We start from the raw sequence: 144179 nt of genomic DNA, 5'->3' as shown, positions 1-144179 counted from the left end.
GCGCTCCGAAAGTTTGTGATACCAAATAAACCTGTTGGAATTCAACCTGATGTTATGAGACTTCTTAGTGTTTCCTGTTATACTTCTTGCATTGACCCAAATGTATTCCAGACCTCTAATCTCACCAAGCTCTGCGACTTACCTCTGCCTGTTCGTACTCTGTGTTTTGTGACACTAATAAAATAAACTTTTAACATAAACTAAAATGTTTATCCCAGTCACACTTTCTTTCCCTGTCCCTAAATTTACTGGCATGCTGTTCCAGTTCCCATCCTGGGAAATGGTGATAGATTGGGAAATGTGGATGTACACTGGGATAAAAGCAAACTACTACAGAGGCTGGAATCTGAAACAACTGCTGGAAAATCTCAGCAAGGCTGACAGCATCTCTGGTGAGAAAATAGATTCAATGTTTCAAGTCCAGATGACCCTTCCTCAGAGCTAGACATAGGACCTGGGTGTCATTGAACACCAGTCACTAAAAGCTAACATGCAGGTACAGCAACTAGTTAAGAAGGCAAATGGTACATTGACCTTCATTGCAAGAAGATTAGAGTACAGGAGCAAGGATGTCTTTACTCCAACTGTACAGGGCCTTCAGGATAGGTTCTTAGAGCAGTACATTCTCGAGCCAGAGGGTGGACTATACTGGACCTGTTATTGGGCAATGATATAGGAATAATTGATAACCTCATAGTGAAGGCACCCTTGGTAGTAGCGATCATAATATGATAGAATTTTACAACCAGTTTGATGAAGAGTGGGATAAGTATTAAATATGTATAAATATATATAAAGACTAGTATTTTAAACTTCAATGATGGCAATAATGAGGGCATGAAAGCAAAGCTTGATAAAGTGAACTGGCAAATGTGTTTCAGGGAATAGATCAGAATAGATTTCTCAGAAGACTAAGCAAATTTGGCATGTCAGCTACGACTCTTACCAACTTTTACAGATGCACCATAGAAAGCATTCTTTCTGGTTGTATCACAGCTTGGTATGGGCTCCTGCTGTGCCCAAGACCACAAGGAACTACAGAAGGTCATGAATGTAGCCCAATCCATCACACAAAGCAGCCTTCCATCCATTGACTCTGTCTACACTTCCCGCTGCCTCAGCAAAGCAGCCAGCATAATTAAAGATCCCACACACCCCGGACATTTTCTCTTCCACCTTCTTCTGTCAGGAAAAAGATACAAAATTCTGAGGTCATGTACCAACCGACTTGAGAACAGCTTCTTCCCTGCTGCTGTCAGACTTTTGAATGGACCTACCTTGCATTAAGTTGATCTTTCTCTATGCCCTAACTAAGACTGTAACACTACATTCTGCACTCCTGTTTCCTTCTCTATGAATGTTATGCTTTGTCTGTACAGAGCGAAAGAAACAATACTTTTCACTGTATCCCAATACATGTGACAATAATAAATCAATTCAAAGATCAATAGCTGTTCAGTGGCTGACATTTAAAGGGATATTTCAGAATAGACACAGAGAAAGAAAAGTTCCAAGGGAAGGGCCTTTCACCCACAGTTAACTAAAAAAGTTAAAAACAGGATTAAACTTAAAATAAAAGCATATGTTTGTACAAGGTAGAATGACCAGTCAGAAGATTGGAAAGAATGTAAAGAACATCTAAGAATGATAGAAATACTGATGAGAAGGGAAAATCTAAAGTATGGGAGGAGATGACCTGTAATATGAAAACAGATAGAGTTTGTATTGATATTTAGATAAGAAAAGAGTTAATGAAGTGAGCATTGGTCCCATAGGAACTGTGTCTGGGGAATTGGTAATGGAAAGTCAGGCTATGACGGATGAATTAAACAGGTATTTTTCACCCATCTTCACTACAAGCGACAACAGTAACACCCCAGAAATAGCTGTAAATCAGGAAATGGGAGGGAGGGAATACTCAGCAAATTGTTATGTCTGTAGGCTGACAAATCACCAGGTCCAGATGCACTTCAGCCAAAGGTCTTGAAAGAAGTGGCAAATAATATAGTTGATGCATTTTTAACTTTTCAAAATTCCCTCCATTTGAGGACAATTCTATTTGATTAGAAAATAGCAAATATAACTCCTTTTATTCAAAAAAGGGGCAGGACAGAATGCTGGAAACTATAGGCTAGTCAGCTTGGCATCTGTCATTGGGAAAATGTTCAAAGTCTTTTTTTTAAAGATGTTAAAGCAGGGCACTTGGAATCTACAAAGGGGCATCGATAGGTTAAGAGAGTGGGCAAAGGTGGGTAAATGTGGAATTGTCCTTTTTGGGCAGGAAGAATAAAAAATAAGCTTATTTAAATGGTGAAAGATTGCAGACTCTGAGGTGCAGAGGGATCTGGGTGTCCTACTGCATGAATTACAAAAGTATAGTCTACAGCTACAGCAAGTAATTTAGAAAACTTATAGAACATTATTGGCTATCGTGAGGGGATTTGATTACAAAGCTAGGGTGGTTATGCTTCAGTTGTACAGGGCATTGGTGAGGCTACATCTGGAGTTTTGTGGACGGTATCAATCTCCTTGCTTAAGGAAAAATGTAAATGCATGGAAGCCATTTAAAGAAAGTTTATTAGACTGATACCAGCAAAGGGTGGGTTGTCTAATGAGGGAAGGTGGGACAGGTTAGTTTTGAATCCACTGGAGTTTGGTAAGAGGTGATTTGATTAAAAGCTTCCAGATGCTGAGGGATATTGACAGGGTAGGTATGGAGAAGATGTTTCCTCTTCTGAGAGAGTCTAGAACTGTGGGTCACTGTTTAATAATAAGGGGTGGCCCATTGCAGACGGAGAAGAGAAGAAATGCTTTCTCTCGGAGTGGTTAGTCTGGGACTCTCTTTCTCAAAAGGCAGTGGGAGCAGAGTCTGAATATTTCAAAGAATGAGTTAGATAGGTTTTTGATTAATGAGGGAGTGAAAGGTTATCAGGCGTGAAAGGTGGGAATGTGAGGTTGAGGTTACAATGAGATGAACCATTATCTTGTTGAATGGGGAGCAGGTTGGAGGAGCTGAGTATCCTACTCCTATTCCTTTATGTTTGTACGGTTTTATAGGTTGACAAGCTTGTATTCACTGAAATATAGAAGGAGGAGAGGGGATCTCACTGAAGCATATAAAGTTCTGGCAGGGCTGGCTAGACTGGATGCAGGGATGTGATTTCCTCTGGCTGGGAGGGTCTGGAACAAGGGGTCACAGTCTCAGGGTAAGGACAGGCCATTTAGGACTGATATCAGGAGAAACTTCTTCACTTGGAGGGCAGTGAATATGTGCAATTCTCTTACACAGAAAGTTGTGGAGGCGGAATGATATATTGCTGTACTGATGTTTTTATCCTCCAGCCTTTACAATTCTCATCCTCCTGTTATACCAGAAGGCACAGGAGCAGAATTAGGCCACTCGGCCCATCGAGTCTGCTCCGCCATTCAATCATGGCTAATTTTTTTCTCATCCCCATTCTCCTGCCTTTCCCCATAACCCCTGATCCCCTTATTAATCAAGAACCTAGCTATCTCTGTCTTAAAGACACTCAATGACCTGGCCTGCACAGCCTTCTGCGGCAAAGAGTTCCACAGATTCCCCACTTTCTGGCTGAAGAAATTCCTTCTCATCTCTGTTTTAAAGGATCATCCCTTTAGCCTGAGGTTGTGCCCTCTGGTTCTAGTTTTTCCTATTAGTGGAAACATCCTCTCCACGTCCACTCCATCCGGGCCTCGCAGTGTCCTGTAAGTTTCAATAACATTCCTCCTCATCCTTCTAAACTCCAATGATTACAGACCCAGAGTCCTCAACCGTTCCTCATACGACAAGCTCTTCATTCCAGGGATCATTCTTGTGAACCTTCTCTGGACCCTTTCCAAGGCCAGCACGTCCTTCGTTAGATACGGGCCCAAAACTGCTCACAATAATTCAAATGGAGTCCGACCAGAGCCTTACACAGCCTTAGAAGTACATCCCTGCTCTTGTATTCTAGCCCTCTTGACACGAATGCTAACATTGCATTTGCCTTCCTAACTGCCAACTGAACCTGTACGTTAACCTTAAGAGAATCTTGAACAATGACTCCCAAATCCCTTTTTGTTTCCGATTTCCTAAGCATTTTTCCATTTAGAAAATAGTCTGTACCTCCATTCCTCCTTCCAAAGTGCACAACCTCACACTTTTCCATATTATATTCCATCTGCACTTCTTTGCCCACTCCTAACCTGTCCAAGTCCTTCTGCTTTCTCAGTACTACCTGTCCCAGTATTATCTTTGTATCATCTGTAAACTCCACAACAGTGCCTTCAGTTCCTTCCTCCAAATCATTAATATATACTGTGAAAAGTTGTGGCCCCAGCACTGACCCCTGAGGCACACCACTAGTCATTGGCTGCCATTGTGAAAAATACCCTGTATCCGCACTCTCTGCCTTCTGCCAGTCAGCCAATCCTTTATCCATGCCAGGATCTTATCCTTAACACCATGAACACAACTTATTTAAAAGTCTCCTATGCGGCACCTTGTCAAAGGCATTCTGGAAATCTAAATAAATCACTGTTCAAATCCCTCCCTTGCCTCCCTCCTTCCCTATCCCTGTAACCTCCGACAACCCTTTGAAATCTCTATGCTCCTTCGATTCTGGCCTTTTGAATATTCCCCGACTTCCAAAGTTCTGCCATTGGCGGCCGTGTCTTCAACAACCTGCCGTGGGAGAGCCAGGGGTGATGTAATATGGGAGGGGTCATTAAAAAACTCACCTGGTTGAATGATGTCCCTCTAGAGAAGGAAATATGGCGTCCCATACCTAGTTTGGCCGACATGTGTCTCCAGAGCCACATGCACTGACTCTGAAGCCCTTAGCTTTGGAATTCCCCTCCTAAACCTCTCTGCCTCACTGACCTCCTTCAAGACACTCCTCAAGACCTCCCACTGAGAGTGTTTGATTGGCTGCTTCAGCTATCCTCCTCACATGACTCTGCTGTTTCATTGGTAATGGAACTGTATTCGTGCGATTGTTTTTTTCCCATTGAGGTGGGGAATAGGGAGCAGAGATGGGCCACAGCATCGCGGGTTTGAGGACTACCAGAACAACTGAGGGGAGAGATGTCCACTGGCCATGAAGTGGGGGGAGGAGACCGGCCACCCTTACTAACACATTCTGGCCTCTGTCTGACTCCAGTTCCCCCGCTAAACCATGCTGAATTCCTTCAGGGAAACTACCTCTAGGTTAGAAAAGCCGTGTACAGTTTGACAAGTCGTCAACACGGTGAGGACAAGTAGAGCAGAGCAATCATTGTCTGCACAAAGTCCCAGTGTTTTTAAATGTCAGATTCACACCTCTGGGGCCCCTGAGTCACACTGTAAACAGATGAGGCAAGGCCCTCCTCTCGCTACATCAGCGATGGCAACAGAGACTAGTGAGTGGGCCACATGAGTGGCCTTATTCATCTCAGTGGGCCACAAGACTGGAATAAAGCTTGTTCATTGACTATGACCCATGAATAAGATTAAATACTTTAATGCACATTGAATTTCATAGCAAGTTATACAAAATGTTTAATGATGCCATAGAATCCCTTCAGTGCAGAAGAAGGATATTCAGCCCATTGCATCTGCACCAACTCCCTGAAAGAGCATTTTACCCATCTTACTCGTCTCCACTCTATCCTTGTAACCTCGTGCATTTACTGCCTCACAGTGCCAGGGACCTGGGTTCAGTTCCCTGCTTGGGTCACCGTCAGTGTGGAGTCTGCACATTCACCCTGTGTCCTCTAGGTGCTCTGGTTTCCTCCCACAGTCCAAAGATGCACGGGTTAGGTTGGTTGATCATGCTAAATTAACCTTTAGTGTCCCGGGATGTGATAGGTTAGAAGGATTAGCAGGGTAACTAAGCGGGGATAGGGCCTGGATGGGATTGTTATCGGTGCAGACTCAATGGGCCAAATGGCCTCTTTCTGCACTGTAGAGTTTCTGTGATTTTTATGATTCTAACGCGCAAACTCCACACAGACAGTGACCCAAGACCAGAATTGAACCTGGGTTCATGGAGCCATGAGGCAGCAGTGCTAACCACTGTGTTACCGTGCTGCCCTTATTCCCATTTTTACTACCAAAGTGGGTAACCTCACATTTATCCACGTTATACTGCATCTGACAATTATTTGCCCACTCACATAGAACAAAGATCAAAAAAGAAAGAAAAATACAGCACAGGAACAGACCCTCCAAGCCTGTTCTGATCATGATGCCCTAACTAAACTGAATAAAATCTTCTGCCCTTACCCAGTCTTTATCCTTCTATTCCCTCCCTATTCATGTACCCATCTAAGTGCCTCTTAAATGTCCCTGACCTGTCATAATTTTGTAAACCTCTATCAGGTCTCCCTTCAGCCTCCATATTTCCAGTGAAGACAATTCGAGTTTATTTAACCTCTCCTCATAACCAACACCCTCGAGACCAAGCAGCATCCTGGTGAACCTTCTCTGCACTCTCTCCAAAGCTTCTGCGTCCTTCTGGCAGTGTGGTGACCAGAACTGTGCGCAATACTCCAAATGTGGACTAACCAAGGTTTTATATAGCTGCAACATGATTTCCCAACTCTTGTACTCAATGCCCTGCCTGATGAAGGCAAGCATGTCACATCACACTGAAGGATCTCTGCATCCTACTCACAGTTCACCCTGCCACTGGGGTCCTAGCACTGATCCCCGTGGCACCCACTAGTCACAGCCTGCCATTAGGAAAAAGACCTGTTTATTCCTACTCTTTGTTACCTGTCAACCAGTTTTCTATCTATCTCAATACACTCCCCCCAATCCCATGTGCTTTAATTTTACAGGCTAATTTCTTATGTAGGATTTTGTCAAAAGCCTTCTGAAAGCCCAAATAAACCACATCCATTGGCTCCTCCTCACCAACTCGACTTGTTACATCCTTGAAGAATTCCAGTCGATCTGTCAATCATGATTTTCCTTTCCTAAATCCATGCTGACTCAGTCCAATCCTACCACAGTTTTCCAAGTGTTTGGCTATAAAATATTTTATGATGGAATCTAGGATTTTTCTTTATTAAGATTCAGGACCCAGTCTCAGAATCAACCATGTCACTCTCTATCTTGATGATAAATTTTATCACATTATGGTCACTTATCTCCAAGGGATCTCATACGAGATTACCAATTATTTGTTTCTCATTACACAATAATCAGTCCAAAATGGCCTGCTCACTAGTTGGTCCCTCAATGTATTGGTCCAGAAAACCATCCCATTTACACTCCAGGAATTCCTCCTCTACAGTATTAATTTGACTATTGATTTGCCCAGTCTATATGTAGATTCAAATCACCCATAATATTCCTTTATCACATGCATCTCTAATTTTCTGTTTAATGTTATTACCAATATCAACACTACAGTTTGGGGTCTATGTGCAACCCCTGTTTCTCCCTTGGTGTTTCTTATCTCAACCCATGTAGAGTCCACATTGTCTGAGCGAATACCTTTCTTCAGTATGAACTTAATGTCCTGTTTAACCAACAATGCAATTCCACCTATACCTTTTTGTTTGTCTATCCTAAATACAGTTGCTACAGTCCATTATCAAGTATTTTATAACTCAGCATTTGGAAGGCAGTGGTATAATCAGACAAAGTCAGCATGGATTTACAAAAGGAAAATCATGCTTGATGAACCTATTGGAATTCTTTAAGGATGTAACCTGTAGAGTTGATCGAGGAGAACCAGTGGAGGTGGTTTATTTAGACTTTCAGAAGGCTTTCGACAAGGTCTCACGTAACAGATTACTATATAAAGTTAAAGCACATGGGATTACAGGTAATGTCTTGATATGGATAGGTAGGAAGCAAGGGGTTGGCATAAATTTTTTTTCCCAGTTGGCAGTCAGTGACTAGTGGGGTTCAGGAGGGATCTGTGTGGGGACTCCAACTGTTCACATTATTTATAATAATTTGGAAAAGGGAATGGAAAATATTACCTCCAGATTTGCAGATGATACAAAGTTGGGTAAGGGAGTGAGCTGTGAGGAGGATGCAGAGATGCTTCAGTGTGATTTGGACAGGCTGAGTGTGTGGGTATCTGCGTGGCAGATGCAGTATAATGTGGATAAATGTGAGGTTATCCACTGGTAGCAATAATGTGAAGACAGATTATAAATTGAATGGGTGTAAATTGAGAGAGGTGGATACTTAGTGAGACCTTGGAGTCCTAGTGCATCAGTCACTGAAAGTAAGCGCGCAGGTACAGCAGGCAGTAAAGAAGGGAAATAGTATGTTAGCCTTCACAGCGAGAGGATTGGAGTATAGAACATTGGTGAGACCACACCTGGAGTATTATGTGCAGGTTTGGTCTCCTTATCTGAGGGAAGATGTCCTTGCCATAGTGGGAGTATGGTGAAGGTTTACCAGGCTGATTCGTGGGATGGCAGGTTTGTCATACGAGGAGAGACTAAGTCGGTTAGGATTATATTCACTGGAGTTTAGAAGAGTGAGAGGGGATGTCATAGAAATTTATAAAATTCTAACAGGGTTAGACAGGGTAGATTCAGAAAGAATGTTCCCGATGGTGGGGGGAGTCCAGAACTAGGGGTCAGAGTTTGAGGATAAGGGGTAAACCTTTTAGAACTGAAGTGAGGAGAAATTTCTTCACCCAGAGGGTGGGGAATGTGTGGAATTCACTCCCACAGAAAGTAGTTGAGGCCAAAACATTGTGAGATTTCAAGAAAAAACTAGATTTCGCTTTTGGGGTTAATGGGATTGAGGGATATAGGGGGAAGGGGGGATCAGGATATTGAATTTGATGATCAGCCATGGTCAAAACAAATGGTGGAGCAGGCTTGAAGGACCGAATGGCCTCCTCCTGCTACTAGTTTCTGTTTTCTATGATAAGCACTTGAAATGGTATAACATTCAAGGCTCTGGGCCAAATGCTGGAAAGTAGGATTAGTGTAGATATAGTATAGTTTTGTCAGTGCAGAGTCAATAGACTGAAGGGCCTCTTCTGTATTGTATAACTCTGAGATTCCACCATCTCCCTTGTTGAAAGCCATTTGCCAAATATTTTGCCAATTCATATACAAGCATATGAATTTGGAGCAGGAGTTGGTGGTTCAGCCCCGAGAACCTACTTCATCATTTGATGAGATCATGGCTAATCTGATTGTGGTCTCAACTCCCCCCTTTCCTGTCTGCTCCCCTATATCCTTTGACTCCCTCGTCAACAAGAAGTTCAGCCAAATCAGATTTAAAAATATTCAGTGGACCTGACTGCTCTCTGTTAAAGACATGAGACCCTCTGAGAAAATATTCCTCCTCATCCTCATCTTGAATGGAGACCCCTTTGTTGTTGTGCCTGCTGCGCAGTCTGTTTTAACCCTTGTATGGAAGATAAAGAATTGCGAGTAGACTTCTTGTTAGTACAATAATATTTTTTCACACGCAATTTTTAATCACCCACCCAATCAATACTAAGTTATCTTACAAGAATACTAAAGTTCAAGTCCAATACCTGATCTTGACTTAACTTTTGTGTGACTGGCAGGTACCCAGGCAGGTATTGGCCTTTATCTGCATGTTGCTGTCCATAGTCCTCTGCACAGTCTAGTTCCCTGGTCTGGCCTGACACTCTGGCTCCGGTCTTCCTTCCTTTTCAGGTGTGTGGCTCTCCGCATGCTGGTCATTGCTGGTGATGGTCACCGTTGTTGTTGTTTGTTCTTTGGGGAGAGAGAGAGATTCTTCTGTTTTGCAGCACCCTTTACACCTGGTGGATTTTGTGCCCTTTTTGGCCATTGCCAATCAATTGATCAGGACTTGATCACTCTGATTGATAAGGTTCAATCAGGTGCTGCCACATTGATCTCTGGGTGTGTACCCAACGGCCATGCCTGTAGGTGCTAGAGGCACGTAGGTCATGTTTCTCCCTCTCAAATAAGGGGTTAAGATGCTCCGTATCTAATAAACAATCCAGTTTGACCAGAAAGTGTCCATTGTCCTGCAGATGGCCGATATCCTGTATATTCCAGTGCCTGCAGCTGCAACCTGTTTCCCTCTGACCAATTTCTTTTGAGGCTGCAGCCCGGCTGTTTGAGTACTTGTCCAATTACCCCAGCGTGCTCTTGCAAACCACCATCTTAGATGGCCCGTTTGGCCACACCTTATTTTTATACTGTTACCCCCCCTCCCCATTCTACTCTCTCTCACGAGGGAGGGAAATGTACTCTCAGCAACGACCCTGTTGAAATCCTACCCTCAGGATCTGATACGTTTCAATAAGATCACCCCTCATCATTCTTCTAAAATCCAATGGGGTACAGGCTCCAACCTGCTCAAATGTTTCCTTATAAGACAAGCTCCCTTCATCCCAGGAATCAGCCCAGTAAATCTTCTCTGAACTGCCTCCAATCAAATGTTATCATTTCTCAAGTAAGGAGACCAGAATGTATGAAGTGGCCGCAGAAAGGCCTTGAACAGCTGATTATCCTTTTATAATCCATTCCCCTCCCAATGAATGCCAACATTCTATTTGCCTTCCGAATCATTTGTTGTACCTGTGTACCAACCTTTTGTGATTCTGCAATTCTGTTGATGTCCTCTGACAATATCTTTCCATCACCTCAGTATTGACTAACTGTCCCAAAAATTCAGAAATGTAAAGTTTATATTTTCCTTTTTTCTCCAGTTGAGAACAGAGTTGATAAGTTGAACTAATGTCTTCCTATTTTGACTCCATTCTCTCTCCCTTGTCCAATCTCCTCCCACCTACATTGCCTACCTCACATCAATAATTGCTAGTTTTCTGACCCCAAACTGCTCCTTCTTCGCTTGTGGAAATTGCTACCATAGAAAGTAGTTGAGGTCAAACATTGTATGTTTTAAGAAGCCGTTAGATATAGCACTTGGGGTGAAGGGGATCAAAGGACCTGGGGAAGAAAGGCAGGATCAGGTAGTACAGTTGGATGATCAGACATGATTGTAATGAATGGTGGGGCAGGCTCAAAGGGCTGAAGGGCCTCCTTCTGGAACCACAAAGAAGTTACAGCTCAAAAGGAGGCCATTCAGCCCATCTTGTCCATGCCAGCCCTTTCTAATCCCACCTTCCTGCACCCGGCCCATATCTTACAGCACTTAAGCTGCAGATCCAGGGACTTTTGAAAAGAATTTAAGGTTTCTACTTCCATCACCAACTCAGGCAGTGAATTCCAGACACTCACCACCCTCTGCGTAAAAAGCCTCATGTCCACTCTCCACCTGGAAAACAGCCTTGTCCTGTCCACTGTATCTCTTCCCCTTGTAATTTTATCCACCTCTATCAAGTCATCTCTCAGCCTTCTTTGCCTCAAGGAAAATAACTCCAACCTATCCAATCTCTCTTCATAGCTACACCACTCCAGCCCTGGCAATATTCTTGTAAACCTTCTCTGCACTTTCTCCAGAGCAGTTACATCCTTCCTGTAATGTGATGACCAGAATTACACACAATACTCCAGTTGCGCCCTCACCAGTGTTTTATATAATTCCAACTTTATATCCTTATTTTTCTACTCTATTCCTCTCCAATGAAGGAGAGCATTCCATCTGCTTTCTTTATAATCTTGTCTACGTGAACTGTTGCTTCTATTTTCTGTATGTTTATCTCACTGCCTCCAAATAAAGGGTGTGGCTATGGGTAGCTGCTTGGATGCAGGTTATGCTTGTCTTTTTGTATGATGTGTGGAATATTCTTTGCTCCCATCCCACCCAGGGCCACCTCCGCCCCCAGTCTTTTTCCAGCATTTTGATGGGTATGTTCATGCCGCATTTTGTTCTCTTCTGGAACAAAACAAAATTGATATTTTTTTCAATTTCCGCCACTCTCTCTTATCTTCAAATGGTCCATCTCTGACACTTCCCTTCCATTCCTTGATCTCTCAGTCTGGTTATAGACTATCTACTAATATTCAATAGAATTCACCAATTCCCACAGTGACCTTGACCACAGTTCCAAACAGGAGTCTATTTTGCTATATCCCAATATTGAATTTTATTGGCCATTCCATTACTGTGGCTCGGTCACTGCGGGTGTACCTAGCTCACTGAACACCTCCTCAAGGGGCTGTTAGAGATGGGTAATAAATGCTGGTCTAGCCAGTCACTCTAATGTGCAGTGGCAAAGTTTAAGAAAGGTCAGTACATGTGGACTTGAAATATTAACTGTGTTTCTCCCTCTGCAGCCACTGCCAGACCTGCTGTAGTTTTCTAGCACTTTCCGTTTATTTCTCATTTCCACAGTGTTTTACTGTCATTAGAAAGTTGACGTGCTTATATTGTGACGGGGTTTCACTGGGAGCTAAGTCAAGGTGTTGCGCTTTGACTTTCAGCGAATGGGTGCACTGAGCATTGAACTCCTGCTGAAGGGAAGTTGTGAAGTGCGGTGATTTTAATAATGCCTTTCAACTGGGAAAAGTCTATCTGGGAAAGATGTGGGCAACTCAGTGGTTGGCAATGCTGTCTCACAGTGCCAGGGACCTGGGTATAATTCCAACCTTGGGTGACTGTGGAGTTTGCACATTCTTCCCATGTCTGCATGGGTTTTGTCCAGATCCAGTTCCCTCCCAGAGTCCAAGGTTTGCAGGTTAAGTGGATTGACCATGATAAATTCCCCCTTAGTGTCCAAAGATGTGCAGGCTAGGTGGATTGGTGATGATATATGAACAGGGTTACAATGGGTTTGGATAGGATGCTCTTTTGGACAATCAGTGCAGACTTGATGGGCTGAAAAACCTCCTTTGTGCTGTAGGAATTTTACTGGTTCTGTGCAAAGGGGAGGGATGGGGGAGAGGAGGAAGTGGCACCCTTTTCACCTTGCCCACCACAGGGCAACATGGAGCATTATGGGTCAGGGACCACAAAGGAGGATCAGGAAGTGGAAAGAGAGAGGAAGAAGTAGAGAGAGACAAGGAACTGGAGAAATATCAGAAACTGGACAGAGACAAGGAAGTGGGGAGAGATCAGGAAGTGGAGAGAGATCAGGAAGTGGAGGGAGTTCAGGAAGTGGAGGGAGTTCAGGAACTGGAGGGAGATCAGAAAGTGGAGGGAGATCAGGAAGTGGAGAGAGATCAGGAAGTGGAGGGAGTTCAGGAAATGGAGGGGGAATCAGGAAATGGAGGGAGATCAAGAAGTGGAGGGAAATCAGGAAGTGGAGAGAGATTGGGAAGAAAGAAAATTATAGCACAGGAATAGGCCCTTCGACGCTCTAATCCTGCATTGACCATGCTGCCCGACTTATCTAAACCCCCCCCCGCTTCCAGGGACTATATCCCTCTATTCCCATCCTATTCATGTATTGTCAAGACACCCCTTAAAGGTCACTACGGCATCCACTTCCACTACCTCCCCCAGCAGCGAGTTCCAGGCACCTACTGCTCTCTGTGTAAAAAATCTGCCTCGTACATCTCCTTTAAACCTTGCCCCTCGCACCTTAAACCAATGCCCCCTAGTAATTGACTCTTCCACCCTGGGAAAAAGCTTCTGACTATCCACTCTGTCCACACCTCTCATAATCTTGTAGACTTCTATCAGGTCTCCCCTCAACTTGCATCGTTCCAGTGAGAACAAACCAAGTTTCTCCAACTTCTCCTCATAGCTAATGCCGTCCATGCCAGGCAACATCCTGGTAAATCTTTTCTGTACCCTCTCCAAAGCCTCCACATCCTTCTGGTAGTGTAGCAACCAGAATTGAACACTATATTCCAAGTGCAGCCTAACTAAGGTTCTATAAAGCTGCAATGTGACTTGTCAATTTTTAAACTCAATACCCTGGCCGATGAAGGCAAGCATGCTGTATGCCTTCTTGACTACTTTCTCCACCTGCGTTGCCACTTTCAGTGACCTGTGTACCTGTACACCCAGATCCCTCTGCCTATCAATACTCTTAAGGGTTCTGCCATTTACTGTTTATTTCCTATCTTTATTAGACCTTCCAAAATGCATTAACCTCACATTTGTCCGGATTAGACTCCATCTGCCATCTCTCTGCCCAAGTCTCCAACTGATCTATATCCTGCTGTATTCTCTGATGGTCCTCATCGCTGTCCGCAAATCCACCAACCTTTGTGTCGTCCGCAAACTTCCTAACCAATCCAGTTACATTTTCCTCCAAATCATTTATATATATTACAAACAGCAAAGGTCTCAGCACTGATCCCTGAGGAACACCACTTGTCACGGCCCTCCATTCAGAAAGGCACCCTTCCACTGCTACCCTCTGTCTTCTTTGACTAAGCCAGTTTTGTATCCACCCTGCCAGCTCACCTCCGATCCCATGCGACTTCACCTTCTGCACCAGTCTGCCATGAGGGACCTTGTCAAAGGCCTGACTGAAGTCCATGTAGACAACATCCACTGCCCTACCCTCATCAATCACCTTAGTCAGCTCCTCGAAAAAACTCGATCAAGTTTGTGAGACACGACCTCTCCTTCACAAAACCGTGTTGCCTCGCACTAATATGTCCACTTATTTCCAAGTGGGAATAAATCCTGTCTCAAAGAATCCTCTCCAATAATTTCCCTACCACTGATGTAAGGCTCACTGGTCTATAATTACCTGGATTATCCTTGCAACCCTTCTTAAACAAAGGAACAACATTGGCTATTCTCCAATCCTCTGGGACCTCCCCTGTAGCCAGTGAGAATACAAAGATTTCTCTCCCAACAATTTCCTCCCTTGCCTCTCTCAATATTCTGGGGTTTATCCCATCAGGCCCTGGGGGACTTGTCTAGCTTGATGTTTCTCAAGAACCCCAATACCTCCTTTTTGATCTCAACATGACTCAAACTATCTACACATCCTTTCCCAGACTCATCATCCACCAAGTTCTTCTCTTTGGAGCTGGAGACAGATCAGGAAGTGGAGGGAGTTCAGGAAGTGGAATTGCTATTTCCGAGGAACTGGTTTTAGATGCTTTCTTTCATTTTCACAGAAGATGAATTGCAAAATAAACTAATTGGGTAATCACAGCTTCGACAGAGGAGGGAGAGAAAGAAATAGATTTCAAGGAAAACTTGGCATTTTTACCAGCTCTTAGACTTCCTGAGTGGTTGTTGAGGACAGTGGAGTGATTTACCTGAACTGCAAGAGACACTGCTATTGGTCAAGGAAAATGCAAGGGAGGAATAAGAACCCACACCATCATTGTTCTTACTGATGTTGTTTGAGGGATCAGCATTGGCACTCAAGCTCCCAGAGAACTACAACCAAAACATTAAACAAGGGCAGAAAAGGGGGGAGGTCGTTTACATCTACACAAGGGGCAGCGACTCCACTGATGACGCGGCCCTCCCTCAGCACTGACCCTCTGACAATGCACCTCTCCCTCAGTACTGACCCTCTGACAGTGCGGCACTCCCTCAGTACTGACCCTCTGACAATGCAGCTCTCCCTCAGTACTGACCCTCTGACAATGCAGCTCTCCCTCAGTACTGACCCTCTGACAATGCAGCTCTCCCTCAGCACTGACCCTCTGACAGTGCGGCACTCCCTCAGTACTGACCCTCTGACAGTGCGGCACTCCCTCAGCACTGACCCTCTGACAATGCAGCTCTCCCTCAGTACTGACCCTCTGACAGTGCGGCGCTCCCTCAGCACTGACCCTCTGACAGTGCGGCACTCCCTCAGTACTGACCCTCTGACAGTGCGGCACTCCCTCAGCACTGACCCTCTGACAGTGCGGCACTCCCTCAGCACTGACCCTCTGACAGTGCGGCACTCCCTCAGTACTGACCCTCTGACAGTGCGGCACTCCCTCAGCACTGACCCTCTGACAATGCAGCTCTCCCTCAGTACTGACCCTCTGACAGTGCGGCACTCCCTCAGTACTGACCCTCTGACAATGCAGCTCTCCCTCAGTACTGACCCTCTGACAGTGTGGCACTCCCTCAGTACTGACCCTCTGACAATGCAGCTCTCCCTCAGTACTGACCCTCTGACAGTGCGGCCCTCCCTCAGTACTGACCCTCTGACAGTGCGGCACTCCCTCAGTACTGACCCTCTGACAGTGCGGCACTCCCTCAGCACTGACCCTCTGACAGTGCGGCACTCCCTCAGTACTGACCCTCTGACAATGCAGCTCTCCCTCAGTACTGACCCTCTGACAGTGTGGCACTCCCTCAGTACTGACCCTCTGACAATGCAGCTCTCCCTCAGTACTGACCCTCTGACAGTGCGGCCCTCCCTCAGTACTGACCCTCTGACAGTGCGGCACTCCCTCAGTACTGACCCTCTGACAGTGCGGCACTCCCTCAGCACTGACCCTCTGACAGTGCGGCACTCCCTCAATACTGACCCTCTGACAATCCACTCTCCCTCAGTACTGACTCTCTGACAGTGCGGCACTCCCTCAATACTGACCCTCCGACAGTGCGGCACTCCCTCAGCACTGACCCTCTGACAGTGCGGCACTCCCTCAGCACTGACCCTCTGACAGTGCGGCACTCCCTCAGCACTGACCCTCTGACAGTGTGGCACTCCCTCAGCACTGACCCTCTGACAGTGCGGCACTCCCTCAGCACTGACCCTCTGACAGTGCAGCACTCCCTCAGCACTGACCCTCTGACAGTGCGGCACTACCTCAGCACTGACCCTCTGACAGTGTGGCACTCCCTCAGCACTGATTTTCTGACAGTGCGGCACTCCCTCAGCACTGACCCTCTGACAGTGCGGCACTCCCTCAGCACTGACCCTCTGACAGTGCGGCACTCACAGTACTGACCCTCTGACAGTGCGGCACTCCCTCAGTACTGACCCTCTGACAGTGCGGCACTCCCTCAGCACTGACCCTCTGACAGTGCGGCACTCTCTCAGCACTGACCCTCTGACAGTGCGGCACTCCCTCAGCACTGACCCTCTGACAGTGTGGCACTCCCTCAGCACTGACCCTCTGACAGTGCGGCACTCCCTCAGCACTGACCCTCTGACAGTGCGGCATTCCCTCAGCACTGACCCTCTGACAGTGCGGCGCTCCCTCAGTACTGACCCTCTGACAGTGCGGCACTCCCTCAGCACTGACCCTCTGACAGTGCGGCACTCCCTCAGCACTGACCCTCTGACAGTGCGGCATTCCCTCAGCACTGACCCTCTGACAGTGTGGCACTCCCTCAGCACTGATTTTCTGACAGTGCGGCACTCCCTCAGCACTGACCCTCTGACAGTGCGGCACTCCCTCAGCACTGACCCTCTGACAGTGCGGCACTCCCTCAGCACTGACCCTCTGACAGTGCGGCACTCACAGTACTGACCCTCTGACAGTGCGGCACTCCCTCAGTACTGACCCTCTGACAGTGCGGCACTCCCTCAGCACTGACCCTCTGACAGTGCGGCACTCCCTCAGCACTGACCCTCTGACAGTGCGGCACTCCCTCAGCACTGACCCTCTGACAGTGCGGCACTCCCTCAGCACTGACCCTCTGACAGTGCGGCACTCCCTTAGCACTGACTCTCTGACAGTGCGGCACTCCTGCAGCACTGACCCTCTGACAGTGCGGCACTCTCTCAGCACTGACCCTCTGACAGTGTGGCACTCTCTCAGCACTGACCCTCTGACAGTGCGGCACTCTCTCAGCACTGACCCTCTGACAGTGCGGCGCTCCCTCAGTACTGACCCTCTGACAGTGGGTTCACAAACAGGACATCTACAGACACAGACTCAATTACAAGATAATAATTGCAATGTGAGTCTTAACATGTAATCAAGTCTTTACAGGTACAGACAATGCGAGTGGAGAGAACGTTAAGCACAGTTTAAAGAAGTGTGAATTGTCTCAGGCCAGGGCAGTTAGTGAGATTTTGCAAGCCCAGGTCAAATGGTTGGGCTTACACTTAGTGTGACATGAACCCAAGATCCCGGTTGAGGCCATCCTCATGAGTGTGGAACTTGGTTATCAGTCTCTACTCGGCAATTCTGTGTTGTTGTGTGCCTTGAAGGCCACCTTGGAGAACACTTACTCGAAGATCAGAGGCTGAATGCCCGTGACTGCTGAAGTGTTCCCCAACAAGAAGGGAACATTCCCGACTGGTGATTGTCAAGCAGTGTCTATTCATTCATTGTCATAGTGTCTGTATGGTCTCACCAATGTACCATGCCTTGGGACATCCTTTCCTGCAGCACATGTTGGCCGAATCGCAAGAGTATATACTATGTACCTGGTGGGTGGTGTTCTCACTTGTGAAGGTGGTATCTGTGTCGATGATCTGGCATTTCTTGCTGAGGTTGCTGTGGCAGGGTTGTATGGTTTTGTGGTCACTGTTCTCCTGAAGGCTGGGTAGTTTGCTGCAGACAATGGTCTGTTTGAGGTTGTGCGGTTGTTTGAAGGGAAGTAATGGGGTTGGCCTTAGTGGGATGTTTGTCTTCATCAATGACGTGTTGAAGGCGCTGAAGAAGTTGTCGTAGCTTCTCTACTCCGGGGAAGTACTGGACGACAGAGGGTACACTGTCCACTGTGTCTGTCTTCTGAGGAGATCAGTGTGTGACTCGTTGAAACTGTTAATTGATGAGCCCAGCACGATATCACATTCTTACGAGGGTGTCTTTTAACATCTGTAGATGTCTGTTCTACCTTGTCTGAGCTGATCCTGTGTGTACAGTGTGCTTGTCCATAGGGGATGGCTTTTTAAATTTAATTCTTAATTTGTACACCTCGATCATGTCACCCCTCCTTTTTCTAAGGAAGATTACCCCAACCTATCCAATTTCTCCCCATAGCTAGGTCTTTCTAGGTCTGGCAACATTCTTGTAAACTTCGTCTGTACTTTCTCCAGAACAATTATGTCCTTTCTGTAATATGGTGATCATAGCTGTGCACAATACGCCAGTTGTAGCCTCTCCTCTTAACCTTCTCCTCTCCAAGAAATCATAACCCATCCAATCTATCATCATAACTGAAATTATCATTCCTTGAGCAATTCTTTAAAATTTTTTTGCATTCTCCAATGTGTTCACAGTATGATGATACCGTGTTATTTTGATATATTTTATGTTTAAGGTGAGCTTATTTTAAGAGGCTGGATTGTTTCAAGAGGTGATTTGTCTGGGAAAATGTGCAGCTCAAATGCTGAGAGCGGGATAATTGCTGATTTTAGCTCAGAATGTATTACTTCATAGTCTAAAAGGACCTATTTTTTATTTAGGTTCCGGTGGGATTTTGGACTAGGTATGCATGTGAGTCTTGATTAGTTTGACTGACAGGGACAGAATCATGACAGGGAGGAGCAACAGTTGCAGGAAAGGCACAGTTTCATTTTCATTTTAAACCAAGAGCAGTTGTTGCCTGGGGCTACCAGAAGAAAGCAGTGTCTTTCTGTGTCTCTCCCCTCAAAGGATTTCTGAAAGCTCCAAGCCTGGTAACCTCAGTCAAAGCAATAATGCCTGTGTTTTGCTCACTAATTTTAAAGAGGGATTTAAGTCCATAAAATAAATTTTGCTTGTTTGGAACTTACAGTGATAGGTTAGCAGTTAGGAATTGTGTCTTGACATGATTAAGTATTGTTAAAAGTTAAGCTAATTCATTTGTTATAGTTAAACTGTGCTGTTAAACAAAGTTTGTTTTGATAAAAGATTCCCAGTCTGTCAGTAGAATTGTGCCTGGAATGCTACATCCTATTCTCATATTAATGCCAAAAAGGAAAATAGTTGGGTCGAGTCTAACTTCATGAGATACTTTGGAGTTTCTGATCTGGTAACCTAACAACATCCTTCCTATCGTGTGGCACCTAGAACTGAGCACAATGTTCCAGCTGTGGTCTAACTAGTGTCTTGTATAAGTTCAGTATAACTTTCTTGCTCTTGTACTCTGTACCCCCATTAATACAGCCCTGAATACTCTCTGCTCTCTCCAGCTACCCTTATTTTCTGTTATCTCACTAGGTTCTTCCCACCAAAATGCATCACCTCTGCACATTGAACTTCATTGGCCACCTATCTGTCTACTCCACCAACTTGACTATGTTTTACAGAAGTCCTCTTCATAAAGTCATAGCGGTTTACAGCATGGAAACAGATCTTTTGGCCCAACTTGTCCATGCTGCCCTTTTTTTAAACCCTGAAGCTAGTCCCAATTGCCCACATTTGGCCCATATCCCTCTATACCCACCTTGTTCATGTAACTGTCTAAATGCTTTTTAAAAGACAAAATTGTACCTGCCTCCAATACTTCCTCTGGCAGCTTGTTCCAGACACTCACCATCCTCTGTGTGGAAAGAATTGCCACTCTAGACACTTCTGTATCTCTCCCCTCTCATATCAAACCTGTGCCCTCTAGTTTTAGACTAGAATGTCACAGGCCTCCATTTTAAAAAGCAACCCTCTTCAACCATCCTCTGGCTTCTGTCATCAAGCCAATTTTGTATCCATTTAGCTACCTCCCCTTGGATCCCATGAGATTTAACCTTACGGAACAACCTACCATGCGGTACCTTGTCAAAGGTCTTGCTAAACTCCATGTATTCAACATCAACTGCACTGCCCTCATCTACCTTCTTGGTTACCCCTTCAAGAAACTCTCAAATTTGAGAGACATGACTTTCCACTCACAAAGCCATGCTGGCTGTCTCTAATCAATCCTTGCATCTCTAAATGCCTGTAGATCTGTCAAATTACCTTCCAACAATTTATCCACCACAGATGTGAGGCTCAGTGGCCTGTAGTTCCCAGGCTTTTCTCTGCAGCCCTTTTTAAACAAAAGCACAACATTTGCCACTCTCCAATCTTCAGGCACTCACCTGAGACTATTCATGATTCAAATATCTCTACTAGGAGACCCAGAATTTCCTCTCCAGCCTCCCACAATGTCCTGGGATACACTTCATCAGGTCCCGGGGATTTATCTACCTTGATGCTCTTTAGGACTTCCAGCACCTCCTTCTCTGTAATATGTACACCCCTCAAGACATCACTATTTATTTCCCAAGTTCCCTAACATCCATGCTTTTCTCAACAGTAAATACTGATGAGAAATATTCATTTAAGATCTCACCCATCTCTTGTGGATCTGGATATAGGTGACCTTGTTGATCCTTAAGAGGCCCTACTCTCTCCCTTGTTACTCTTTTGCCCTTTATGTATTTGTAGAAGCTCTTTGGATTCTCCTTTGCCTTATATGCCAAAATAATCTCATGTCCCATTTTTGCCCTCCTGATTTCCCTCTTAACTCAATTCCTACACCCCTTATACTCTTCAAGGGATTCAGTTGATCCCAGCTGCCTATGCACGTCATGTGCTTCTTGCTTCTTCTTGACCAGGGCCTCAATATCCTGAGTCATCCAGTGTCCCCTACTTCTGCCAGCCTTGCCCTTCACTCTAGAGAAATTGGCTTACCCTGAACCCTGGTTAACACACTTTTGAAAGCCTCCCAATTACCAGATGTCCCTTTGCCTTCCCACAGACTCCCCCAGTTAACTTTTGAAAGTTCCTGTCTGATACCATCAAAATTGGTCTTGCTTAAATTTAGAAATTTAATTTTTGGGCCAGACCTATCATTCTCCACAGCTATCTTAAGACTAATGGAATTATGGTCACTGGTAACAAACTAATCCCTCACTAATCTATCACCTGACCTTTCTTATTTCCCAAGAGAAGGTCATGCTTTGCCCCTGTTTTATCAGGCAACACACATACTGAATGAGAAATTCCTCCTGAATACACTCAAAAAATTTGTCTCCATCCAAAACTCTAATACTATGGCTGTCCCAGTCAATGTTGGGAAAGTTAAAATATCTCCAGTTTTAGTACTTATCAGACTGCTCCCTCCCCGGGGTTAGTATTTATTAGACTGCTCCCTCCCTGGGGTTAGTATTTATTAGACTGCTCCCTCCCCGGGGTTAGTATTTATTAGAATGCTCCCTCCCCGGAGTTAGTATTTATTAGACTGCTCCCTCCCCGGAGTTAGTATTTATTAGACTGCTCCCTCCCCGGGGTTAGTATTTACTAGACTGCTCCCTCCCCGGGGTTAGTATTTATTAGACTGCTCCCTCCCCGGGGTTAGTATTTATTAGACTGCTCCCTCCCCGGGGTTAGTATTTATTAGACTGCTCCCTCCCCGGGGTTAGTATTTACTAGACTGCTCCCTGCCCGGGGTTAGTATTTATTAGAATGCTCCCTCCCCGGGGTTAGTATTTATTAGACTGCTCCCTGCCCAGGGTTAGTATTTATTAGAATGCTCCCTCCCCGGGGTTAGTATTTATTAGACTGCTCCCTCCCCGGGGTTAGTATTTACTAGACTGCTCCCTCCCCGGGGTTAGTATTTATTAGACTGCTCCCTCCCCGGGGTTAGTATTTATTAGACTGCTCCCTCCCCGGGGTTAGTATTTATTAGACTGCTCCCTGCCCGGGGTTAGTATTTATTAGACTGCTCCCTCCCCGGGGTTAGTATTTATTAGACTGCTCCCTGCCCGGGGTTAGTATTTATTAGACTGCCCCCTCCGAGGGGTTAGTGTTTATTAGATTGCTCCCTCTCCGGCATTAGTATTTATTAGACTGCTCCCTCCCCAGGGTTAGTATTTATTAGACTGCTCCCTCTCCAGTTTTATTATGTACTAGATTGTTCCCTGCCTAGGTTTAGTATTTATTAGCTTGCTCCCTTTCCTGGGTTTGTATTTATTAGGTTGCTCCCTTCCTGGGTTTAGTCTTGTTTGGATTGCTCTGTCCCCAGGGTTAGTATTTATTTGATTGCTCCCTCTCCCATATTAGTATTTATTAGGTTCCCCAGGGTCAGTATTTGTTGGATTGCTTCCTCCTCTGGGTTAGTAGTTATTCGATTTCTGCCTCCCTATGGTTTGTAGTTATTGGATTCGTTTTGCCATGAACAGAATACTGGTTAGCAGATAGGAAGGAAAGATGTGGCATAAATGGGTTTTTTTGGGACTGGCAATCAGTAACTAGTGGAGTTCCTCAGGAAACTGTGCCAGGATCCCAATTGTTCACATTAGATATTAATGATTTGGAAGCAGGAAATGAATGTATTATCTCCAAGTTTACAGATGATACAAAGTTGGGTGGGAGGGTGAGCTGTGAGGAGGATGCGGAGATGCTTCAGTGTGATTTGGACATGGCAGATGCAGCATAATATGGATAAATGTGAGTTATCCAGTTTGGTAGATGATTACTTCACAGATTATTCCTTGAATTGGTGTAAATTGAGAGAGGTGGATACTCAGCAAGGACTTTGAGTCTTCATGTATCAATCACTGAAAGTAAGTGCACAGGTACAGCAGGCAGTAAAGAAGGCAAATGGTATGTTGACCTTCATTGCAAGAGGATCTGAGTATAGGGATAGAGATGTTTTGCTGCATTGTAGAGGCATTGGTGAAGCTACACCTGGAGTAGTGTGTTCAGTTTTAATGTCGTTATCTGAGGAAGGATGTTTTTGCTATAGAGGGAGTACAGCGAAGGTTTACCAGGCTGATTCCTGGGATGGGCGGTCTGTCATATGAGGAGAGACTGAGTCGGTTAGGATTATATTCACTGGAGTTTAGAAGAGTGAGAGGGGATCTGATAGAAACTTATAAAATTCTAACAGGGTTAGACAGGGTAGATTCAGAAAGAATGTTCCTGATGGTGGGGGGAGTCTAGAACTAGGGCTCATAGTCTGAGGATAAGGGGTAAACCTTTTAGAACTGAGGTGAGGAGAAATTTCTTCACCCAGCAGGTGGTGAATGTGTGGAATTCACTTCTGCAGAATGTAGTTGAGGCCAAAACATTAAGAGATTTCAAGAAGAAATTAGATATTGCTCTTGGGGCTAAAGAGACCGAGGGTATGGGGGGAGGAGGAGAATCAGGATATTGAATTCGATGAGCATCTATGATCAAAATGAATGGGAGAGCAGGCTGGAAGGGCCGAATGGCCTCCTATTGCTTCTAGTTTGTATGTATGTTTCTATGTATTAGCCCCTCCCCAGGATTAGTATTGTTTGGATGACCAACCTCCTCCTCCTCCTACTTTGCTGGGCGGCGGATGAATGGCAGCCATCGCTACCCAGTTACCCCCGCGGCCGGGAAAACGGCCCGGGAGCGGCAGCGGGCCGGCGGGTGCGGCGCATGCGTGGCTCGGGGATGGCGGAGGCCCCGCCTCCTGCCTCGGGTCGCGCTGCATGCCGGGAAGGAGTTGCGCCAGGCTCCCCGGGAGCAGCAGAGGGAAAATGTCCCGAGTGTAGGAGCTGTGCGCCGCCTGCAGTACCTCAGTGCTCACCTCCCCCCCGCCCCAAAACCAGCACTTTCACCCCCTTACACACCCCCATGCAAAAAGCAGCAGCGTGCACCCCGCAGATTGCAGCCAAAGGTCGCCGATGCATCGGCTGGAGGTGCAGGGCTGGGCCTGGGAGGCCCCTCCGAGAGTGTGAGTAATCTGTAAAAAAGGGGAGGGTCATTCCTCAGAGGGGAGGGGAGGAGAGGGGAGGGGAGGGCGGCCCAGGCTCCTTTACCCCCACCTTCCCCCGCCCCCCTCACCGCGTTCTTGTAATTGCAACACTCTTTATTACACATACACTCCCCACAACTCCTTAGGATAACCTTTGTGAGATTGCTCCCTCCCCGGGGTTAGTATTTGTGAGATTGCTCCCTCCCCGGGGTTAGTATTTATTAGAATGCTCCCTCCCCGGGGTTAGTATTTATTAGACTGCTCCCTCCCCGGGGTTAGTATTTATTAGACTGCTCCCTCCCCGGGGTTAGTATTTATTAGACTGCTCCCTCCCCGGGGTTAGTATTTATTAGACTGCTCCCTGCCCGGGGTTAGTATTTATTAGACTGCTCCCTCCCCGGGGTTAGTATTTATTAGACTGCTCCCTCCCCGGGGTTAGTATTTATTAGACTGCTCCCTGCCCGGGGTTAGTATTTATTAGACTGCTCCCTGCCCGGGGTTAGTATTTATTAGACTGCTTCCTCCCCGGGGTTAGTATTTATTAGACTGCTCCCTCCCCGGGGTTAGTATTTATTAGACTGCTTCCTCCCCGGGGTTAGTATTTATTAGACTGCTCCCTCCCCGGGGTTAGTATTTATTAGACTGCTCCCTGCCCGGGGTTAGTATTTATTAGACTGCTCCCTGCCCGGGGTTAGTATTTATTAGACTGCTCCCTCCCCGGGGTTAGTATTTACTAGACTGCTCCCTGCCCGGGGTTAGTATTTATTAGACTGCTCCCTCCCCGGGGTTAGTATTTATTAGACTGCTCCCTCCCCGGGGTTAGTATTTATTAGACTGCTCCCTCCCCGGGGTTAGTATTTATTAGACTGCTCCCTCCCCGGGGTTAGTATTTATTAGACTGCTCCCTCCCCGGGGTTAGTATTTATTAGACTGCTCCCTCCCCGGGGTTAGTATTTATTAGACTGCTCCCTCCCCGGGGTTAGTATTTATTAGACTGCTCCCTCCCCGGGGTTAGTATTTAGTAGACTGCTCCCTCCCCGGGGTTAGTATTTATTAGACTGCTCCCTCCCCGGGGTTAGTATTTATTAGACTGCTCCCTCCCCGGGGTTAGTATTTATTAGACTGCTCCCTCCCCGGGGTTAGTATTTATTAGACTGCTCCCTCCCCGGGGTTAGTATTTATTAGACTGCTCCCTCCCCGGGGTTAGTATTTATTAGACTGTCCCCTGCCCGGGGTTAGTATTTATTAGACTGCCCCCTCCCCGGGGTTAGTATTTATTAGACTGCCCCCTGCCCGGGGTTAGTATTTATTAGACTGCTCCCTGCCCGAGGTTAGTATTTATTAGACTGCCCCCTGCCCGGGGTTAGTATTTATTAGACTGCCCCCTGCCCGGGGTTAGTATTTATTAGACTGCCCCCTGCCCGGGGTTAGTATTTATTAGACTGCCCCCTGCCCGGGGTTAGTATTTATTAGACTGCCCCCTGCCCGGGGTTAGTATTTATTAGACTGCCCCCTGCCCGGGGTTAGTATTTATTAGACTGCCCCCTGCCCGGGGTTAGTATTTATTAGACTGCTCCCTGCCCGGGGTTAGTATTTATTAGACTGCTCCCTGCCCGGGGTTAGTATTTATTAGACTGCTCCCTGCCCGGGGTTAGTATTTATTAGACTGCTCCCTGCCCGGGGTTAGTATTTATTAGACTGCTCCCTGCCCGGGGTTAGTATTTATTAGACTGCTCCCTGCCCGGGGTTAGTATTTATTAGACTGCTCCCTGCCCGGGGTTAGTATTTATTAGACTGCTCCCTGCCCGGGGTTAGTATTTATTAGACTGCTCCCTGCCCGGGGTTAGTATTTATTAGACTGCTCCCTGCCCGGGGTTAGTATTTATTAGACTGCTCCCTGCCCGGGGTTAGTATTTATTAGACTGCTCCCTGCCCGGGGTTAGTATTTATTAGACTGCTCCCTGCCCGGGGTTAGTATTTATTAGACTGCTCCCTGCCCGGGGTTAGTATTTATTAGACTGCTCCCTGCCCGGGGTTAGTATTTATTAGACTGCTCCCTGCCCGGGGTTAGTATTTATTAGACTGCTCCCTGCCCGGGGTTAGTATTTATTGGGCTGCCCCCTCACTGGGGGTGGGATTTAGTTCATGCAGAGAGAGACTGGGAGTGTTTGGGATGGGCTGTCTTTCGAACAGAGTTGGTTCAGGGAGAGATTGAATTGAGGCATTCAAAACTGGGGAAGTTGTTTGCAATGGGAGTGAATAAGGAGAAACTGTGGCCCAATGATTGGATTGCGGGGACCGGGGGCACAGTTTCAAGGCCGTTAGGGAAAGGACTGGTGGGGTGTTTGTGGGTGGTTAGGGGATAAGGTAATATTCATTTCTTCTGACATGGTGACACTTTCAAGACTTATTGGGAAAGTAGTGTGATTGATTGGGTCACTTGCCACAATTGCTAGCAGAGGCACGATGTGCTGAATGGTTCCTCCCATTGCTGTACCATCATCAAACAGATACTGTACCCCAAACCCATTTTGAACAGTGAGGGGCATTGGCAACACGGGAAATTCAAAGTACAGAAATGATATCTAGGAACAGAAATGAATGAAATGGTGTAATTTCAAAGCGGTGGTTGAGCAGTGGATTCCAGTTTATGCACACAAATCATTAGAGATGCTGGAAATTGATTGGATGTTTTGGTTTTATTAATGGAGGAAGAATGCCTGAAATGAAGGTGGTCCTGATAAACCCTTTGTGAAACTCTTTTTTCTCGCCACCTGTCGTTCCTGTGTAACAGGCCCAAGGAGCTGAATGGGCTTCCTCCTGTTCCTGTGTAACAGGCTCGAGGGGCTGAATGGGCTTCTTCCAAAATTCTTTGCACTCTGGACTGGTTCCTCCAGATTGGAGAGTGGCTAATGTAAGTCTGCTATTCAAAAAGGGAGGTAGAGAGAAAACAGGGAACTACAGACCAGTGAGCCTAATGTCAGTACTGGGAAAGTTGCAAGAATCCATTATCAAGGATTTCACAACTCAGCATTTGGAAGGCAGTGGGATAATCAGACAAAGTCAGCATGGATTTATACAAGGGAAATCATGCTTGACAAATGTATTGGAATTCTTTGAGACTGTAACTACTAGAGTTGACCGAGGAGAACCAGTGGATATGGTTTATTTAGACTTTCAGAAGGCTTTCGGCAAGATTTCACACACAGACTACCATGTAAAGTTAAAGCACATGGGATTGCAGGAGATGTCTTGAGATAGATAGAAAGCTGGTTAGCAGATAGGAAGCAAAGAGTTATCATAAATAGGTCCTTTTCCTCAGTGACTTAGTGGGGTCCCGCAGGGATCTGCTCTAGAACCCCAACTGTTCACATTGTATATTTATGATTTGGAAGAGGGAACAGCAGGTGGTAAAGAAGGCAAATCATATGTTGGCCTTCATAGCGAGGGGATTTGAATATAGGGATAGGGATATTTTGCTGCAATTTATAGAGGTGTTGGTGAGGCCACACCTGGAGTACTGTGTGCAGTTTTGGTGCCCTGAGGATTATAGAATTATATTCATTGGAGTTTAGAAGAGTGAGTGGATCACATAGAAACGTATGAAATTCTAACAGAGTTATGCTGGGTAGATTCAGAATGTTCCCGATGGTGGAGGAATCCAGAACTAGGGCTCATAGTTTGAGGATAAGGGGTAAACCTTTTAGAACTGAGATGAAGAGAAATTTCTTCACCCAGAGGGTGGTGAATGTGTGGAATTCATGACCACAGAAAGTAGTTGAGGCCAAAACGTTGTGAGATTTCAAGAAGAAATTAGATTTCGCTCTTGGGCTAAAGGGATTGAGGAATATTGGGGGGGAAGGGGGATCAGGATATTGAATTTGATGATCAGCCATGATCAAAATGAATGGTGGGGTAGGCTTGAAGGGCCAAATGGCCGCCTCCTGCTTCTAGTTTGTGTTTCTATGATAGGCACTTGAACTGGCATAACATTCAAGCCTCTGGTCAAATGCTGGAAAGTAGGTTTAGTGTAGCACAGTGATTAGCACTGCTGCTTCACAGTTCTAGGGACCTGGGTTCGATTCCCGGCTTGGGTCACTGTGTGGAGTTTGCATATTCTCCTCATGTCTGCACAAAAAAACACTTCAATCACCTTCACCACAGGGAACCATCCGGGTGCTTCGGTTTCCTCCCACAGTCCAAAGATGTGTGGGTTAGGTTGATTAGCCATGTCATAAAATTGTCCCTTAGTGTCCTGAGATGCGTAGGTTAGAAGGATTAGTGGGTAAAATATGTAGGGATATGGGGGTAGAGCCTGGGTGGGATTGTGTTCGGTGCAGACTCAATGGGCTGAAGGGCCTCTTTCTGCACTGTAGGGTTCTTTGATTCCATGATTGTAGATGTAGTATAATGTCTTACTGTAGCTTCTATCTTCTATGTTTCAGTGTTTCCTGTCTCTGTGTAACAGGCTCGAGGGGCTGAATGGCCTCCTCCTGTTCCTGTGTAGCAGGCTCAAGGGGCTGGTTGGGGCTGCCTCCTGTTGCTGTGTAACAGGCTTGAGGGACTGAATGGCCTCCTCCTGTTCCTGTGTGCAATAATACAGGAAATTGGACTGGAAAAGAACGGCTCTTAACTCCCACGTGAAGTATTGTAATTATCACTCAGACTACCCCCTGCCCCCAGCCTCATTTCTAAATATTGGTATGGTCTTGTCAGGGTCACTGAACGCCTATTTCATGCAGAGTGCCAGGAGCCACTGCAGGGTGTTGCCCTTGGTGGCAACTTCTGACTGAGTGTCTGGCGCCTCAGTCTCCATATCTGAGCTGGGATTGTCAATGTCCCAAAGTCTGGCTCTTGTGGTTTTGGTGGATGGACTGTCCTGTCCACAATCTGGTGCAAAGGATAGTGATGGTGGAGCATCTGTAGAACCCACTGCCTCCAGGGATGGTGCCCTGTGGTGAAGGTGATTGAAGTGTTTTTTTTGCAGGTTTTCTCCCTGGTTTGCACCAACGATGACACTGGTCCAGTTTTTTAGGGTAACTCCCAAAGAGTCATTGCCAAAGTTCTTCACATGGGCCATATCTCCCAGTTTGAAAGCTCTATCTGGTCTCTGACCATTGTGATCCCTTCTCTGGGCTTCTCGTTTTAACTCAACGTTGCTGGCCAAATTTTGGAATGCAGGCTAAAAGCTTCGACCTATTAGCTATTCCTGTAGATGTATGTGGCGCAGACCTACAGTTGAAGAGAAAACATGCAAGCTTTGAAACCTTGCAAGGGTTTCAAAACCCAAAAGTGCTGAATTAGTGGGAAAACTGTTGGAGATCACAACTGTTTTCTCAGTTCAACTTCAGACCTGAATCTCATTAAAAACAGTGGTTGGGGTGCATGCGCAATGGACCCAATCTGTCATACTCCCCACTTGTTGCCAGCTCAGTCGCTGGCCAGCCCAGGACCCCTGCAGTGTTGCCCTTCCAGACACGGACACACACACACACACACACACCCTCCCCCCACCTCCAAAGGCCTGATCGCAGCTCGCACAGTATTCCTGGGCCAGCCCTGACCACCCACTCCTGCCCTGGATCGCCCTGATGTTCACACCACCCTCGCCAGCAGTGGTGATACGCCCCTCACCCCGGTAGCCTCCCCTTGTCTGCCTCAATTGCTGCCTTCCCTCCATCTCAGACCGATCCCAATGCAGAGTGGCAGTGGGACCCCTCCCACACCCACCGATCATCCCTAGGCCCTGCCCACAGAAAGCCATGGCCTCTTGGCACTGCCTGATGCCTGCTGGGCATGGGCACTTTGCCTCTTAAGCAGTGCCAGGGTGTCCATGCCCAGGGAGCGCCACCCTCCTGCTGGCCAACCCCCGAAGGCCTCGATTGCCTCCCCCTTCAGTCTGGCGGGGTCTCCCGCTAGTTCCCTGAACGTGGGGAGCTAGTCTGTACCCCGCTGTGATGAAGTACTCCCGGCGAAGTGGGAGATTTTATCGGGACCAATAAGTTCCCGATAATGAAATGCAAAGTACATTGAAAAAAGATTCCAGTCACCTACCGGTTCTTCTCCGGTTTCCAGTGCAATCTGGACTCTGATTGTTCTTCAGCTATAGGAAATGCTCATGCATTCCTAACGTATGTACAAATCCCAGAAAGAGGCCACCAGCACGCATCTTCACGCAAGGATATTTTGGCCTTGGAGGGAGTGCAGAGGAGGTTTACTAGCCTGATACCAGAGTTGAGGGGGTTGAGCTATGAGGAGAGGCTGAATAAACTAGGCTTGTACTTGTTAGAGTTTAGAAGAATGAGGGGAGATCTCATTGAGACATATAAGATGATGAATGGGATGGATAGGATAGAGGTGGAGAGGCTCTTGCCGCTCAGAAAGGATAGTAGGACTAGAGGGCACAGCCTCAAGATAAAGGGGGGTGCGGTTTAGAACGGAGTCGAGGAGGAACTTCTTCACTCAAAGGGTGGTGAATCTCTGGAATTCTCTGCCCGTTGAAGTGGTGGAGGCTGCCTTGCTAAATATTTTTAAGATGCGGATTGATAGGTTTTTGATAGGCGAGGGGATTAAGGGTTATGGGGAGAGGGCGGGAATGTGGAACTGAGACACGACAGATCGGCCATGATCTTATTGAATGGCGGGGCAGGCTCGAAGGGCTAGATGGCCTACTCCTCCTATTTCTTATGTTCTTATCTCCCAGCACAGCCCAGCAGAAAAGTTGCAAGTCGCAATAGGTGAATCGCCTCGCCCCCATCTCTCCAAATATCAGGAAATGAGTACAGAGGATGGCAATCTTCTTGTAGGGAGCCCAGGTAATTATCTCGCCTGAGACCAGCAACTAATCCTTCAAGAATGGCACAGTGGCCACCCAGGAATTTCTGAGATGGAAATGCTCGTGATGAGCCAGGTCTTGTGGCCTAGCACAGACAGTGACATCGAAAAGCTTCTCAAGCCATGCGTGCAGTTTGTTTCTTCATGCCACTTTTGAATGTTTGGACCACCCACTCGACCAGGCCGATTGAGAATGGGTAGAAAGATGCTGTGTGGAAGTGCTTCAGACCTGTGTGAAAGTCTGAAACTTCCAATTGGTAAATGTGGTCCGTCATCTGTCACAAGAACCTCAGGCAGACCATCTGTGTGAAAAGTTTGACAGAGTTTCTCGATGGCATTGTGAGAGTATGCCAATCCATTTTGAATGGACGTTGATGAAGATTAAAAATATGGAGTCATCAATGCCCCTGGGCAGTCAGCATGTACTCACACTCGTCACTCTCACCATTCCCAAGGGTGCAATCAGGCTGCTGTTGGGGCCTTCTGGTTTTTCTGGCAGGTTTTGTGGAAGCTTTGGAGAGGGTACAGAAAAGATTTACCAGGATGTTGCCTGGTACGGAGGGCATTACCTATGAGGAGAGGTTGGAGAAACTGGGTTTGTTCTCGCTGGAATGACGGAGGTTGAGGGGAGTCCTGATAGAAGTCTACAAGATTATGAATGTCATGGACAGACTGGATAGTCAGAAGCTTTTTCCCAGGGTGGAAGATTCAGTTACCAGGGGGCACAGGTTTAAGGTGCGAGGGGCAAGGTTTAAAGGAGATGTACGGGCAGACTTTTTACACAGATGGTGGTGGGTGCCTGAAACCCGCTGCCAGGGGAGGTAGTGGAAATGGATCTGATAGTGACTTTTAAGGGGCTTCTTGACTCGTCTATTCATCTATTTGTTTAGAAGCGTATGATCCCCAGAGGGATACAGGGTTCAGATGGGCAGCATGGTGCATGTTTGGAGGTCAGAAGGGCCTGTTCCTGTTCTTTGTTTTGCATGGCTTGAGAAGCTTTCCGATATCACTGTCTGTGCTAGGCCACGAGACCCGGCTCATCACGAGTATTTCCATCTCAGAAATTCCTGGGTGGCCATTGTGCCATTCTTGAAGGATTAGTTGCTGGTCTCAGGTGGGATAATTACCTGGGCTCCCTACAAGATGATTGCCATCCTCTGTACTCAATACCTGATGTTTGGAGAGAAAAGGTTTCAGGGCCTCCGGAGAATGTCTTTGTGATCCACCGCTTAGGATGATGTAATGTAGTTTCGCCAACGTGGGGTCCTTTTGAGTTCTTGTTCAGATCTGTTTGGTGGATACTGGCAGTGTACAGTTCAGAATCATTACAACTTTACTCGTCTTCAGAGGAGAAGATAAGCTGGTGGGTAGCAGCAGGTGGCTCAAGGCATCCATTTTGGCTATTTGCCTTCCTGACAATGTTGTAAGATCTATTCGGAGGCACCTAATAGCAGTGTCCAGAATTGGACCCTGACTGATGTGATGAGAGGAATCACCTTGGGGTTGTGCTCGGACCCCAACTGTTTACATTATATATTAATGATTTGGAAGAGGAAACTGAATGTGTTATCTCCAAATTTGGAGATGATACAAAAGTTGGGTGAGAGGGTGAGCTGTGAGGAGGATGCAGAGATGGTCAGTGTGATTTGGACAGGCTGAGTGTGTGGGTATCTGCATGGCAGATGCAGTATAATGTGGATAAATATGAGGTTATCCACTGGTACCAATAAAAGGAAGACATTATTATTTGAATGGGTGTAAATTGAGAAAGGTGGGTACTCAGCAAGACCTTGGAATCCTTGTGCATCAGTCACAAAGTAAGAACATAAGAAACAGGAGCAGGAGTAGGCCATCTAGCCCTCCGAGCCTGCCCCGCCATTCAGTAAGATCATGGCTGATCTGAAGTGGATCAGTTCCACTTTCCCGCTTTCTCCCCATAACCCTTAATTCCCTTGTCTGTCACAAATCTATCTACCCGTGACTTAAATATATTTAGCGAGGTAGCGTCCACCACTTCAACGGGCAAGAGAATTCCAGAGATTCACCACCCTTTGAGTGAAGAAGTTCGTCCTCAACTCTGATCTAAACTGCCCCGCCCCCCCCAATCTTGAGGCTGTGCCCTCTAGTCCTGCTATCCTTTCTAAGCAGGAAGAATCTCTCTACCTCTACCCTATCCATCCCTTTCATTATCTTATATGTCTCTATAAGATTCCCTCTCATCCTTCTAAACTCCAACGAGTACAGACCCAGTCTATTTAGTCTCTCTTCATAGTCCAACCCCCTCATCTCCGGTATCAGCCTAGTGAACCTCCTCTGCACTCCCTCCAAGGCCAAAATATCCTTGCGCAAGTGCGGCGACCAAAACTGCACACAGTACTCCAGCTGCGGCCTCACCAGTGCCCTGTACAGTTGCAGCAAGACCTCCCTGCTTTTATATTCTATCCCCCTCGCTATAAAGGCCAGCACTCCGTTCGCCTTCTTGATCACTTGCTGCACCTGTAGACTGGGTTTTTGCGACTCATGCACAGGGACCCCCAGGTCCCTCTGCACCGTTGCATGCTGCAGCTTTTCACCCTTTAAATAGTAATCCCTCCTACTATTATTCCTGCCAAAGTGGATAACCTTACACTTGCTAACATTGTACTCCATCTGCCAGGTCCTTGCCCACTCGCTCAGCCTATCCAGATCCCTCTGCAGACTTTCCACACCCTCCGCGCAATTTGCTTTTCCACTCATCTTCGTGTCATCAGCAAATTTCGTCACCCTACACTCAGCCCCGTCCTATATAAATGGTAAATAGCTGAGGCCCCAGCACCGATCCCTGCGGCACTCCACTAGTTACCAACTGCCAACCAGAATAGCACCCATTGATACCAACTCTCTGCTTCCTATTAGACAACCAGTCCTCTATCCACGCTAACACCTTACCCCCAACTGCGTGCACCCTAACCTTCTGAAGCAACCTTTTGTGCGGCACCTTATCAAATGCCTTTTGAAAATCTAGAAACATCACAAGTGCGCAGGTACAGCAGGCAGTAAAGAAGGGAAATGGTATGTTAGCCTTCATAACGAGAGGATTTGAGTATAGGGATAGGAGGGTTAGACAGGATAGATTCAGAAAGAATGTTTCCAATGGCAGGGGAGTCCAGAACTAGGGGTCATAGTTTGAGGATAAGGGGTAAACCTTATAACTGAGGTGAGGAGAAATTTCTTCACCCAGAGGGTGGAGAATGTGTGGAATTCACTCCCACAGAAAGTAGTTGAGGCCAAAATGTTGTGAGATTTCAAGAAGAAATTAGATTTTGCTCTTGGGCTAAAGGGACCAAGGGATATGGGAGGAAGGGAGGGAATCAGGCTATTGGATTTGATAAGCAGCCATGATCAAGATGAATGGTGGAGTCGGCTCGAAGGGCTGAATGGCCTCCTCCTGCTACTAGTTTCTATGTCTGGATGGACTCTAGGACTACAAGTGCAGCATGAATGTGCTCAGTCCTCACTATATTGTGGAGAGACTTCCCGTCTAGTTCAGGTACCTTCCAGCCCCAACTCCAGTTGCCCTTTCTTGGCAGTAAATGGGAGTAATTATCTGCTGAGACCCTAGTTCTGCAGGCTGACGATATTACCACCGATAGACTCTTGGAGCTCCTGGGTCCCCTTTCTTGCATTTTTGTGGGAAAGGGCAAGTTCTTTGGCTTTCATGAAGTCCAGAGTTGATTCAGTTAGTAACTTCCTTTGGATTGTTATATTATTAATTCTACATTCTGAATGATCCCTTAACATTTCTGGAACTGCTGACCCTTACTTGCAGTGTTCCACCAATTTCCACAGTCTTGTCAAGAACTCAGTGACTGGTACCCCCTGTGTTAAACCTCTTGCATTGCAATATAAATGACGGTTAAGGGTGGAATGGGTTGAAGCCATCTTTACCAGGTCGTCAAAAGATTTTGAATCCTGGGTACCCTAACCATAATTCTGAATGGACCAATGGGGATTTTTCAGAAGCCAGATATTGAGCTGAACTTCAGCTAATACAAAGACTCATGACAAAGCAGCCTCGTGCAAGCTGTTTCCTTATTGACCAGTGTACGCTGGGAGAAAAAGGTTAAGTGATGCAATCATTCTCTGAAGTTACAACACAGTGGTAATACAATTATATAACTTCCAAAAGACATTTTACCCCACTTTCTGGCTCATTGTGAGCCAATCATCATTAGTAAATGTCATATACAAAGAACAGAGAACAGCACAGGAACAGGCCCTTGGGCACTCTAAGCCTGCATCAATCACACAGAACATTACAGCACAGTACAGGCCCTTTGGCCCTCAATGTTGTGCCGAGCTACATCCAATCCTAAAATCAAGCTATCCCAGTCCCTATAATGCTGGTGTGCTCCATGTGCCTATCCAATAACCGTTTGAAAGTTCCTAAAGTGTCTGACTCCACTAGTCATGATGTGGATGTGCCGGCGTTGGACTGGGGTGAACACAGTAAAAAGTCTGACAACATCAGATTTAAGTCCAACCGATTTATTTGATAATACACTCACTAGCTTTCGGGTTAGTCCCTTCATCAGGTCACCTGACGAAGGGACTAACCCCGAAAGCTGGTAAGTGTACTATCAAATAAATCGGTTGGACTTAAATCTGATGTTGTCAGACTTTTTACTGTGTCAACTCCACTATCACAGCCGGCAGTCTATTCCATACCCCAACCACACCCTGAGTAAAGAATCTACCTCGGACATCCCTCCTATGTCTCCCACCATGAACCTTACAGTTATGCCCCCTAGTAACAGCTACATCCACCCGAGGAAATAGTCTCTGCATGTCCACTCTATCTATCCCCCTCATCATCTTATAAACCTCTTAAGTCGCATCTCATCCTCCTCCACTCTAAAGAGAAAAGCCCCAGCTCCCTCAACCTTTCCTCATAAGACCTACCCTCCAAACCAGGCAGCATCCTGGTAAATCTCCTCTGCACTCTCTCCGATGTTTCCACATCCTTCTTATAGTGAGGTGACCAGAACTGAACACAATGTTCCAAATGTGGTCTCACCAACATCCGGTATAGTTGCAGCATAACCCCACGGTTCTTAAACTCAAACCCCCTGTTAATAAACGCTAACACACTATAAGCCTTCTTCACTGCTCTATCCATTGAGTAGCAACTTTCAGAGATCTGTGGATATGAACCCCAAAACCTCTCTGTTCCTCCACATTCCTAAGAATCCTCCGCTGACCCTGTAATCTGCATTCAATCAGGGTTAAACTCTATCTGCCACTTTATGGCCCAGCTCTGCATCCTATCAATGTCTCTTTGCAGCCTACAAGAGCCCTCCACCTCGTTCACTACTCCACCAATCTTGGTGTCGTCAGCAAATTTACTGACCCACCCTTCAGCCCCTTCTTCCAAGTCATTGATAAAAATCGCAAATAGCAGAAACCCAGCACTGATCCCTGTGGTACACCGCTGGTGACTGGTCTCCAGTCTGAAAATTTTCCTTCCACCACCACCACCCCCTGTCTTCTGTGAGACATGATGTGGAGTTGCTGGTGTTGGACTGGGGTGAACACTGTAAGAAGTCTGACAACACCAGGTTTAAGTCCAACCGATTTATTACTATCAAATAAACCAGTTGGACTTAAACCTGGTGTTGTCAGACTTATTGTACTTTGAGACAGCCAGTTATTTATCCAGTTGGCCAAATTTCCATCCCACACATCCTTATCTTCTTCATGAGCCTACTGTGGGGACCCTTATCAAATGCCTTACTAAAATCCATGTATACAACATCAACTGCTCTACCTTCGTCCACAAAGTTAGTTACCTCCTCAAAGAATTCAGTCAAATTTGTGAGGCAGGGTTTACCCCTCACGAAACCATGCTGACTATCCCGGATTAAACTGCATCTTTCCAAATGGTCATAAATCCTATCTCTCAGGACCCTTTCTGTTAACTTACCAACCACCAAAGTAAGACTAACTGGCCTTTAATTACCAGGGTCATTCCTATTTCCTTTCTTGAAGAGAGGAACAACATTTGCCACTCTCCAGTCCTCTGGCACAATCCCCATGGACAGTGAGGACCCAAAGATCAAAGGTAAAGGCTCCGCAATCTCATCCCTTATCTCCCAAAGTATCCTAGGATGTATCCCACCTGGCCCAGGGGACTTATCCACCCTCATCTTCCCTCAGAACATCTACTTCCTCCATCCTATGTCATGATATGACAATCACCTTGTCATATCTAGAATAACTGTCCATATCCCTCTATTCCCTGCCTGTTCATGTATTTATTATGTCTTGGCCAATTGCAGATATTCTCTGATGGCATGGGAATAATAAGTTCTAGCAGTTTCTGCCTGACTTTCCCACGGCCACCTGTTGTGAACTCTTATCTAGTTTGATACTCTTTGTTCATTAAGCTGTCTGGAACCACGAGCTTGTCCTTGCTCAATGAATTCTACTTTACTGAGCTGTCTGATACCCATGCTGGTAAGAGTTATGTTCCTTTGGATTTATTATTGTAAGGAATATGTTCACTTTACTGGCCTATTTCCCATGATGCCTTAGAATCCTGTGCCATTAGCCAAGATGTATGCCTGTTCAATAATACACTTCCAGAAATACATGTTTTAATCCTCCAACTGTGGTCATATGTGTTTCTATGCAGACAGTACCTTTGTGAAATATATATAAAGCAGTCTGTGAATCTTATCCTAAGCTAATCCACTCTGTTCTAATTGTCTTTATTAGTGTTTTCAATCCCAGAGTATTTGAAGTCCTCTAACAGGGCCTCCTCCTGTTCCTGTGTAACAGGCTCGAGGGGCTGAATGGCCTCCTCCTGTTCCTGTGTAACAGGCTCGAGGGGCTGAATGGCCTCCTCCTGTTCCTGTATAACAGGTTCGAGGGGCTGAATGGCCTCCTTCTGTTCCTGTGTAACAGGCTCGAGGGGCTGAATGGCCTCCTCCTGTTCCTGTGTAACAGGCTCAAGGGGCTGAATGGCCTCCTCCTGTTCCTGTGTAACAGGCTCAAGGGGCTGAATGGCCTCCTCCTGTTCCTGTGTAACAGGCTCGAGGGGCTGAATGGCCTCCTCCTGTTCTTGTGTAACAGGCTCGAGGGGCTGAATGGCCTCCTCCTGTTCCTGTGTAACAGGCTTGAGGGGCTGAATGGCCTCCTCCTGTTCCTGTGTAACAGGCTCGAGGGGCTGAATGGCCTCCCCCTGTTCCTGTGTAACAGGCTGGTAGTGGTGGTGTGTCGGCCTCCTCGAGCCTGCAGAGTTTCTGCAGAGATATTTGCTGCATTGAATCATAGAATTCCTGCAGAGCACTTGGAGGCCATTCACCCTTCATGTTTGCACTGACTCTGACAGACCATCACACCCAGACTCTATTCTCATAACCCCATGTATTTACTCCACTAATCCCCTTAACCTCCACATCTTGAGACACTGGGGGTGAATTTAACATGGCCCATCCACCTAAGCCGTATATCTTTGGACTGTGGGAGGAAAACTGGAGCACCTGGAGGAAACCCACACAGATGTGAGAAATTGTGCAAACTGCACACAGTTACCCAAGGCTGGCACTGAATCTGTGCCCTGGAGCTGTGAGGCTACTGTATGAACTGCTGTGTCACTTCATTGGTCATAGTGTTCCAAAATTACTTAGATTCTGGAAGGGTGCTGAGGCACTGACTGTAACAAATGTAACACATTTATTCAAGATTTGAGATTTTATTTAATGAATTTAAATTCCATCAGCTACTCTAATGGGGTTTGAATCTGTCCATCCCTCGAGACCATTAGTCTTGGCCACTTGCTGACTAGAACAGTGATGTTATTGCTCCATCACTGTGTCCCCCACTAGTAAGAAGTCTCACAACGCCAGATTAAAGTCCAACAGGTTTATTTGATAATAAACTGCACTAGCTTTCGGAACGCTGTTCCTTCATCAGGGGAGTGGGGAGTTCCTCCACTAGTAGACAGGCTGGACAGCAGCTCTGCCACATTGGGAGTACTGTGTACAGTTTGGGTCTCCTCATTAGAGTGTAGATATAATTGAAGCAGTTCAGAGGGGCGATACTGAATGTTATTTCTTGTACCCGAAGCAATGGTCTCTTCACCTATTTCCTATTTGAATTTGCAGTAAAGAAGAGGAGGACGAAGCACCAACAGGTGAACCACAAGAGGCTGCCGTTTTCCCCCCAGTGGTCGAAAAGGAGGACCCTAGCCCTGGTGTTCTGCTCCCACCAGTCCCTAGGGAGGAGGGGCCGACATTGCCCGTGGACGTGGGGCAACAGGGCAGCACGGCTTCCGAGGTGAAGCCCCTGGTGTGTACCTTGTGTCACCAGGTCTTTGGCAGTGCCCAGGAGCTGGAGGGTCACATGCGAGAAGGCCATGGTCCTGAGGGCCCTGCCCACTCCTTCCAGTGTCCACTGTGTCAGCGGGCATTCCTGACTGCCACCGAACTGCGAGCTCACCGCCGCTCACACACCAAGGACCGACTCTTCCAGTGCTCTGTCTGTAAGGAGGCCTTTGGCCAGTCGGATGACTTCTTCAGCCACCAGTGCCTGGTTGGCCAGGACAAGCCCTGCCAGTGCAGTGTCTGCCACAAAACCTTCCAACGCCTCTCCTCCTTCTTGGTCCACCAGTGCTCCCGTCCCCTCCAGAAACCTTTCAAGTGTGATGTCTGTGGCAAGGGCTTTGCGCAATCCTCCAAGCTATCGGACCACCAGCGCGCACACACCGGGGAGCGGCCTTTCAGGTGAGAGGCAGAGCGGGGGAAGATGCTGGGGTCGTTTGAGGCAGGGGTCTCCTCCAGGGTTTGTGACAGTGACACAGTGACAGTGCAGGGGAGGCCATTAGGCTCATTGAGTCTGCACTGACATTTACCGATTCCTACCCCATAACCCCACATATTTACATCGGAATTAGTAGCAGAACTAGGCAAATTCAGCCCTCCAGCCTGCTCCGCCGCTCAATCACCTCATGGCTGATTTCTCCCTTCTCAAATCCACCTCATAAGAACACAAGAAATAGGAGCAGGAGTAGGCCATCTAGCCCCTCGAGCCTGCCCCGCCATTCAATAAGATCATGGCTGATCTGTCGTGGCTCAGTTCCACTTTCCCGCCCTCTCCCCATAACCCTTAATCCCCTTTCCTATCAAAAACCTATCAACCCGCGTCTTAAAAATATTTAGCGAGGCAGCCTCCACCACTTCAACGGGCAGAGAATTCCAGAGATTCACCACCCTTTGAGTGAAGAAGTTCCTCCTCAACTCCATTCTAAACCGCCCCCCCTTTATCTTGAGGCTGTGCCCTCTAGTCCTACTGCCCTTTCTGAGTGGGAAGAGCCTCTCCACCTCTATCCTATCCATCCCATTCAACATCTTATATGTCTCAATGGGATCTCTCCTCATTCTTCTAAACTCTAACGAGTACAAGCCTAGTTTATTCAGCCTCTCCTCATAGTTCAACCCCCTCAACTCCGGAATCAGCCCAGCAAACCTCCTCTGCACTCCCTCCAAGGCCAAAATATCCTTGCGTAAGTGCGGCGATCAAAACTGCACACAGTACTCCAGCTGCGGCCTCACCAATGCCCTATACAGCTGCAGCAAGACCTCCCTACTTTTATATTCACCTCACCACCTGTTCCCCATATCCCCCTTCCCCATTTCTTTATTAGAAATATATCTACCTCTCTCTTGAAACCATTCATTGATTTAGACTCCATTGTGCTATGAGGCAGCGAGTTCCACAAGTTCATAGTTTCTCCTCATCTTGGTTTTAAATCTACTGCTTTTCAACCTATACCTGTGACCTCATTCTAGATTGCCCCATAACAGAAAACATTCACTCTATTTATTCTATCAATCCTTTTTAAAATTTTATATATCTCGATCAAATCCCCTCTCTCCTAATCTCCAGCAAGTACAAGCCCAGACTGTTTAATCTCTCCTCGTACATCAACCTTTTCAGCCCCAAAATCAATCTGGTGAACCTCCTCTGAACTGCCTCCAATGCCACCATGTCCTTCCTCAAATAAGGAGACCACAACTGGACACAATATTCCAGATGTTGTCTCACCAACATCCTAAACAATTCCAACACTTCTCTACTGTTATACTCCATTTTTTTACCCCACTAATCCCCCTAATCCGCATATCTTTGGAGTGTGGGCGGAAACTGTCTGAATTGTGTCTCAGTGCTGAGCAAGTTGAAAGATGTCAGGTAAAAAATACAATTGAGAGCCAGGCTAGATATCAAAAGCTCAGAGGGGATTTCAAATAGCAAAGAACTATAACTGTAATCAGGGTCAAAGATGTCTCTGAGTGATTACAGGATATTCTTAAGAAGGAGGGTGAGCAGCCAGAGGACATTGTACATATTGGTACCAACGACATAGGTAGGATAAAGGATGAGGTCCTGAACTGTGAACGTAGAAAATTAGGCAGAGGGCTAAAGTGCAGGACGTCGAAGGTAGTAATTTCTGGACTACTGCCGGTGCCTCGTGCTAGTGAGAATAGGAATAGGACAGTTAGGCTGATGAATATGTGGCTTGAGAGCTGATGCAGGGATTTAGATTTTTGGATCATTGGGATCTCTTCTGGGGCAAGGGTGACCTGTTCAAGAGGGATGGGTTACATCTGAACCGGAGGGGCACTAACATCCCGGCAGAGAGATTTGCTAGAGCCACTCAGGAGGGTTTAAACTAGCTTGGAGTTGGTGGGGGATGGCAGGTGGAGAATTGGGACCCAAAGCACCATAGAGACAGAAGTTTGAGGACAGCATGGAAGTTAAAGAGAACATGTTTAATAGTGTCAGTAATCCTAGTACCAAACAGATCAGATAGAAGCAGGACAGAGAGCAAGGGAAGCCCAGATTTATCTGGCTTTATTTCAATGCGAGAGGCCTGATGGGCAAGGCAGATGAACTCAGGGCATTGATGGGTACGTGGGACTGGGATATTATAGCAATTACTGAAACATGTCTAAGGGAGGAACAGGACGGGCAGCTCAATGTTCCAGGGTACAGATGCTATCGGAAAGATAGAACAAGAGGTAAGAGAGGAGGGGGAGTTGCACTTTTAATTTAGGAAAGCATCACGGCTGTACTGAGAGGGGATATATTCAAGGGTTAGCCCACAGAGTCTATATGCATAGAACTGAGAAATAAGGAGGGGGGAATCACTTTGATATGATTGTACTATAGGCCCCCAAATAGCAGGAAATTGAGGAGCAAATATGTAAGGAGATTACAGATAGCTCCAAGAAAACTAGGGTAGTAATAGGGGATTTTAATTTTCCCAACGTTGACTGGGACAGCCATAGTATTAGAGGGTTGGATGGAGAGAAATTTGTTGAGTGTATTCAGGAGGAATTTCTCATTCAGTATGTGAATGGCCCGACTAGAGAGGGGGCAAAACTTGACCTCCTCTTGGGAAATAAGGAAGGGCAGGTGACAGAAGTGTTAGTGAGGGTTCACTTTGGGACCAGTGACCATAATTCCATTAGTTTTAAGATAGCTGTGGAGAATGATAGGTCTGGCCCAAAAGTTAAAATTCTAAATTGGGATAAGGTCACTTTTGATGGTATCAGGCAGGAACTTTCAGAAGTTGATTAGGGGAGTCTGTTGTCAGGCAAAGGGATGGCTGGTAAGTGGGAGGCTTTCAAAAGTGTATTAATCAGTGTTCAGGATAAGCACATTCTTCTTAGAGTAAATGGCCAGGCCGGTAGAATTAGGGAACCTTGGATGACTCAGGATATTGAGGCCCTGGTCTTAAGGAAGAAGGGTCTCTTTTGATGCTGTAAACTTCTATATAGAAGATTCAAAAACATTCCAGTAAAAGCTGTAAATAAAAAGGTGAAAGGGGGGACTTGGGTTGAATTATAATCAGTTGGTAAGCAGTACTGAACAAACTGATGGACCTGCCAGCTAGCAAGTCTCCAGATCCTATGGACTCCATCCTAGGGTTTTAAAAGAGATCTTAATGAGGTAGTAGATGCATTGGTGTTGATTTTTCAAAACTGAAAGTATTCTGGAAGGGTTCCATTAGACAAGAATGTAGCAAATATAACTCTCCTGTTCAAGAAGTGAGGGAGGAGAGAAACAGGAGACTAGAGGCCAGTTAGCTTGACATTTGTCGCATGGAAGGTATTAGAATCGATCATTTATGAAGTTATAACTGGGCACTTACAAAGACTCAAGGTAATCTGGTCTAGGAATTCTAGGAAGGATGTGATTGTACCGGAGCGGGTGTGGAGGAGATTCACCAGGATGCTGCCTGGGATGGAACATTTAAGTTACAAAGAGAGGTTGCGTGGACTTGGATTGTTTTTGTTGGAGCAGAGAAGACTGAGAGGTGACCTGATCCAGGTGTGTAAGATTATGAGGGGTATGGACAGGAGTGGATAAGGAGCAACTGATTCCTTTAGAACAAAGAACAGTACAGAACAGGAACAGACCCTTTGGCCCACCAACTGACATTTGACGCCTTTCTAAATGAAAGACCTTTTGCTTCAATGCAGTCCATCTCCCTCAATTCCCTATCTATTCATGTAACTGTCAAGCAGCCTGTTAAACATTGCTATTATATCTGCTTCTGTCATCTCCTCTAGCAGCACATTCCAGGCACTTAGCACTGCCATTTACTGTAATTGAAGGTTCAGCTACAAGGGGACATAGGTTCAAGGTGAGGGGCAGAAGGTTTGGGGGGATTTGAGGAAAAGCTTTTTTACCCAGAGGGTGGTGCGGGTCTGGAATGCGCTGCCTGAGAGAATGGTGGAGGCGGGTTACCTCACATCCTTTAAAAAGTACTTGAATGAGCACTTGGCACATCATAACATTCAGGGCTATGGGCCAAGTGCTGGTAAATGGGATTAGGTTGGAGGTCAGGTGTTCTTACATATCATTGCAGACTTGATGGGCCAAAGGGCCTCTCCTATACTGTGTGATTTTAATTGGGAAGAGTCAACATGGTTTTGTGAAAGGGGAATTGGGTGGCACAGTGGTTAGCACTGCTGCCTCACAGTGCCAGGGATCCGGGTTCGATTCCTGGCTTGGGTCACTGTATGTGTGGAGGCTGCACATTCTCCCTGTGTCTGCGTGGGTTTCCTCCCACAATCCAAAAATGGGTTGGGTGGATTGGCCGTGTTAAATTCTCCCTCAGTGTACCCAAAAAGAGCCAGAAGGTGGCGACTAGGGGATTTTCACAGTAACTTCATTGCAGTGTTAATGTAAGCCTATTTGTGACACTAATAAAACTTAAACTTAAAGTAATTTATTGGCTCTTTGATTGGATAACATGCTGTGGATAAAGGGGAAGAAAGCATTTAATAAGATGCGACAGACATCCAAGGTTAATGTGGAAAATAAAGCACTGCTGTAAAAGGGTGACATTTTTATGAAGATGTGACTGGTGTGGTAGACAGAAGGGAACAGGTGGATGTGGTGTTTTTAGATTTTCAGAAGGCGTTCGTTAAGGTGCCTCACAAAAGGTTGCTGCAGAAGATTAAGGTACACGGAGTTGGGGGTAAGCTGTTAGCGTGGATTGAGGATTGGTTGTCTAATAGGAAGCAGAGAGTTGGAATCAGTGGGTGCTTTTCTGGTTGGCAGTTGGTGACTAGTGGCGTGCCGCAGGGATCGGTGCTGGGGCCTCAACTGTTTACCATATACATAGACAACCTGGAGGAGGGGACTGAGTGTAGGGTAACAAAGTTTGCTGATGACATGAGGATGAGTGGGAAAGCAAATTGCCTGGAGGACGCAGAAAGTCTGCAGAGAAATTTGGATAGGCTGAGTGAGTGGGCGAGGACCTGGCGGATGGAGTATAACGTTGGCAAGTGTGAGGTTATCCACTTTGGAAGGAATAATAGTAAAATGGACTATTACTTAAATGGTGAAAAATTACAACATGCTACGGTGCAGAGGGACCTGGGGGTCCTTGTGCATGAGTCGCAAAAACCCAGTCTGCAGGTGCAGCAGGTGATCAAGAAGGCGAATGGAATGTTGGCCTTTATAGCGAGGGGGATAGAATATAAAAGCAGGGAGGTCTTGCTGCAACTGTACAAGGTACTGGTGAGGCTGCAACTAGAGTACTGTGTGCAATTTTGGTCCTCTTATCTGCAAAAGGATATATTGGCCTTGGAGGGAGTGCAGAGAAAGTTCACCAGGTTGATACCAGAGATGAGATTTACAAGGATGTTGTCTGGATTGGGAGGCATGCCTTAGGTTAAGGGAGCTAGGTCTCCTCTCTGGAGAGACGAAGGTTGAGAGGCGACCTGATAGAGATTTATGAAATGTTGAGAGGAATAGATAGGGTGGATTCTCGGAGGCTATTTCCCAGGGCTGAAATGGTCGCTACGAGAGGGCACAGGTTTAAGGTGCTGGGAAGCAAGTACAGAGGAGATGTTAGGGGTAAGTTTTTCACTCAGAGGGTGGTAGTGAGTGGCTCCGTCGGTGGTGGTGGAGGCGAACTCGCTGGGGTCTTTTAAAAGACTTCTGGATGAGTATATGGGATCTAATGGGATTGGGAGTTACAGATAGTTCTATGGCTTGGTAGGTATAGATGTGATTGGCGCAACTTGTGGGCCGAAGGGTCTGTTTGTGCTATAGTGTTCTATGAGGAGGTTAGCTTATGAGAAGAAACTGAGTAGATTGGGCCTGTACTCGTTGGAGTTTAGAAGGCTGAGGGGAGATTTTATAGAGACATATAAGATAATGAAGGGGTTAGACAGGCTAGAGGCAGAAAGATTATTTCCACTTAGAAAGGAAACAAGAACTAGAGGACACAGCCTCAAAATAAGGGGGGGTTGTTTAGAACAGAGTTGAGGAGGAACTTCTGTCAGAGGGTAGTGAATCTTTGGAATTCTCTGCCCATTGAAGCAGTGGAGGCTACCTCGTGGAATATGTTTAAGTCACAGGTAGATAGATTTCTGACCAATAAGGGAATTAAGGGTTATGGGGAGTAGATAGGTAAGTGGAATTGATCCACTATCAGATCAGCCATGATCTTATAGAATGGCAGGGCAGGCTCGAGGGGCTAGATGGCCTCCTCCTGCTCCTATTTCTTATGTTTAGTCTGGATAGAAGATCAGCTGTCTCTCGAAGCAGAGAGCAAATGGGCCTTTACCTGATTGGCAAGATGCAAGAGTAATGATCTCTGGATTATTCCCAGTGCCCCATACCAGTGAGGAAAGAAATAGAAAGACAGGCCAAATGAATGCTTGAGTGGTGCAGGGGCAGGAATTTAGGTTCTTCAATCACTGGGCTCTCTCCTGAGATAGAGGTGACCAATGCAAGAGGGACAGTTTGCACTTGAACTGGAGGGGGTCTGATATCCTCGCAGAGAGATTTGCTGGTGTTACACGGGAGGGTTTAAACTAGTTTGGCAGGGGGATGGGACTCTCAGCAAGAGAATGGCCAACAAGAAGTTGGGAAAATATAGTAGCTAACGAGAACAAGTCGAGTAGCCGAGGCATGGTAAAGAGTGAAGAAAGACTTCTCGTTTAAGCTACTTATTTTAATGCATGAGGCTTAACAGGTAAGGTGACGAGTTCAGAGCATGGATTGGCTCTGGGAACTGTGATATTATTGCCATAACAGAAACAAAGCAGAGAGAATGGCAGGACTGGCAGCTCAATGTTCCAGGATCCAGCTGCTCCAGACGTGACAAAGGTGCAGGTAAGCGAGGGAGGAGTTGCCATTTTGATAAGGGAGGGCATAACAACAGTCATCAGGGCGATATTCTTGGGGACTCATCAAATGAGGCCGTATGGATAGAACTTAGAAACGAGAAAGGGCTGGTCACTCTAGGACTGTAGAACATAGAACGTTACAGCGCAGAACAGGCCCTTCGGCCCTCGATGTTGCGCCGACCAATTAAGAAAAAAGCAATGACCCTCTAACCTAAACCATTCCCTTTCCATCCATAAACCTATCCACGGATCTCTTAAACACCCCCAAACTTGGCGCATCTACAACTGCAGCAGGCAGGGTATTCCACACTCTTACCACCCTCTGGGTAAAGAACCTACCTCTGACATCCGTCTTATAACTACCACCCCTTAATTTAAAGCTATGTCCCCTCGTGCTAGCTTTCTCCATCCGAGGAAAAAGGCTATCGCTGTCCACCCTATCTAAACCTCTAATCATCTTGTACATTTCAATAAGGTCTCCTCTTAGCCGCCTTCTTTCTAACGAAAACAACCTCAAATCTCTCAGCCTCTCCTCATAGGACCTTCCCTTCATACCAGGCAACATCCTGGTAAACCTCCTCTGCACCTTCTCCAAAGCCTCCACATCTTTCTTATAATGTGGGGACCAGAACTGTACACAATACTCCAAGTGCGACCGCACCAGAGTTTTGTACAGTTGCAACATGACGTTGCGGCTCCGAAATTCAATCCCCCTACCAATAAATGCCAAGACACCGTATGCCTTCCTAACAACCTTATCGACTTGATTTCCAACTTTCAGGGATCTATGCACATATACACTTAGATCCCTCTGTTCGTCAACACTATTCAGAGTCCTACCGTTAGCCCTATACTCTACACATTTGTTATTCCTGCCAAAGTGAATTACCTCACACTTTTCCGCATTAAACTCCATTTGCCACCTCTCGGCCCAGCTTTGCAACTTGTCCAAGTCTCTCTGTAAACTATGACACCCCTCTTCACTTTCTACCACTCCTCCGACTTTGGTGTCATCAGCAAATTTACTAATCCATCCTTCTATACCCTCATCCAGATCATTTATAAAAATTACAAACAGCAGTGGCCCCAAAACAGATCCCTGAGGCACACCACTTGTAACCGAACTCCATGACGAATACTTTCCATCAACCACCACCCTCTGTCTTCTATCAGCTAGCCAATTCCTGAGCCAATTAACTAAATCACCCTCAATCCCATACATCTGCATTTTCTGCAGAAGCCTTCCATGGGGAACCTTATCAAACGCCTTACTAAAGTCCATATATACCACGTCAACTGCCTTACCCCCATCCACCTCTTTGGTCACTTTCTCAAAAAACTCAATGACCTACCCTTCACAAAACCATGCTGACTATCTCCAATCAATTCATTACTCTCTAAATAACTATAAATCCTATCCCTAATAATTTTTTCTAATACTTTGCCCACAACAGAAGTAAGACTCACCGGTTTATAATTCCCGGGAAAGTCTCTATTCCCCTTCTTAAACAATGGGACAACATTCGCTATCCTCCAGTCTTCTGGCACTATACCTGTGACCAACGACGACCTGAAGATCAGAGCCAGAGGCTCTGCAATCGCCTCTCTTGCCTCCCAGAGAATCCTAGGGTGAATCCTGTCTGGCCCAGGGGACTTATCTATTTTCAAACCCTCAAGAATATCTAGCACATCCTCCTTATCTACTGCAATACTGTCCAGTTTACAACCCTGTAACCCAGTGTTCTCCACAACTACTTTTATGTCTCCCTGCGTGAGTACCGAAGAGAAATATTTGTTCAGTGCCTCTCCAATCTCTTCCGGCTCCACACATAACTTCCCACTGCTGTCTCTAACTGGCCTTAATCTTGCCCTAACCAATCTTCTATTCTTAACATATCTAAAGAAAGCTTTAGGATTCTCCTTAATCCTATCAGCCAAAGTCTTCTCGTGTCCTCTTTTAGCTCTTCTTAACTCACTCTTAAGCTCCCTCCTGGCTAATCTATAGCTTTCCAGTGCACTACCTGAGCTTTCAAGCCTCATCCTGACATAAGCCTCCTTTTTCCTTTTAACCAGCGAATGAACTTTTTCAGTGCACCACGGTTCCCTTACTCGACCATTTCCTCCTTGCCTGACAGGGACATACTTATCAAGGACTTGCAATAGCTGTTCCTTGAATAAACTCCACATTTCGGATGTTTCCAGCCCCTGTAGTTTCCTAGTCCAACCTATGCTCCCTAATTCTCTCCTAATAGCCTCATAATTACCCTTCCCCCAGCTATAACTACTGCCCCTAGATTCATGCCTATCCCTTTCCATCACTAAGGTGAACGTAACCGAATTGTGGTCACTATCACCAAAATGCTCACCAACTTCCAAGTCTAGCACCTGGTCTGGCTCATTTCCCAGCACCAAATCCAATATAGCCTCACCTCTAGTTGGCCTATCTACATACTGAGTCAAAAAACCTTCCTGCACACTTAGTGTAAAAACTGACCCCTCTAACGAGCTAGAGCTATAGCTATTCCAATCAATATTAGTAAAGTTAAAGTCCCCCATAACAATTACCCTATTACTTTCACTCCTGTCCAGGATCGTCTCTGCAATCCTTTCCTCTACCTCTCTAGAACTTTTAGGAGGTCTATAAAAGACTCCCAACAGGGTGACCTCTCCTCTCCTATTTCTAATCTCAGCCCATACTACCTCAACAGACAAGTCCTCATCAAACTTCTTTTCTGTCACTGTGATACAGTCTTTGATTAATAATGCCACCCCTCCCCCCCTTCTACCTCCTTCTCTATTCCGACTGAAGCATTTGAACCCCGGGACCTGCAACAACCATTCCTGTCCCTGCTCTATCCATGTCTCTGAAATGGCCACAACATCAAAGTTCCAGGTACTGATCCACGCTGCAAGTTCATCCGCCTTATTGCGAATACTCCTCGCATTAAAGTATATGCATTTCAAACCAGGCTCTACTCCACCCCCACGATGCTGTGCTTTACAGTCCTCAGCTATGACCTCCTTAATCTCATCCCTGCGACTCAGGATCCCACCCCCCCCCCCCCCCCCCCCGAATCAGTTTAAACCCCCCTGCATAGCCTTTGCAAATTTTCCCCCCAAGATATTGGTTCCCCTCTGATTCAGGTGTAGACCATCACTCTTGTAGAGGTCCCACCTTCCCCCGAATGAGCCCCAATTGTTCAAGAACCTGAACCCCTCCCTCCTGCACCATCCCCTCAGCCACGAGTTCAAACATTCCCTCTCTCTGTTCTTCTCTAAACTATCCTGTGGCACAGGCAAGAGTCCCGTGATAACCACTCTGTTTGATTTGGCCCTAAGTTTCCACCCCAACTCCATAAATTTCTGTTTAATATCCCCTTCCCTTAACCTACCTATGTCATGTGTCCCCACATGAACTATGACTTGGGGCTGACTCCCCTCTCCCTTAAGAGTCTTGAACACCCGTTCTGAGACATCCTGGACCCCAGCCCCTGGGAGGCAACACACCAGCCCTGAGTCCCGTTCATTGCTGTTGACTGTCCTATCTGCCCCCCTAACTATGGAGTCCCCAATCACCAGGCCCAATCTTTTACTTCCCCTACCCACCTGAGCCTTCATAGCAGGCTCACCTCCAGAGACCTGTTCCCTTTGGCTATCTCCAGTTGATTCTTCCTCAACTGTAGCCTCCAGGACAGAAAACTTATTTTGGAGGGGAACAGCCCTGGGGGATTGTCCCCCCAATTGCTTCTTACCCCTCTTCCTAGCAGTTACCCAAGAATCATTTTTAGGAGTTACTATCTCTTTGTAACTCCTGTCAATGTCCGCCTCAACCTCCCGAATTATCTGGAGTTCCTCCAATTCCAGCTCCAGCTCCTTAACACGATCCTCTAGGAGCTGCAAGTGTGCACACTTCCTGCAGGTATAATCAGCAGGAACACTACTGGTGTCCCTCACCTCGTACATACCGCAGGAGGTGCAGCGTACTGCCTGAACTGCCATCTCTGAAACAATTTCCAGCAGGGAAAAAAAAACTTCCCGCACGCTTCTTATTAGGTTAGAGGAGGGGGGAGGGTGGGATACTCTACCTGTGTAGAGGATCGGGTTTCCTCTCTGTACCAATTTATAGGGTCAGAGAGACAAACAAAAAAAAACTACAACTACCGGTGAGCCTCCTTATGACGACTTCCGGTTTCTAGTTAATTTAAAAAAAAGGTAAAGAAAAACTACCACTGCGCACTACTTTAAAAAAAAGAAAAAGTTAAAAGTTACCTTAAACTCGAACTCTACACTCGCCCAAATCGCTGCCTCTCCGTGCTGCTCCACAGGAACAATGAGGCCGATACCCGGAGGTTAGTACTTATAAAGCTAAAAAAAACTACGTATTATAGATGCTCCCTCCACCCCCCCCCACCCCCCACCCCCCCAAAGCCAGCAGGAACTAGAGGAGCAAATGTGTAGAGAGATTGCAGATAGTTGTAAGAATAATAGGATAATATTAGTGGGAGATTTTAATTTCCCCGGTATTGACTGGACCACTCAGAATGCAAAGGGCCTGGATGGGTGGGATGTTAAATTTGTCCAAGAAAGTTTCCTGAATCAATTTCTAGAGCACCCTACTCAGGAGGGTGTGACATGGGGAGCTCCTCTTAGGAAATGAGGTAGGGCAGGTGTCAATCCAGGAGTACTTTGGGTCCTGTGACCGTAACACGTAGTTATGCCAAAAGACAAGACAGGTCCGCAGGTTAAGGTCCCAAACTGGAACACTTTTGGGGTGTTAGACAGGATCTAGCAGGTCAGTTGGGTGAGTCTCTTTGAAGGGAAAGGAATGACTGGCAAATGGGAGGCTTTTAAAAATATGATATCAAGCGTTTCGAGCGGTATATTCCTGTTAGGATAAAGGGAAAGGCTGGCAAGTTTAAGGATTCCTGGCTGATGAGGGACATTGAGTCTCTGGTCAGGAAAAAGAAGGAAGCATGCATTAGGGTTTAGACATTCGGGGACAAGTGAATCCCTTGATGACTATAAACAGTGTAAGAGTACACGAGGGAAATCAGGAGGACAAAAAGAGGCAATGAGATGGAGCTGACAGGTAAGGTTAAAGAACATGTCAAGATGTTCTAGCTATGTTAGCGGGGGTTTTCGACAAGGTGGCAATTAAACTCAGGAAAGCAATGTCATAGTACAAAAGTCAAACTTTTATTACGAACCAATGAATAATGGGAGCAGTTACCTTGATGGTCACAGATAAAGAATACCCGGACTCCTCTGACAAGTTCTGAAGTTATCATAAAAACACAACAGTTATACATTTTCTTTATCAGCTAGCCCTGCCCTTCATTAGTTTAAAATTAATTTCATTTAGTGTACACCTCAATATAAATCTCTGCCAAGTACTTCAGCCAGCTGTATTGTACTTTCCAGCGTGATGCTTTCTATTTATCCATTAGAACCCGGATGTAAATCCCCTCTTGGCTTAAGCTACTTTCCTGTTGCCAGGTTATGGTAGACACTACCATAAAGGTCAAAGTGGATGTTCCCATTGGTTCACTGCCAAACTGAATAGGTATGTGTTCCTGCATCTAGGGGCAGATCTATTGTGTGTGGGCAGTGACTGAACCTATTTGTTATTGTTGCAAAATGTGTTCCCTCGTAAGAATTTCCAGATATGGGTTGCCAGGTCTTTGGCTCAACTTTTTACATTTCCCATCGTGCCTTTCAGTAACTCGCATTGGTCAAAGTACACAATCACAATAAAATACTTGAAATAAATTTAGAATATCAGCTTAAATGTTTTAAAATCATAGTTACTTGTTTAATTCTCGTACTGCATTCACGTGTGAGCAAGTTATCATTTAACTTATTACTGTTAGCACTGACAGTACCTGTATGCTGTCTGAAACCCCAATTTAAAGTAAAATAGTCGCTTTCAAGCTGTACCGAGAGTAAAAGGGTGGCTAGAGAGAGAATAGGTCCCCTTAAAGATCAGCATGGCCGTCTGTGTGTGGAACCATAGGAGATGGGTGAGATTTTTAATGAATATTTCTCCACGGTGTTTACTGAGGAGAAAATCATGAATGCTAAAGAAATCTGAAGCAAGTGGTGATCTCTTGGGCCATGTGCATATTACTAGGGAGTAGGTATCTTCAGCCTAAAAGTGCATTGAGCTGAATAAATCCTCTGGGCCTGATCAAGTGCAACCTCAGATCTTGTGGGAGGCTGGGGAAGAAATTGCAGAGGCCCTTGCAGAGATATTTGCTTCATCTCTTCCCACTGGCAAAGTTCCAGAAGACTAGAATGTGGCCACAGTTCCACTGTTTAAGGGTAGCAAAGACAAGCCAGGGAATTAAGGTTGCTGAGCCTGACAGTAGCAGTGGATAAGTTACTGGAGGGGAGTCTGAGGGACAGGATCCACCAATATTTGGACAGTCACCATTCGATTAGGAATGGTCAGCATGGCTTTGCGTGTGGCAAGTGATGTCTGACAAATCTTTGAGTTTTTCGAAGAGGTAACCAAGAGGATGGATGAGGGTAGGACAGTAGATGATGTTTATATGGACTTTAGCAAGGCCTTTGACAAGGTCTCACATGACCGGCTAGTCTGGAAGATTAGGTGGCATGGGATCCAGGGAGAGCTAGCTCATTGGATTGAAAATGTGCTGGATGGTAGGAAACAGAGGGTGATGGTCTAAGGTTATTTCTCAGGTTGGAGACCTGTGATTAGTGGTGCGCCTCAGGGGTAGTTATTGAGACCTTTGTTATTGGTTATTTATATGAATGATTAGGATGTGAATGTACATGGCATGGTTAGTGAGTTTGTGGATGATAGTGGAGAAAATTACAGGATGGTGTTGATCAGTTAGGGAAGTGGGCTGAGGATTGGCCAATGGATTTCCAAGAATGAGGTGTTGCGTTGTGGAAAGTCAAACCAGGATAGGATTTACACAGTGAATTGTAGGACCCTGGGGAGTGCTGCAGAACAGAGGGACCAAGGAATACAAATACATAGTGCGTTGGAACGGCGTCACAGGTAGACAGGTGATGAAGAGGCATTTAGCACACTGGCTTTCATCAGTCAGGGCACTGAGTACAGGAATTGGGGCATTATGTTCCAGTTGTATAAGTGGTTGGTGAGTTCACACTTGGAGTATTGTGTACAGTTTAGGCCACCCTGACATAGGAAAGACATTGATAAACTGGAAAAAGTGCAAAGAAGATTTACCAGGATGTTGCCAAGACCAGTGAGTCTGGGTTATAGGGGGCGGTTGGCCATGCTAGGACTTTATTCCTTGGAACATAGAAGAATGAAGGGTGACATTATTGTAAACCATAAGGAGCAAAGATAGGATGAATGTACGTAGTCTTTTCCCCAGGGAAGGGGAATTGAAAATGAGAGGGCATAGGTTTACAATGAGAGAGGAAAGATTTAAAAGGGATCTGAGGGGCAGCTTCTTCACACACAGGCTGGTGCATGTGTGGAATGAGCTGCCAGAGGAGGTGGTAGAGGCGGGTACTATAGCAACATTTAAAAAGCATTTGGATAAGTACATGGACAGGGAAGGATTAGAGGAATATGAGCCAAATGAGGGTAATTGGGACTAGCATGGTCAGCATGGACTTTTTGGGCTGAAGGGCCTGTTTCCATGCTGTATTGCTGTATGACTCTGTGATGAGTGGAGTCCCACAGGAATCTGTGCTGGGGTCTCAATTTTCACAATTCATATCAATGACTTCATTGAGGGGAGCAAAGGCATAGTAGTGAAATTTACAGCCGACATACGGTTGGTGAATGTTGTAAAGAAGACATACACAGTTTGCAGATGTGTAGATAGGTTGAGTGGGTGGGAAAAAATATGGCAGATGGAATATAATATGTAAAAATTGTTCCCTTTGGCAGAAAGAATAAATCATAGAATCTCTACATGCAGGGGGACCATTCAGCCCATTGAGTGCACTGACCCTCCAAGAGAGCACCTTGCCCAGAACCACCCCCCCCCCCCCCCCCCCCCCCCCAAACCCTATTCAGTTGTATAAGTGGTATCCCTATTATGGGGATACCACTTATACAACTGGAACATAATGTCCCAATTCCTGTACTCAGTGCCCTGACTGATGAAAGCCAGTGTGCTAAACACCTTGCATTTACCTCACTAATCCCCTAACCTGCACACCTTTGGACACTGAGGGGCAATTTAGCACGGCCAGTCAGTCTAACCTGCACATCTTTGGACTGGGAGGAAACCAGAACATCCGGAGAAAACCTACGCAGACACAGAACAGGCAGACTCCACACAGTCACCCAACGCCAGAATCGAACCCGGGTCTGCAGTGCTGTGCTGACCACTGTGCCACCATGCACAGTCTTATTTAAATCAGAGTTACTTAAAGCAGAGTGTTACTTAAATGGAGAATGACTGCAGAATTCCGAAGTGCAGAGGGATCTAGGTGTTCTGGTGCATTGTTCACGAAAGGTTAGTATGCAGATGCAGCAAGTCATCAGTAAGGCTATTGGAATGTGGTTCTTTAAATGACAATGAGCAAAACAGCACAGAAACAGGCCCTTCAGCCCACCTTGTGCATGAGTCGCAAAAACCCAGCTTGCAGGTGCAGCAGGTGGTCAGGAAGGCGAATGGGATGCTGGCCTTCATAGCGAGGGGGATTGAATATAAAAGTAGGGAGGTCTTGCTGCAACTGTATAGGACACTGGTGAGGCCGCAGCTGGAGTACTGTGTGCAGTTTTGGGCGCCGTACTTACGCAAGGATATTTTGGCCTTGGAGGGAGTGCAGAGGAGGTTTACTAGGCTGATACCGGAGTTGAGGGGGTTGAGCTATGAGGAGAGGCTGAATAAACTAGGCTTGTACTCGTTAGAGTTTAGAAGAATGAGGGGAGATCTCATTGAGACGTATAAGATGATGAATGGGATGGATAGGATAGAGGTGGAAAGACTCTTCCCGCTCAAAAAAGACAGTAGGACTAGGGGGCACAGCCTCAAGATAAAGGGGGGGGCGGTTTAGAACGGAGTTGAGGAGGAACTTCTTCACTCAAAGGGTGGTGAATCTCTGGAATTCTCTGCCCGTTGAAGTGGTGGAGGCTGCCTCGCTAAATATTTTTAAGAAGCGGGTTGATAGGTTCTTGATAAGAGAGGGGATTAAGGGTTATGGGGAGAGGGCGGGAATGTGGAACTGAGCCACGACAGATCAGCCATGATCTTATTGAATGGCGGGGCAGGCTCGAAGGGCTAGATGGCCTACTCCTGCTCCTATTTCTTCTGTTCTTATGTAAGCCTGTGCCAATGTGGTTTCTGTCCCTCTGTTTGCCTCCCGTTCACAGGTCACCTTGAATATTGCTAATGTGCCAGTAACTACCACCTCCACCGGCAATACATTCCAGGCACCCACCACCCTCTGTATGGAAAACGTTCCCTGCACATCTCCCCTAAACTTACCACCTTTCCTCTTAAACCTGTGCCCTGAGAAAAGCCCTCTGATTATCCACTCTATTTACGCCTGTCATAACTTTGTAGACTTTGATCAGGTCACCCCTCAACCTCCATCTTTCCAGTAAAAACGATCTGAGTTTATTCAACTTTTCCTCATATCTAAACTTACCCAGATCAGGCAACATCCTGCTAAACCTTCTTTGCACTCTCTCCAAAGCCTCCACATCCTTCTGCTAGTGTGGTGACCAGAACTGACGCAATACTCCAAATGCAGCCTAACGAAAATTTTATGCAGCTGTAACATAACATGCCAACTTTTATACTCGATGCCCCAGCCGATGCAGGCAAGCATGCTGTATGTCTCTTCCTGATGACCTTATCCACCTATGTTGCCACTTTCAGTGATCCATGAACCTTTATGTGCAGATCTCTCTCTATGTTAATGTTCCTAAGGGTTCTGCCATTTACTGTATATTAGGAGAGAAGTTGAACGTTAAAATAAGATGTTATGCTTTAATTATACAGGACATTGGTGAGATTGCGTCTTGGATATTGTGTGCAGAAGTTACAGAAGGATGTAAATGCATCTGAGGTGGTTCAGAGGAGGCTTACTAGATTGATAGCTGAGATGAGCAATTTGTCTTATGAGGAAAGGTGGGCACAGTAAGAAGTTTCAAAACCAGGTTAAAGTCCAACAGGTTTATTTGGTAGCACCAGCTTTTGGAGCGCTGCCCCTTCACCAGGTGACTCACTTGATGAAGGAGCAGCGTTCTGAAAGCTTATGATTCCAAATAAACCTAATGGACTTTAATCTGGTGTTGTGAAACTTCTTACTGTGCCCACCCCAGTCCAATGTTGGCATCTCCACATCGAGGAAAGATTGGACAGACTGGCTGATTTCCCCTGGAGTTTGGAAGATTGAGGAGTGATTTGATTGAAATCTATAAGATCCTGAATGGTATTAACAAGGTGGGCATGAAAGTGATGTTTTCTCTTGTCCCGAACCGGGGGTGTGGGGAGCACTGTCTTAATATTATAAGTCACCCTTATAGGACAGAGCTGAGGGGAAAAAAAACCTGAGGATTGTATGTCTTTGGAACACTCTGCTGCAGGAGGTGATGGAGAACAAGGCCTCTGAGTGTTTATAAGGTGGAGGTAGATAAATTCTCATTGGGCAAAGTTATCAAAAGTTATCAGGTCAGTTGGGAATGTGGGACTCAAAACACAAACTGTTCAGTCTTGATCTTGGTGGAGTGGCAGAGCAGGCTCAAGGGGCAGAATGGCCTACTTCACCTATCTCACATGTTTGAGAAGCCAAGAGGGAATATAAAAAGAGACTGGCAGTTAACATATAACATAGGTGTATAAATGGTAAAAGGAACAGCAGGGCTGATTCTATCTTCACAGAAGAGGATACATGGAACGCCCCCCAAAATACCAGAGTATGTGGAACTTCTGAAAGAAATTATGAATAAAAAGTAGTTCTGGAGAAATCAATAGAACCGGAAGTTGATAAATCCCCTGGACCTGATGATCTACGTCTGAGTTGAAAGAGGTGGCAGCATAGATAATGGATGGATTGGTGATCATCTTTCAAAACTCTAGAGCCTGAAATAGTTTCTGCAGATTGGAAGGTGGCAAGACTCAAGAACAGCTTCTTCCCTACTGCTATCAGACTTTTGAATGGACTTACCTCACATTAAGCTGATGTTTCTCTACAGCCTAGCTATGACTGTAACACTGCATTCTGCACCTTCTTTCCTTCTCTATGTACGGTATGCTTTGTATAGCACGCAAGAAACAATACTTTTCACTGTATCCCATTACATGTATCAATAATAAATCGAATCGAATGTAACCCCACTCTTTGGTAAAGGAGTTAGAGAGAAAACGGAATAATGGAGTTGTTAGTCTAATGTCAGCAGTAGGGAAAATTCCAAAGACTGTTATAAAGGAAGCTGTAGGGTCTGTTCGTCTCTTAGAATAGACTTAGGCAGAGCTGGTGTGAAGGAAAGCGAGAGACATTGGCAGAAACTGGTCCCAATACAGACTTGATCCAAACCTTGGACCGAACTCGAGTGAATAGATAATTGTTACTACAATATATGAATTCTTATCTGTGTTGTTGAAAGAGGTGGCACACATAGTCTCCAACTTACATAAACGATTGGCGACTGTGTGGCCGTGAAAAGTTTGGTTGTTTCTGCTAACGTGGTATTTTCAAATGCATTCGATGTCTAAGCTCACCCCAGAATTCCCAGCTGAGTTTTAAAATGTGGTTAAGTTAGTTTTAAAGTTAGTATGGTTAGTTACACAGGCATAAATACCTTCAAATAAAGTCTTTTAACTGAAGCAAACTATACAAAGGATCCCGCAGAAGCCATAACTAGACACTTAGGAAATAGTGATCTGATTAGGCAAACATGGGCTTATGAAAGAGAAACCATGTTTGAAAAACCTGTTGGAGCTTTTTGTGGATGTAACTAGCAGAATAGATAAGGAAGAAACAGTCGATGTGGTATTTTTGATAAGCTCCCACACCAGAAGTAGAGCACATGCAATTTGGGTAATAGACTAGCATGGATTGAGGATTGGTTAATGGATAAAAAACACATCAATCTGAGGCTGACAGATGATGATTTGTAGGGTTACTGCAATAATCAGTGCTCGGGGTCACAGCGATTCAAAAACTATATCAGTGATTTGGATGTGAGGACTGAAAGTAATACTTCCAAGTTTGCCAATGACATGAAATTAGGTGGAAATTAGTTTTTTTTTAGTGTCACAAGTAGGCTTACATTAAGACTGCAATGAAGTTACTGTGAAAATCCCCCCATTGCCACACTCTGGTGCCTGTTTGGGTAACACAGGGAGAATTTAGCATAGCCAATGCACCCTAACCAGCATGGGAGGAAATAGGAGCACCTGGAGGAAACCCTCGCAGACACAGGGAGAACGTGCAAACTTCACACAGACTGTGACCCAAGCAGGGAATGGAACCCAGGTCCCTGGCGATCTGAGGTAGCAGTGCTAACCAACGTGCTATCACCATCTCCCACTGTAATCACTTCTATTTGCAACAAAATTCACAGCAGCCTTCATATTTCTTTATGCATATAAGACTTTTTCCATTGCACTTATCAGAATGTACCCACAGTGTTTAGGTGCCCTCTTTCCTTATTATTGATAATAGAATGTAACCCCTGCTGGAATATTAATTGACACAATGCAAACCACAACCACAGATTTATTGATGCAATTCAACTCCAGCCTTATTAAAATCTATTTATTTAGACATCACCACTTAGGATATCGCAGAGCAGAACACAAAATTCAGAAAATGACTGAATTAATTGAGATTATATTTTGGAGATATTTAATGATATTCACCTTGAAAGGAGGGGTGCAATTTAGGAAACAGTACTCTACGCTTTGAAAAAGGCAAGAGGTCACTGTCTGTACTGTTTCCAACCTGTCCACCAAATAACACCTCTATTTCCTGAAGATGTCCACTCTCGGTCCATTACTGAGTGATAGGGGCTCTGCCACCTCAGCCAAGCCAAACTAAACCACAGGAGGCAATTAGAGGCAATTGTAAATAAATAAAGAAACTCCCTCAGCACTGATCCTCGGACACTCCCTCAGTACTGATGTAAAATTCTAAATTGGGGCAAGGCCAAATTTGATGTTATCAGGCAGGAACTTTGAAAAGTTAATTGGGGGAGTCTGTGGGAAGGCAAAGGGATGGCTGGTAAGTGGGAGGCTTTCAAAAGTGTGTTAATGAGGGTTCAGGGTCAGCACAATTCCTCTTAGAGTAAAGAGCAAGGCTGGCAGAAGTAGGGAACCCTGGATGACTCGGGATATTGAGGCCCTGGTCAAGAGGAAGAAGGAGGCATGTGACGTGTATCAGTAGCTGGATCAAGTGGATCTCTTGGTAGAATATAGAAGTAGTCAGAGTAGAGCTAAGAGAAATCAGGAGGGCAAAAAGGGGACATGGGATTGCTTTGTCAGATAAAGCAAAGGAGGATTCAAGAGCTTCTACAAATACATAAAGGGTGAAAGAGTAACAAGGAAGAAAGTAGGGCCTCTTAAGGATCAATGAAGCCATTATATGTGGATCCACAAGAGATGGGTGAGATCTTAAATGAGTATATCTCATCAGTATTTACTGTGGAGAAAAACGTGGATGTGAGGGAACTTGGGGAAATAAATAGTGATGTCTTGCGAAGTGAACTTATAACAGAGAAGGAGGTGCTGGAAGTCTTAAAGCACAACAAGATAGATGAAGTGTATCCCAGGATACTGAGGAAGGCTAGGGAGGAAATTGTGGGTCCCCTAACAGAGATATTTTAATCATCGATAATCACGGGTGAGGTGCCTGAAGATTGGAGGGTGGTAAATGTTGTGCCTTTGTTTAAAAAGGGCTGCAGGGAAAAGCCTGGGAACTACAGGCCAGTGAGCCTCACATCTGTGGTGGGTAAATTGTTAGAAGGTATTCTGCTAGACGGGATCTACAGGTATTTAGAGAGGCAAGGGCTGATAAGAGACTGTCAACATGGCTTTGTGAGTGGAAAATCATGTCTCACAAATTTAATTGAGTTTTTTGAAGGGGTAACCAAGAAGGTAGATGAGGGCAATGCAGTTGATGTTGTCTACGTGGACTTTGTCAAGGCCTTTGACAAGGTACCGTGTGATAGATTATTGCATAAAGTTAAACCTCACGGGACCCAGGGTGAGGTATCTAAATGAATATACAATTGGTTTCATGACAGAAGACAGAGTGATTCTAGAAGGTTGATTTTTAAACTGGAGGCCTGTGACCAGCGGTGTGCCACAGGGATCAGTGCTGGGTCCACTGTTATTTGTCATTTATATTAATGATTTGGATGAGAATATAGGAGGCATGGTTAGTAAGTTTGTGGATGACATCAAGATTGGTGGTACAGTGGACAGTGAAGAAAGTTATCTCCAATTGCAACGGGATTTTGATCAATTGGGCCAGTGGGCTGACGAATGTCAGATGGAGTTTAATTTAGACAAATGCTAGGTGATGCATTTTGGTAGATTGAACCAGGGCAGGACTTACTCAGTTAATGGTAGGGCACTGGGGAGAGTTAGAACAAAGATCTAGGGGTACATGTTCATAGCTCCTTGAAAGTGGAGTCACAGACGGACAGAGTGGTGAAGAAGGCATTCGGCATGCTTGGTTTCATTGGTCAGAACATTGAATACAGGAATTGGGACGTCTTGTTGAAGTTTTACAAAACATTGGTAAGGCCACACTTGGAATACTGTGTACAGTTCTGGTCACCCTATTATAGAAAGGATATTATTAAACTAGAAAGAGTGCAGAAAAGATTTACTAGGATGCTACCAGGACTTGATGGATTGAGTTATAAGGAGAGGCTGGGTACGTAGGAGGCTGAGGGGTGATCTTATAGAGGTCTATAAAATAATGAGGGGTGTAGATCAGCTAGACAGTCAATATCTTTTCCCAAAGATAGGGGAGTCTAAAATTAGAGGACATAGGTTTAGGTGAGAGGAGAGAGATACAAAAATGTCCAGGGGAATAATTTTTTCACACAGAGGATGGTGAGTGTCTGGAACAAGCTGCAAGGGGTAGCAGTAGAGGTGGGTACAATTTTAAAAAGCGTGTAGACAGTTACATGGGTAAGATGGGTATAGAACCATAGAACCCTACAGTGCAAAAAGAGGCCCTTTGGCCCATCGAGTCTGCACCGACCACAATCCCACCCAGGCCCTACCCCCATATCCCAACACATTTACCCACTAGTCCCTCTAACCTACCCATCTCAGGACACTAAGGGACAATTTTAGCATGGCCAATCAACCTAACCCGCACATCTTTGGACTGTGGGAGGAAACCGGAGGAAACCCATGCAGACACGGGAAGAATGTGCAAACTCCAGACAGACAGTGACCCAAGCCGGGAATCGAACCCAGATCCCTGGAGCTGTGAAGCAGCAGTGCTAACCACTGCTACTGTGCCGCCCCCGGAGTGCTGAGGGACAAATGCGGGCAACTGGGGACTAGTTTAGGCGTTTTAAAAAAAAGAGGCGGCGTGGACAAGTTGGGCTGAAGGGCCTGTTTCTGTGCTGTAAACCTCTATGACTCTATGTTGTGAGAGTCAGTGTTAAGTGTGTATCCCAAACACTGATGGAGTATGTGAGGGGGGTACTGGGTTAGAATCTGCTGTGTTTGGAGACAGTGCGGACTTAATAGAGGTTTATAAGATGATGAGAGGGATCGATAGAGTGGACGTTCAGAGACTATTTCCTGGGGTGGATGTAACTTTTACTAGGGTACATAACTATAAAGTTCATGGTAGGAGATATAGGAGGGATGTCCGAGGTAGATTCTTTACTCAGAGTGGTTGGGGTGTGGAATAGTCTGCCTGCTGTGATAATGGAGTCAGACACTTTAGGAACTTTCAAGCGGTTATTGGATAGGCACATGGAGCACTCCAGAATGATAGGGAGTGGGATAGCTTGGAATTGGACATAGTTCGGCACAACATCAAGGGCCGAAGAGCCTGTACCGTGCTGTACTGTTCTATGTTCTGTGTGAACGATGCAAGCTCGGAGTGCTGTACTGTTCTATGTTCTATCCCCCTTGACATCTTAAAATATCTGTAAATCTAGCAATCTCAATCTTTAATGTACTCAATGACTGAACTTTAAACTCTTTGTGACAGAGAATTCGAAAGAGCCACCATCCTCAGAGTGGAGAAATTCCTCTCCATCTCAGTCCCAAATTACCTAGCCCTTGCACTGAGACTGTGTCCCCCTCTGGTTCCATCCTCCCTGCATCTACCCTGCTGAGCCCTCAAAGAATTTTGCATTCTTCAGTGAGATTGCTCTTGTTTCTTTTAAACTGTAGAGAACCCAGGCCCAGTCTGTTCCAACTCTCCTCATGGGAGAGTCTTGCCATCTCAGCAGTCAATCTGGTGAACCTCTGCTGCACTGCCTCTGTAGCACTCTCCTTCCTTAGGTAAGGAGACTAAACTGCAGACAACAGTCCAGGTGTGGTTTCACCAAGACTCTGTACAGCAAGATATCCTGTCTTCAAATCCTCTTTGATGAAGGCCAATATATTATTTGCCTTCTTAATTGATGTTCCTGCACGTTAGCTTTCAGTGACTGATGAAACAAGGCATCCTGGTTGGACATCAACGCCTCCCAGTCTCTCTCCATTTGAGAAATACTCTGCCTTTCTGTTTTCCTACCAACTCACATTTTTCCAGAACTGCCATGTTCTTGCCCATTCACTTAGCCTAAATCTTCCTGCAGCCTTTCTGCACCCCTAGAACATAGAACAGTACAGCACAGTACAGACCCTTTGGCCCTCAACGTTGTGCCGAGCTATGTCCAATCCCAAGATCAAGCTATCCCAGTCCCTATAATGCTGGTGTGCTCCATGTGCCTATCCAATAACCGCTTGAAAGTTCCTAAAGTGCCTGACTCCACTATCACAGTCTATTCCACACCCCAACCACTCTGAGTAAAGAATTACTTGGACATCCCTCTTATATCTCCCACCATGAACCTTACAGTTATGCCCCCTACTAACAGCTACGTCCACCTGAGAAAATAGTCTCTGAACGTCCACTCTATCTAGCTCCTTCATCATCTTATAAACCTCTATTAAGTCGCCTCTCATCCTCCTCTGCTCCAAAGAGAAAAGCCCCAGCTCCCTCAACCTTTCCTCATAAGACCTACCCTCCAAACCAAGCAGCATCCTGGTAAATCTCCATTGCACTCTCTCCAACGCTTCCACATCCTTCTCATAGTGAGGTGACCAGAACTGAACACACTATTCCAAATGTGGTCTCACCAATGACTGGTATAGTTGCAGCATAACCCCCGGCTCTTAAACTCAAACCCCCTGTTATTAAACACTAACACTATAAGCCTCCTTCACTGCTCTATCCACTTGAGTGGCAACCTTCAGAGATCTGTGGATGTGAACCCCAAGATCTCTCTGCTCCTCCACATTCCTCAGAACCCTGCCGTTGACCCTGTAATCTGCATTCAAGTTTGTCCTAACAAAATGAATCACCTCGCACTTAACAGGATTAAACACCAACTGCCATTTTTCGGCCCAGCTCTGCATCCTATCAATGTCTCTTTGCAGCCTGCAAGAGCCCTCCACCTCATCCACTACTCCACCAATCTTGGTGTCATCAGCAAATTTACTGACCCACCCTTCAGCCCCCTCTTCCAAGCCATTGATAAAAATCACAAATATCAGAGGACCCAGCACTGATCCCTGTGGTACACCGCTGGTAACTGGCCTCCAGTCTGAAAATTTTCCATCTACCACCACCTCTGTCTTCTATGAGACAGCCAGTTACTTACCCAATCGGCCAAATTTCCTTCTATCCCACACCTCCTTATCTTCTTCATGAGCCTACCATGGGGAACCTTATCAAACGCCTTACTAAAATCCATGTATACGACATCAACTGCTCTACCTTCGTCCACAAACTTAGTTACCTCCTCAAAGAATTCAATCAAATTTGTGAGGCCGGACTTACCCCTCACGAAACCGTGCTGACTATCCCGGATTAAACCAGATTAAAGTTCAGATTTAAGATTCTCAGAAGAGTACTAAGGTGATTGGAGAATAGAACTATCTTCACATCTCAGTAGATTTAAAATAAATTCATTAATTAAATTATTCAGTTGGGACATTGTGAATTTTTCATGTGGTAAAAACCTGGGCAATATTTGTGTTTCTGACAAGGTGAGCTACAACTCAAAGGCTACTGCATGATGAATCGATTTGGTCACTCTTGTGACAGAACATTTCATGTGCTCTAGAAATATGAATTAAAGAACATCATTTTAGTTAGCTATCATAGTCATACAGTGCAGAAAGGTCCTTCAGCCCATGGAGTCTGCACTGACAATAACTATCAGTAAAGTGCTGATCCCATTTTCCAGCACCTGTCCTTGAATGTTATGATGTTTGAAGCTCCCAGCCAAATATTTTTAAAGGTTGTATATTTTTCGACATCCACTACAATGCATTCCAGATTTCCCATCACATCCTGAGTGAAAACATTTTTTTCTCAAATCCTGTCTGAATCTCTTATCCTTTACACTAAAACTGTGACCCCTTGTGATTGATCCCGTAACCAAGGGCAACAGCTGCTTCCTATTCACTCTGTCCATACCCCTTAATCTTATGCACTTCAGTCATGTCCCCCTCAGCCCTCTGCTCTCGAGAAAACGATCTAAGCCATTCCAGTCTCTCCTAACTCAAATGCTCCATTCCAAGCAACATCCTGTTGAATCTCGTAATTATTAAAATGCTAACATCATCACATTGTGTTAAACTATTTCAAAGTTTCGAACTCAGTTAAAGAATGCTTTCCATTTGAGCAGTATGGAATTTGAAGGAGAGTATTTTGTTAACAGCAGAATGAACATTGAGGTGTAAAAATGGTAAACAAAATATTTTTGTTAACCAAACCCCTTTGAAAAGTTGTTTTCTTTTTCCTTCAGCCTTTTTTTCAATTTAAACCAAGGCCCTAAAATGAAAGCAAAATACTGCAGGTGCTGGAAATCTGAAGTAAAAGCAGAAAATGCTACCTGACAGCATCTGTGGAGAGAAAAACTGAGTCAACGTTTCGAGTTCTGAAGAAGAGTCAGAGGGACTCGAAACGTTAACTCGGATTCTTTCTCCACAGATGCTGCCTGATTTGCTAAGTTTTTCCAGCATCTTCTCTTTATATTATCAATATAAACTTCAGTCCATATGTTGTTAAGCAGTTTTTATAGGGGCAGAGCATAGAAGGTTGGTGGAAATTCATATAGGTGTTTAAAATGCTAAGGGTTTTGACAGAATAAATAAAGTGTGACTGTTTCCACGGCAGGAAGTCAGGAACCAGTTCACACAGATTTAAGATAATTGGCAAAAGCATCAGAATATAGAACAGTGGTGTTATTTTATGTAGCATATTGTTACAGAAATATAGAAGCATACAAACTAGAAGCAGGAGTAGGCCATTCGGCCCTTTGAGCTTGTTCCACCACTCATTTTGATCATGGCTGATCATCAGATTCAATATCCTGATCCCCCCTTCCTCCCATCTCCCTCGATCCCTTTAACCCCAAGAGCGAAATCTAATTTCTTCTTGAAATCAGACAACGTTATGGCCCAATTACATTCTGTGGGAGTGAATTGCACAAATCCACCACCCTCCGGGTGAAGAAATTTCTCCTCACCTCAGTTCTAAAAGGCTTACCCCTTATCCTCAAACTCTGACCCCTAGCTCTCTATATCTATCATCGGGAACATTCTTTCTGAATCTACCCTGTCTAACCCTGTTAGAATTTTATAAGTTTCTATCAGATCCCCTCTCACTCTTTTAAACTCCAGTGAACATAATCCTAACCAACCTAATCTCTCCTCATATGACAGAACTATTATCCCAGAAATCAACCTGGTAAACCTTTGCTGTACTCCTTCTATTGTAAGGACATTCTTTCTCAGATGAGGACACCAAAGCTATGCACAATACTCCAGGTGTGGCCTCACCTATGCCCTGCTCAATTGCAGTAAAACATCTCTATCCCTATACTCAAATCCTCTCGCTATGAAGGCCAACATACCATTTGTCTTTGCCTGCTGTACCGGTGCACTTACTTGCAATGACTGATGCATAAGAACATAAGAAGAAATAGGAGCAGGAGTAGGCCATCTAGCCCTTCGAGCCTGCCCCGCCATTCAGTAAGATCATGGCTGATCTGAAGTGGCTCAGTTCCACTTTCCCGCTTTCTCCCCATAACCCTTAATTCCCTTGCCTGCCAAAAACCTATCCACCCGCGTCTTAAATATATTTAGTGAGGCAGCCTCCACCACTTCAACAGGCAGAGAATTCCAGAGAGTCACCACCCTTGGAGTGAAGAAGTTCCTCGTCAACTCCATTCTAAACTGGCACCCCCCCCCCCCCCCCTCCCCCCGCCTTATCTTGAGGCTGTGCCCTCTAGTCCTGCTGTCCTTTCTGAGCGGGGAGAATCTCTCTACCTCTACCCTATCCATCCCTTTCATCATCTTATACGTCTCTATAAGATCCCCCCTCATCCTTCTAAATTCCAACGAGTACAGACCCAGTCTATTCAGCCTCTCTTCATAGTTCAACCCCCTCATCTCTGGTATCAGCCTAGGGAACCTCCTCTGCACTCCCTCCAAGGCCAAAATATCCTTGCGCAAGTGCGGCGACCAAAACTGCACACAGTACTCCAGCTGCGGCCTCACCAGTGCCCTGTACAGTTGCAGCAAGACCTCCCTGCTTTTATATTCTATCCCCCTCGCTATAAAGGCCAGCATCCCATTTGCCTTCCTGATCACCTGCTGCACCTGCAGGCTGGGTTTTTGCGACTCACGCACAAGGACCCCCAGATCCCTCTGCACCGTAGCATGCTGCAGCTTTTCGCCCTTTAAATAGTAGTCCCTCCTACTATTATTCTTGCCGAAGTGGATAACCTCACACTTGCTAACATTGTACTCCATCTGCCAGGTCCTCACCCACTCGCTTAGCCTATCTAGATCCCTCTGCAGACTTCCCACACCCTCCGCACAATTTGCTTTTCCACTTATCTTTGTGTCATCAGCAAATTTCGACACCCTACACTCAGCCCCCTCCTGCAGATCATCTATGTAAATGGTAAATAGCTGAGGCCCCAGCACTGACCCCTGGGGCACTCCACTAGTCACCAACCGCCAATCCAAACAGCACCCATTGATACCAACTCTCTGCCTCCTATTAGACAACCAATCCTCTATCCAGACAGCCAATCCTCTATCCATGAGGACTCCAAGGTTTCGTTGAGCATCCACCTCTCTCAGTTTACACCCATTCAATTAATAATCTGTCTTCCTGTTAGAACATAGAACATAGAGATGGGGAAAGTGAGAGAAGCTGCTGTTGAGGGAGGGAAACAGCTATCAGTACCCACCCTGTGGAGCACCTCCCATCCATAGCATATGACACGTTTTAATAAGATCACCTCTCATTCTTCTAAACTCCAATGGAGTACAGGACCCAACCTGCTCAAATCTTTCTCTGTTAGGCATAGAACATAGAACATTACAGCGCAGAACAGGCCCTTCGGCCCACGATGTTGCGCCGACCAGTTAAAAAACAATGACCCTCTAACCTAAACCAATCCCTTTTCATCCATAAACCTATCCACGGATCTCTTAAACGCCCCCAAACTAGGCGCATTTACAACTGCAGCAGGCAGGGCATTCCAATCCCTCACCACCCTCTGGGTAAAGAACCTACCCCTGACATCCGTCCTGTAGCTACCCCCCCTTAATTTAAAGCCATGCCCCCTCGTGCTAGCTTTCTCCATCCGAGGAAAAAGGCTATCACTATCCACCCTATCTAAACCTCTAATCATCTTATATGTTTCAATAAGATCCCCTCTTAGCCGCCTTCTTTCCAGCGAAAACAACCCCAAATCCCTCAGTCTCTCCTCATAGGACCTCCCCTCCATACCAGGCAACATCCTGGTAAACCTCCTCTGCACCCTCTCCAAAGCCTCCACATCCTTCCTATAATGTGGGGACCAGAACTGCACACAGTACTCCAAGTGCGGCCGCACCAGAGTTGTGTACAGTTGCAACATGACGCTGCGACTCCTAAATTCAATCCCCCTACCAATAAACGCCAAGACACCGTACGCCTTCTTAACAACCTTATCTACTTGATTCCCAACTTTCAGGGATCTATGTACACATACACCTAGATCCCTCTGTTCATCCACACTATTCAGAGTCCTCCCGTTAGCCCTATTTATAATAAATATCATAAATAAGGCAAGTTCCCTTCACCCCAGCAATCAGCCCAGTGAACCTTCTCTGAACTGCCTCCAATGTAAGTGTATCCCACCCTCGGTAAGGAGACCTAATCTCTGCACAGCACTCCAGCTGTGGAAACAATGCTCCATATGGTTGTGGTGAGACTTCCTGACTTTTATACTTCAGGTGTGGTTTCACCGAGGTACTGTACAGCCGTAGTAAAACCTCCCTAATCTTTCACCTTGCGAATGTATGAATTCGGAACAGGAGTAGACGACTCGATCCCCCCGCCCCCCGTGCACCCCCCATTCAATAACCTCAACTCCACATTCCTACCAACCTCAGATAACCTTTCACCCCCTCATTAATCAAAATGGTATCTCACTCCACATTAGAAATATTCAAAGACTCTGCTCCCATCGCCTTTGAGTTCCAGAGGTTCTACCCTCAGAAAACAATTCTCATCTCCGTCAGAAATAGAGGATTCCTTATTTTTAAACAGTGACCCCCTAGCTCAAGATTTTCCCAGAAGAAGAAGAAAGATCTTCTCCACATCCACCCTTGACACTACCCCTCAGGATCTGAAAGGTTTTGATCGAGTCGCCTGTTGGTCTTCCAAATTCCAGAGGATAGAAACCCAGCCTCTCCAACCCTTCCTCACAAGACAATCTGCCCATTCCTGGTATTAGTCTGGTAAACCTTCTTCCAAAACATTGACATCTTTTCTTAAATAAGGAGGCTAATACTGGATACAGTATTCCTGATGTGGTCTCCCCAAAGCCCTGTACATCTGAAGCATAACCTCCCCACTTTTGTAACTTGAACCCTTGGGAACGAGTGACCATAATCACAGAATCACTACAGGAGGCCATTCATCAAATCACAATCCCACCCAGACCCTGTTCCTGTTATCCCACACATTTACCCTGCTAATTTCCCTGACAACTAGGGTCAATTTAGCATGGCTATTCAACTGAACCCACACTACTTTGTACTGTGGGAGGAAACTGGAGCATCTGGAGGAAACCCATGCAGAAACGGAGACAACGTGCAAACTCCGGACAGACAGTGACCCAAGGCCAGGAATAAGGTAGAATTCTTTGTCAAGGTGGATAATGATGTAGTTCATTCTGGGACCAGGATCCTGAATCTCAATAAAGGGAACCATGATGGTATGAGGCATGAATTGGCCATGACAGACTGGGAAACATTATTGAAAGAAAAGACAGTGGACAGTCAATTTCAGCCATTTAAAAAGAAATAGAGTCATAGAATCCCAACAGTGCAGGAGGAGGCATTCAGCCCATTGAGTTTGCACCAACCGTAATCCCACCCAGACGCTATCCCCATAATGCAATGCATTTACCCTAGCTGGACCCTGGACTCTAATGACCAATTTAACATGGTAAAAAGTCTGACAACACCAGGTTTAAGTCCAACCGATTTATTTGAGTGAGTGTACTATCAAATAAATCGGTTGGACTTAAACCCTGGTGTTGTCAGACTTTTTACTGTGTTTACCCCAGTCCAACGCCGGCACATCCACATCAATTTAACACGGCCAATCCATCTTATCCACACAGCTTTGGATTGCAGGACGAAATTGAAGAACCTGGAAGAAACCCACGCAGAAGTGGGAAGAACGTGCAGACTCCACACAGACAGTGACCAAGCCGGGAATCAAACCTGAATCCCTGGCCCTGTGAGGCAGCAGTGCTAACCACTGGAGATGATCATCAGAGGGTGTAAGAGTGATAAGGGAATTGTGGCTGAACCATGGCTTACAAGGGAAATTAGAGATAGTATCAGATTTAAGGAAGAAGTATAGAAATTAGCAAGAAAAAGCAATAGGCCTGAGGGTTGGAAGCAGTTTAAAATTCAGCAAAGGAGGAACAAGGGATTGATTAAGAAAGGGAAGACAGAGTATGAAAGTAAGCTAGTGGGGAACATAAAACCTGACTGTAAAAGTTTCTGTAGGTATGGAAAAAGAAAAAGATTGACAAAAATGAATGTAGGCCCCTCACAGTCAGAAACGGGAGAATTCATAACGGGGAATAGAGAAATGGGTGAGGAATTAAATTTCTACTTTGCTTCAGTCTTCACAGAGGAAGATATGAAGAATGTACCAGGCGTTCTGAGAGAAACAGGTTTTAGTGAGGAGCTGAAGGAAATCAGTGTTAGGCGAGAAATGGTATTGGGGGAATTGATGGGATTGCAGTTGGATAAATCTCCAGATCCTGATAATCTTCATCCCAGAGTACTTAAGGAAGTGGCCCTGGATCCATTGGTGGTTATTTTCCAAAATTCTTTGGACTCTGGACTGGTTCCTACAGATTGAAGGGTAGCTAATGTAAGTCTGCTATTCAAAAAGGGAGGGAGGGAGAGAGAAAACGGAACCACAGACCAGTGAGCCTCACATCGGTACTGGGGAAGTTGCTGGAATTCATTATCAAGGATTTTATAACTCAGCATTTTGAAGGCAGTGGGATAATCAGACAAAGTCAGCACGGATTTACACAAGGGAAATCATGCTTGACGAACCTATTGAACATAAGAACATAAGAAACAGGAGGAAGAGTAGGCCGTCTAGCCCTTCGAGCCTGCCCCGCCATTCAATAAGATCATGGCTGATCTGCAGTGGATCAGTTCCACTTTCCCGCTTTCGCCCCATAACCTTTAATTCCCTCGGCTATCAGAAATCTATCTACCCGTGACTTAAATATATTCAACGAGGTAGCCTCCACCACTTCAACGGGCAGAGAATTCCAGAGATGCACCACCCTTTGAGTGAAGAAGTTCCTCCTCAACTCTGCTCTAAACTACACCCCCCCCTCTTATTTTGAGTCTGTGCCCTCTAGTTCTGTTTTCCTTTCTAAGTGGAAAGAATCTCTCTACATCTACTCTATCTAGCCCCTTCATTATCTTGTAATATTGGAATTCTTTAAGGATGTAACCTGTAGAGTTGACTGAGGAGAACCAGTGGATGTGGTTTATTTAGACTTTCAGAAGGCTTTTGACAAAAGTCTCACATGACAGACTACTACATAAAGTTAAAGCACATGGGATTGCAGGTAATGTCTTGAGATAGATAGAAAGCTGGTTAGCAGATAGAGAGCAGAGAGTTGGCATAAATGAGTCTTTCTCTGATTTCTCTGATTGACATGGGTGCTATCATCTCACGTGAGAACACCATCCACCAGCTACACACTACATACTCTTGCAACTCGGCCAATGTTGTCTACCTGATACGCTGCAGGAAAGGATGTCCCGAGGCATGGTACATTGGGGAGACCATGCAGACGCTATGACAATGGATAAATGAACACCGCTCGACAATCACCAGGCAAGACTGTTCCCTTCTTGTTGACGAACACTTCAGCGGTCACGGGCATTCTGCCCCTGATCTTCGGGTAATCGTTCTCCAAGGCAGCCTTCACGACACACGACAGCGCAGAGTCGCTGAGCAGAGACTGATAGCCAAGTTCCGCACACATGAGGACGGTCTCAACAGGGATCTTGGGTTCATGTCACACTATCTGTAACCCCTGTGACTTGCTTGAAGTTGCGACATCTCACTTACTGTCCTGTCTGGAGACAATACACATCTCTTTAACTTACGCTTAATGCTATCTCCACTCACATTGTCTGCACCTTTAAGACTTGGATAGCAGATTAGCTGTAAAGACTTGCATTCTAATCAGTATTCTGTAAACTGTGTGTGTTCCTTTATATGCCCTGTTTCTGAACAGAACTCTCCACTCACCTGACAAAGGAATAGCGTTCCGGAAGCTTGTGGTGTTTACTATCAAATAAACCTGTTGGACTTTAACCTGGTGTTGTGAGACTTCTTACTATCTTTCTCTGATCGGCAGGCAGTGACTTAGTGGGGTCCCGCAGGGATCTGTGCTCGGACCCCAACTTCACATTGTATATTAATGATTAGGAAGAGGGAACTCCAAATTTGCAGATATTACAAAGCTGGATGGGAGGGTGAGCTGTGAGGAGGATGCAGAGATGTTTCAGTGTGATTTGGACAGGCTGAGTGTGTGGGAATCTGCAGAGCAGATGCAGTATAATGTGGATAAATGTGAGGTTATCCACTGGTAGCAATAATAGGAAGGCAGATTATTATTTGAATGGGTGTAAATTGAGAGAGGCGGATACTCAGCAAGACCTTGGAGTCCTCGTGCATCAGTTGCTGAAAGTAAGCGCGCAGGAACAGCAGGCAGTAAAGTAGGGAAATGGTATGTTAGCCTTCATAGCGAGAGGATTGGAGTATAGGGATAGGGATGTTTTACTGCAATTGTACAGGGCGTTGGTGAGACCACACCTGGAGTATTGTGTACAGTTTTGGTCTCCTTATCTGAGGAAGGATGTCCTTGCTATAGAGGGAGCACAGTGAAGGTTTACCAGGCTGATCCCTGGGATGGCAGGTCTGTCATATGAGGAGAGACTGAGTGGGTTAGGATTATATTCACTGGAGTTTAGAGTGAGAGGGGATCTGATAGAAACTTATAAAATTCACACAGGGTTAGACAGGGTAGATTCAGAAAGAATGTTCCCGATGGTGGGGGGAGTCCAGAACTAGGGGTCAGAGTTTGAGGATAAGGGGGAAACCTTTTAGAACTGAGGTGAGGAGAAATTTCTTCACCCAGAGGGTGGGGAATGTGTGGAATTCACTCACACTGAAAGTAGTTGAGGCCAAAACATTGTGAGATTTCAGGAAGAAATTAGATTTTGCTCTTGGGGCTAAAGGGATTGAGGGATATTGGGGGGGAGGGGGATCAGGATATTGAATTTGATGATCAGCCATGATCAGAATGAACAGCAGAGCAGGTTGGAAGGGCCGAATGGCCTCCTCCTTCTAGTTTCGATGTAATCAATTCCCCTCACAATAAACAACAATGTTCTATTAGGTTTCCTAATTACTTACTGAAGCTGTAGCCTTTTCTGATTCAAAAGCAAGTAGTGGTGCAGTGTTCTTGTCATTGGATTAGTAATCTAGAGACCCAGGGTAATGCTTTGGGTACCTGGGTTCAAATCCTAACAGGATAGGTGGTGAAATTTGAATTCAGTACAAATCTGGAATTGAAAGTATAATAATGCCCATGAAACTGTTGTTGATTGTAAAAACTCATCTGGTTCACTAATGTCTGTATCTGGTCTGCCCTACTCATGACTCTAAACCCACAGCAATGTCTTCTACTCTTAAACACCCTCAGGAATGGGCTGTAAGTGCTGGCCCAACCTGTGACGCTCACAAAAAAATAAATGCATTAGGACTCCCGGATCCATGTGCATCTGCGTTTAAAGAGCATTTTTGGAGCTGGTCATTATTTGGCATTAATCTCTCTCTCTTTGTGTTACCAATACAGATGTGAAGTTTGCGGGAAGCGATTTGCTCAGTCGGGGAAGTTGATGATTCACCAGTGCATCCATACGGGAGACAAGCCTTTCAAATGCGACAGCTGTGGCCGCTCCTATAACCGGTTAGACAACCTACGAAGGCACCAGCGCACTCATCTGATCGAGCGACCATTCAAGTGCCCTGTCTGCGGCAAGGGTTTCACCGACTCCTCCTGCCTGCTGGCCCACCAGCGCGTCCACTCCAGTGAAAAGCCCTTCAAGTGTAGTGTCTGTGGCCGTGGCTTTACCCGCTCAGCCAAGCTGGCACTGCACCAGTGCCTGCACACTGGGGAGCGGCCCTATCGCTGTGGTGAGTGCGGCAAGAGCTACAACCGCTCAGAGAACCTCAAACGGCACCAGCGCAGCCATACCCGGGCTCGTAAGGCACTGCGCTGCCTTCTTTGCCAAAAATCCTTCAATCTGTTCTCCACCTTCCTGGCACACCAGGCCAGCCACACTGGTGAGAAGCCTTTCAAGTGCCCTGTTTGCCAGAAGGGTTTTGGCATGTCCTCCTCTCTGCTGGCTCACCAGTCCATCCACACTGGCGACAAACCATACTGCTGCCAGACCTGCGGCAGCAGCTACAACCGGCTCGATAACCTCCGGAGGCACCAGCGCAGTCACCAGGGAGCCCCCACTGACTTGAGGTGGGAGACCAGGGGCCGGAGGAAGGCCAAGAAGCCACTGCCCACTGGAGCTGAGCCCGGGCCCCAGGCCGGAAGCTGGGCAATGCCCAGCAAAGCAGGGGATAACTCGTTCTCACTGCAGACAGACCCAGTCATTCACGTCCAGACACGCTTTCGGTGTGATGTCTGTGGGAAAACATTCAAGGAATCCTCAGTGCTTCAGACGCACCAACTAACGCATTCCAAGACTGCATATCGGTGTGATGTCTGTGAGGAGCTTTTTTCTGATCCGTCTGCGTTTCAGGAACACCGGCTAACGCATGCCGAGACCACGTATCGATGTGATGTCTGTGAGGAGCTCTTTTCTGATCCGTCTGCGTTTCAGGAACACCGACTAACGCATGCCGAGACTGCGTATCGATGTGATGTCTGTGAGGAGCTCTTTTCTGATCCGTCCGCGTTTCAGGAACACCGACTAACACATACCGAGACCGCTTGTCGATGTGATGTCTGTGAGGAGCTTTTTTCTGATCCGTCTGCGTTTCAGGAACACCAGCTAACGCATGCTGAGACCGCGTATCGATGTGATGTCTGTGAGGAGCTCTTTTCCGATCCGTCTGCGTTTCAGGAACACAGACTGACCCATACTGAGACCGCGTATCGATGTGATGTCTGTGAGGAGCTCTTTTCCGATCCGTCTGCGTTTCAGGAACACAGACTGACCCATACTGAGACCGCGTATCGATGTGATGTCTGTGAGGAGCTCTTTTCTGATCTGCCTGCGTTTCAGGAACACAGACTGACCCATACTGAGACCGCGTATCGATGTGATGTCTGTGAGGAGCTCTTTTCTGATCCGTCCGCGTTTCAGGAACACCGACTAACGCATGCTGAGACTGCGTATCGATGTGATGTCTGTGGAGACATGTTCTCTGAGCTTTCTGCGCTTGAGACGCATGGGCTGACCCATGCCGAGACCGCGTATCGATGTGACGTGTGCGGAGAGCTCTTTCCCAATCCGTCGGAACTCCAGACGCACCAGCTGACACATGTTGAGACCTCCTACGACTGCAATGTCTGTGGAATGAGCTTTGCCACACCATCCACTCTCCAGAAGCACCGGCTGATTCACGCCAAGAGACCGATCCATCGATGTAATGTCTGTGGCAAGTCTTTTAAACAATCATCTGATCTCCTGGTGCACAGTTATGTCCACACTGGTGAGCGGCCGTTTGGCTGCACCGTGTGTGGCCGGAGCTTCACCAAAGCAACCTCTCTCCGTGCGCACCAGGCGATCCACACCGGCCAGAAGTCTTACTGCTGCCACGCCTGTCCCAAGAGCTACAACCGGCTCGACAACCTGCGCCGGCACCAGAGGGTGCACCTGGGCGACCGGCCATTCCGCTGTACCATCTGTGGCGACAGCTTCATCTCCTCAGCTCTGCTGCGTGCCCATCGGGCTGGCCACAGCTATAAGTGCCAGGGCTGTGGCGAGACTTTTGCCCGGCCAACCTCCCTGGCTGAGCACCGGTGCCCTGGCGCAGCACCGCCTCCAGAGCGTAGGGGTGATGGGGAAGAGGATCCTGGTGCTGCCACCACTACTGAGCCACTACCTCCCTCCCCAGCTGACCAGGTCATTCACGTGGCCACGCGGTTTGAGTGCGAGGTATGTGGCCAGGCCTTTGCGGATGCACGTGCCCTCCAAGCTCATCGGCCCCACCACCTGGACAGATCATGTGAATGCCTGGAGTGCGGAGAGATCTTCAACAGCAGGGCTGCCCTTCAACAACACCACACCATCCACACTGAGCCCTCCTACCAGTGCGGTGTGTGTGGAGAGATCTTCAATGATTCATCCTCACTTGAAGCTCATAAACCCATCCACACTGAGCCCTCCTACCAGTGCGGTGTGTGTGGAGAGATCTTCAATGATTCATCCTCACTTGAAGCTCATAAACCCATCCACACTGAGCCCTCTTACCAGTGCGGTGTGTGTGGAGAGATCTTCAATGATTCATCCTCACTCGAAGCTCATAAACCCATCCACACTGAGCCCTCTTACCAGTGCGGTGTGTGTGGAGAGATCTTCAATGATTCATCCTCACTCGAAGCTCACCGAGTGATGCATGTCGAACGAAGCTTCAAGTGCAGTGGATGTGGCCAAAGCTTTGAGAGCCCCTTGGCTCTGTCCTCCCATCACTGCAGGAACATAGGGGCCAAGCCCTTTCGATGCCTGCTGTGTGGCAAAGGGTTCAGCCAAGCCATTTCTCTGAGGAAGCACCGCTGCCCCAGCCCAGGGGATAGACGCACCTTCCGCTGGGCAGTGGGTAACGACCGGCTCAACCAGCCTCTGCCGCCCCCCATTCCTCGGGGGGCTCGCCTCTCTAGCCGCCCCCGGGAGCGCTGTTTCAAATGTGACGTCTGCCCCAAGAGCTACAACCGGCTTGACAACCTACGCCGGCACCAGCGGGTGCACCTGGGTGACCGGCCATTCCGCTGTACCGTCTGTGGCGACAGCTTCATCTCTTCTGCATCACTACGAGCTCACCGGGCTGGGCATGGCACCCGGGGTGGATACAAGTGTGAGGCCTGTGGCGAGACCTTTGGCAGCGCTGCCTCGCTGACTGAGCACAGGTGCAGCCAGCCCTTCAAGTGGTCAGTTGAAGAGCCCCCAGTAGTTGATGCCTCCCCGCCTTCCTCGTCCTCTTCCTCCCCCCATCCAGGCCTCGGGGTCCGGGAAGCTCCCGGGAGCCTCCCTGCCGCCCTCTCTGTGCAACCAAGCCGGCTGTTCGAGTGTGACGTTTGTGGGGAGAACCTGAGTGATGCTTTCTCTCTGCAGACACACCAGCTCCTCCACACCTGGGAGAAGCCGTTCCGCTGTGACCTCTGCGACCAAAGCTTTGAGGATTCCTCTTCACTGACAGAACACCAGCTCACCCACGTCACTGAGCCTGAATCCCCTACCCAGTATAAATGTGGGCAATGCCAGGAGAGCTTTGACAATCTGTCTTCCCTGACAGAACACCAGCTCACCCACGTTCTGGAGCCTGAATCCCCTGCCCAGTACAAATGTGGGCAGTGCCAGGAGAGCTTTGACAATCCGACCTCACTGGGTCAGCACCAACTGCTGCACACCTGGGAGAAGCCGTTCCGCTGTGACCTCTGCGACCAAAGCTTCGAGGATTCCTCTTCACTGACAGAACACCAGCTCACCCACGTCACTGACCCTGAATCCCCACGGCGATACGAGTGTGGGCAGTGCCAAGCAAACTTTGATGGTCTGTCCTCACTGCATGCTCACCAGCTCCTGCACGCTTGGCAGCGTGCTCCCTTCAAGCGCGAGCAGGACTTTGAGGAGCTGGCCCCGAGCGAGCAGGGGCTCCCGGGCTGTGAGTGCCAGGCATGCGGCGAGCTCTTGGCGGACCCTGCTGCCCTGCAGGCTCACCGACACATGGTTCATGGGCAGGAGCCCACTGCCCCCTCCTCCCGTGAGAAACCCTACCGGTGCTCGATCTGCCAGAAGACATTTGCCCTTCACTCGGCGCTGAGGGCTCACCAGACCATCCACACCGGAAACAAGCCTTACCGCTGCGATGTGTGCGCCCGCAGTTACAACCGACTGGACAACCTCCGGCGCCACCAGTACTCCCACCTCAAGGCTGCCCGTTGATGAATGGTGCAGTGTCGATTAATCTGGACTCAGCAGCAATCCGGTGAGACCGGGAATGTGCCCTGACCATCTCTCCGAGCGTGGAATGATCAAGGCAAAGCTGGGGATGAATTGGCCAGATATCTGTCCAGCACAAAGACTACGGACCTTCATCCCTGGAATTCAGCAGTGGCACCACTGCTCCTGTGCAAAAACCAGGGGAGAATTGTGGGGGTGGGGAACAAACTGGGGAAGGTTTGAGTCTGATCTGTGATGGACCTGATTGGGAAGAACTACAGACAGGAGTGTTTGATGGGGGGACAGTGTAGCGGGAGCTTTACTCTGTATCTAACCCCGTGCTGTACCTGTCCTGGGAGTGTTTGATGGGGACAGTGTAGCGGGAGCTTTACTCTGTATCTAACCCCGTGCTGTACCTGTCCTGGGAGTGTTTGATGGGGACAGTGTAGCGGGAGCTTTACTCTGTATCTAACCCCGTGCTGTACCTGTCCTGGGAGTGTTTGATGGGGACAGTGTAGCGGGAGCTTTACTCTGTATCTAACCCCGTGCTGTACCTGTCCTGGGAGTGTTTGATGGGGACAGTGTAGAGGGAGCTTTACTCTGTATCTAACCCCGTGCTGTCCCTGTCCTGGGAGTGTTTGATGGGGGACAGTGTAGAGGGAGCTTTACTCTGTATCTAACCCCGTGCTGTACCTGTCCTGGGAGTGTTTGATGGGGACAGTGTAGAGGGAGCTTTACTCTGTATCTAACCCCGTGCTGTACCTGTCCTGGGAGTGTTTGATGGGGGGACAGTGTAGAGGGAGCTTTACTCTGTATCTAACCCCGTGCTGTACCTGTCCTGGGAGTGTTTGATGGGGACAGTGTAGAGGGAGCTTTACTCTGTATCTAACCCCGTGCTGTACCTGTCCTGGGAGTGTTTGATGGGGACAGTGTAGAGGGAGTTTTACTCTGTATCTAACCCCGTGCTGTCCCTGTCCTGGGAGTGTTTGATGGGGGGACAGTGTAGCGGGAGCTTTACTCTGTATCTAACCCCGTGCTGTACCTGTCCTGGGAGTGTTTGATGGGGACAGTGTAGAGGGAGCTTTACTCTGTATCTAACCCCGTGCTGTACCTGTCCTGGGAGTGTTTGATGGGGGATAGTGTAGAGGGAGCTTTACTCTGTATCTAACCCCGTGCTGTACCTGTCCTGGGAGTGTTTGATGGGGACAGTGTAGAGGGAGCTTTACTCTGTATCTAACCCCGTGCTGTACCTGTCCTGGGAGTGTTTGATGGGGACAGTGTAGAGGGAGCTTTACTCTGTATCTAACCCCGTGCTGTACCTGTCCTGGGAGTGTTTGATGGGGACAGTGTAGAGGGAGCTTTACTCTGTATCTAACCCCGTGCTGTACCTGTCCTGGGAGTGTTTGATGGGGACAGTGTAGAGGGAGCTTTACTCTGTATCTAACCCCGTGCTGTACCTGTCCGGGCAGACAATCTCAAATCTCTTCACGTCATTGGGTTAATTTATGGTACATTGGCAAGAAGGCAATTGTTTAGGTGGTGTCAGGTGTGAGAATTATTGACTGTAGCTCACCTAGGGGAACTCACTTATTGACTTGTTTCCTTTCTGGAGCTTTCAACTCCCACTGAAGGCAAAATTGGACTAAAAATTCCTTTGAAAAATAACAGCTTCAACAGTGTCGCGCTCCCTCAGTACTGACCCTCTGACAGTGCGGCGCTCCCTCAGCACTGACCCTCTGACAGTGCGGCACTCCCTCAGTACTGACCCTCTGACAGTGCGGCGCTCCCTCAGTACTGACCCTCTGACAGTGCGGCGCTCCCTCAGCACTGACCCTCTGACAGTGCGGCCCTCCCTCAGCACTGACCCTCTGACAGTGCGGCGCTCCCTCAGCACTGACCCTCTGACAGTGCGGCGGTCCCTCAGCACTGACCCTCTGACAGTGCGGCCCTCCCTCAGCACTGACCCTCTGACAGTGCGGCGCTCCCTCAGTACTGACCCTCTGACAGTGCGGCCCTCCCTCAGTACTGACCCTCTGACGGTGCGGCCCTCCCTCAGTACTGACCCTCTGACAGTGCGGCGCTCCCTCAGCACTGACCCTCTGACAGTGCGGCGCTCCCTCAGTACTGACCCTCTGACAGTGCGGCGCTCCCTCAGCACTGACCCTCTGACCGTGCGGCACTCCCTCAGCACTGACCCTCTGACAGTGCGGCGCTCCCTCAGCACTGACCCTCTGACAGTGCGGCACTCCCACAGCACTGACCCTCTGACAGAGCGGCACTCCCACAGCACTGACCCTCTGACAGTGCAGCACTCCCTCAGCACTGACCCTCTGACAGTGCAGCGCTCCCTCAGCACTGACCCTTTGACAGTGCGGCGCTCCCTCAGCACTGACCCTCTGACAGTGCGGTGCTCCCTCAGCACTGACCCTCTGACAGTGCAGCGCTCCCTCAGCACTGACCCTCTGACAGTGCGGCGCTCCCTCAGCACTGACCCTCTGACAGTGCGGCGCTCCCTCAGTACTGACACTCTGACAGTGCGGCGCTCCCTCAGCACTGACCCTCTGACAGTGCGGCACTCCCTCAGTACTGACCCTCTGACAGTGCGGCGCTCCCTCAGTACTGACCCTCTGACAGTGCGGCGCTCCCTCAGTACTGACCCTCTGACAGTGCGGCACTCCCTCAGTACTGACCCTCTGACAGTGCGGCACTCCCTCAGTACTGACCCTCTGACAGTGCGGCACTCCCTCAGCACTGACCCTCTGACAGTGCAGCACTCCCTCAGTACTGACCCTCTGACAGTGCGGCACTCCCTCAGCACTGATCCTCTGACAGTGCGGCGCTCCCTCAGCACTGACCCTCTGACAGTGCGGCACTCCCTCAGCACTGACCCTCTGACAGTGCGGCACTCCCTCGTTACTGATGCAGGACTAGCTCTCTTGTTAGTTGAATATACTGTGAAAGGCAGCTGAGTGCAGGTTTGGTGAATGGTGGGAGTGTCAGAGGGAGTATGGAAAGGAGGTCACTGTTAAACATGGTCAGGTTCTGAGGTACTGGGATTGGCAGCTGTTTGGCTGGCAGTTTCTATATTTAATATAAATGGATATATTTACATGTTACATAAGAGGTTAGATTAGTTAGTGTGTGGCACACGTTTGACATTCTTTCCCACATACTTTATGTGGCATTTTTGTTTCTGGTGGTTTCTCTCCCGGCAAAGAAATGTCATTAAACATTTTAAAATAACTCACCATTGTATCTGGGTTTCTTTCAATGTATGAGGTCATGATCAAGAGGGAGTGGGGACATTCCTTATTGGTGCTGTCCCAGGGATCAGGGGACAGTGTTTGCTCGCAGTTCCCTGAGGGCGAGGGGACGGCCTTTACCTGTATTCTCCCCTGTGTTACGGTACAATGCCAATCCTTCCTGCAACAAACCCCTGCTCTGTTATGTCACAGGGTCTGGAATTGGGAACAGTGTTCATGTTTTAAGAAGTATCAAAACGCATTTCCACTGTAGATGCCAAGATTGTTTCAAAGGGATTCCCAGCCGCTATTGTAAGTCCTGCAAAATGCAGAGAGGTGGAGTAGTTTCTAAACTGTGTTCAGGAGAATTTTCTACATAAATATGTTTGTGGTTCTGCGAGGAAGGAAGAACTGCTGAAATGCGGTTTAGGGGAATGATTGGAAACAAATGGATCAAGTGTCACGAGGGGAGCATTTAGGGAACAGTGATCATTACATATATAAGATAAAAGCAAAATCCTGCAGAAACTGGAATCTGAAACAAAAACAAAATGCTGGAAAATCTCAACAGGTCTGACAGCATCTGTGGGAAGAGAATAGAACCAATGTTTGTCAACTCTGATGAAGGGTCATCTAGACTCAACTGAAATTTTCCAGCATTTCTGTTTTTGCATCATAACATACAGTTCAGGTTGACTGTGGAAAGGGGCAAGGAATGATCCAGAGTAGAAATAATTAATTGAGAAGTGGGTGAGGGTGCACTTTCAATTGGGTGAAACTGGAGCTGGACTAGGTAAATTGAAATTAAAGATAGGTTGGTAAAGCCATGACTGAACTTTCCTTTCAAGGGGAGATGTTGGGGTGCAGTCAGGATACATACCCACAGGGGCAAAAGGTATGGGAAACAAACTTCATCAGATGAGAAAATGATAGTTGATGCAGGAAACTGTATGTCGATTGAATAATGCAAAGGTGAGTTAGACTCAATATATGAAAACTGTGATATGGAGTGAAAAAGAGAAGCAATGAATGAGAGTGAGAAGAGACTGACAGCTGGCATAATAGGGAATCCCAAAGTTTTGTCGTTTCTTTTTACTAGCAACTTTTCATATCATGAGACAACGATTTGATTTAATATGTTATTGTCGTATGTATCAGGATACAGTGAAACATATTGTTTCTTGTGTGTTATACAGACAAAACATGCCGTTCGTAGAGTACATTAGAGGATAAGGAAAGGATAGGCTGCAGAATATAGTGTTGCAGTTCAGATAGGGTGAAGGGAAAGATCAGCTTAATGTATTATAGGACCATTCAAAAGTCTGGTGGCAGCAGGAAAGAAGCTGTTCGATTGGTGTGTGACCTCAGACTTCTGTATCTTTTTCTAGACAGAAGAAGGTGGAAGAGAGTATGTCCGGGGTGTGAGGGCCCTTGATTGTGTTGGCTGCTTTTCCAAGGCAGCAGGAAGTAAAGATGCAGCAGAAAGTGTAGACAGAGCTACGTTCACAACCCTTTGTAGTTTCTTGTGTTCTTGGTCAGAACAGGTACCATACCAAGCTTTGATATATCTGGAAAGACTGCTTTCTGTAGTTCATGAAAACTGGTGAGAGTTGAATTTCCTTAGCCTTCTAAGAAAGTAGAGGCGTTGGTGGACTTTCTTAACTATAGTGTCATCATGGGGGCACCAGGTTAGATTGTTGGTGATTTGAACACCTAAACTCTTGAACTTGAATGACACCTCCTTTAGATTATCCTAAACACCAGTTCCTCACAAGTCTGTGTCCTGAGCCCTTACTATACCCTCAACCATCTCCACTTCATCACCATTGATATAGACAGGAGCATGTCCTCCGCTATGTTTCCTGAAGTTGATGACTTTCTCCTTCATTTTACTGATATTGAGAGATTATTGTCACTACACCAGCTCACCAGAAACCCTATTGCCAGTATCTAGTCTTGTCATTGTTTGAGATCCAATCCACTATAGTGGTGTCACCAGGAAACTTGAAAATGGAGTTGCATGGGAATTTGGCCACACAGTCATAGAGTAATAGAGGTTTCCAGCATCGAAATAGGCCATTCGGCCCAATTTGTCCATGCCGCCCTTTTTTTAAAAAATCCTTAAGCTAATAGGGTACTATTAGGATGCTAATGGAAAAAGATGAGTGCTGTCCAAAGGGGAGGGTGCTAAATTGGGGGAGGGCTAGATACAGCCGGATTAGGCAGGAGCTTATAGATACTGATTGGGATAGATTGTTTGAGGGTAAGTCCACATTAGGCATGTGGGAGTCTTTTAAGGGAAAACTGAAAAGGTTGCAAGAAAGACGTGCCGGTCAAGAGAAAGGATGGGAAGGGTAGGATTAGAGAGCTGTGGATAACTAGGAATATTGAGGACTTGGTCAGGAAGAAAAGAGAGGCGTATGTTAGGCCTAAGCAACTGGGAACAGAGAGAGCTTTGGAGGAATACAGAGAGAGTAGGAGGGAGTTCAAACAGGGAGTTAGAAGGGCGAAAAGGGGGCATGAAATGGTCTTGGCAGACAGGATTAAGGAAAATCCAAAGGCATTTTACTGCTATGTTAGGAACAAAAGGGTGGTTAGAGGAAAGATCGGTCCTCTCAGGGACAGAGGAGGGGAACTGTGCTTAGAGTCTGAGGGAATGGGGGAGATCCTGAATGAATACTTTGTGTCAGTATTCACGAAGGAGAGGGACTTGTTGTCCAGCACTGTCTTGTAGGGAGTTGTAGACCTGTTGGAGGAAATATCTATTACAGAGGAGGAAGTGTTAGGGTTTTTAGGTAGTATTAAAACTGATAAATCTCCGGGGCCTGATGGCATTTATCCCAGGCTGCTTAGGGAGACGAGGGATGAAATTGTTGGGCCTCTGACACAAATCTTTGTCTCTTCTTTGGACACAGATGAGGTCCCAGAGGACCGGAGGATAGCGAATGTGGTACCGTTGTTTAAAAAGGGGAGGAGGGATAACCCTGATAATTATAGGTTGGTGAGTTTGACGTCAGTGGTAGGGAAGTTGTTGGGAGAGGATTCTTAGAGATAGGATGTATATGCATTTAGAGTGTGGCAATTTGATTAGTGATGGGCAGCATGGCTTTGTAAAGGGGAGGTCGTGCCTTAGGAATCTGGTAGAAGTTTTTGAGGTGGTGACAAAAACGGCCGACGAAGGACGAGCAGTGGGTGTCGTCTATATGGATTTCAGTAAGGCGTTTGACAAAGTCCCTCATGGTAGGTTGGTGGAAAAAGTTAAGGCTCATGGGATCCAGGGACAGGTGTCTAGATGGATTGAGAACTGGCTTGGTAACAGGAGACAGAGAGTAGTAGTGGAAGGGTCCTTTTCTAGCTGGAGGTCTGTAACTAGAGCCGCAGGGCTCAGTACTGGGACCTTTGTTATTTGTAATATACATAAATGACTTGGAAGAGGGAGTAAGTGGTGTGATCAGCAAGTTTGCAGATGACATGAAGATGGCTGGACTTGTTAATAGTGAGGAGCAGTGTCAGGCAATACAGCAGGATATAGATAGGCTGGTATATTGGGCAGAGAATTAGCAGATGGAATTTAATCCTGATAAATGTGAGGTGATGCATTTCGGAAGAAATAATGTAGGGGGAGTTACATGATAAATGGTAGGCCTATTAAGAGTATAGAAACGCAGAGGGACCTGGGGGTGCAAGTACACAAGTCCTTGAAGGTGGCAGTATATGTGGAGAAGGTGACGAAGAAGGCCTATGGTATGCTTGCCTTTATAGGGAGGGGTATAGAATATAAAAGCTGGCGTCTAATGTTGCAGTTGTATAGAACGTTGGTTTGCCCGCATTTGGAGTACTGCGTCCAATTCTGGTCGCCTTACTACCGGAAGGATGTGGAGACCCTGGGGAGAGCGCAGAGGAGGTTTACCAGGATGTTGCCTGGTATGGAAGGCCTGAGCTACGAGGAAAGATGGGGCAAATTGGAACTGTTCTCCTTAGAAAGGCGGAGGATGAGGGGAGATCTAATAGAGGTGTATAAGATTATAAAGGGTATAGATGAAGTGAACAGTGGTAAGCTTTTTCCTAGGATGGATACAATAATTACGAGGGGCCACGGGCTTATGGTGAAGGGGGCGAGGTATAACTCGGATGTTAGAGGGAGGTTTTTCACACAGAGGGTGGTGGGAGCCTGGAATGCACTGCCAAGTAGGATGGTGGAGGCAGGCACGCTGGGGTTGTTTAAGGCTTACTTAGGCACATGAGCAGACTAGAGATGGAGGGATACAGGAGACTTTTCTAAATAAAGATCAAGAGCTTTGGGACGTCCCTGGGAATCAATTGATTCCTATGGACCTTCCAAAATATTTCACAGCTCACTTGTTTTACTTCTGAGCTTCTGGGGATTCTGTAAATGTCTGTATAAGTTGTGTGTGTTTATTGATGTCTTCTTTTAATCCACAGGAGATTCTGTCCACTTTGTTGACCAACAAGGGGCATACACGCGGTGGGTTGTGCAAGGGCTGCTCTTGGATGTTGCTTCGAGAGTTGCCTAGTGCTTCACGTCGTTAGTGTGCGCTTAAACTGGACCATCTGACAGGCAACACGACAGCTCAGTGACTATCGCTGTTTGCTGTGCAGATACATGGATTTGGGCCGGTGTCTGTGGGAGTTTGCACATTCTCCCCGTGATTGAGTGGGTTTTCTCTGGGTGCTCCGGTTTCCTCCCACACCCCAAAGATGTGCTATTAGGCTGATTGGTGTGACAAATTGTCCCTAAATTAATCTTCCCTCAGTCTGGTTTCCAGTGTGGAATGCCATAAGCGTAGACAAGGGTCATGGGTGGAAAAGGGGATTCACAATGTTAAAATGGTAGTGCGGGCTCGTTGGGCCGAAGGGCCTGTTTCCCATGCTGTGTTGATTTTTGTTCTAATCCCAATTGCCCATATCCCTCTATACCCATCATACCCATGATTGTACGAGGGGGCATGGCTTTAAATTAAGGGGGGGTAGTTATAGGACGGATGTCAGGGGTAGGTTCTTTACCCAGAGGGTGGTGAGGGATTGGAATGCCATGCCTGCTGCAGTTGTAAATGCGCCTAGTTTGGGGGCGTTTAAGAGATCCATGGATAGGTTTATGGATGAAAAGGGATTGGTTTAGGTTAGAGGGTCATTGTTTTTTAACTGGTCGGTGCAACATCGTGGGCCGAAGGGCCTGTTCTGTGCTGTAATGTTCTATGTTTTACTACTACCTCTGGCAGCTTGTTCCAGACATACCCCACCCTCTGTGTGAAAAAAGTGCCCCTCTGGACACTTTTATATCTCTCCCCTCTCACTTTAAACCTATGCCCTCTAGTTTTAGTCTCCCCTACCTTAGGGAAAAGATATTGACTATAGCTGATCTGTGCCCCTCGTTATTTTATAGACGCCTATAAGATCACCCCTCAGCTTCCTGCGCTCCAGAGAAAAAAGTTCCAGTATATCCAGCCTCTCTTTATGACTCAATCTATCAAATCCCGGTAGCATCCTAATAAATCTTTTCTGCATTCTTTCTGGTTTAATAATAACCCTATAATAGGGTGACCAGAATTGCACACAGTATTCCAAGTGTGGCCTTACCAATGTTTTGTAAAACTTCAACAAGACGTCCCAACTCCTGTATTCAATGTTCTGACCAATGAAACCAAGCATGCTGAATGCCTTCTTCACCACTCTGTCCACCTGTGACTCCACTTTCAAGGAGCTATGAACATGTATCCTTAGAGCTCTTTGATCTGTAACTCTGCCCAACACCCTACCGTTAACTGAGTAAGTCCTGCCCTGGTTCAATCTACCAAAATGTATCACCTCGCATTTATCTAAATTAAACTCCATCTGCTATTCATCGGCCCACTGGCCCAATTGATCAGGATCCCGTTGCAGTTGGAGATAACTTTCTTCACTGTCCACTATGCCACTAATCTTGGTATTATCTGCAAAGTTATTAACCATGTCTCCTATAGTCTCATCCAAATCCTAATGACAGATAACAGTTATAGGTGTGTAAGAAGTATAGCAAAGGGCTGAGGACACAGCCTTGCAGGGTACCAGTGTTGAGGATAATTGTGGAGGTGGTGTCAAACAACAATGAAAATTACACCACAGGAACAGGCCCTTCGGCCCTCCAAGCCTGTGTCGATTGTGATGCTCTAACTAGATGAAAAAAAACTACCTGCCCTTAACCAATCCGTATTCCACTATTCCCTCTCTATTCATGTACCCATCCAGATGCCTGTTAAATGCTGCTAATGTACCTGCTTCCACCACCACCTCTGGCAGTGCATTCCATGCCCCCACCACTCTCTGTGTGGAAAAACTTCCCCCACACTTCCATAGCCTCTGACTATCCACCCTGTCTATGCCTCTCATCATTTTGTAAACCTCTATCAGGTCTCCCCTAATCCTAGTTTATGCAACCTCTTCTCATAACCAACACCCTCACGATCAGGCAGCATCCTGGTGAACCTTCTCTGCACTCTCTCCAAAGCTTCCACGTCCTGTCGGTAGTGTAGGTGACCGGAACTGCACGCAATACTCCAAATACAGTCTAATCACGGTTTTATATTGCTGCAATGTGATTCCCAACTCTTGTACTCAGTGCCCTGCTTGATGACGGCAAGCAGTCATATGTCTTAATCACCTTGGGACCTGGTGTTGCTACTTTTAGGGAACTGTGGACTTGTACGCCCAGATCCCTCTGTATGTTAATGTTCCTAAAGGTGCTGCCAGTTACATCTAAATTTGATCCTACAAATTGCATCACCTTGAATTTCTCCGGATTAATTCCATCTGTCTTTTCTGTGTCCAAGTCTCCAATCTATCTGTAAACTGTTGTATCCTCTGACAATCCCCGGCACTATCAGTAACTCCACCAATCTTTTGTGTCATCTGCAAATTTACTGATCAGACCACCCACATTTTCCTCCAGATCATTTATATATACGACAAATAACAGAGGTTCCAGCACTGATCCCTGTGGAACACGACGAGCTACACATCTCCATTCTGAAAAACACCCTTTCACCGCTACTCTCTATGACCAAGCCAGTTCTGTGTCCATCTAGCCAGCCCATCCCCAATCCCGTGTGATTTTAGTTTTTGTACCAGTCTGATGTGTGGGACCTTGTCAGACACCATACTAAAGTCCATATAAACTACATCCACTGCCCTTCCCTCATCAATTATCTTTGTCACCTTTTCAATAAAGTCAATCACGTTGGTGAAACATGACCTTTCCCGTACAAAACCATGCTCCCTGTCACTAATTAGCTCATTTTCCTCCAATGTGTACATATCCTGTCCCTCAGTTTCTGCTCCAACAGCTTCCCCACCACTGACGTCAGGCTCACTAGCCTATAATTCCCTGGATTATTCCTGCTTTCTTTCTTAAACAAGGGAACAACATTGGCTATTTTCAGTCCTCTGGAACCTCACTGTGGTCAAAGAGGATGTGAAGATATCTGTTAAGGGCCCAGCTATTTCTTCCCTTGCCTCCCGCAGTGACCTGTAATCAATCCCATCCGGCCCCAGCGACTTGTCTACCTTAATACAGTTTAAGAAACCCAACGCTTCCTCCTTCAATATATTGACATTTTCTAGAGCATTCACACAGCCATTCCTGACCTCAATATCTGTCATGTCCTTTTCCTTGGTGAATATCGATACGAAGTACCCATGAGAGAAAAAGATGAAATGTAAAAATGAATGTAGGCCCTTTACAGTCAGAAACCGGAGAATTCATAACAGGGAATAGAGAAATGGGCGAGGAATTAAATTTGTACTTTGCTTCAGTCTTCACAAAGGAAGATATGAAGAATGTACCAGGCGTTCTGAGAGAAACAAGTTTTAGTGAGGAGCTGAAGGAAATCAGCGTTAGGAGAGAAATCATTTTGGGGAATTTGATGAGACTGAAGATGGATAAATCTCAAGATCTGGATAACCTTCATCCCAGAGTACTTAAGGAAGTGGCCCTGGAAATTCTAGATCCATTGATGGTTATTTTCCAAAATTCCTTGCACTCTGGACTGGTTCCTCCAGATTGGAGGATAGCTAACGTAAGCCCGCTATTTAAAAAGGGAGAGAGAAACCAGGGAACTATAAGTAGGGGACTCTCCCAAAGGTGGGGGAATCTAAAACTAGAGGGCATAGGTTTAAGGTGACAGGGGCGAGATTAAAAAAGTGTCCAGAGGGGCAATTCACATAGACGGTGGTGAGTGTCTGGAACAAGCTGTCAGAGGCAGTAGTAGAGGCAGGTACAATTTTGTCTTTTAAAAAGCATTTAGATAGTTACATGGGTACAATGGGTATGAAAGGATATGGACCAAACACAGGCAATTGAAATTAGCTTTGGGGTTCTAAAAACAAGAAGGTGGCATGGACAAGTTGGGCCGAAGGGCTTGTTTTCATGTTGTAAACGTCTATGACTCAATCAACCAGTAGCCTAATAGTACTGGAGAAGTTGCTAGAATCCATTATCGAGGATTTTATAACTCAGCATTTGGAAAGCAGTGGAATAATCAGACAAAGTCAGCATGGATTTACACAAGGGAAATCATGCTTGATGAACCTATCGGAATTTTTTGAGGATGTAACCAGTAGAATTGATCGAGGAGAACCAGTGGATGTGGTTTATTTGGACTTTCAGAAGGCTTTCAACAACGTCTCACATAACAGATCACTATATAAAGTTAAAGCACATGGGATTACAGGTAATGTTTGAGATGGATAGAAAGCTGGTTAGCAGATAGGAAGCAAAGAGTTGGCATAAATGGGTCTTTTTCTGATTGGCAGTCAGTGACTAGTGGGGTTCTGCAGGGATCTGTGCTGGGACCACAACTGTTCATATTTGATTTGGAAACACACTCACTCTTACGCGCGCACACACACACAAACTCTCACACACACATTCACACACACCCTCACACATACACACTCACACACCACACCACACCACTCTCTCACACAAACACACACACACATTGACATACTCAAACACTTGCTCACTGGTTCACTCTCACACTCACTCTCGTTCACGCATTCATTTGCTCACTCACTCATTCACAAACTCTCACACACACTCACCCCTGTACCCCCTCACCCGCCCAGCCCGCGCCCACTCCCCTCCGTCTGCCCGCCCACCCCCTACCCACCCCATCCCCTCGCCTGCCCACCCCTCACCCGCACCAGACCCTTCCCCCCCAGTACCGTACCCCAGTGTTACGCAGCGACAGACCCGTCTCCACCGGTACTGTACCCCAGTGTTACACAGCGACAGACCCGTCCCCACAAATGAGACTACGGGGATTAACTTTAATAACTTCAATCTGGAGCATCCAACCATCTGCTGTCTGTAATGTGAATTTGTGATGTGGAGATGCCGGCGTTGGACTGTGGTAAACACAGTAAGAAGTCTCACAACACCAGGTTAAAGTCCAACAGCTTTATTTGGTAGTAAACTCACAAGCTTTCAGGGTTTGCCCCTTCGGCTAACCCCAACAGTTTGTGAGTTTACTATCAAACAAATTGGTTGGACTTTAACCTGGTGTTGTGAGATTTCTTAATGTGGTGAATTTGAGATTGCAGTCAATGCAAACAATGAGGAGAATGACCAGCCGAGAATTCACACCCAACTTTATTGAGAAAGGGCATCATATACAACTTACTCGCGGTTTCTCCGTGATGCTGGACTTCAGCTGGAGTGAGGTCTAATCTGCAACATCACTGAATGAGTCACAGCTTGTACTGCTGCCAGACATCTTCACACCAATAGGAGGAAATCTGAACAATCTCCTGGCTCCTACACAGATATCAGGGTCTGGCACAAAGTATCCAGCAGAACTGCAGCTACTGCCACCTCAGAGACTACCTTGCAATCACAGGACAGTCCTGGAGAATGCACCCCCCTGAAAATATTAACACACTCCTGGAAACCACCCCCCCCCCCCCGTAAATATTAACACACTCCCGGAGACCCCCCCCCCCCGTAAATATTAACACACTCCCGGAGACCGCCCCCCCCGTAAATATTAACACACTCCTGGAGACCCCCCCCCCGTAAATATTAACACACTCCCGGAGACCCCCCCCCCCCCGTAAATATTAACACACTCCCGGAGACCCCCCCCCGTAAATATTAACACACTCCTGGAAACCACCCCCCCCCCCGTAAATATTAACACACTCCCGGAGACCCCCCCCCCTGTAAATATTAACACACTCCCGGAGGCCCCCCCGCTGTAAATATTAACACACTCCTGGAGACACCCCCCCCCCGAAAATATTAACACACTCCCGGAGACCCCCCCCGTAAATATTAACACACTCCCGGAGACCCCCCCCCCCGTAAATATTAACACACTCCCGGAGACCCCCCCCCCCGAAAATATTAACACACTCCTGTAGACCCCCCCCCGTAAATATTAACACACTCCCGGAGGCCCCCCCCCGCTGTAAATATTAACACACTCCCGGAGACCCCCCCCCCCCGTAAATATTAACACACTCCTGGAGACCAACCCCCCCCCCCACTGTAAATATTAACACACTCCTGGAGACCCCCCCCCCCCGTAAATATTAACACACTCCCGGAGACCCCCCCCCGTAAATATTAACACACTCCCGGAGACCCCCCCCCCCCGTAAATATTAACACACTCCCGGAGACCCCCCCCCTGTAAATATTAACACACTCCCGGAGACCCCCCCCCCGTAAATATTAACACACTCCCGGAGACCCCCCCCCGTAAATATTAACACACTCCCGGAGACCCCCCCCCCCGTAAATATTAACACACTCCTGGAGACCCCCCCCCCCGTAAATATTAACACACTCCCGGAGACCCCCCCCCGTAAATATTAACACACTCCCGGGGACCCCCCCCCCTGTAAATATTAACACACTCCCGGAGAGTCCCCCCCCCTGTAAATATTAACACACTCCCGGAGACCCCCCCCCGTAAATATTAACACACTCCCGGAGACCCCCCCCCCGTAAATATTAACACACTCCCGGGGACCCCCCCCCCCTGTAAATATTAACACACTCCCGGAGAGTCCCCCCCCCCCTGTAAATATTAACACACTCCCGGAGACCCCCCCCCGTAAATATTAACACACTCCCGGAGACCCCCCCTGTAAATATTAACACACTCCCGGAGACCCCCCGCCGTAAATATTAACACACTCCCGGAGACCCCCCCTGTAAATATTAACACACTCCCGGAGACCCCCCCCCGTAAATATTAACACACTCCCGGAGACCCCCCCTGTAAATATTAACACACTCCCGGAGACGCCCCCCTATAAATATTAACACACTCCCGGAGACCCCCCCCCTGTAAATATTAACACACTCCCAGAGAGTCCCCCCCCCCCTAAATATTAACACACTCCCGGAGACCCCCCCCTGTAAATATTAACACACACCCGGAGACCCCCCCCCTGTAAATATTAACACACTCCCGGAGACCCCCCCCCCTGTAAATATTAACACACTCCCGGAGACCCCCCCCCCCGTAAATATTAACACACTCCCGGAGACCCCCCCCCCCCGTAAATATTAACACACTCCCGGAGACCCCCCCCCTGTAAATATTAACACACTCCCGGAGACCCCCCCCTGTAAATATTAACACACTCCCGGAGACCCCCCCCCTGTAAATATTAACACACTCCCGGAGACCCCCCCCTGTAAATATTAACACACTCCCGGAGACCCCCCCCCCCCCGTAAATATTAACACACTCCTGGAGACCCCCCCCCCCCGTAAATATTAACACACTCCTGGAGACCAACCCCCCCCCCCTGTAAATATTAACACACTCCTGGAGACCCCGCCCCCCCCGTAAATATTAACACACTCCCGGAGACCCCCCCCTGTAAATATTAACACGCTCCCGGAGACCCCCCCCACCCTGTAAATATTAACACGCTCCCGGAGACCCCCCCCCCCCCGTAAATATTAACACACTCCCGGAGACCCCCCCCTGTAAATATTAACACACTCCCGGAGACCCCCCCCTGTAAATATTAACACACTCCCAGAGACCCCCCCCCCCCCCCCCGTAAATATTAACACACTCCCGGAGACCCCCCCCTGTAAATAGTAACACACTCCCGGAGACCCCCCCCCTGTAAATATTAACACACTCCCAGAGAGTCCCCCCCCCCTAAATATTAACACACTCCCGGAGACCCCCCCCCTGTAAATATTAACACACTCCCGGAGACCCCCCCCCTGTAAATATTAACACACTCCCGGAGACCCCCCCCCCTGTAAATATTAACACACTCCCGGAGACCCCCCCCCCCGTAAATATTAACACACTCCCGGAGACCCCCCCCCCCCGTAAATATTAACACACTCCCGGAGACCCCCCACCCGTAAATATTAACACACTCCCGGAGACCCCCCCCCGTAAATATTAACACACTCCCGGAGACCCCCCCCCCCCGTAAATATTAACACACTCCCGGAGACCCCCCCCCCCGTAAATATTAACACGCTCCCGGAGACCCCCCCCCTGTAAATATTAACACACTCCCGGAGACCCCCCCCCTGTAAATATTAACACGCTCCCGGAGACCCCCCCCCCTGTAAATATTAACACACTCCCGGAGACCCCCCCCCGTAAATATTAACACACTCCCGGAGACCCCCCCCCCCGTAAATATTAACACACTCCCGGAGGCCCCCCCGCTGTAAATATTAACACACTCCTGGAGACACCCCCCCCCCCCCCGAAAATATTAACACACTCCTGGAGACCCCCCCACCCCGTAAATATTAACACACTCCCGGAGACCCCCCCCGAAAATATTAACACACTCCTGTAGACCCCCCCCCCGTAAATATTAACACACTCCCGGAGGCCCCCCCCTGTAAATATTAACACACTCCCGGAGACCCCCCCCCCCCCCGTAAATATTAACACACTCCCGGAGACCCCCCCCCATGTAAATATTAACACACTCCCGGAGACCCCCCCCCCGTAAATATTAACACACTCCCGGAGACCCCCCCCCCCCGTAAATATTAACACACTCCCGGAGACCCCTCCCGTAAATATTAACACACTCCCGGAGACCCCCCCCCCCCGTAAATATTAACACACTCCCGGAGACCCCCCCCCCCCGTAAATATTAACACACTCCCGGAGACCCCCCCCCCCGTAAATATTAACACACTCCCGGAGACCCCCCCCGTAAATATTAACACACTCCCGGAGACCCCCCCCCCCCCGGAAATATTAACACACTCCCGGAGGCCCCCCCGCTGTAAATATTAACACACTCCTGGAGACACCCCCCCCCCCCCCGAAAATATTAACACGCTCCTGTAGACCCCCCCCGTAAATATTAACACACTCCTGGAGACCCCCCCCCCCGTAAATATTAACACACTCCCGGAGACCCCCCCCCCGAAAATATTAACACACTCCTGTAGACCCCCCCCCCTGTAAATATTAACACACTCCCGGAGAGTCCCCCCCCTGTAAATATTAACACACTCCCGGAGACCCCCCCCCCCGTAAATATTAACACACTCCCGGAGACCCCCCCTGTAAATATTAACACACTCCCAGAGACCCCCCCCCCCTCGTAAATATTAACACACTCCCGGAGACCCCCCCCCCGTAAATATTAACACACTCCCGGAGACCCCCCCCCCCGTAAATATTAACACACTCCCGGAGACCCCCCCCCCCCCGTAAATATTAACACACTCCCGGAGACCCCCCCATGTAAATATTAACACACTCCCGGAGACCCCCCCCCCGTAAATATTAACACACTCCCGGAGACCCCCCCCCCCGTAAATATTAACACACTCCCGGAGACCCCCCCCGTAAATATTAACACACTCCCAGAGACCCCCCCCCCCGTAAATATTAACACACTCCCGGAGACCCCCCCCCCCGTAAATATTAACACACTCCCGGAGAGACCCCCCCCGTAAATATTAACACACTCCCGGAGACCCCCCCTGTAAATATTAACACACTCCCGGAGACCCCCCCCCCCCGTAAATATTAACACACTCCCGGAGAGACCCCCCCGTAAATATTAACACACTCCCGGAGACCCCCCCCCCCGTAAATATTAACACACTCCCGGAGACCCCCCCCTGTAAATATTAACACACTCCCGGAGACCCCCCCCCCGTAAATATTAACACACTCCCGGAGACCCCCCCCCCGTAAATATTAACACACTCCCGGAGACCCCCCCCCCGTAAATGTTAACACACTCCCGGGGACCCCCCCCTGTAAATATTAACACACTCCCGGAGACCCCCCCCACCGTAAATATTAACACACTCCCGGAGACCCCCCCCCCCCGTAAATATTAACACACTCCCGGAGAGACCCCCCCCGTAAATATTAACACACTCCCGGAGACCCCCCCTGTAAATATTAACACACTCCCGGAGACCCCCCCCCCCGTAAATATTAACACACTCCCGGAGAGACCCCCCCGTAAATATTAACACACTCCCGGGGACCCCCCCCGTAAATATTAACACACTCCCGGAGACCCCCCTCCGTAAATATTAACACACTCCCAGAGACCCCCCCCCCCGTAAATATTAACACACTCCCGGAGAGACCCCCCCCCGTAAATATTAACACACTCCCGGAGACCCCCCCCCCGTAAATATTAACACACTCCCGGAGACCCCCCCCCCGTAAATATTAACACACTCCCGGAGACCCCCCCCCCGTAAATATTAACACACTCCCGGAGACTCCCCCCCCGTAAATATTAACACACTCCCGGAGACCCCCCCCCCTGTAAATATTAACACACTCCCGGAGACCCCCCCCGTAAATATTAACACACTCCCGGAGACCCCCCCTGTAAATATTAACACACTCCCGGAGACTCCCCCCCCTGTAAATATTAACACACTCCCGGAGACCCCCCCCGTAAATATTAACACACTCCCGGAGACCCCCCCCCCCCCGTAAATATTAACACACTCCCGGAGACCCCCCCCCCCGTAAATATTAACACACTCCCGGAGACCCCCCCCCCGTAAATATTAACACACTCCCGGAGAACCCCCCCGTAAATATTAACACACTCCCGGAGACCCCCCCCCGTAAATATTAACACACTCCCGGAGACCCCCCCCCCGTAAATATTAACACACTCCCGGAGACCCCCCCCCGTAAATATTAACACACTCCCGGAGACCCCCCCCCCCCCGTAAATATTAACACACTCCCGGAGACCCCCCCCCCCCGTAAATATTAACACACTCCCGGAGACCCCCCCCCCGTAAATATTAAGAACAAAGAACAACACAGCATGGGAAACAGGCCCAACGAGACCGCGCCACCATTTTAACATTGTGAATCCCCTCTTCCACCCATGACCCTTGTCTACGCTTATGGCATTCCACATTGGAAACCAGATTGAGGGGAGACTAATTTAGGGACAATTTGTTACACCAATCAGCCTAAGAGCACATCTTTGGGGTGTGGGAGGAAACCGGAGCACCCGGAGAAAACCCACGCAAGCACGGGGAGAATGTGCAAACTCCCACAGACACCGGCCCAAATCCATGTATCTGCACAACAAACAGTGATAGTCACTGAGCTGTCGTCTTGCCCATCAGCTGGTCCGGTTTAAGCACACACTAACGACGTGAAGCACTAGGCTATTCTCGAAACATCCAAGAGCAGCCCTCATACGACCCATCGCGTGTATGCCCCTTGTTGGACAACAAGGCGGACCGAATCACCTGTGGATTAAAAGAGAAAAACATCAATAACATGCACGTCCTTACGCAAACATTCAAGGGAATCCCCAGAAGCTCAGAAGTAAAACAAGTGAGCCAGAAAATATGTTGGAAAGTCCATAAGAATCAGCTGATTCCCAGGAACGTCCCAGGACTCTTCATCCTTATTTAAAACAGTGTCCTATATCCCTCCATTGCTAACCCACTCATGTACCTATCTAAGTATCCCTTAACAACTCCATGTTAAACAGGACAGGTGTCTAGATGGATTGATAACTGGCTTGGTAATAAGAGACAGAGTAGTAGTGGAAGGGTCTTTTTCTAGCTGGAGGTCTGTCACTAGTGGTGTGCCGCAGGGCTCAGTACTGGGAACTCTTCTATTTATAATATACATAAATGACTTGGAAGAGGGAGTACATGGTGTGATTAGCAAGTTTGCAGATGACACAAAGATGGCTGGACTGGCAGACACTGAGGAACAGTGTCAGGCAATACAGCAGGATATAGATAGGCTGGTATACTGGGCAGATAAATGGCAGATGGAATTTAATCCTGATAAATGTGAGATGATGCATTTTGGGAGGAATAATGTAGGGGGGAGTTACATGATAAAGGGTAGACCTATAAAGAGTATAGAAATGCAGAGGGACCTGGGGATGCAAGTGCACAAGTCTTTGAAGGTGGCAGTACAAGTGGAGAAGGTTGTGGAGAAAGCTTATGATATGCTAACCTTTATAGGGAGGGGTGTAGAATATAAGAGCTGGAGTCAAATGTTGCAGTTGTATAGAACGTTAGTTCGCCCGCATTTAGAGTACTGTGTCCAGTTCTGGTCACCTTACAACTGGAAGGTCGTGGAGACCCTGGGGAGAGTGCAGAGGAGGTTTACCAGGATGTTGCCTGGTATGGAAGGCCTGAGCTACGAGGAAAGATTGAGCAAATTGGGGCTGTTTTCCTTAGAAAGATGGAGAATGAGGGGAGAACTAATAGAGGTGTATAAGATTATGAAGGGTATAGATAAACAGTGGTAAGCTTTTTCCTAGATTGGAAATAAATATTACGAGAGGCCATGGGGTTAGGGTGAGGAGGGGGGGGGGGTATAATTTGGAAGTTAGAGGGAGGTTTTTCACACAGAGGGTAGTGGGGGTATGGAATGCTCTGCCAAGTAAGGTGGTGGAGGCAGGCACGTTGGACAAAGAATAAAGAACAAAACAGCCCGGGAAACAGGCCCTTCGGCCCAACGAGCCCGTGCTGCCATTTTAACATTGAGTCCCCTCTCCAGCCATGACCCTTGTCTACGCTTATGGCACTCCACATTGAGGGAAAACTAATATGGGGAGAATTTATTACACCAATCAGCCTAATACCTTAACCTTTTCAACCAACCTACCAAGAGGGACTTTGTCAAACGCCTTACTGAAATCCATATAGATGACATCAACGGCTCCTCCTTCGTTGACCGTTTTTGTCACCACCTCAAAAACTTCTACCAGATTCGTAAGGCATGACCTCCCCTTAACAAAGCCATGCTGCGTATCCCTAATCAGATCGCAACGCTCTAAACGCGTATACATCCTATCTCTAAGAATCCTCTCCATCAACTTCCCTACCAATGACGTCAAACTCACCAGCCTATAATTACCAGGGTTATCCCTCCTCCCCTTTTTAAACAACGGTACCACATTCGCTATCCTCCAGTCCTCTGGGACCTCATCTGTGTCCAAAGAAGAGACAAAGATTTGCGTCAGAGGCCCAGCAATTTCATCTCTCGCCTCCCTAAGCAGCCTAGGATAAATACCATCAGGCCCTGGAGATTTATCAGTTTTAATACTACCTAAAAACCCTAACACTTCCTCCCTCATAATGGATATTTCCTTCAACTGGTCTACAGCTCCCTCCAAGACAGTACAAGACATCAAGCCCCTCTCCTTCGTGAATACTGACACAAAGTATTCATTCAGGATCTCCCCCATTCCCTCAGACTCTAAGCACAGTTCCCTTCCTCTGTCCCTGAGAGGACCGATCTTTCCTCTAACCACCCTTTTGTTCCTAACATAGCAGTAAAATGCCTTTGGATTTTCCTTAATCCTGTCTGCCAAGACCATTTCATGCCCCCTTTTCGCCCTTCTAACTCCCCGTTTGAGCTCCCTCCTACTCTCTCTATATTCCTCCAATGCTCTCTCCGTTCCCAGTTGCTTAGACCTAACATACGCCTCTCATTTCTTCCTGACGAAGTCCTCAATCTCCCTAGTAATCCACGGCTCTCTAATTCTACCGTTCCCATCCTTCCTCTTAACCAGCACGTCTTTCCTGCAGCCTTTTCAGTTTTCCCTTGAAAAACTCCCACATGCCGAACGTGGACTTGCCCTCCAACAGCCTATCCCAGTCTGTATCCCTAAGCTCCTGCTTAATCCGGCTGTATCCAGCCTTCCCCCAGTTCAGCACCCTCCCCTTAGGACTCATCCTTTTCCATTTTTATCCTAAAGTAGACAGACTTGTGGTCACTGTTAGCCACATGTTCACCTACTGCAACCTCAACCACCTGACCCGGCTCATTACCCAAAACTAAATCCCTAGTCGGACTGGTTACGTACTGCTCCAAGGACCCTTCCAGTACACATTTTACAAATTCCTCCCCGTCCAAACCCCCAACTCTAGGCACCTTCCAATCCACTCCAGAGAGAGAGTAAAATCTCCCACTACAACCACCCTATTCTTTCTGCACCTGTCTAAAATGTCTTTACAAATGCCTTCTTCCACTGACCTTGGGCTGTTGGGTGGTCTGTAGTACACCCCTAGCAGAGTAATCGCTCCCTTCCTATTCCTCAACTCCACCCTCAGCGACTCAATCCCTAACTCCTCTATATTATCCTCCGTCTGCACTGCTGTGATGTGCTCCTTTACTAACAATGCCACCCCACCACCTCTCTTCAACCCTCCTCTGTCACACCTAAAACACTTATACCCAGGAATATTCAGCTGCCAGTCCTGCCCTTCCTTTAACCACGTCTCCGTCACTGCCACATCTAAATTCCTTGTGAACATTAAGGCCTTAAGTTCATCCGTTTTACCCGTAACGTTCCTCGCATTGAAACAGACGCAGTCCAGACCTCCAGGCCCACTTGGATCCTCCTTCCCCTGGAGAATTTTCCTCTCATCCAAACTTACCCTGGCACCCAACTCGCTCCCGATCCCAGTGCCTACTGAGCTATCAGTCTCATCCCCACCCCCCCCCATATTAGTTTAAACCCTGCCGAAACACCCCAGCTAACCTCCCAGCTAAGATATTTGTCACCTTCCCGTTCAAATGTTCCCCATCCCTCCTGTCCAGGTGCCCTTCCCTCACAAATACTTCCCAATGATCGACAAAAGTAAAACCCTCTGCCTTGCACCAATCCCTCAGCCACGCATTCAGCTGTAGGATCTCATAATTCCGAGCCCCACTGTTACTGGGCACTGGCAGCAGCCCAGAGAATGTCACCCTGGAGGCCCTGCTCTTCAGCCTGGCCCCCAACCCCCTGAATTGACTACGTACATCCCCCCTGCTCTTCCTTCCTGCGTCCTTCTCTCCTATATCAGCCCGGGTCCCACTGCCCTTCAAAATTCCCTCTACCCTCTCTGATACGTCCTGTACCCCTCACTCCCGGAGACCCCCCCTGTAAATATTAACACACTCCCGGAGATCCCCCCCCCTGTAAATATTAACACACTCCCGGAGACCCCCCCCTGTAAATATTAACACACTCCCGGAGACCCCCCCCCTGTAAATATTAACACACTCCCGGAGACCCCCCCCTGTAAATATTAACACACTCCCGGAGACCCCCCCCCCTGTAAATATTAACACACTCCCGGGGACCCCCCCCCCTGTAAATATTAACACACTCCCGGGGACCCCCCCCGTAAATATTAACACACTCCCGGAGACCCCCCCCGTAAATATTAACACACTCCCGGAGACCCCCCCCCCTGTAAATATTAACACACTCCCGGAGACCCCCCCCCCTGTAAATATTAACACACTCCCGGAGACCCCCCCCCTGTAAATATTAACACACTCCCGGAGACCCCCCCCCCCGTAAATTTAACACACTCTCGGAGACCCCCCCCCCCGTAAATATTAACACACTCCCGCAGACCCCCCCCCCGTAAATATTAACACACTCCCGAAGACCCCCCCCCCCCCGTAAATATTAACACACACCCAGAGACCCCCCCCCCCCGTAAATATTAACACACTCCCGGAGACCCCCCCCCCCCCGTAAATATTAACACACTCCCGGAGACCCCCCCCCCCCTGTAAATATTAACACACTCCCGGAGACCCCCCCCTGTAAATATTAACACACTCCCGGAGACCCCCCCCTGTAAATATTAACACACTCCCGGAGACCCCCCCCCCCGTAAATATTAACACACTCCCGGAGACCCCCCCCCCGTAAATATTAACACACTCCCGGAGACCCCCCCCCCGTAAATATTAACACACTCCCGGAGACCCCCTCCCCCCGTAAATATTAACACACTCCCGGAGACCCCCCCCGTAAATATTAACACACTCCCAGAGACCCCCCCCCTGTAAATATTAACACACTCCCGGAGACCCCCCCCCTGTAAATATTAACACACTCCCGGAGACCCCCCCCCGTAAATATTAACACACTCCCGGAGACCCCCCCCCCCCCCCGTAAATATTAACACACTCCCGGAGACCCCCCCCCCGTAAATATAAACACACTCCCGGAGACCCCCCCCCACCGTAAATATTAACACACTCCCGGAGACCCCCCCCCCGTAAATATTAACACACTCCCAGAGACCCCCCCCCTGTAAATATTAACACACTCCCAGAGACCCCCCCCCCCGTAAATATTAACACGCTCCCGGAGACCCCCCCCCCGTAAATATTAACACACTCCCGGAGACCCCCTCCCCCCGTAAATATTAACACACTCCCGGAGACCCCCCCACCGTAAATATTAACACGCTCCCGGAGACCCCCCCCTGTAAATATTAACACACTCCCGGAGACCCCCCCCCCCCCCGTAAATATTAACACGCTCCCGGAGACCCCCCCCTGTAAATATTAACACACTCCCGGAGACCCCCCCCCCCCGTAAATATTAACACACTCCCGGAGACCCCCTCCCCCCGTAAATATTAACACACTCCCGGAGACCCCCCCCCGTAAATATTAACACACTCCCGGAGACCCCCCCCCGTAAATATTAACACACTCCCGGAGACCCCCCCCCCGTAAATATTAACACACTCCCGGAGACCCCCCCCCGTAAATATTAACACACTCCCGGAGACCCCCCCCCCCCCCGTAAATATTAACACACTCCCGGAGACCCCCCCCCGTAAATATTAACACACTCCCGGAGACCCCCCCCCGTAAATATTAACACACTCCCGGAGACCCCCCCGCCCCCCCGTAAATATTAACACTGTGCTGGGGACGCCTGAAACATAGAAAATTTGGGCAGAAGGAGGCCATTTGGCCCTTCCAGTCTGCTTGAAATTCATTTTGATCATAGCTGATCATTCAACTCAATATCGTGACCCCCCTCCCCTTCCTCCCATATCCTTTGATCCTCTACCCCAAGAACTCCATCTGTTTCATGAAAACATTCAATGTTTTGGCCTCAACTACTTTCTGTGGGAGTGAATTCAACACATTCACCACCCTCTGGGTGAAGAAATTTCTCCTCACCTCAGTCCTAACCGGTCTACCCTGAATCCTCAGACTCTGACCCCTGTTCTGAACTCCCCCCACCATCGGGAACATCTTTCTTGCATCTACCCTGTCTAACCCTGTTAGAATTTTATAGGTTCTGTGAGAAAGCCCTGATTTTCCTGAACTCCAGCGAATACAATCTTAACTGACAATCTCTCCTCATGTATCTGTTCTGCCATCCCAGGAATCAGTCTGGGGTGCCACAGTGATCAGCACTGGTGCCTCACAACGCCTGGGACCCAGGTTCAATTCTCGGCCTGGGTTACTGTCTGTGTGAAGTTTGCACATTCTCCCCGTGTCTGCGTGTGTTTCCTCCATGTGCTCTGGTTTCCCCCCTCAATCTGAAAGATGTGCTGGTTAGGTGCATTGGCCGAGCTAAATTCCCCCTCAGTGTTCCCGAACAGGTGCTGGAATGTCGTGACTGGAGGATTTTCACAGTAACTTCATTGCAGTGTGAATGTAAGCTTACTTGTGACTAATCAATAAATAAATAATAAAGGTAAACCTTCTCTGCCTCTCCTAAGAGTAAGAACATCCTTCCTCAGATACGGAGACCAAACTGCACACAATATTCCAGATGTGGCCTCGCCAATGCCCTGAACAATTTCAACAAAACATCATAGAATTGTACAGTGCAGTACTGAGTCTGCACGGACACGCAAGAAACTCCAGACCTTCCACCTAATCCCATCTGCCAGCACTTGGTCCATAGCCCTGAATGCTATAATGTGCCACGTGCTCATCCAGGTACTTTTTAAAGGCTATGAGGCAACCCACCTCCACCACCCTCCCAGCCAGCGCATTCCAGACCATCACCACACTCTGGGTAAAACAAAACTTTTCCTCATATCCCCCCCTAAATCTCCTATCCCTCACTTTGAACCTCAGTCCCCTTGTAACTGACCCTTCAACTAGGGAACATCTGCTCCTTATCCAATCCTCTTGTGATGAAGGCCTCTTGCGATACCATTTGCCTTTTTACTGCATGCTGCACCTGCACGCTTATCTTCAGTAACTGGTATACGAGGAGACCCAGGTCCCACTGCACATTCCCCCTTCTCCTAAACTATGGCTATTCAAGTAATAATCTGCCTTCCTATTATTGCTACCAGTGGATAACCTCACATTTATCCACATTATACTGCATCTGCCATGCAGATACCCACACACTCAGCCTGTCCAAATCACACTGAAACATCTCTGCATCCTCCTCACAGCTCACCCTCCCATCCAGCCTGGTATCATCTGCAAATTTGGAGATAATACATTCCGTTCCCTCTTCCAAATCATTAATATATAATGTGAACAGTTGAGGTTCCAGCGGAATCCCACTCATCACTGACTGCCAATCAGGAAAAGACCCATCCTTTGCTTCCTATCTGCTAACTAGCTTTCTATCCATCTCAAGACATTACCTCCAGTTCCACGTGCTTTAATTTTACATTGCAGTCTGTTATGTGAGACCTTGTTGAAAGCCTTCTGAAAGTCTAAATAAACCACATCCACTGGTTCTCCTCGATCAACTCTACTCAAAGAATCATTCTCAAAGAATTCCAATAGATTCATCAAGCATGATTTCCCTTTTGTAAATCTACACTGATTCTGTCCAATTCTACCACAGTTTTCCAAGTGTATGGCTATAAAATCCTTGTTAATGAATTCTAAAATTTTCCCTATTATTGATGTAAGGCTGATTGGTCTATAATTCTGTTTTTTCTCTATCTCCCATTTTAAATAGTGGGGTTACATTAGCTACTTTCCAATCTGAGGAACTGCTCCAGAGTCTATAGAATTTTGGAAAATAACCACCAATGGATCTAGAATTTCCAGGACCAGTTCCTTAAGTACTCTGGGATGAAGATGATCAGGATCTGGAAATTTATCCAACTTCAATCCCATCAATTTCCCCAACACCATTTCTCTCCTAATACCAATTCCTTCAGTTCCTCTCTTCAGTTCTTCCCATATAAATGACATTGATGACCATGTGGGGGGTAGGATTAGTAAGTTTGTGGATGACACAGAGATTGGGCGGCTGGTTAACAGACCGGCAGAGTGTCTTGGGCTATAACAAGATATAGACAGAATGGTCAAATGGGCAGATAGTGGCAGGTGGAATTTAACCCTGAAAATGTGAGGTGATACACTTTGGAAGGAGTAATTTGACAAGGAAGTACTCAATGATTGATAGAACACTAGGCAATTCTGTGGAACAGAGGGACCTTGTCGTGTTTGTCCACAGATCTCTAAAAACAGTAGGGGGTGAAAAAGGCATATGGGAAATGTGCCTTTATCAATCGAGGCTTAGAATACAAAAGCAGGGAAATCATGTCGGAGGTGTGTAGAACTTTGGTGAGGCTACAGCTGGAGAGAGTACTTTGTGCAGTTCTGGTCACCACATTAAAGGATGGATCTATCAGAAAGCTGACTTTAAGTTATGAAGAGAGGTTGGATAGGCTTGGGTTGTTTTCACTGCAGTAGAGAAGTCTGAGGGGTGACCTGATTGAGGTGTTCAAGATTATGAGAGACATGGACAGAATGGAGAGGAAGCAGCTGTTCCCCTTAATTGAAGGGTCAGTTATGAGGGGACATAGTTTCAAGATCAGGGGTGGAAGATTTAGGAGGCATGTGAGAAAATACTTCTTACCCAGAGGGTGGTGAGGGTCTGGAATGCGCTGCCTGGGAGGGTGATGGAGGTGGGATACCTCACATCCTTTAAAAAAGTATCTGGATGAGCACTTGGCACATCGTAACATTCAGGGCTATGGGCCAAGTGCTGGGAAATGAGATTAGGTGGGAGTTCAGGTGTTTCACACATGTTGGTGCAGACTCAGTGGGCTGAAGGGCTTCTCCTGTGCTGTATGGTTCTACAATTTCTGATATCTTAATTTGTGTCCTCCTTTGTGAAGTTTTCATCCTTGAAGGTTTGACCCGGGACGGCACAGTGGCTAGCACTGCTGCCTCACATCTCCAGGGACCCAGGTACGATTCCTGTCTGTGCAGACTCTGTATATTCTCCCTGTGTCTGTGTGGGTTTCCTCTGGGTGCTCCAGTTTCCTCCCACAGTCCAAAGACATGTAGATTAGGTTGACTGGCCATTCTAATTGCCCCTCACTGTCAGGAGGATTAGTCAGGTAAATATATGGGCTTACAGGGATAGGAGCTGGGTGGGATTGTCAGTGCAGTCTTGATGGGCCAAATGGCCTCCTGTGCTGAAGGGATTCCTTGACTTTATGAAGTTGGACCCAAAGTACGTATTAGCTGATTCACCATTTCTTGTTCCACATTATAGTCCCATTACTGACAGTAAAGGCTGAAGACCTGTCTTCAACAATTTTTTCTCAATTTTATGTAAATATTAATACTCATCTGGAGTTAGAAATGAGGGAGTGCCGCGCTGTCAGAGGGTCAGTACTGAGGGAGTGCCGCACTGTCAGAGGGTCAGTGCTGAGGGAGTGCCGCACTGTCAGAGGGTCAGTACTGAGGGAGTGCCGCACTGTCAGAGGGTCAGTGCTGAGGGAGCGCCGCACTGTCAGAGGGTCAGTGCTGAGGGAGCGCCGCACTGTCAGAGGGTCAGTGCTGAGGGAGCGCCGCACTGTCAGAGGGTCAGTGCTGAGGGAGCGCCGCACTGTCAGAGGGTCAGTGCTGAGGGAGCGCCGCACTGTCAGAGGGTCAGTGCTGAGGGAGTGTCGCACTGTCAGAGGGTCAGTGCTGAGGGAGTGTCGCACTGTCAGAGGGTCAGTGCTGAGGGAGTGCCGCACTGTCAGAGGGTCAGTGCTGAGGGAGTGCCGCACTGTCAGAGGGTCAGTGCTGAGGGAGTGCCGCACTGTCGAAGTTGCTGCGTTGTCCTAAGAGAGATGAAACTAAGCCAATGAGGGTCAAGTCAGGTAGATGTAAATGATGCCACAGTAATGTTTCGAGGATGTGTATGGGAGTGTGGAGATCTTCCCAGTGGCCTAGTACCAACACTGGAAAGCTGGCTGGTTATCACTCTGCCATCGTGTAAAGTGCTTTCAAATAATTGCTACAGAAGTGCAAATCTTTCCTTTAGTTACCTGCTCAGTGATACCCAGGTTGGGTTTTGCCAGGGTCACTCAGTTCCTGACCTCATTACAGCCTTGGTTCAAACATGGACGAAGAGCTGAATTCCAAAGGGGAGGGGAGAGTGACCGTCCTTAACATCGAGGCAGCATTTGACTGAGTGTGGCACCAAGGAGAAAACTGGAATCAATGAGTATCAGGGGGCAAACTCTCCACTGGTTGGAGTCAGACTTGGCACACAGGAAGATGGTGGTTGGAGGTCAATCAGGTCAGTTCCAGGACATCTCTGCAGGAGTCCCTCAGGGGAGTGTCCTAAGCCCACCAATCTCCAGCGGCTTCATCACTGACCTTCCCTCTATCATAAGGTCAGAGTGAGGATGTTCGCTGATGATTGCACAATGTTCAGCATCATTTGCGACTTCTCAGATATTGAAACGGTTCATGTTCAAACGCAGCGAGACCTGGTCAATATCCAGGCTCAGGCTGATTAGTGGCAGTAACGTTCAAGCCACACAAATGCCAGGCACTGACCATCACCAATAAGAGACACTCTAACCACTGCCCCTTGACATTCAATGGGATTATCATCACTGGATTCTACCCTCCCCCTCCCCACTGTCAACATCCTGGGTGTTACCATTGACCAGAAACTGGGACCCAGCCAGAGAAATACTGTGGCTCCCACAGCAGGTCAGAGGCTGGGAATCCTGCAGAGAGTAACTCACCTCCTGACTCCCCCCAAAGCCTGTCCACCATCTACAAGGACACAAGTCAGGAGTGTGATGGAATACTCTCCACTTGCCTGGATGAGTGCAGCTCCCAACAACACTCGAGAAGCTCGACACCATCCAGGACAAAGCAGCCCCCACTCGATCGACACACTAACCCCCACCCTCAACATTCACTCCCTCCACCACCGACACACAGAGGCAGCCGTGTGTACCATCTACAAGATGCACTGCAGTGACTCACCAAGGCTCCTTCAACAGCACCTTCCAAACCCACCACCTCTACCACCTAGAAGGACAAGGGCAGCAGACACATGGGGAACACCACCACCTGCAAGCTCCCCCTCCGAGCCCCACACACCATCCTGACTTGGAAATATATCGGCCGTTCCTTCACTGTCACTGGGTCAAAATCCTGGAACTCCCTCCCTAACAGCACTGTGGGTGTACCTACATCACACGGGACTGACTGATGTCCAATAACAATCCTGGAACTCCCTCCCTAACAGCACTGTGGGTGTACCTACACCACACGGGACTGCAGTGAGTTGAAGATGGCGACTCACCCACCACCTTCTCGAGGGGAATGATGAGAATTGAATGATGAAGATCAGGTGGAGGGCAGTCAGTTTGCAGGGGAGATCCCACAGTCAGAATCTTCCGCGAGGATCCCATGCTCCCTCCTGTGCCCTACTGAGGGAGCAACACACTGTCAGAGGTACTACATTTCAGGACAATACCTGCAACCTCTCTGGCCTCTCAGGGAAGGATACAGCAACTGTCTTCATTCAGTGGCTCAGTCACCTCATTTCTGTTTGTGGGATCTTGCTGTGTATCAATGGGCCTTTGCTCTTAGACATCGCATCTCCAGCTCACTCGTGCCACAGACACAGGAAGTCAGTGAGAAACTGGACAGAGTGATTCTGAAGCATGGATCAGCAGCTCCTTCCCCATTGAATTCCCTGCTCCCCCCATTTAGGATCCACTTGTGTCTCTGCACACCCGCTCGCTCGCACCCCCCACCCGCCCGCCCACACCCCCCACCCGCTCGCCCGCACCCCCCACCCGCTCGCTCACACCCCCCACCCGCTCGCTCACACCCCCCACCCGCTCGCTCACACCCCCCACCCGCTCGCTCACACCCCCCACCCGCTCGCTCACACCGCCCGCCCTACCCTCCACTCTGCCGCCCTGTCCGAAAGTCTCCATGCCGTCCATTCCTCTGCACCCCCACCCTTCCCCTCTCCTTGCGCCCCCCCCCCCCCCCTCGGGTCTGCTGCCCTGCCGCCCGCACCAACTCCAACCCTAGTGCCAGTGTCAGCTCTATATGTTTCTGAACAGCACACTGTCCAGTTACACAGCACAATAAAGAGTCTGCCACTGGGGCAAGTGAACACCAGCTGCCTCCAAACCATTGTCTTTCCAGTCACCGTTACTGTGATTAAACAGTCACTGTGGATGTGGTTAAAGGCCCACTGCCAAGTGCAGCCGCTGGTGAGTCCTCAGTGAGATGGAACGAGTGAACCTCTTGCCGCACTCGGCACACAGGAAGGGCTTCTCGCCAGTGTGCACCCTCTCATGGCGGGAGAGCTTGCCTGACTCGATGAAGCCCTTACCACACACCGGGCAGCGGTAGGGCCTCTCGCCGGTGTGGATGCGCTGGTGGGCAGTCAGGTTGCTGGATGTGACAAAGCCTTTGCCGCAGGTGATGCATTTGAAAGGCCTCTCGCCGGTGTGGATGCGCTGGTGGGCCATGAGATTGCTGGTGGTGACAAAGGCCTTGCCGCAGGTGGAGCAGCCGTAGGGACGCACGCCGGCGTGGAGCTGCTCGTGCTGTGCCAGCTTGCCCGACTCCAGGAATCCGCGGCCACACACTGGGCACTTGAAGGGGCGCTGGCCGGTGTGGATCTGCTCGTGGCGGCTCAGTTTCCCCGACTCCACAAAGCCCTTACCGCAGGTGAGGCAGCGGTACGGCCTCTCGCCGGTGTGGGTGCGCTGGTGCACCGTAAGGTTGGGCGATGCCACAAATCCCTTGCCACACACGGTGCACTTGTAGGGCCGCTCACCACTGTGGGTGCGCCGGTGAGCTATCAGGTTGCTGGATGAGACAAAGCACTTGCCACAGAGCGGGCAGCCGAATGGCTTCAGGCCGCTGTGTACCCTCTGGTGGTCAGTCAGGTTGCTGGATGTCACAAAGCCTTTTCCGCACACGGGGCACTCGAAGGGACGCTCCCCCCGGTGGTAACGCTGGTGTGACTCTAACACACAGGCCCAGCGGAATAGCTTGCCACACACCGAGCACTGGTAGCTGGAGCTGGCCTCTTCAGTTTGGATGGTGGCCGACCCTGAGGAGGGGCTGGCTGGTGTCTCCGAATCTCGCCAACCTGCTCCCGGCTCCCTCTCACTCTCCATCTCTCATCCAGGGCTCTGCAACACAACACAAGAGAAAGATCCTTCAGACAGCACAATCAGAGTGGTATTATGGCTAGATTATTAATCCAGAAACCCAATTAATGTTCTGGGGACCCCGGCTCGAATCCCATCACAGCAGCTGGTGGAATTTAAATTCAGTAAAAATTATCTGGAATTAAGAATCTACTGATAACCATGAAACCATTGCCGATTGTTGGAAAACCCATCTGGGTCACTGATGGCCCGGAGGGAAGGAAATCTGCTGTCCTTACCCTGGTCTGGCCGACATGTGAACTCCAGAGTCACAGCAACGTGGGTGAATCTCAACTGCCCTCCAAGGGGCAAGTAGGGATGGGCAATAAATACTGGCCAGCCAGTAACCCCATGGCCAAAAATGAATTCTAAAAAATCATAGAATCACACAGCACAGAAGAGACCCTTCAGCCCATCGAGTCTTCACAGACACACAAGAGGCACCTGTCCTCCAGCCTCATCCCATTCACCAGCACCTTGCCCAGAGCCCTGAATCTTATGATGGGCCAAGTGCTCAGGTACATTTCAAAGGATGCGAAACATCCCACCTCCACCTCCCTCCCAGACAGCGCATTCCACACCCTCACCTATCTTCACATTCCCCATAAACCTCCTGCCCCGCACGTTCAAACTGTGTCCCCAAGAGACTGATCAGGACAAGTGATTTGGGAAATTAAATGCGACAAGTGAACCAAGATAAATATTGGTCTGTGCAAACACAACAGTGTGTGTGTGTGTGTTAATCACAGTGTGTGTGTGTGTGTGCGTGATAATCACAGTGTGTGTGTGTTAATCACAGTGTGTGTGTGTGTGCGTGATGATCACTGTGTGTGTGTGTGTGTGTGCGCGTTAATCACAGTGTGTGTGTGTGTGTGCGTGATAATCACAGTGTGTGTGTGTGCGTTAATCACAGTGTGTGTGTGTGTTAATCACAGTGTGTGTGTGTGTGTGTGTGCGTGATAATCACAGTGTGTGTGTGTGTTAATCACAGTGTGTGTGTGTGTGTGATAATCACAGTGTGTGTGTGTGTGTGTGTGTGATAATCACAGTGTGTGTGTGTGCGTGTGATAATCAGTGTGTGTGTGTGTGTGCGTGTGATAATCAGTGTGTGTGTGTGTGTGTGTGATAATCAGTGTGTGTGTGTGTGTGTGTGATAATCAGTGTGTGTGTGTGTGTGTGTGTGTTATAATCACAGTGTGTGTGTGTGTTATAATCACAGTGTGTGTGCGTGTGTTAATCACAGTGTGTGTGTGTGTTAATCACAGTGTGTGTGTGTGTGTTAATCACAGTGTGTGTGTGCGTGCATGATAATCACAGTGTGTGTGTGTGTTAACCACAGTGTGTGTGTGTGTTAATCACTGTGTGTGTGTGTGTGTGTGTTAATCACTGTGTGTGTGTGTGTGTGTGTGTGTGTGTTAATCACAGTGTGTGTGTGTGTTAATCAGTGTGTGTGTGTGTTAATCACAGTGTGTGTGTGTGTGTGTGAGATAATCACAGTGTGTGTGTGTGTTAATCACAGTGTGTGTGTGTGTGTGCGTGATAATCACAGTGTGTGTGTGTGTTAATCACAGTGTGTGTGTGTGTGTGTGCGTGATGATCACAGTGTGTGTGTATGTGTGTGTGTGCGTGATAATCACAGTGTGTGTGTGTGTTAATCAGAGTGTGTGTGTATGTGTGTGTGTGCGTGATAATCAGTGTGTGTGTGTGTGTGTGCGTGCGTGTGATAATCACAGTTTGTGTGTGTGTGCGCGTGTGTTAATCACAGTGTGTGTGTGTGTGCGCGTGTGTGTTAATCACAGAGTGTGTGTGTGTGCGCGTGTGTGTTAATCACAGAGTGTGTGTGTGTGCGCGTGTGTGTGTTAATCACAGTGTGTGTGTGTGTTAATCAGTGTGTGTGCGTGTGTGTGTGCGTGATGATCACAGTGTGTGTGTATGTGCGTGTGTGCGTGATAATCACTGTGTGTGTGTGTGTGTGCGTGTGATAATCACAGTGTGTGTGTGTGCGCGTGTGAATCACAGTGTGCGCGCGTGTGATAATCACTGGGTGTGTGTTAATCAGTGTGTGTGTGTGTGCGTGATAATCAGTGTGTGTGTTAATCACAGTGTGTGTGTGTGTGCGTGTTAATCACTGTGTGTGTGTGTGTGTGCGTGTGATAATCACAGTGTGTGTGTGCGCGTGTGTGATAATCACAGTGTGTGTGTGTGTGTGTGATAATCACAGTGTGTGTGTGTGATAATCACAGTGTGTGTGTGTGTGTGTGTTAATCACAGAGTGTGTGTGTGCGTGATAATCACAGTGTGTGTGTGTGATAATCACAGTGTGTGTGTGTGTGTGATAATCACAGTGTGTGTGTGTGTGTGATAATCACAGTGTGTGTGTGTGTGATAATCACAGTGTGTGTGTGTGTGTGATAATCACAGTGTGTGTGTGTGATAATCACAGTGTGTGTGTGTGTGTGATAATCACAGTGTGTGTGTGTGCGTGTGTGATAATCACAGTGTGTGTGTGTGTGCGTGTGTGATAATCACAGTGTGTGTGTGTGTGATAATCACAGTGTGTGTGTGTGTGTGATAATCACAGTGTGTGTGTGTGTTAATCACTGTGTGTGTGTGTGTGTTAATCACTGTGTGTGTGTGTGTGTGTGTGTTAATCACTGTGTGTGTTAATCACTGTGTGTGTGTGTGTGTGTTAATCACTGTGTGTGTGTTAATCACTGTGTGTGTGTGTGTTAATCACTGTGTGTGTGTGTGTGTTAATCACTGTGTGTGTGTGTGTTAATCACTGTGTGTGTGTGTGTGTGTGTTAATCACTGTGTGTGTGTGTGTGTTAATCACTGTGTGTGTGTGTGTGTTAATCACTGTGTGTGTGTTAATCACTGTGTGTGTGTGTGTTAATCACTGTGTGTGTGTGTGTGTGTTAATCACTGTGTGTGTGTGTGTGTGTGTGTTAATCACTGTGTGTGTGTGTGTGTGTGTTAATCACTGTGTGTGTGTAAATCACTGTGTGTGTGTGTGTGTTAATCACTGCGTGTGTGTGTGTGTGTTAATCACTGTGTGTGTGTGTGTGTGTGTTAATCACTGTGTGTGTGTGTGTGTGTGTGTGTTAATCACTGTGTGTGTGTTAATCACTGTGTGTGTGTGTGTCAATCACTGTGTGTGTGTGTGTTAATCACTGTGTGTGTGAATCACTGTGTGTGTGTGTGAATCACTGTGTGTGTGTGTGTGTGTCTATCACTGTGTGTGTGTGTGTGTGTGTGTGTCTATCACTGTGTGTGTGTGTGTGTGTGTGAATCACTGTATGTGTGTGTGTGTGTGTCTATCACTGTGTGTGTGTGTATCACTGTGTGTGTGTGTTAATCACTGTGTGTGTTAATCACTGTGTGTGTGTGTTAATCACTGTGTGTGTGTTAATCACTGTGTGTGTGTGTGTGAATCACTGTGTGTGTGTGTGTATATCACTGTGTGTGTGTGTATCACTGTGTGTGTGTGTGTATCACTCTGTGTGTGTGTGTGTGTGAGAGAGAATCACTGTGTGTGTGTGTATCACTGTGTGTGTGTCACTGTGCATGTGTGTGTGTGTATCACTGTATGTGTGTGTGTATATCACTGTGTGTGTGTTAATCACTGTGTGTGTGTGTGTGTGTGTGTGTGTTAATCACTGTGTGTGTGTGTGTGTTAATCACTGTGTGTGTGTGTGTTAATCACTGTGTGTGTGTGTGTGTAAATCACTGTGTGTGTGTGTGTGTGTGTGTGTGAATCACTGTGTGTGTGTGTGTATATCACTGTGTGTGTGTGTATCACTGTGTGTGTGTGTGTATCACTCTGTGTGTGTGTGTGTGTGAGAGAGAATCACTGTGTGTGTGTGTATCACTGTGTGTGTGTCACTGTGCATGTGTGTGTGTGTATCACTGTATGTGTGTGTGTATATCACTGTGTGTGTGTTAATCACTGTGTGTGTGTGTGTGTGTGTGTGTGTGTGTGTTAATCACTGTGTGTGTGTGTGTGTTAATCACTGTGTGTGTGTGTGTTAATCACTGTGTGTGTGTGTGTGTAAATCACTGTGTGTGTGTGTGTGTGTGTGTGTTAATCACTGTGTGTGTGTGTGTGTTAATCACTGTGTGTGTGTGTGTGTGTGTGTTAATCACTGTGTGTGTGTGTGTGTTAATCACTCTGTGTGTGTGTGTGTGTTAATCACTGTGTGTGTGTGTTAATCACTGCGTGCGTGTGTGTTAATCACTGTGTTTGTGTGTGTGTGTGTTTGTATGTGTGAGTGAATCATTGTGTGTGTGTGAATCACTATGTGTGTGTGTGTGAATCACTGTGTGTGTGTGTGTTAATCACTGCGTGTGTGTGTGTGTGTTAATCACTGCGTGTGTGTGTTAATCACTGCGTGTGTGTATTAATCACTGCGTGTGTGTGTGTGTTAATCACTGTGTGTGTGTGTGTGTGTGTTAATCACTGTGTGTGTGTGTGTGTGTGTGTGTGTTAATCACTGTGTGTGTGTGTTAATCACTGTGTGTGTGTGTGTTAATCACTGTGTGTGTGTGTTAATCACTGTGTGTGTGTTAATCACTGCGTGCGTGTGTTAATCACTGCGTGCGTGTGTGTTAATCACTGTGTTTGTGTGTGTGTGTGTTTGTATGTGTGAGTGAATCATTGTGTGTGTGTGAATCACTATGTGTGTGTGTGTGTGTGTGAATCACTGTGTGTGTGTGTGTGTGTTAATCACTGCGTGTGTGTGTGTGTGTGTTAATCACTGCGTGTGTGTGTTAATCACTGCGTGTGTGTATTAATCACTGCGTGTGTGTGTGTGTTAATCACTGTGTGCGTGTGTGTGAATCACTGTGTGTGTGTGTGTGTGTGTGTGAATCACTGTGTGTGTGTGTTAATCACTGTGTGTGTATCACTGTGTGTGTGTGTTAATCACTGCGTGTGTGTGTTAATCACTGCGTGTGTGTATTAATCACTGCGTGTGTGTGTGTGTTAATCACTGTGTGCGTGTGTGTGAATCACTGTGTGTGTGTGTGTGTGTGTGTGAATCACTGTGTGTGTGTGTTAATCACTGTGTGTGTATCACTGTGTGTGTGTGTTAATCACTGTGTGTGTGTGTTAATCGCTGCGTGTGTGTGTGTGTTAATCACTGTGTGTGTGTGTGTGTATCACTGTGTGTGTGTGTGTGTATCACTGTGTGTGTGTGTGTGTGTATCACTGTGTGTGTGTGTGTGTGTGAATCACTGTGTGTGTGTGTGTGTGTGTGTGTGTGTGTGTGTATCACTGTGTGTGTGTGTGTGTGTGTATCACTGTGTATGTGTGTGTGTGAATCACTGTGTGTGTGTGAATCACTGTGTGTGTGTGTGTGTGTGTGTGAGTGAATCACTGTGTGTGTGTGTGTGTGTGTGTGTGTATCACTGTGTGTGTGTGTGTGTGTGTGTATCACTGTGTATGTGTGTGTGTGAATCACTGTGTGTGTGTGAATCACTGTGTGTGTGTGTGTGTGTGTGTGAGTGAATCACTGTGTGTGTATGTGTGTGTGTGTGTGTATCACTGTGTGTGTGTGAGAGAGAGAGAGAGAGAGATAATCACACTGTGTGTCTATGACTGATGTCTTCGCGCTGTTCACCAGCATCCGCCACAATGATGGCATTGCTGCAACTGCCTCAGTTCTCAATGCTGACAATTGCCAATCTCCAGATGCAATTTTACAACTCACCGACTTCATCCTGGACCACAATGTCTTCATCTTCAACAACCAGTTCTTCATCCAGACACACGGAACAGCCATGGGGACTAAATTCACACCTCAATATGCCAACATCTTCATGCACAGGTTCAAACAAGACTTCTTCACTGCACAGAATCTTCAACCGATGCTATACACTAGATACATCGATGACATTTTCTTCCTTTGGCCTCATGGTGAACAATCACTGAAACAACTATATGATGGTATCAACAAGTTCCATCCCGCCATCACTCACCATGGACTACTCTCCGGAATCGGTTACATTCTTGGACACACACATCTCCATCAAGGACGGTCACCTCAGCACCTCACTGTACCGCAAGCCCACAGACAATCTCACAATGCTCCACTTCTCCAGCTTCCACCCTAAACATGTTAAAGGATCTGCTCAGATGAGGAGGATCGTGACAGACTCCTCCAGACGCTGAAAGATGCCCTCATAAGAGCAGGATACGGCGCTCGACTCATCGATCGACAGTTCCAACGCGCCACAGTGAAAAACCGCACCGACCTCCTCAGAAGACAAACACGGGACACGGTGGACAGAGTACCCTTCGTCGTCCAGTACTTCCCCGGAGGGGAGAAGCTATGACATCTTCTCCAGAGTCTTCAACATATCATTGATGAAGACAAACATCTCGCCAAGGCCAACCCCACACCCCCACTTCTTGCCTTCGAACAACGGCACAACCTCAAACAGATCACCGTTCACAGCCAACTACCCAGCCTTCAGAACAGTGACCACGACACCACACAACCCTGCCTCAGCAACCTCTGCAAGACGTGTCGGATCATCGACCTGGACACCATCACCTCACATAAGAACACCATCCACCAGCTACACGGCACATACTCCTGCAACTCAGCCAACATTGTCTACCTGATACGCTACAGGAAAGGATGTCCCGAGGCATGGTACATTGGGGAGACCATGCAGACGCTACGGCAACGGATGAATGAACATCGCTCGACAATCACCAGGTAAGACTGTTCCCTTCCTGTTGGCGAACACTTCAGCAGTCACGGACATTCGGCCTCTGATCTTCGGGTAATCGTTCTCCAAGGCGGTCTTCACAACACACGACAGCACAGAATCACTGAGCAGAGACTGATAGCCAAGTTCCGCACACATGAGGACGGTCTCAACAGGGATCTTGGGTTCATGTCACACTATCTGTAACCCCCGTGACTTACCTGAACTTGCAACATCTCACTTACTGTACTGTCTGGAGACAATACACATCTGTGTTAAATACTGTGTTAAATACCTGTGTTTAATACTCTCTCCATTCACATTGCCTGCACTTTTAAGACTTGAATAGCAGATTAGCTGTAAAGACTTGCATTCTAATCAGTATTCTGTAAACAGCACTCTGAAAGCTAGTGCTACCAAATAACCCTGTTGGACTTTAACCTGGTGTTGTGAGACTTCTTACTGTGTTTACCCCAGTCCAACGCCAGCATCTCCACATGATGTTTTTCAGTGCCAGGGCACTGCCCAGAGAACAGGGAGGCAAAAACAGAATGACCGAATCAGGGCAGCAGGAATGAGTGTTTAACCTTATTTACACCTTTCCTCAAACCCTGCATGGCTTCCAGCCTCCGAGCCCCCAGGCACCTCTCATCTCCCCCCAAGAGTATCACAACCCTTGCCCTCTGAGGGCCACAGCCCACCAACCCCCACCCACTCCTCCCCCCACCCCCTACACCCAACCCCCACACCCACCCACTCCTCCCCCCACCCCTACATCAACCCCCCCACACCCACCCCCACCCACTCCTCCCCCCACCCCCTACACCCAACCCCCACACCCACCCACTCCTCCCCCCACCCCTACATCAACCCCCCCACACCCACCCGCATCCACTCCTCCCCCCACCCCCACACCCACCCACTCCTCCCCCCACCCCCTCACCCACCCACTCCTCCCCCCACCCCCTACACCCACCCTCCACACCCACCCCCACCCACTTCTCCCCTTGCCCCCCACATCCACCCCCACCCTCTCCTCCCCCGCCCCCTACACCCACCCCAACCCCCCACACCCACCCCCACCCACTCCTCCCCCCACCCCCACCCACTCCTCCCCCCACCCACACCCACCCCCACCCACTCCTCCCCCCGCCCCCTCCCCCCACCCCCTCCCACTCCTCCCCCCACCCCCTCCCACTCCTCCCCCAACCCCACCCACACCCACCCCCACCCACTCCTCCCCCACCCACTCCTCCCCCCACCTCCTCCCACTCCTCCCCCCACCCACTCCTCCCCCTGCCCCCTACACCACCCCCACCCCCTCCTCCCCCCACCCCCTACACCCACCCCCTCCCACTCTTCCCCCCACCCCCTCCCACTCCTCCCCCCACCCCCTCCTCCCCCCACCGCTACACCCACCCCCCACACCCACCCCCACCCACTCTTCCCCCCACACCTACACCCACCCCCACCCACTCCTCCCCCCACCCCTACCCACTCCTCCCTCCACCCCCACCCACTCCTCCCTCCACCCCCACCCACTCCTCCCCCCACCCCCACCCACTCCTCCCCCCACCCCCACCCACTCCTCCCCCCACCCCCAACCCCACCCACTCCTCCCTCCACCCCCCCACTCCTCCCCCCACCCCCACCCACTCCTCCCCCCACCCCCAACCCCACCCACTCCTCCCTCCACCCCCACCCACTCCTCCCCCCACCCCCAACCCCACCCACTCCTCCCTCCACCCCCCCACTCCTCCCCCCACCCCCACCCACTCCTCCCCCCACCCCCCCACTCCTCCCCCCACCCCCACCCACTCCTCCCCCACCCCCAACCCCACCCACTCCTCCCTCCACCCCCCCACTCCTCCCCCCACCCCCACCCACTCCTCCCCCCCACCCCCACCCACTCCTCCCCCCCACCCCAACCCCACCCACACCTCCCACCACCCCCAACCCCACCCACACCTCCCACCACCCCCAACCCCACCCACTCATCCCACCACCCCCAACCCCACCCACTCATCCCACCACCCCCAACCCCACCCACTCATCCCACCACCCCCAACCCCACCCACTCATCCCCCCACCCCCCAACCCCATCCACTCATCCCCCCACCCCCCAACCCCACCCACTCATCCCCCCACCCCCAACCCCACCCACTCATCCCCCCACCCCCAACAACTCCTCCCTCCACCCCAACAACTCCTCCCCAAAACCCCACCCTCACCCACACCCTCCACCCACTCCTCCCCCAACCCCCCACTCCACCAACCCCATTCACCCCACACCACCCTGCGCCCCCAGGTAGATTTAACTGGCCAGACATACTTCACACACTTGTGCATGGACGGTTGGGAAAAGCTACAAAGATCTCCACTGATGGTCTGGAAGGACCCAGTGGTGTAAACGGTTTAGGCGGCTGTCAGTTTCACAGCCACTAGGAGTGGATGCCCCTTATGCTCCAAGGTGCCAGGTCCAGCAACAAATGGCGTAGGCGTTTCAGAGCCAGAGCTGTCAGTGGCACGCAACGCCCGACATCTGTTCGAAGGACACTTGCGCGTGGAACTGTCGGGGTCTCTGTTCCCTCCTCCCCCACTGATCCAAAATGCAACATATCTGCCACAAAACATCCCCTTCAAAGCAGCACGGAGCAGTCTGAATGCTGAGATTTACCTCCTCACTCACCCGCACTGATCAAGCATGAGAACCCAACTCATTTTGATAAAGTGTTTTTCAGACTGATCCAGCTGTGGCAAATGAGATTATAAAGGGAGGTGAACTGGGACGATTGGGAGTGAAGCTCACTAATGGCATTCTGATGCATGCAAAAACATGTAAATTGATGCTTTGTCTGTTTTGGGACGCGTCCCAATTGCGCCAATTTTGTTCCTGTGGTAAGACGGGAATAGGCACAAATACAAACGCCATTCCCACTAACTGCTTTACACCGAATTTTACAACATTTCCCTGTTATAAAACAGGTGCAAAAAGGTCGTAAAATTCTGCCCAGTGTCTCTGTATGTGTGAAATAATCACAGTAAGAAGTCTCACAACACCAGGTTAAAGTCCAACAGGTTTATTTGATAGTAAACCCACAAGCTTTCAGGGTTTGCCCCTTCATCAGGTGAGTGGAGAGATGTGTGAGATAATCACAGACAGTGTATCTCTGCATGTGATGGGGGTGTTTGATAATCACAATCTGTGCATGTGGATATGTATATGAGTGCGTGTGTGTGAGTTGCATTTCCCAAAGACAGGGGAGTCTAAAACTAGATGGCATAGGTTTAAGGTGAGAGGGGAGAGATACAAGTGTCCAGAGGGGCAATTTTTTCACACAGAGGGTGGTGAGTGTCTGGAACAAACTGCCAAAGGTAGTAGTAGAGGCGGGTACAATTTTGTCTTTTAAAAAGCATTTAGACAGTTACATGGGTACAATGGGTATAGAGGAATATGGGTCAAACGTGGGCAATTGGGATTAGTTTAGGGGTTTTTAAAAAAAGGGCGGCATGGACAAGTTGTGCAGCAGGGCCTGTTTCAATGCTGTAAGCCTCTATGACTCTATGAGTGTGTATGTGACAGAGAGCGTGTGAGGGTGAGGGTGTGTGTATGAGAGAGAGAATTTTGCGAGAAAAAGTGTGTGTATGTGTGTGGGTGTGACAGTGTGTTTGAGTGTGAGTGTGTGTGGACATGGGTTAAAGTGGGTGTGTGTGTGACAAAGAGTTTGGGTGTGAGGAAGTGTGTATGAGTGCGTGTGTGTGAAAGAGACAGCTAGTGTGAGTGTTATAACCAGGGTTTCAACAGCCGGTAATGGCTTCCCCTCTACCCAGACGCCCCCGCGCGGCTGAAACCGCTCTAAGCCCGATAGCGTGACAAGACTGCGCGTGCGCACCTATTGCAGCGCCCCTTAAAACCGGGCTTCCCTCCGGCGGCCGCTAATCGCTAATTGCATACCGCTGGCGGGCCTTCGGGTGTGTCTCCGGTCGCCACGGCCACCCCCTGCGGCTCACGGACCTCTCCGTCAATCTCAGTCTCTCTCCTTCACTGTCCCCGCGGCTGATAGCTGACAAAATGTCTGCCGCTGGCCGGCCGTGCTGCGCATGCGTCGCTTCTCCATCATCTGCGCAGGCGACGGGCCCGGCCCCACGGCGCATGCGTTCCACGGAGTGCCGGGCGCTGTGGCGCATGCGTGCTTCTGAAGGGCGCGCATTCGGCAGCGCATGCGCCTCTGGCTGCTCCTGGCCTCGCCCCGCCCTTTGTTCCGCCCCGACCGCGGTTGCCAGGGGTAACCGCAGCTGCCAATTCTCCGCCTCCTCCACCTGTCAATCATCCAGCTTCTGCCCACATTGCGCATCCATCCTCAAACCATTTCATCAATGGGGAAGGAGCAATGCTGGGGTATCGTTACTACAATGGGGAAGGGGCAATGCTGGGGTCCCGTTACTACAATGGGGAAGGGGCAATGCTGGGGTATCGTTACTACAATGGGGAAGGAGCAATGCTGGGGTATCGTTACTACAATGGGGAAGGGGCAATGCTGGGGTATCGTTACTACAATGGGGAAGGGGCAATGCTGGGGTATCGTTACTACAATGGGGAAGGAGCAATGCTGGGGTATCGTTACTACAATGGGGAAGGAGCAATGCTGGGGTACCGTTACTACAATGGGGAAGGAGCAATGCTGGGGTATCGTTACTACAATGGGGAAGGGACAATGCTGGGGTATCGTTACTACAATGGGGAAGGAGCAATGCTGGGGTATCGTTACTACAATGGGGAAGGGGCAATGCTGGGGTACCGTTACTACAATGGGGAAGGGGCAATGCTGGGGTACCGTTACTACAATGGGGAAGGAGCAATGCTGGGGTCCCGTTACTACAATGGGGAAGGGGCATTGCTGGGGTATCGTTACTACAATGGGGAAGGAGCAATGCTGGGGTATCGTTACTACAATGGGGAAGGAGCAATGCTGGGGTATCGTTACTACAATGGGGAAGGGGCAATGCTGGGGTACCGTTACTACAATGGGGAAGGGGCAATGCTGGGGTACCGTTACTACAATGGGGAAGGAGCAATGCTGGGGTCCCGTTACTACAATGGGGAAGGGGCATTGCTGGGGTATCGTTACTACAATGGGGAAGGAGCAATGCTGGGGTATCGTTACTACAATGGGGAAGGGACAATGCTGGGGTCCCGTTACTACAATGGGGAAGGGGCAATGCTGGGGTATCGTTACTACAATGGGGAAGGGGCAATGCTGGGGTATCGTTACTACAATGGGGAAGGGGCAATGCTGGGGTATCGTTACTACAATGGGGAAGGGGCAATGCTGGGGTATCGTTACTACAATGGGGAAGGAGCAATGCTGGGGTCCCGTTACTACAATGGGGAAGGAGCAATGCTGGGGTACCGTTACTACAATGGGGAAGGAGCAATGCTGGGGTCCCGTTACTACAATGGGGAAGGGGCATTGCTGGGGTATCGTTACTACAATGGGGAAGGAGCAATGCTGGGGTCCCGTTACTACAATGGGGAAGGAGCAATGCTGGGGTCCCGTTACTACAATGGGGAAGGAGCAATGCTGGGGTATCGTTACTACAATGAGGAAGGGGCAATGCTGGGGTCCCGTTACTACAATGGGGAAGGAGCAATGCTGGGGTATCGTTACTACAATGAGGAAGGGGCAATGCTGGGGCCCCGTTACTACAATGGGGAAGGGGCAATGCTGGGGTATCGTTACTACAATGGGGAAGGGGCAATGCTGGGGTATCGTTACTACAATGGGGAAGGGGCAATGCTGGGGTATCGTTACTACAATGGGGAAGGAGCAATGCTGGGGTCCCGTTACTACAATGGGGAAGGGGCAATGCTGGGGTATCGTTACTACAATGGGGAAGGAGCAATGCTGGGGTCCCGTTACTACAATGGGGAAGGGGCAATGCTGGGGTATCGTTACTACAATGGGGAAGGAGCAATGCTGGGGTATTGTTACTACAATGGGGAAGGGGCAATGCTGGGGTACCGTTACTACAGTGGGGAAGGAGCAATGCTGGGGTCCCGTTACTACAATGGGGAAGGGGCATTGCTGGGGTATCGTTACTACAATGGGGAAGGAGCAATGCTGGGGTACCGTTACTACAGTGGGGAAGGAGCAATGCTGGGGTCCCGTTACTACAATGGGGAAGGGGCAATGCTGGGGTATCGTTACTACAATGGGGAAGGAGCAATGCTGGGGTATCGTTACTACAATGGGGAAGGAGCAATGCTGGGGTATCGTTACTACAGTGGGGAAGGGGCAATGCTGGGGTCCCGTTACTACAATGGGGAAGGGGCAATGCTGGGGTATCGTTACTACAATGGGGAAGGAGCAATGCTGGGGTATTGTTACTACAATGGGGAAGGGGCAATGCTGGGGTATCGTTACTACAATGGGGAAGGAGCAATGCTGGGGTCCCGTTACTACAATGGGGAAGGAGCAATGCTGGGGTATCGTTACTACAATGAGGAAGGGGCAATGCTGGGGTCCCGTTACTACAATGGGGAAGGAGCAATGCTGGGGTATCGTTACTACAATGGGGAAGGGGCAATGCTGGGGTATCGTTACTACAATGGGGAAGGAGCAATGCTGGGGTATCGTTACTACAATGGGGAAGGGGCAATGCTGGGGTATCGTTACTACAATGGGGAAGGAGCAATGCTGGGGTATCGTTACTACAATGGGGAAGGGGCAATGCTGGGGTCCCGTTACTACAATGGGGAAGGGGCAATGCTGGGGTATCGTTACTACAATGGGGAAGGAGCAATGCTGGGGTCCCGTTACTACAATGGGGAAGGAGCAATGCTGGGGTCCCGTTACTACAATGGGGAAGGGGCAATGCTGGGGTATCGTTACTACAATGGGGAAGGGGCAATGCTGGGGTCCCGTTACTACAATGGGGAAGGAGCAATGCTGGGGTATCGTTACTACAATGGGGAAGGGGCAATGCTGGGGTATCGTTACTACAATGGGGAAGGAGCAATGCTGGGGTATCGTTACTACAATGGGGAAGGAGCAATGCTGGGGTATCGCTACTACAATGGGGAAGGAGCAATGCTGGGGTATCGTTACTACAATGGGGAAGGGGCAATGCTGGGGTATCGTTACTACAATGGGGAAGGGGCAATGCTGGGGTATCGTTACTACAATGGGGAAGGAGCAATGCTGGGGTATCGCTACTACAATGGGGAAGGAGCAATGCTGGGGTATCGTTACTACAATGGGGAAGGGGCAATGCTGGGGTATCGTTACTACAATGGGGAAGGGGCAATGCTGGGGTATCGTTACTACAATGGGGAAGGGGCAATGCTGGGGTATCGTTACTACAATGGGGAAGGAGCAATGCTGGGGTATCGTTACTACAGTGGGGAAGGAGCAATGCTGGGGTATCGTTACTACAATGGGGAAGGGGCAATGCTGGGGTATCGTTACTACAATGGGGAAGGGGCAATGCTGGGGTATCGTTACTACAATGGGGAAGGAGCAATGCTGGGGTATCGTTACTACAATGGGGAAGGGGCAATGCTGGGGTATCGTTACTACAATGGGGAAGGGGCAATGCTGGGGTACCGTTACTACATACTGTTCAAGAGCCTGGCGGCTATCAGTGTTAGAGTTAATTTATTTTGACTCTCATTTAAATTCACTCTCCCTGAACCGGGATCTTGGGCTCATGTCGCACTATCTGTAACCCCCATGACTTGCCTGGACTTGCAAAATCTCACTTACTGTCCTGTCTGGAGACAATATACATCTCTTTAACCTGTGCTTAACGCTCTCTCCACTCACACTGTCTGTACCTTTAAGACTTGATTACCTGTAAAGACTCACGTTCCAACCATTATCTTGTATCTTTAAATGCCCTGTTTGTGAACAGACCTCCTCACATGTTGGACGTTAACCTGATGTTGTGAACTTCTAACTGTTATTAAACTTAATTCCCAGTGATTGATAAAGGGTCAGTTAGGAGATAGATGTCTTGGAGGTTCACAGCAACAAAGTGGTTCTGGAGCACATCAGTGGTAAATCAGGCCATCCTCCCTCCCTATCTCTGTAAGCACCCTATCATTCTCATCCTCCTGTTCAAAACTCTCCCTCGCTAAATTTTTAAAATTATGTTTAAAGCTTATTTATTAGTGACACAAGTGCATTTACATTAACACAGCAATGAAGTTACTGTGAAAATCCCCGAGTCACTACACTATGATGCCTGTTTGGGTACTTTGAGGGAGAATTTAGCATAGCCAATGCACCCTAACCAGCACGTCTTTCAGAAAGTGGGAGGAAATTGGAACACCCGGAGGAACCCACACAGACACAGGGAGAATGTGCAAACTCTGCACAGACAGTGACCCAAGCCGGGAGCTGAACATGGCGCTGTGAAGTTCTCATCCTCCTGTTCAAATCCCTCCCTCGCTCCCTCCCTCCCTATCTCTGTGACCGTTTTGGATTCTGTTGTGAGGAATGGCCTCTCTGGGGAAAGCAGCAGCAGCCAAACTCATTGCACCACGGTTGGTTCTGCTTCAGAGGGGAGAGGTAAAAAGTGTGTCAGTGCTATCGTTATAGGGGATTCAATTGTAAGGGGAATAGATAAGAGTTTCTGTGGCTGCAACCAAGACTCCAGGATGGTAAGTTGCCTTCCTGGTGCTAGAGTCAAGAACGTATCAGAGCAGCTGCAGGACATTCTAAAGGGGAGGGTGAACAGCCAGTGGTTGTCGTACACATTGGTACAAACAATATGGGTTAAAAAAGGGATGAGGTTCTAAAAGCAGAATATAGGGAGCGAGGGAGCAAGCTGAAAAGTAGGACCTCAAAGGTAGTGGTCTCAGGGTTACTACCTGTGCCAAGTGTGAGTCAGAGTAGAAAGAACATAATATGGAGGATAAATACATGGCTGAAAAGATGGTGTGAGGGGGCGAGTTTCTGATTCCTGGGGCACTGGGACCAGTTCAGAAGGAGGTGGGACCTGTACAAACCAGACGGGTTATACCTGGGCAGGATCGGGACTGATGCCCTTGCCGGGGGGGTGTTGGGTCCTTGCTAGAGTGGTTGGGGAGGGTTTAAATGAATATGGCAGGGAGATGGGAACTTTGCAAGGATTCAGAGCGAGGGATTAATAACAAGAGAAAAAGACAAAAAGGAGAACTATGAAAGCGATAGGCAGAGAAATCAAGAGCTAGAATCAGATAAGGATCACGTGAAAAATTGCAGGAAAGGGAAAAGAAATGTTAAAAGTGCCACCTTAAGGTTTTGTACCTGAATGCTCGGGGCATTTGAAACAAAATGGATGGATTAGTTGCACAGAAAGATGTAAAGGGGGATGACATAGTCGGCGTTACAGAGATGTGGCTCCAAGGTGACCAAGGACAGGAACTAAACGTTGAGGCTATTCAGTGTTTAGAAGGGACAGACAGAAAGGAAAAGGTGGTGGAGTTGCATTGTGATTAAAGATGATATTGATACGATATGGAGGAAAGATACTGACACACATGATGTGGAAATTGTATGGGTCGACTTAAGAAACGCAGAGGGCAAAAACATTAGTGGGGGTGGTATACTTTGATTTGGTTTGATTTATTATTGTCACATGTATTAACATACAGTGAAAAGTATTGTTTCTTGCGCGCTTACAGACAAAGCATACTGTTCATAGAGAACAAAACAAGAGAGTGCAGAATGTAGTGTTACAGTCATAGAGAAAGATCAACTTAATGCAAGGTAAGTCCATTCAAAAGTCTGACAGCAGCAGGGAAGAAGCTACTAATTTCTTGCAATCTTGGTCAGAGCAGGAGCCCCTACCAAGCTGTGATACAATCAGAAAGAATGCTTTCTATGGTGCATCTGTAAAAGTTGGTGAGAGTGGTAGCTGACATGTCAAATTTCCTTAGTCTTCTTACAAAGTAGAGGCATTGGTGGGGCTTTCTTAACTATAGTGTCGGCATGGGGGGACCAGGATAGGTTGTTGGTGATCTGGACACATAAAAACCCAATCTATGTGCAATCTATATGCAGATTAAAGTCACCCATAATCACAGATAAGAACATAAGAACATAAGAAATAGGAGCAGGAGTAGGCCATCTGGCCCTTCGAGCCTGCCCCGCCATTCAATAAGATCATGGCTGATCTGTCGTGGCTCAGTTCCACTTTCCCGCCCTCTCCCCATAACCCTTAATCCCCTCTCTTATCAAAAACCCATCAACCCGCTTCTTAAAAATATTTAGCGAGGCAGCCTCCACCACTTCAACGGGCAGAGAATTCCAGAGATTCACCACCCTTTGAGTGAAGAAGTTCCTCCTCAACTCCGTTCTGAACCGCCCCCCCTTTATCTTGAGGCTGTGCCCCCTAGTCCTACTGTCTTTTTTGAGCGGGAAGAGTCTTTCCACCTCTATCCTATCCATCCCATTCATCATCTTATACGTCTCAATGAGATCTCCCCTCATTCTTCTAAACTCTAACGAGTACAAGCCTAGTTTATTCAGCCTCTCCTCATAGCTCAACCCCCTCAACTCCGGTATCAGCCTAGTAAACCTCCTCTGCACTCCCTCCAGGGCCAAAATATCCTTGCGCAGGTGCGGCGCCCAAAACTGCACACAGTACTCCAGCTGCGGCCTCACCAATGCCCTATACAGCTGCAGCAAGACCTCCCTACTTTTATATTCAATCCCCCTCGCTATGAAGGCCAGCATCCCATTCGCCTTCCTGACCACCTGCTGCACTTGCAGGCTGGGTTTTTGCGACTCATGCACAAGGACCCCGAGGTCCCTCTGCACCGTCGCCTGCTGCAGTTTTTCGCCACGTAAGTAATAGTCCTTCCTACCATTCTTCCTACCAAAGTGGACCACCTCACACTTGCCAACATTAAATTCCATTTGCCATTTCCTGGCCCATTCGCCCAGCCTATCTAGATCCTTCTGCAGACTCTCCACACCCTCCGCACAATTTGCCTTTCCCCCAATCTTAGTGTCATCAGCAAATTTCGACACCCTACACTCGATTCCCTCCTCCAGATCATCTATATAAATGGTAAATAGCTGAGGCCCCAGCACCGACCCCTGGGGCACCCCACTAGTCACCATCCGCCAATCCGAATAGCACCCATTGACCCCCACTCTCTGCCTCCTATTTGACAACCAATCCTCTATCCACGCTAACACCCTACCCCCAACTCCATGTCCTCTGACCTTCTGCAGTAACCTCTTGTGAGGTACCTTATCAAACGCCTTCTGAAAATCCAGAAAGACCACATCCACCGGCTCTCCTCTATCCACCGCCCTAGACACATCCTCATAGAACTCCAGTAAATTTGTCAGACACGACTTCCCTTTAATGAAACCGTGTTGCGTCTGCCCTATCAAGCAATTCCCTTCAAGATGCCTCGCAATTTCCTCCTTAATGACGGATTCTAACATTTTACCTACCACAGACGTTAAACTAACCGGCCTGTAATTCCCCGCCTTTTGCCTGGCACCCTTCTTAAACAACGGCGTAACATTAGCCGTTTTCCAATCCTCCGGCACTTCCCCGGAATCCAGCGACGTCTGGAAAATAACCACCAAGGCATCCACTATCACCTCCGCCATTTCTTTCAGAACCCTCGGATGCATTCCATCCGGTCCTGGGGACTTGTCCACAATCAGCCCCTCCAGTCTGTCGCGCACCACCTCTCTAGTAACAGTAATGTCATTAAGACCCTCCAGTCCTACCACCTTTTGTTCCTTTAACACAGGCATCTCTGATTTCCTGTCTAATACTTCTCCTAACATTGTCACTACAGTTTGGTGGTCTAACACCAAACACCACCGGAGTGGGTTGGATCTCAAATAATGACCAGACAGAATACAGGAATGAGAGAGAATCTGGTGAACTGGTGCAGCAACAATAATCTCTCCCTCATTGTCAACAAAACAAAGGGGATTGTCATCAACTTCAGGAAGTGTAGAAGGAAACACACCCCTGTCTACATCAATGGGGACAAAGTTGGCAAAGTAGCCAGCAGAACTAAGGACTCCACACACCCTGGACATTCTCTCTTCCATCTTCTTCCATCGGAAAATGATACAAAAGTCCGAGGTTACGTACCAACCAACTCAAGAACAGCTTCTTCCCTGCTGCTGTAAGACTTTTGAATAGATCTTTCTCTACACCCTTGCTATAACTGTAACATTCTCTCCTTCTCTATGAATGGTATGCTTTCTCTGTATAGTGCGCAAGAAACAATACTTTTCACTATTTGTTAATGCATGTGACAATAATAATAATGTGGGCAATATGGTGGCACAGTTGTTAGCACAGCTGCCTCACAGCGCCAGATTTCTGGCTTGGGTCACTGTCTGTGTGGAGTCTGCACATTCTCCCCATGTCTGTGTGGGTTTCCTCCAGGTTCTCCAGTTTCCTCCCATAGTTCAAAGATCTGCAAACCCGCACATTGGCCATGCTAAATTGACCTTATTTTGGGGGGGGGGATTAGCAGGGTAAGTATGTGGGGTTATGGGGATAAAGTGGGTTGTTTGTGAAGGATCGATGGGCTGAACGGCCTCCTTCTGTATTATAGGGATTTTAAGATTCTAAGATGATTCTCAATCAAATCAAATCAATTTTTCCTCCCTGGCGCGAGAGTGATAATGGAATTGTGGCTGAACCATGGCTTACAAGGGAAATTAGAGATAGTATCAGATTTAAGGAAGAAGTATAGAAATTAGCAAGAAAAAGCAATAGGCCTGAGGGTTGGAAGCAGTTTAAAATTCAGCAAAGGAGGAACAAGGGATTGATTAAGAAAGGGAAGACAGAGTATGAAAGTAAGCTAGTGGGGAACATAAAACCTGACTGTAAAAGTTTCTGTAGGTATGGAAAAAGAAAAAGATTGACAAAAATGAATGTAGTCCCCTCACAGTCAGAAATGGGAGAATTCATAACAGGGAATAGAGAAATGGGTGAGGAATTAAATTTCTACTTTGCTTCAGTCTTCACAAAGGAAGATATGAAGAATGTACCAGGCGTTCTGAGAGAAACAGGTTTTAGCGAGGAGCTGAAGGAAATCAGTGTTAGGCGAGAAATGGTATTGGGGGAATTGATGGGATTGCAGTTGGATAAATCTCCAGATCCTGATAATCTTCATCCCAGAGTACTTAAGGAAGTGGCCCTGGCAATACTAGATCCATTGGTGGTTATTTTCCAAAATTCTTTGGACTCTGGACTGGTTCCTACAGATTGAAGGGTAGCTAATGTAAGTCTGCTATTCAAAAAGGGAGGGAGGGAGAGAGAAAACGGAACCACAGACCAGTGAGCCTCACATCGGTACTGGGGAAGTTGCTGGAATTCATTATCAAGGATTTTATAACTCAGCATTTTGAAGGCAGTGGGATAATCAGACAAAGTCAGCATGGATTTACACAAGGGAAATCACGCCTAACGAATCTATTGGAATTCTTGAAGGACGTAACCAGTAGAATTGATGGAGGATAACCAGTGGATGTGGTTTATTTGGACTTTCAGAAGGCTTTCAACAAGGTCTCACATAACAGATCACTATATAAAGTTAAAGCACATGGGATTACAGGTAATGTTTGAGATGGATAGAAAGCTGGTTAGCAGATAGGATGCAAAGAGTTGGCATAAATGGGTCTTTTTCTGATTGGCAGTCAGTGACGAGTGGGATTCCGCTGGGATCTGAGCTGGAACCACAACTGTTCACATTATATATTAATGATTAGGAAGAGGGAACGGAATGTATTATCTCCAAATTTACAGATGATACAAAGTGAGAGAGTGAGCTGTGAGGAGGATGCAGAGATGTTTCAGTGTGATTTGGACAGGCTGAGTGTGTGGGTATCTGCATGGCAGATGCAGTATAATGTGGATAAATGTGAGGTTATCCACTGGTAGCAATAATAGGAAGACAGATTATTATTTGAATGGGTGTAAATTGAGAGAGGCGGATACTCAGCGAGACCCTGGGGTCCTCGTGCATCAGTCTCTGAAAGTGAGTGCGCAGGAACAGCAGGCAGTCCAATGATACAAATCCAGATCTGTAAAGTTGGGGGCGGTTGTGGTGAATATGAAACCATCGTTGATTGTAGCAAAAACCCATGGGGTTCCTATGGGGAAAAGGGAACATGCTGTCCTTACCTGCTCTGGCCTACACATGACTCCAGACACACTCAGCCATGTGGTTCACTCCTAATGTCCCATCTGAAGCCCAGAAGACCATAAGATACAGGAGCAGAATGAGGCCACTCGGCCCATCGAGTCTGCTCCCCCATTCAATCATGGCTGATATTTTTCTCATCCCCATTCTCCTGCCTTTTCCCCATAACCCCTGATCCCCTTATTAATCAGGAACCTATCTATTTCTGTCCTAAAGACACTCAGTGACCCGGCCTCCACAGCCTCCTCTGCGGCAAAGAGTTCCACAGATTCCCCACTCTCTGGCTGAAGAAATTCCTCCTCATCTCTGTTTTAAAGGATCATCCCTTTAGCCTGAGGTTGTGCCCTCTGGTTCTAGTTTTTCCTATTAGTGGAAACATCCTCTCCACGTCCACTCCATCCGGACCTCGCAGTGTCCTGTAAGTTTCAATAAGATTCCTCCTCATCCTTCTAAACTCCAATGAGTACAGACCCAGAGTCCTCAACCGTTCCTCATACGACAAGCTCTTCATTCCAGGGATCATTCTTGTGAACCTTCTCTGGATCCTTTCCAAGGCCAGCACGTCCTTCCTTAGATACGGGCCCAGAACTGCTCACAATACACCAGATGGAGTCTGACCAGAGCCTTATCCAGCCTCAGACGTCCATCCCTGCCCTTGTATTCTAGCCCTGTCCATATGAAAGCTAACATTGTATTTGCCTTCCTAACTGCCCACTGAAGCTGAACATTAAGAATCATAGAGTCAGTTTACAGCAGGGAAACAGGCCCTTCGGCCCAACTTCTCCATGCTGCTCTTTTTATTTTAAACCCCTCAGCTAATCCCAATTGCCCACATTTGTCCCACATCCCTCTATACCCATCGTACCCGTGTAACTGTCTAAATGCTTTTTAAAAGATAAAATTGTACCCGCCTCTACTACTGCCTCTGGCAGCTCGTTCCAGACACTCACCACCCTCTGTGTGAAAAAATTGCCCCTCTGGACCCTTTTGTATCTCTCCCCTCTCACCTTAAACCTATACCCTCTAGTTTTAGACTCCCCTACCTTTGGGAAAAGACATTGACTATCTAGCTGATCTGTGCCCCTCATTATTTTATAGACCTCTATAAGATCACCCCTCAGCCTCCTACGCTCCAGAGAAAAAAGTCCCAGTCTATCCAGCCTCTCCTTATAACTCAATCCATCAAGTCCCGGTAGCCTCCCAGTAAATTGGGATTGGAAATTGTTGTCCGGAGCAGTGTACCTGGTGGCTGTGGTGAGTGGTTGATTTTCTTTGGAAGTTCTTCTCTGTATTTCTGGTTTGTGGGGTTTTTGTTTGTTTTTTATTACCGTAGGAGAAGTTAGGCGACGGGGTAGTCGAGAAGGGAGAGCGGGGGGTATAAAAAGAAGGCAATAGTAGACAGCGGGCAGCGTCGGGAGCAGGCAGCGGAGAGTGGTGGCAGTGGAGTGAGAGCTATAAGGGTTTTGGCTCGCTGGGCTTAGGTGAGAGCAGGCTTAGGCAAGGTGAGTTACTGGTTCCATCTTTCCTGTTTTCCATTTCGGTATCCATAATTCCAAGGGTGGTCAGGTAAATGGCAGGGTCTATGGGGAGAAGATTCAGCTGTGTTAGGTGCCATATGCGGGAGTTCCTGGAGACAACACGTCTCCCGATGGCCCACACCTGCATCAAGTGTTTAGAGCTGCAGCATTTGAGGGCCCGGGTCAGGCAACTAGAGCTGTGTTTAGAGGATGTATTTCTGGTCAGGGAGAACGAGGAGATAATGGATAGGAACCATGGTCAAGTGGAGATCTCAGAGCCTAGGGGGACGGGACGGGTGGGTAACCGTTAGGGGAAGGGGAAAAAGAATAGTCCTGGTCCAAAGACCACCCCAGTGGCCCCCAAAAGGCATCAACAGGGTTACAATAGGTAAGACAGGAGGGCCAGAATGCCTCAGAGGGAAGGAAGGGGGCTGGCAATGAGATAGTGGTGGGGGACGGGAGGGTCAAAGGAATTGATAGGCGGTTCTGTGGGCAGAAGCGTGACTCCAGGATGGTGGTCTGCCTCCCTGGAGCAGGGGTACAGGACGTATCAGAGAGGGTAGAGGGAATTTTGAAGGGCAGTGGGACCCGGGCTGATATAGGAGAGAAGGACGCAGGAAGGAAGAGCAGGGGGGATGTACATAGTCAATTCAGGGGGTTGGGGGCCAGGCTGAAGAGCAGGGCCTCCAGGGTGGCATTCTCTGGGCTGCTGCCAGTGCCCAGTAACAGTGGGGCTCGGAATAATGAGATCCTACAGCTGAATGCGTGGCTGAGGGATTGGTGCAAGGCAGAGGGTTTTACTTTTGTTGATCATTGGGAAGTATTTGTGAGGGAAGGGCACCTGGACAGGAGGGATGGGGAACATTTGAACGGGAAGGGGACAAATATCTTAGCTGGGAGGTTAGCTGGGGTGTTTCGGCAGGGTTTAAACTAATATGGGGGGGGGGTGGGGATGAGACTGATAGCTCAGTAGGCACTGGGATCGGGAGCGAGTTGGGTGCCAGGGTAAGTTTGGATGAGAGGAAAATTCTCCAGGGGAAGGAGGATCCAAGTGGGCCTGGAGGTCTGGACTGCGTCTGTTTCAATGCGAGGAACGTTACGGGTAAAACGGATGAACTTAAGGCCTTAATGTTCACAAGGAATTTAGATGTGGCAGTGATGGAGACGTGGTTAAAGGAAGGGCAGGACTGGCAGCTGAATATTCCTGGGTATAAGGTGTGACAGAGGAGGGTTGAAGAGAGGTGGTGGGGTGGCATTGTTAGTAAAGGAGCACATCACAGCAGTGCAGACGGAGGATAATATAGAGGAGTTAGGGATTGAGTCGCTGTGGGTGGAGCTGAGGAATTGAGTGGGAGGGTGAGAATCCGGTCGTTGTGGTACATGTGGGTGCCGGCGACGTAAGCAAAATGCAGACTGAGGATCTGGGGAGGGAGTATGAAAAGCTTGGAATGGAATTAAAAAGTAGAACCGACAAGGTGGTTATCTCTGGGCTACTGCCTGAACCGAGTGCAGATGGCCGTAGGGTTGACAGGATTAAGGAAGTGAATGGGTGGCTCAGGGATTGGTGTGGGAGGAATGGGTTTGAATTTATGGGGCATTGGCACCAGTATTGGGGTAGGTGGGACCTGTTCGGGAGGGATGGGGTTGGTCTGAACCGTGCTGGGACCAGAGTGTTGGCGAATCGAGTAAAGAGGACTGTAGACAGGGCTTTAAACTAATTAGGGGGGGGGGGGGAGGGTGCGAGGGTAGGTGACGCTACGAGGTCTAAAGTTAAGGAAAGTGTACATGTAAGGGAAGAGGCCGAGGATGTCCCAATAATAGAGGGAGTAGGGGGCGTGAGTATAGTTGGTGGCGTTGCGACAAATAGGGTCCAGGTGAAGGCTGGGATGAAAGCGCTTTATCTGAATGCACGAAGCATTCGGAATAAAGTGAATGAGCTGGTGGCGCAGATCGACACAAATGGATACGATCTGGTGGCCATTACAGAGACGTGGCTGCAGGGTGACAGGGACTGGGAGCCGAATGTACAGGGCTATCAAGTGTTTAGGAAGGATAGGCAGGAGGGAAATTGGGGGGGAGCGTAGCTCTGCTGATTAAGGATAGCATCACGGTGGTAGCAAGGGATGATATTGGAGCCAAGGAACAGAGGGTGGAATCGTTGTGGGTGGAGATTAGGAACAGCAAAGGGAGGAAGACGCTGGTGGGTGTCGTCTATAGGCCCCCGAATAATGATCTGGAGATGGGGAGGGCTGTTAACGCGCAAATAAGTGCGGCGTGCAAGAATGGGACGGCCGTAGTTATGGGGGATTTCAATCTGCATATTGATTGGTTGACCCATGTTGGACGTGGGGGGCTCGAGGAAGAGTTCTTGGAATGCTGCCGGGATAGTTTCCTCGAACAGTGTGTGTTGGAGCCGACGAGGGAGCGAGCTATCTTGGATCTGGTGCTATGTAATGAAGCGGGTAGAATTAGGGACCTTGTGGTGAAGGATCCTCTTGGGGAGAGTGATCATTGTATGGTGGAGTTTCTGGTGCAGATGGAGGAGGAGAAAGTGGGTTCCCGGACACGCGTCCTCTGTTTGAATAGAGGGAAATACGGTAGGATGAGAGAAGAATTGGCGAATGTGGACTGGGAGAGCGCGTTGGAGGGAGGGTCTGTTAAGGAGCAGTGGAGGATCTTTAAGGAGATCTTTCTTGGTGCTCAACGGAAATTTATTCCGATGGTCAAAAAGGATAGTAGGAGGAGAGGTAATAAGCCGTGGATAACAAAGGAGGTGAAGGAAAGTGTTAAACTAAAAGCGGAGGAATTTAGAGTAGCTAAGAGTAGTGGGCGAGAAGAGGATTGGGAGAGGTTTAAATGTCAACAAAGATTGACAAAGAAGTTGATAAAGAAGGGTAGGAGAAACTATGAAGCTGGGCTAGCGCTTAATATAAAAAAGGATAGCAAGAGTTTTTATAAATATATAAAAAGGAAGAGGCTGGCTAGGGTGAATGTTGGTCCTTTAGAGGATGAGAAAGGGGACCTAGTGGTAGGGGATGGGGATATGGCTAAGGTATTGAATAACTTTTTTGTTTCGGTCTTCATGGAGGAAGACGTGAATAATTTGCCGGGTGTTAGCGATGGAAAGGTGGTAGGACTGGAGGGTCTCGATGACATTACTGTTACTAGAGAGGCGGTGCTCGACAGACTGGAGGGGGCTGATTGTGGACAAGTCCCCAGGACCGGATGGAATGCATCCGAGGGTTCTGAAAGAAATGGCGGAGGTGATAGTGGATGCCTTGGTGGTTATTTTCCAAACGTCGCTGGATTCCGGGGAAGTGCTGGAAGATTGGAAAACGGCTAATGTTACGCCGTTGTTTAAGAAGGGTGCCAGGCAAAAGGCGGGGAATTATAGGCTGGTTAGTTTAACGTCTGTGGTAGGTAAAATGTTAGAATCTGTCATCAAGGAGGAAATTGCGAGGCATCTTGAAGGGAATTGCTTGATAGAGCAGACGCAGCACGGTTTCATTAAAGGGAAGTCGTGTCTGACAAATTTACTGGAGTTCTATGAGGATGTGTCTAGGGCAGTGGATAGAGGAGAGCCGGTGGATGTGGTCTTTCTAGATTTTCAGAAAGCGTTTGACAAAGTGCCTCACAAGAGGTTATTGCAGAAGGTCAAGGGACATGGAGTTGGGGGTAAGGTGTTAGCGTGGATAGAAGATTGGTTGTCAAATAGGAGGCAGAGAGTGGGGGTCAACGGGTGCTATTCGGATTGGCGGATGGTGACTAGTGGAGTGCCCCAAGGGTCGGTGCTGGGGCCTCAGCTTTTTACCATTTATATAGATGATCTGGAGGAGGGAACCGAGTGTATGGTGTCGAAATTTGCTGATGACACCAAGACTGGTGGAAAGGCAAATTGTGCGGAGGGTGTGGAGAGTCTGCAGAAGGATCTAGATAGGCTGGGCGAATGGGCCAGGAAATGGCAAATGGAATTTAATGTTGGCAAGTGTGAGGTGGTCCACTTTGGTAGGAAAAATGGTAGGAAGGACTATTACTTACGAGGCGAAAAACTGCAGCAGGCGACGGTGCAGAGGGACCTCGGGGTCCTTGTGCATGAGTCGCAAAAACCCAGCTTGCAGGTGCAGCAGGTGGTCAGGAAGGCGAATGGGATGCTGGCCTTCATAGCGAGGGGGATTGAATATAAAAGTAGGGAGGTCTTGCTGCAGCTGTATAGGGCATTGGTGAGGCCGCAACTGGAGTACTGTGTGCATTTTTGGGCGCCGCACCTGCACAAAGATATTTTGGCCTTGGAGGGAGTGCAGAGGAGGTTTACTAGGCTGATACCGGAGTTGAGGGGGTTGAGCTATGAGGAGAGGCTGAATAAACTGGGCTTGTACTCGTTAGAGTTTAGAAGAATGAGAGGAGATCTCATTGAGACGTATAAGATGATGAATGGGATGGATAGGATAGAGGTGGAAAGACTCTTCCCGCTCAAAAAAGACAATAGGACTAGGGGGCACAGCCTCAAGATAAAAGGGGGGCGGTTTAGAACAGAGTTGAGGAGGAACTTCTTCACTCAAAGGGTGGTGAATCTCTGGAATTCTCTGCCCGTTGAAGTGGTGGAGGCTGCCTCGCTAAATATTTTTAAGACACGGGTTGATGGGTTTTTGATAAGCGAGGGGATTAAGGGTTATGGGGAGAGGGCGGGAACGTGGAACTGAGCCACGACAGATCAGCCATGATCTTATTGAATGGCGGGGCAGGCTCGAAGGGCTGGATGGCCTACTCCTGCTCCTATTTCTTATGTTCTTATGTTCTTAATAGGAAGGGAGCGATTACTATGCTAGGGGTGTACTACAGACCACCCGACAGCCCAAGGTCAGTGGAAGAAGGCATTTGTAAAGACATTTTAGACAGGTGCAGAAAGAATAGGGTGGTTGTAGTGGGAGATTTTACTCTCTCTGGAGTGGATTGGAAGGTGCCTAGAGCTGGGGGTTTGGACGGGGAGGAATTTGTAAAATGTGTACTGGAAGGGTCCTTGGAGCAGTACGTAACCAGTCCGACTAGGGATTTAGTTTTGGGTAATGAGCCGGGTCAGGTGGTTGAGGTTGCAGTAGGTGAACATGTGGCTAACAGTGACCACAAGTCTGTCTACTTTAGGATAAAAATGGAAAAGGATGAGTGCTGTCCGAAGGGGAGCGTGCTGAACTGGGGGGAAGGCGAGCTATAGCCGGATTAGGCAGGAGCTTATGGACACTGAGTGGGAGGGGTTGTTAGCGGGCAAGTCCACGGTTGGCAAGTGGGAGGCTTTCAAGGGAAAACTGAAAATGTTGCAGGAAAGACATGTGTCGGTAAAGAGGGAGGATGGGAAAGGCAGGATTAGAGAGCCGTGGATTACAGGGGATATTGAGGACTTGGTCAGGAAGAAGAGAAAGGCAGATGTTAGGCCTAATCAACTGGGAACAGAGAGAGCGCTGGAGGAATATAGAGAGAGCAGGAGGGAGCTCAAAAGGGGAGTTAGGAGGGCAAAAAGGGGGCATGAAATGATTTTGGCGGATAGGATTAAGGAAAATCCAAAGGCATTTTACTCTTATATTAGGAACAAAAGGGTGGTTAGAGGGAAAATCGGTCCTCTCAGGGACAGACAAGGGGAATTGTGCTTAGAGTCTGAGGGAATGGGGGAGATCCTGAATGAATACTTCGTGTCAGTATTCACGAAGGAGAGGGGCTTGGTGTCTTGTACTGTCTTGGAGGGAGCTGTAGACCAGTGGAAGGAAATATCCATTATGAGGGAGGAAGTGTTAGGGTTTTTAGGTAGTATTAAAACTGATAAATCTCCAGGGCCTGATGGTATTTATCCCAGGCTGCTTAGGGAGGCGAGAGATGAAATTGCTGGGCCTCTGACGCAAATCTTTGTCTCTTCTTTGGACACAGGTGAGGTCCCAGAGGACCGGAGGATAGCGAACGTGGTACCGTTGTTTAAAAAGGGTAGGAGGGATAACCCGGGTAACTATAGGCCGGTGTGTTTAACGTCAGTGGTAGGTAAGTTAAGAACATAAGAAATAGGAGCAGGAGTAGGCCATCTGGCCCCTCGAGCCTGCCCCGCCATTCAATAAGATCATGGCTGATCTGTCGTGGCTCAGTTCCACATTCCTGCCCTCTCCCCATAACCCTTAATCCCCTCGCTTATCAAAAACCCATCAACCCGCGTCTTAAAAATATTTAGCGAGGCAGCCTCCACCACTTCAACGGGCAGAGAATTCCAGAGATTCACCACCCTTTGAGTGAAGAAGTTCCTCCTCAACTCCGTTCTAAACCGCCTCCCCTTTATCTTGAGGCTGTGCCCCCTAGTCCTACTGTCCTTTCTGAGCGGGAAGAGTCTCTCCACCTCTATCCTATCCATCCCATTCATCATCTTATACGTCTCAAGGTAAAATGTTAGAATCCGTCATTAAGGAGGAAATTGCGAGGCATCTTGAAGGGAATTGCTTGATAGGGCAGACGCAACACGGTTTCATTAAAGGGAAGTCGTGTCTGACAAATTTACTGGAGTTCTATGAGGATGTGTCTAGGGCGGTGGATAGAGGAGAGCCGGTGGATGTGGTCTTTCTGGATTTTCAGAAGGCGTTTGATAAGGTACCTCACAAGAGGTTACTGCAGAAGGTCAGAGGACATGGAGTTGGGGGTAGGGTGTTAGCGTGGATAGAGGATTGGTTGTCAAATAGGAGGCAGAGAGTGGGGGTCAATGGGTGCTATTCGGATTGGCGGTTGGTGACTAGTGGGGTGCCCCAGGGGTCGGTGCTGGGGCCTCAGCTATTTACCATTTATATAGATGATCTGGAGGAGGGAACCGAGTGTAGGGTGTCGAAATTTGCTGATGACACCAAGATTGGGGGAAAGGCAAATTGTGCGGAGGGTGTGGAGAGTCTGCAGAAGGATCTAGATAGGCTGGGCGAATGGGCCAGGAAATGGCAAATGGAATTTAATGTTGGCAAGTGTGAGGTGGTCCACTTTGGTAGGAAGAATGGTAGGAAGGACTATTACTTACGTGGCGAAAAACTGCAGCAGGCGACGGTGCAGAGGGACCTCGGGGTCCTTGTGCATGAGTCGCAAAAACCCAGCCTGCAAGTGCAGCAGGTGGTCAGGAAGGCGAATGGGATGCTGGCCTTCATAGCGAGGGGGATTGAATATAAAAGTAGGGAGGTCTTGCTGCAGCTGTATAGGGCATTGGTGAGGCCGCAGCTGGAGTACTGTGTGCAGTTTTGGGCGCCGCACCTGCGCAAGGATATTTTGGCCCTGGAGGGAGTGCAGAGGAGGTTTACTAGGCTGATACCGGAGTTGAGGGGGTTGAGCTATGAGGAGAGGCTGAATAAACTAGGCTTGTACTCGTTAGAGTTTAGAAGAATGAGGGGAGATCTCATTGAGACGTATAAGATGATGAATGGGATGGATAGGATAGAGGTGGAAAGACTCTTCCCGCTCAAAAAAGACAGTAGGACTAGGGGGCACAGCCTCAAGATAAAGGGGGGGCGGTTCAGAACGGAGTTGAGGAGGAACTTCTTCACTCAAAGGGTGGTGAATCTCTGGAATTCTCTGCCCGTTGAAGTGGTGGAGGCTACCTCGCTAAATATTTTTAAGACGCGGGTTGATGGGTTTTTGATAAGAGAGGGGATTAAGGGTTATGGGGAGAGGGCGGGAAAGTGGAACTGAGCCACGACAGATCAGCCATGATCTTATTGAATGGCGGGGCAGGCTCGAAGGGCCAGATGGCCTACTCCTGCTCCTATTTCTTATGTTCTTATGTTCAATGAGATCTCCCCTCATTCTTCTAAACTCTAACGAGTACAAGCCTAGTTTATTCAGCCTCTCCTCATAGCTCAACCCCCTCAACTCCGGTATCAGCCTAGTAAACCTCCTCTGCACTCCCTCCAAGGCCAAAATATCCTTGCGTAAGTACGGCGACCAAAACTGCACACAGTACTCCAGCTGCGGCCTCACCAATGCCCTGTACAGCTGCAGCAAGACCTCCCTACTTTTATATTCAATCCCCCTCGCTATGAAGGCCAGCATCCCATTCGCCTTCCTGACCACCTGCTGCACCTGCAAGCTGGGTTTTTGCGTTGATGGAGACGATTCTTAGGGATAGGATGTATGAGCAGTTAGAGCGTTGCGATCTGATTAGGGATACGCAGCATGGCTTTGTAAAGGGGAGGTCTTGCCTTACGAATCTGGTAGAATCTTTTGAGGAGGTGACAAAAATGGTTGACGAAGGACGAGCCGTGGATGTCGTCTATATGGATTTCAGTAAGGCGTTTGACAAAGTCCCTCATGGTAGGTTGGTAGAAAAGGTTAAGGCTCATGGGATCCAGGGACAGGTATCTAGATGGGTTGAAAACTGGTTAGGCAACAGGAAACAGAGAGTAGTAGTGGAAGGGTCCTTTTTAGTAGTGGAAGGGTCCTTTTCTAGCTGGAGGTCTCTCACCAGTGGTGTGCTGCAGGGCTCAGTACTGGGAACTCTTCTATTTGTAGTATATATAAATGACTTGGAAGAGGGAGTACATGGTGTGATTAGCAAGTTTGCAGATGACACAAAGGTGGCAGGATTGGCGGACAGTGAGGAGCAGTGTCAGGCAATACAGCAGGATATAGATAGGCTGGTATATTGGGCAGATAAATGGCAGATGGAATTTAATCCTGATAAATGCGAGGTGATGCATTTTGGAAGGAATAATGTAGAGGGGAGTTACATGATAAAGGATAGACCTATTAAGAGTATCGAAACACAGAGGGACCTGGGGGTACAAGTGCACAAGTCTTTGAAGGTGGCAGTACAAGTGGAGAAGGCTGTGAAGAAAGCCTATGGTATGTTAGCCTTTATAGGAAGGGGTATAGAATATAAGAGCTGGGGTCTAATGTTGCAGTTGTATAGGACGTTGGTTAGGCCGCATTTGGAGTACTGCGTCCAGTTCTGGTCGCCTTACTACCGGAAGGACGTGGAGACTCTGGAGAGAATGCAGAGGAGGTTTACCAGGATGCTGCCTGGTATGGAAGGACTGGGTTCTGAGGAAAGATTGGGTAAATTGGAGCTGTTTTCCTTAGAAAGACAGAGATTGAGGGGGGATCTGATAGAGGTGTATAAAATAATGAAGGGTATAGATAGAGTCAACAGTGGCAGGCTTTTTCCTAGATTGGAGACAAATATCATGAGGGGCCACGGGCTTAAGGTGAGGGGGAGAGGTATAATTTGGATGCTAGAGGGAGGTTTCTCACACAGAGGGTTGTGGGGGTATGGAATGCTCTGCCAAGTAAGGTGGTGGAGGCAGGCATGCTGGACTTGTTTAAGGTTTACTTAGATAGGCACACGAGTGAAACAGGGATGGAGGGATAAAGGAGACGGTTTTAAATAAGGGTCAGAGCCTCGGGACGTTCCTGGAAATCTAATGCTACCTGTGTTGATGTTTTGTCTCTTTTACTCCGCAGGTGTGTTGGTCCACCTTGTTGTCTAACGAGGGGCACTCACACGGTGGGTCGTGCATGGGCTGCTCTTGGATGTTTTGAGAGCAGCCTCGTACTTCATGTCGTTAGTGTGTGCTTAAACTGGACCAGCTGATGGGCACCACAACAGCTCAGTGACTATCACTGTTTGCTGTGCAGATACATGGATTTGGGCCGGTGTCTGTGGGAGTTTGCACATTCTCCCCGTGCTTGCGTGGGTTCTCTCCGGGTGCTCCGGTTTCCTCCCACACCCCAAAGATGTGCTCTTAGGCTGATTGGTGTAACAAATTGTCCCTAAATTAGTCTCCCCTTAATCTGGTTTCCAATGGGGGGACCATAAGCATAGACACGGGTCAAGGGTGGAGGAGGGAAAACACATTAAGATGGTGGCGTGGGCTCGTTGGGCCGAAGGGCCTGTTTCCCGTGCTGTGTTGTTCTTTGTTCTTTGTAAATCTTTTCTGCACTCTTTCTAGTTTAATAATATCCTTTCTATAATAGGGTGACCAGAATTGTACTCAGTATTCCAAGTGTGGCCTTACCAATGTCTTGTACAACTTCAACAAGACGTCCCAACTCCTGTATTCAACGTTCTGACCAATGAAACCAAGCATGCCGAATGCCTTCTTCACCACTCTGTCCACCTGTGACTCCACTTTCAAGGAGCTATGAACCTGTTCCCCTAGATCTCTCTGTTCTGTAACTCTCCCCAGTGCCCTACCATTAACTGAGTAAGTCCTGCCCTGGTCCAATCTACCAAAATGCATCACCTCACATTTATCTAAATTAAACTCCATCTGCCATTCATCAGCCCACTGGCCCAGTTGATCAAGATCCCGTTGCAATTGGAGATAACTTTCTTCACTGTCCACTCTGCCACCAATCTTGGTGTCATCTGCAAACTTACTAACCATGCCTCCTATATTCTCATCCAAATCATTAATATAAATGACAAATAACAGTGGATCCAGCACTGATCCCTGAGGCACACCACTGGTCACAGGCCTCCAGTTTGAAAAACAACTCTCTACAACCACCCTCTGGCTTCTGTCAAGAAGCCAATTTTGTATCCATTTCGATACCTCACCCTGGATCCTGTGAGATTTAACCTTATGCAGCAACCTACCATGTGGCACCTTGTCAAAGGCCTTGCTAAAGTCCATGTAGACAACATCAACTGCACTGCCCTCATCTACCTTCTTGGTTACCCCTTCAAAAAACTCAATCAAATTTGTGAGACATGATTTTCCACTCACAAAACCATGCTGACTGTCTCTAATCAATCCTTGCATCTCTAAATGCCTGTAGATCCTGTCTCTCAAAATACTTTCCAACAATTTACCCACCACAGATGTGAGTCTCACTGGCCTGTCTCACTCCCTCAGCACTGACCCTCTGACAGTGCGGCACTCCCTCAGCACTGACCCGCTGACAGTGCGGCACTCCCTCAGCACTGACCC

The 144179-nt window shown here is 47.9% G+C and overlaps 2 protein-coding genes across 2 annotated transcripts; one reads left to right on the top strand and one right to left on the bottom strand.

The window, feature by feature from the left end:
• The first annotated feature begins 24123 nt into the window (after positions 1-24123).
• LOC145344691 (uncharacterized) lies at positions 24124-79864 on the top strand. Its single transcript, XM_080191797.1, has 3 exons — positions 24124-24358; positions 39361-39978; positions 74555-79864. The coding sequence occupies exons 1-3, from the start codon at positions 24309-24311 to the stop codon at positions 78879-78881; spliced, it is 4995 nt and encodes a 1664-aa protein (XP_080047923.1). The 5' UTR covers positions 24124-24308; the 3' UTR covers positions 78882-79864.
• Positions 79865-109693: 29829 nt separating this feature from the next.
• LOC145344694 (uncharacterized) lies at positions 109694-121589 on the bottom strand. Its single transcript, XM_080191800.1, has 2 exons — positions 121505-121589; positions 109694-110815 (listed from the first exon to the last, which is right to left on the bottom strand). Exon 2 carries the CDS (start codon positions 110798-110800, stop codon positions 109853-109855), a length of 948 nt encoding a protein of 315 aa, XP_080047926.1. The 5' UTR covers positions 110801-110815; positions 121505-121589; the 3' UTR covers positions 109694-109852.
• Positions 121590-144179: the final 22590 nt, after the last annotated feature.

This window comes from Carcharhinus amblyrhynchos, chromosome 7 (genome assembly GCF_965287045.1).
Source record: "Carcharhinus amblyrhynchos chromosome 7, sCarAmb.v2.hapA, whole genome shotgun sequence".
Lineage (NCBI taxonomy): Eukaryota > Metazoa > Chordata > Chondrichthyes > Carcharhiniformes > Carcharhinidae > Carcharhinus > Carcharhinus amblyrhynchos.
The sequence above is the reverse complement of the archived record's forward strand: the minus strand, read 5'-3'. Positions and strand labels throughout refer to the sequence as shown.

What these genes read in the sequence shown, in the direction of transcription:
- LOC145344694 (XM_080191800.1), bottom strand. Translation starts at nt 110,800, where the DNA reads ATGGAGAGTGAGAGGGAGCCGGGAGCAGGTTGGCGAGATTCGGAGACA.
- LOC145344691 (XM_080191797.1), top strand. Translation starts at nt 24,309, where the DNA reads ATGCATCGGCTGGAGGTGCAGGGCTGGGCCTGGGAGGCCCCTCCGAGA. An exon ending in TGGGAGGCCCCTCCGAGAGT is followed by an intron (nt 24,359 to 39,360) that starts GTGAGTAATCTG and finishes TTGAATTTGCAG; the next exon opens with TAAAGAAGAGGAGGACGAAG. An exon ending in ACCGGGGAGCGGCCTTTCAG is followed by an intron (nt 39,979 to 74,554) that starts GTGAGAGGCAGA and finishes TTACCAATACAG; the next exon opens with ATGTGAAGTTTGCGGGAAGC.